This window comes from Xenopus tropicalis, chromosome 3 (genome assembly GCF_000004195.4).
Source record: "Xenopus tropicalis strain Nigerian chromosome 3, UCB_Xtro_10.0, whole genome shotgun sequence".
Taxonomy (NCBI): domain Eukaryota; kingdom Metazoa; phylum Chordata; class Amphibia; order Anura; family Pipidae; genus Xenopus; species Xenopus tropicalis.
In genome coordinates this window covers 134,574,389-134,696,285 of record NC_030679.2, presented here as the reverse complement: position 1 = coordinate 134,696,285, position 121,897 = coordinate 134,574,389, and the positions used below count along the sequence as shown (strand labels likewise).

The window sequence follows — 121,897 nt, the reverse complement described above, 5'->3', positions numbered from 1 at the left end:
ACATGCCCGACCGATATCTGCCTGATTTCAGGCCAGATGTTGGTTGGGCAGGCCCATCAGTAGTGCCCCTACACGGGCCGATATCGGCAGCTAGAATCCGCCTGTGTATGGGGACCTTTACTCTTTCTGTTCCTCTCTGGGTTTGGGAATTGGCCCCTCGGTGGCTTCCAGTCACTCAGTTCCCATAGCAGGAAAGCTGTGTCTGTGCCGTTCCATGGAAGTGGCTGGAAGTTTGGGTGGGGCGCGGCTTTCTCTCATTTCTTATTCCCCCCCCGGGAGCCGTCTCTGTTCCAGCACTGAGATAATGGCACCCATCAGGCATGAAGTGACTGCTTTGCCCGCAAGGGAGACGTCTGCTTTATTTATCAGCGTTGGAGTTAGAAAATAAATGGTTCTAAATGGCTTTCCCTTATCATTTGACTCCCTCTTCTGCTATTTTTTTTTTTCCCAAACTGGAACTGAAAATGTTAATTAGTTGCTAGGGTCACTGACCACAGCAACTGGCAGTTATCTTTCAGGCTAGATTTGTATTATTATTAAAGTGATACTGACGTTTTAGGCAGGGGCAAGGGCTCCATTTTATAAAAGAAGAAAATTTTAAGTGATCCCTTTCATTAGTCTTTCTTTTGGCCCCGCCCATAATCATAACTGATGACACTGAGCCGCTGCCTTGTTGCTATGGTCCTCAGTCCTGGTAACCAGATAACTGTAAATCCCTCTCTGCTTTGGAATAGCTGCATTTTCTTAGAATTCAGTATTTGGATGAACTTCCCCTTGAACGCTGTGCATTAGGGGCCATATTTATCCGAGTGTTTGTGGGAATGTCTCGCCGGCTCAGTGAGAAGATTAGCAGTTCCATAAACAGTGACAGCCCTAAATCCCCAGGGGGCTAGAGAATCCCTCCATTACCCCCCCCCCATCCCTCCATTAACACCCATCCCTCCATTACCCCCCCATCCCTCCATTAACCCCCCATCCCTCCATTACCCCCCCATGCCTCCATTACCCCCCATCCCTCCATTAACCCTCATCCCTCCATTACCCCCCATCCCTCCATTAACCCCCCATCCCTCCATTAACCCCCCATCCCTCCATTACCCCCCCATGCCTCCATTACCCCCCATCCCTCCATTACCCCCCATCCCTCCATTAACCCCCCATCCCTCCATTACCCCCCCATCCCTCCATTAACCCCCCATCCCTCCATTACCCCCCCATGCCTCCATTACCCCCCCATGCCTCCATTACCCCCCATCCCTCCATTAACCCCCATCTCTCCATTACCCCCCCAGTGCACCAGCCTGGTCACCTCTGGGGAACAAACAGCCATCTTAACCCTCTCGGTGCCAGGGTTGATTATGGTACAGGGTGCACATAGCGCACAGTTACCCCAGATCCCGCTCCCCTGGGGGGCAATACTGCGAATGACTCCATTCCCTTGTCCTGGGGCTCAATTACCCTCTCCCAGGGCCCTGCACACTGTGGGGATGAGGGTGCTAGTGGGGTGCATGTAGCACTAATCTGCCCCCCCCCCCCCCCAGGCTCTGCTTTGTGTCGGCCTGAGAGCAACAAGGATCCTGTGACAGGGGGTCGCGCAGCCTCAGTCACTAACCAGACGTCGGCAACAAAAAGGGGCCTTGAATGATGAAAGGGAGTTATTGTAATGGGGCCTCTCTGTGCTCCATGGCTTCCTCCGCACTTCTTGTAATCCCCGTGTATCACTCCTTCTCTCGGGCCATTGTACTTTCCTAGTTCTCTTTGTATCTCCCCCGCCATCTTCTCCTGTGCACTACCAGCCACCCTCAGTCTCACTAACTAGTCCTGTAGTACTCACTTCTACCAGCTCTTAGTACTGCTCCTGTTATTATAGCCACTCTCACATCTCACTACACTCTATGGCAACCATATAGGCACCAAACAGCTGTACCTGTAATACCCCCTCTACCAACTTACTGCTGCTCCTGTTATACTGGCTGCCATCCAAATACCCATAATACTCCCTCTACCAACTTACTGCTGCTCCTGTTATACTGGCTGCCATCCAAATACCCATAATACCCTCCTCTACCAACTTACTGCTGCTCCTGTTATACTGGCTGCCATCCAAATACCCATAATACCCTCCTCTACCAACTTACTGCTGCTCCTGTTATACTGGCTGCCATCCAAATACCCATAATACCCTCCTCTACCAACTTACTGCTGCTCCTGTTATACTGGCTGCCATCCAAATACCCATAATACCCTCCTCTACCAACTTACTGCTGCTCCTGTTATACTGGCTGCCATCCAAATACCCATAATACCCCCTCTACCAACTTACTGCTGCTCCTGTTATACTGGCTGCCATCCAAATACCCATAATACCCTCCTCTACCAACTTACTGCTGCTCCTGTTATACTGGCTGCCATCCAAATACCCCTAATACCCTCCTCTACCAACTTACTGCTGCTCCTGTTATACTGGCTGCCATCCAAATACCCATAATACCCTCCTCTACCAACTTACTGCTGCTCCTGTTATACTGGCTGCCATCCAAATACCCATAATACCCCCTCTACCAACTTACTGCTGCTCCTGTTATACTGGCTGCCATCCAAATACCCATAATACCCTCCTCTACCAACTTACTGCTGCTCCTGTTATACTGGCTGCCATCCAAATACCCCTAATACCTTCCTCTTCCACCTTTTACTACTAACTGCTACATATCCTGTAGTACCGCAGCTGCAATCACCCTCACTGCTACTCTCATACAACTTCTACTCCTGTATTTTTAACCTGTACAAACCCTTACTTCTACTCCTGTAATACTCAGGGGTACCAACTCATACTACCACTTTAGTAATATACCCACCTCTCCCAACACTACTACTTCTGTAATATACCCACTTTCTACTACACCTATAATACCTACCTGTACCAACTCTTACTACTACTTCTGTAATATTTGTGCAGGGGCTTTATTTTACATATTAAACGATTTTATACTATTTTCGATTCCTCTTCATTCCATATACTCTGAGGACTAAGGATGCACTGCAATCAATAGCCGAATTGACTTCTCTACATGCTCTTATTTTAATTAAATCTGGTGAGCATTTACTTTGGACACATCGTGTGGGTGTGATACACTGCATTGGGCTGATATATAAGCACTTTTGATTGTCCGATTCACTTAATATATTTGCACATTTTGCACCAAATTAGAACGCTAAAAATCTTTTAGCGTTTTAGTCACAAAGAAAGTTTTGTACGTATTGCACTAGTTTTGCTTTTGTTTTTCTCTAATTCCATGCGCTTCCATCAACACGATTACATACTTCTGTAATATACCCATCTCTGCCAACAATTGCTCCTACTTAATATACCCACCTCTACCAACTTCTCCTACTGTAATACTCACCTGTAGTAACACTTACTACTATCACTTGGGGTCTAACCTTTGCCTTTTACTTCTAAGTAAACCAATGGGTGATATCACTTACAGTGGGAGACAATCTGGGTATATTGTGCAGGATATGAACCAATGTGCTTTAAGATGAGAGAAAAGGGAGATTCTGCCATCAGAAAAGGGAGGGTTTAATAACTGTGAAGACAGAAGACAGACTCTAGAATTCCCTGCCAAGAGAGTTGGTAACTGCTCGTTTAGTGGCGAAGTTCAAGAGCCATCTAAATAATTTCCCATCACTAAAGGCCATATTATAGAGCCTGCGGTGTTATAGATAAATACCCCTCTATCGTAGCTATCCCTGTAATGCAGATCTATTGCTGCACATTGCCATTCCTATTAATATGCTTCCATGTCTGCGCAGCCCCTGTAACGCTCCCCAGTCCTGCAACTCTCCTAACCCTTCTGTCAATATTAATCCCATGAAATCTCTAACAGCCTACTGCTATTCCTGTAACACCCCGGCTACTGATCCTTGCCATTTCCCAGCAGCCCCTCTATCACCCCGGCTACTGATCCTTGCCATTTCCCAGCAGCCCCTCTACCACCCCGGCTACTGATCCTTGCCATTTCCCAGCAGCCCCTCTACCACCCCGGCTACTGATCCTTGCCATTTCCCAGCAGCCCCTCTATCACTCCGGCTACTGATCCTTGCCATTTCCCAGCAGCCCCTCTATCACTCCGGCTACTGATCCTTGCCATTTCCCAGCAGCCCCCCTACCACCCCGGGTACTGATCCTTGCCATTTCCCAGCAGCCCCTCTATCACTCCGGCTACTGATCCTTGCCATTTCCCAGCAGCCCCCCTACCACCCTGGCTACTGATCCTTGCCATTTCCCAGCAGCCCCCCTACCACCCCGGCTACTGATCCTTGCCATTTCCCAGCAGCCCCTCTATCACCCCGGCTACTGATCCTTGCCATTTCCCAGCAGCCCCTCTATCACCCCGGCTACTGATCCTTGCCATTTCCCAGCAGCCCCTCTATCACTCCGGCTACTGATCCTTGCCATTTCCCAGCAGCCCCTCTATCACTCCGGCTACTGATCCTTGCCATTTCCCAGCAGCCCCTCTATCACTCCGGCTACTGATCCTTGCCATTTCCCAGCAGCCCCCCTACCACCCCGGCTACTGATCCTTGCCATTTCCCAGCAGCCCCTCTATCACTCCGGCTACTGATCCTTGCCATTTCCCAGCAGCCCCCCTACCACCCTGGCTACTGATCCTTGCCATTTCCCAGCAGCCCCCCTACCACCCCGGCTACTGATCCTTGCCATTTCCCAGCAGCCCCTCTATCACCCCGGCTACTGATCCTTGCCATTTCCCAGCAGCCCCTCTATCACTCCGGCTACTGATCCTTGCCATTTCCCAGCAGCCCCCCTACCACCCCAGCTACTGATCCTTGCCATTTCCCAGCAGCCCCCCTACCACCCTGGCTACTGATGCCGGTGCTGCTGCTCTGGGTGGCTGCACTTACTATTGGGTGCCTTCAGCCATTCCGGGCCAGGCACTTGCTTGGGTGCCATTCCCTGTCCCACTGCTCTGTGAGTCTCGGCTTCTGATAAAAGTTTCATTAGGAAAGAATGAAGATTTCCCGAGTGGTAGAATGAGGGTCTCTCCGGGATTCAATGCCTTATTAGGAGTGTCCCCCGACTGTGCGGGGGGGGGGGGAGTGTGTGTCTGTGGGGGGGGGGGGGGGATTAGGTTTGATATCAGACATAGGGCCAGGAGTCCTGATAAACAGGAGATCCCTGCCAGACAGAAGGGGGGGGGGTGTTGGAATCAGAAGACAGAATGAGGCGCAGCTATAAACATGGACAAATACCGTGAGGAATAGAAACACACAGACAGGAAAAGACAAACACAGATACAGTCAAACATGGGCGCAAAGTGACACTAATTGGGCACTAGGGTTAGAGTAATGGCTAAACAAGCGCTGGCACATAGGGCAAGAAATCTTTTTGTTCCCCTGGGAACTAATACACACAGTGAGTCTGACTTACTAACCTGATGTACTTACTGGGGGGGGGGGGGGGGGGGCTGTGTTTTGGATTCATAAAGCCTTAAAATCCCAGCTTTACCGACTATGAGCTCTGCCCAGTAGCCTTCCTCTCCCTGTAATGCCAATCAGTGCATCGGGCATGCATTAGCCTAGTGCCCCAGTCAGAATGGAGTGACTTAATTACCCAACAGACCCTGGTCTGAGGGAAACGTTGCTTTATGTATGGGGATTTCACTCCTTATCTGTATATTTGCATATATTAACGGACATCTAAAGGCAAAAAGAAAATGAAACTTGGTTACAGTGAGAACTTTTTTAGTGGATGATATATTAGCAGTTTTAGACTGCTAATACCAGAGCTGCTGTGTTTTCAGCCCTAGGGCTAACTAACCATGTGTATCTGATAGACACCACTCTGCTCATTGCTATTTGCTCAGCAGGAATGAAGCAGCTGCCAGGGTCATAACAGGGCGTGGTCAGAGCATAATGGGGTGTGGCCAAGAAAGAAAGATACAGAGGAAAAACAAGTGATTTCATATAGAAAACACTTTGCATGCAAAAACTTTGTCCCGTATAGTTATATATATAACATATAATAATAAGACAGTGGCTCATTTATTAACACTGGGCAAAATTGCCCCTGGGCATAGATTAGGCGCTGCAACTTTTGAAAAAGTCGCAGCTACTAATCGCCATGTGTGTCTTCACCTTTAATGTGTTAAATAACTCCATACATTTGAATTCATAGATCTTTCTTTCTTGTTCAGTTTTAAAGTTCCATTTTAGAATTAACACCTTCATGCCCTGAAGCCTGTGGTCCTGATGGCAGAAGTGTTGTCCCACTGGTGTATCACATGCTTTGGTCTTGATCTTATGTCGGTGATGGTTCATCCTTGTGCGCAGTTTTTGCCCGGTTTCTCCAATGTACATTCCTCCGGTAGGGCACTTAGTACATATGATCATATACACCCCATTGGAGGAAGCACATGAATAGCAGTCCCGAATGGTGTAGCCTTTGTGTGTATTTGGTATTGCAATTTCATCTTTGCACGGAATGTAGGGCTGGGCGATATACCGTTTAATACCGAATACCGGTATTTTTTTTAAAAACTTTATTCATTTTTCAGATACCGCAATACCGGGGTGTCAGGGTACTCACCCGTGCGGCCCGATCTCGCGCGCCTCCTTGCGTGCGTGCGCATCCCGTTGTCCGCGGGACGTTGCGCACACGCGTCCAGGTGCGCGTGCGTCAAAGCGCACGTACATGTCAAAGCGTGCACATCCGCGACACGCTGACGGCGCCGGTTTTGCGCATGCGTGGGGGGTATTTAAAGCTATCAAACGCCTCCTCCTGTGCTATGTTGTCTGCGGCCTTGCCTGGGAAACTAAGCCTGCCTGATTTACCTTACGACTTTCTGTTGCCGATCCTTCGCTTGCCTGACTCTGATTTTCAATACTGCAGTAATTATTCTCTAATTTATTAGGAAATGGGGTTAACACCTAATCATGCATGGAAAAAAAAATACCGTCAAATACCGTGACACCGATATAATATTGAAAAATACCGTGATGTAAATTTTTGGTCATACCGCCCAGCTCTAACGGAATGTACTTGCAAGTGTAACATCTTTTGCTGGTCTAAAACTCATTCCCCTCAGATTAGGAGCTTGTCTATAAGACGGTAGTCTAAGAGGTAGTTCCGGGAATATTTCCTTTATTCTGGCATCAATATGGAGCATTCCATTATCAATAACCTGCAGATGGTAGCCCTGATTAACAAAAGTTTTCCGTAAGGAATGGAGCTGCTTATTTCTGTCAGTTTTAGCCTGGTTAAACAATTGATTTGTTAATGTGATATGGATGGAAAGTGCCCCACCTAAGGTATGCCGGACAGCCTGTTGGATGGGAACAATAGCACTGATATGGGTCACTCAATAGGGCAATAGGAGATACCTCCTTTTCCTCATTTCTCTGAAAATTCCCATCATCCAATATGTTTTCTTCATTTCTTTTTCCTTTATTCCCAAAGAACACTTTATCCCCCTCTCTTTATTTACTCCTCTCTAATTCTGAATTTCCAGCTCCCCCCCCACCCTCTCCTGCACTCTCCCAGCCCACTCTGTCAGCTTTCCTTCCTCTCATGTCTCTGGTCCTTGCTAAAGGCGGAGGCACCAACCAGGGGAGGATGAGAGATACATGAGGGGGAAAGTGCACGTCTGGGATGCACAAGCAAGCAACGGGCTGAGAGAGAAGCACGTGAGAGGGACAAGTGCAGAAAGAGAAAGAGAAGAGACAAGAAAGGCAATTAGAAGAGAATGGGACAGAGACTGTGAGAGAATGACATAGATGGGCAACTAAGGAGACTCAGAGGGGAGTCACAGGCACAGACATCACTTCATGACATTCTTGAAGAGACGCAAGATATCCCATCATTATGGATTGTGGATGAGTGCAAGGCAGATGGCATTAATATTGTACAAGTTCAGAGAGAGCGTTAGGATGCTGAGGCAGTAGTGAGGTGAGTACCCACATAAGTGTGAGTGGAGGAACAGGGATCTGTAGTGTGTGTGTGTCTATGTGGGGACAGGTGGGTCAGGGCTGAGAGAGTGCAGTACATCAGTATTGGCTGGGCTGGGGTATTTTAATGCAGGGGGTTAACCCCAGACCCCCAGCCCCAGTGGAGAATGGAACTGTGTATGAGCAGTGTCACGGTGGAGTAGCAGTGGGGGAGTTGATGTTGCTCGGATGTTTAAGTATAAACAGTGCCGCAAAAGCTGAGATTGATATTTCTCTCTCTTTTTTTTCCATTTCTTCCCTACTCATTTCTCCCTTCCTCTGATTCCCTGATATTTTGCTGCTCATTCTCCTTTCCCATCATAACTGACCAATCATAACCAATTTTTATTTTTTTATCATCTTCTCCCGACTTCTCATCAACATCTCCTGGTTTCTTTCCCCCTACTGTGTTGCCCTCTCCCAAGGTTGCCCTGCTCTTCCATGTTCCCCCATCAGCGATACAACTCATCCCTTCCCTCTGCCCTCTCAACCTTGCCTCCTACTTCTCTCTCCCCATCATCCCCTACCCCCCGTCCTTCTTCCTCTGTCCCTCTCCTTCCTTCACTTTCCATGGCTTTTGGGGTCACCTCCAATGCACTAGGTCTATGGATTTTGGCTCGGGCCTACACATATTCCCGCCGTCAGCGTCGATCCAGGGCACAGTTTCTTCTCTTGGCCTCAGGACTCCTCTTGACGGATTTGGCTGGACACCTCATCGCTGGCTCCTTTGTACTGTGGCTGTATTCCCATGGAGGGCTTCCAGTAGCCGGCTGCCAGTTTCTTGGAGGGTGCATGGTCTTTTTTGGTCTTTCTCCTCTACTAATTGGACTTCTCATGGCATGTGAACGGTGTCTCGGCCTAACTAGACCACTTTGGCATTCACAGATGGTCACACAAAATCGAGCTCGCTTGAGTCTTGCCCTTGCATGGGCTGTGGCCCTTCTTGTGTCTATTCTCCCATTTCTGGGCTATGGGGCATACGACCTTCAGCCCTCGGGGACTTGGTGTTTTCTCAAGGGACCCACAGGGTTCTGCTTACTGTTCTCTGGCCTGGGACTAGGATGCCTGGCGGCTGCACTTGTGTGTAATGTACTGGTTGGGGCAACCTTGTTAAGAGCCCGTCTCCAAAGACCCCCAAAGGAGGAGAGAAGAAGGAGACAGTCTCGCTCACATACCCATGACCTAGAGATGGTGGTGCAACTGCTGGCAATCACATTCGTATCATGTGTGTCTTGGACCCCCTTGTTGGTGAGTAACAGATGCATGGGAGTTGTGCCATAACCGTCACTATTTATAGCAGTCTGTAGCTACTAGTGAAGTGTCTTGTGTCAGAGAGTCTTGCGCTTCCTGTTGTCTGATTTCCCCCAATGTTCTTTTCCTGCCGAGACTCACCTCTGTTTTTGGACACACTGAACACAGATCCTTAAAGGGGTACTCAATCTAAATAATACCAAATGAATAAAATGGCATCATTCTAGACAATTTTCCAAAACACAAACCAGAAAAATAAGAAATATACATTTTCAATCATTTTTTAAAGTTAATTTAAAATTTGAATTTAAATACATGTCTCTTACTGTTCCAATGGAAGGACCTACTGGTAAATAAAACATTAGAAAGGTTATTATATGATCCCTTTATATATTTATACATAGTTATCATGTCACCTCTTAAGCGCCTCTTCTCCAGTGTAAACAGACCCAACTTGGCCAGTCTTTCCCCATAAATGAGACTTTCCATACCCTTTACCAGCTTAGTTGTCCTTCTCTGGACCCTCTCTAACTCAATAATATACTGTAAAAAAGGAGAATTACAGAAGAATTTAATGCACTGTGGGTATTGCAGTCTTTGCAAGGGGGGAGAGCTAACTACTCCTACTTTGTTTCAATGGCATTTGTAAGGGATCATTTACAAGCTCTCATATTTTTTGTACTTTGCATCCTTCTCTATCATGACAGACCTAAATGAATCCTGAAACATTAAGTGATTGCCAAGCCCCTTAACTTAATTTTTAAGGATCAGTTCAGGTTTGGCATGGTGCAGAGAGACTGGCGGATTGCTAATGTGGTGCCGTTATTCAAAAAGGGATCCCGTTCTCAGCCTGAAAACTATAAGCCTGTTAGTCTGACATCAATACTATGAAATCTAAATACTATAAGTTTGTGTCAGTATGGAATTATGTGTAACGGATCTTGCCAGACTAGTTTAGTTGCCTTTTATGTTGAGGTGAGCAGGAAGCTTAATGCTGGAATGGCAGTGGATGTCATCTACTTGGACTTTGCTAAAGCGTTTGATACAGTACCTCACAGAAGGATTATGATAAAACTGAGGAATATTGGCCTAGAACATAATATTTGTAATTGGATAGAGAACTGGCTGAAGGATAGAGTACAAAGAGTGGGGGTAAATGGAACATTTTCTAATTGGGCCAGTGTGGTTAGTGGAGTACCGCAGGGGTCAGTCCTTGGGCCTTTGCTTTTTAACTTGTTTATTAATGACCTGGAGGTGGGCATAGACAGTACTGTTTCTATTTTTGCTGATGACACAAAATTGTGCAAAACTATAAGTTCCATGCAGGATGCTGCCGCTTTGCAAATTAAGAAGGATCTGGGGTTTTTTGTAGATAACAAGTTGTCTAATTCCAGGCAGTGTCATTCTGTGGCTACTAAAGCAAATAAAGAGCTGTCTTGTATAAAAAAGGGCATTGACTCAAGGGATGAGAACATAATTTTGCCCCTTTATAGGTCCCTGGTAAGGCCTCACCTTGAGTATGGGGGGCAGTTTTGGGCTCCAGTCCTTAAGAAGGATATTAATGAGCTGGAGAGAGTGCAGAGACTGCAACTAAACTGGTAAAGGGGATGGAAGGGTTAAACTATGAGGTGAGACTGTCAGGGTTGGGGTTGTTTTCAAAAGAGGCGCTTGGGAGGGGACATGATTACTCTGTACAAGTACATTAGAGGGGATTATAGGCAGTTGGGGGATGTTCTTTTTTCCCATAAAAACAATCAACGCACCAGAGGCCCCCCCTTTAGATTAGAGGAAAGGAGCTTCCATTTGAAGCAGCGTAGGGGGTTCCTCACGGTGAGGGCAGTGAGGTTGGGGAATGCCCTTCCTAGTGATGGGGTAATGGCAGATTCTGTTAATGCCTATAAGAGGGGCCTGGATGAGTTCTTGAACAATCAGAATATCCAAGGCTATTGTGATACTAATATCTACAGTTAGTTAATATATATATAGTTTATGTATGTGAGTGTGACCTTTCCTACTCTAGCATTTGCTTCTGTAAATGAGCGCTGTAGTCAGTACAAGCGCTTGAAGGCATAGCAAGAAACACATACTGCTTTTATTGGCAATTACATTTGCAAATTCTTGAAATGAATACTAGCATTTTTAGAAATGGAATTAAATGTCATTGCATAATCTATTTGTTATTATTATTTAGGTGGAATTCCCTTTTCATGTTTAGATGGGGAGGTTTATGAAAGGGGACCTGTCACTCTAAGAAATAATTCCAAATCCTTTTCTATTATGTTAGTGAAGCAAAATAAACTTTACTTACACAGTATAAATGATTTAAATCCCGTTTCCTTCCGTCCTGGAATTTGCAGTCACAGCAAACAGGCAGGCGCCATTTTGTGGGCACTGTTACTAAGGCTACCTTTGAGTTCTCATCATAAAATCTTTTTTATGTGTGAGAAAGGGGCATCTAATGCTGGCCTATTGGACCTATTGAGCCCATTAAGGTCCCACCACCATGGGGGCCCCGCACCAGAGAGAATAAACACATAAAGCTGTCCAGCCTGCCCCCAACAATGATTGTCTGATAATGCTGCTATGTATTCTGGGACATTAAACTCAAAGTGGGCACTGCAGTCATACTGCTAGCCAGGGTATAGTGTGATTGAGGGGCCAATAATCACACTATAATCTCAGACTATATATAGTATGGTTGGTGTGTCGGTGCCCAGTGCTTGGGGGCCACATTGTGCAATAAAATGTTGGGGGCCAAGGAAACAAGAGAAAGAGAGGTGAAAAGGCAGGGTTACACCATCAGTCATCTGGAGAGAGCGAGAGGCAGGAGCCCGGTACCCTGTGCCAGCTGGCAACACCTTGTGTAGGGGGCCCCGCCAAAATGGTCCCAATTGGGCCCCACAGTTTATAAAACCTGCCCTGTGCACAGGGTACACAGTTATAGACGATGAGGGGGGAGGGGGAATGTGAAGTGGGCAGTGACATCTAGGAACTGCGGAATGGAAAGTAAAAGTATTTGCCTGCCTTGCCTTTATGGCAGGTCCCCTTTCTGACTGGGTTTGTCTGGGTGACAGGTCCCCTTTCTGACTGGGTTTGTCTGGGCGACAGGTCCCCTTTCTGACTGGGTTTGTCTGGGCGACAGGTCCCCTTTCTGACTGGGTTTGTCTGGGCGACAGGTCCCCTTTCTGACTGGGTTTGTCTGGGTGACAGGTCCCCTTTCTGACTGGGTTTGTCTGGGCGACAGGTCCCCTTTCTGACTGGGTTTGTCTGGGCGACAGGTCCCCTTTCTGACTGGGTTTGTCTGGGCGACAGGTCCCCTTTCTGACTGGGTTTGTCTGGGCGACAGGTCCCCTTTCTGACTGGGTTTGTCTGGGTGCCAAGTCCCCTTTCTGACTGGGTTTGTCTGGGTGACAGGTCCCCTTTCTGACTGGGTTTGTCTGGGCGACAGGTCCCCTTTCTGACTGGGTTTGTCTGGGTGCCAAGTCCCCTTTCTAACTGGGTTTGTCTGGGTGACAGGTCCCCTTTCTGACTGGGTTTGTCTGGGCGACAGGTCCCCTTTCTGACTGGGTTTGTCTGGGCGACAGGTCCCCTTTCTGACTGGGTTTGTCTGGGCGACTGGTCCCCTTTCTGACTGGGTTTGTCTGGGCGACAGGTCCCCTTTCTGACTGGGTTTGTCTGGGCAACAGGGCCCCTTTCTGACTGGGTTTGTCTGGGCGACAGGTCCCCTTTCTGACTGGGTTTGTCTGGGCGACAGGTCCCCTTTCTGACTGGGTTTGTCTGGGCGACTGGTCCCCTTTCTGACTGGGTTTGTCTGGGTGACAGGTCCCCTTTCTGACTGGGTTTGTCTGGGCAACAGGGCCCCTTTCTGACTGGGTTTGTCTGGGCGACAGGTCCCCTTTCTGACTGGGTTTGTCTGGGCGACAGGTCCCCTTTCTGACTGGGTTTGTCTGGGTGCCAAGTCCCCTTTCTGACTGGGTTTGTCTGGGTGACAGGTCCCCTTTCTGACTGGGTTTGTCTGGGCGACAGGTCCCCTTTCTGACTGGGTTTGTCTGGGTGCCAAGTCCCCTTTCTGACTGGGTTTGTCTGGGTGACAGGTCCCCTTTCTGACTGGGTTTGTCTGGGCGACAGGTCCCCTTTCTGACTGGGTTTGTCTGGGTGCCAAGTCCCCTTTCTGACTGGGTTTGTCTGGGCGACAGGTCCCCTTTCTGACTGGGTTTGTCTGGGTGCCAAGTCCCCTTTCTGACTGGGTTTGTCTGGGTGACAGGTCCCCTTTCTGACTGGGTTTGTCTGGGCGACAGGTCCTCTTTTTGACTGGGTTTGTCTGGGTGACAGGTCCCCTTTCTGACTGGGTTTGTCTGGGCGACAGGTCCCCTTTCTGACTGGGTTTGTCTGGGCGACAGGTCCCCTTTCTGACTGGGTTTGTCTGGGCGACAGGTCCCCTTTCTGACTGGGTTTGTCTGGGCGACAGGTCCCCTTTCTGACTGGGTTTGTCTGGGCGACAGGTCCCCTTTCTGACTGGGTTTGTCTGGGCGACAGGTACGTGCTCCAGTATGGACATGGAGGTGAATATTCTGTATGAATGCCACTGAACTGACCACATCCCCCTAAGGATTTCATTTCCCGCTCTCGGAATAAAAATAACTAAGATGTGGTTGATAAAGTCTATTCTGACTGTCACCACATAACAACCTTGCCCAAAAACAATTCTATTGATATTTTTAACTGCTCTGCAGATCTCCGCTACCTATTAGTTTCCATCAATTCATCCATATGGGAGCGCTGTGGTTTTGCTTTGCTCCTCTGCAGTAAATATTATCATCCCTCTGGGCTTTGTTATGGTCCGTCCAGGTTGAAATGATGCAGGAATCCAGATAACAGATTTTCTGTTGTGGCCAGCCCCCATAGTGATGTTCTGTATATCGTTACAGAATGGGCGGGGCTTAATAACAACGCCTGCCCATCAAGTTTAACGTTTGCTCCAATAATTTCGAGCAGATTAACAGAATTCACCCAAAAGGTGAACATTTTTGAAGCTACCAACTGTATCTGCCAGTATGACCAGACAGCACCTTTGCTCTCTGGGTAATTGTTGCACAATTTTAGTAATAAAATTCCCTGGTTTGGAGGTGGGAATTCATTTTTCACAATTTACTAACCTCTCTAAATTCTAAATTTCCAAATTTGCCTTAAAAAAAGAAAGGCTTTGGGGGCGATGATATTTAACCTTGCAAAATGGCATTTCATTATTCTGACAGGGGACGTTCCTATCTATGACTCTTTTATGACTCACTTACTTTAATAAAAATAGCCTACAATCCTAGTCATAAAGCACGACTGGGAGTCTGTTTTTTGTTACGGATAGGGAGGAATGTAGGTACAGTCACATGACTGCAGCAGAATGAAGCAACATTGATTATTTTGACTTGATTATTTGACTTAAAGGGGTAGTTGACCTTCAGATTCACTTTTTTTGGGTTTTGGAAATATTTATGTTTTTTTTATACTGCAAGGAAGATCAACTGCAATGTGATTTCTAGGCCTGGATTACTTTAGCAAGCAGAATATCTAGCATAACATAGAATCTAGAGAGAAAGATAACTAGTAAAAAAAAAAAAATTCCCCCCCGTGGCACTTACCTTCCCTCCCCCCACTGCAGAGTGCCTCTGCCCCCCCCCCCCCACTGCCCATGGGCAAACCCTTCACCCTGCCCTGCAGATCCTGGGCAGAGAGCAGTTTAGGTATAGTGGCTTCTCCCAGTCTGACCCCTGTGTTTTTAGTTGCTGGGGTTCAATGACCCTAACAACCAGAAAGTATTTTCAGCTGCAGGCTACAAGCAGGCAAAGTAAAACCACTAATGATTACAAAACAATAAAAAATGGGTTTATCTCTACTAGAAGTTAATTTTAAAAAAAATCAGCCTCTTTGAAATCTTTAATTACCTGCCACTCTGGTTGTTCAAAGGTTAATAGTGAGGCTGCTGCATCCCCTCAGTCACCTAGGATGCCTTCTCCTCCTCTAACCCACTCACCCCCCTCCCTTGGCTGTTGGCTATTGAGCATGCTCAGTTCTGCTCAGTTCAGGTTACTAAAGATACCCTCCAGTCTAGCAGCCAAAGAGATGGCAATGCTGGTTGCTATAGAAACCCTGCTCTAGCACTCTGCTCCTATTTTTTCTCATAACCAGTGGCGTAATAATAGAGGAAGCCAACCCTGTGGTCAGGGCTTGGGGGGGACAGGGGGGCCTGGACCGTGGGGTCTACTTCCTCCATTTAGCCGTTAAATCTCTGCTCCACGCCAGGTTGGAGAGTGGGTGGGGAGTGGAACTAACAGGCCAGTGGGCGGGGGACTTATCAGAGCTGAGGGACAATGTGTCAGGGTGAGGGGGCCAGATGAGTGTACTACATAGCACTGGGTCCCTCTGAAGATTTTTTTGCAGGGGGGCCTGACCCAGAGTAGAGACACCAATGCTCCTAACATTCTCTTCTGAGCTCAGTGTAACCATTACAGTGATCAGTCCAAGCAGGGCTTTTTATCAAAGTAAATTCTGCCTGTGTAAGCCTGCATTTTTGATGAAATTTACACTCAATAAGGGTCTTTGTGCACATGGGGTGTTTGCAGATGTTAATATCACTTAATATATGTGAGAGGGAAAATGGCTGCCGGGTGAAAGCTGCTATTTGTTTTAGGAAAATGTGATGGCACTGGCAAATGGAGGGGGAATATGCAGTCCAAACAATGCCATTTAGGTGGGGTAGATGTGCCCAACATATATACTGTACATAACAGAGAAATATAGACTTTACATGTCTGTTAAAACTTTCTACTTTAAAAATGTCTAAACAGTGAGATTTTGTGTTTATTTGCCAGTTAATGAACATGGTGCATGTTGTAGCGGTAGGGAGAGCGGAGTTATACAATTGCTGTCATTTCAAACCCATAGCAACCAATTAGCATCAATCAAATCAGTCTACAGTAACTAAGGTATTTTATTTCACTGATGCCAATGTTATTTTTTTTCCCAGAAAAGGAGGCAACCCTGACAGTAACACAAATAAAGGCAAATTCTGGTTGCTATGGTTTGTTCCTCTGGTGGAATATTCCAATTATTTCCTTCATTCCCCTCTTGCCTTTTCAGGGGCAGCAGCAGAAACTGCTTCATGGTTGTACCTACAGCCCTTTTGTAGGCAGGTAAATAGAAACGGCAGTCGGCCATCAGAATAACATCCTGGGGTTTCTCCCTGCTATGAGCAGTGTGGGTTAATCTCAATACAAAGGGTTTATATATAGAAAATAAAAGTTGCTGTTGGATGGAGGATTGGAAGCAGAGGAGCAAGACAGTTATTTTATACACAAGAATGGGACATATAGAGCAGCTGATCCTCCTATCATACAGTGTTGGCATAGTGTTTCTTTTTCTAAACTGCAGTGGGGTGCAACTGCTCCCCGATAAAGCAAATCTTAAGTTTCTTTGGCCCAACTCATAAGGCTTCTTACTAACAGTTTTCACATTTTTGCTGTTACATATATCTTTTCTAATAGGGTAAAACGAACAAGTTCTCACTACTTCCTCTCACCACCTTCACTTTATTGGCCCAAACCCTCTCTACTTCCTCTCACTTCATGGTAGCCGTCACATTATTGGCCCAAACCCTCTCTACTTCCTCTCACTTCATGGTAGCCGTCACATTATTGGCCCAAACCCTCTCTACTTCCTCTCACTTCATGGTAGCCGTCACATTATTGGCCCAAACCCTCTCTACTTCCTCTCACTTCATGGTAGCCTTCACTTTATTGGCCCAAACCCTCTCTACTTCCTCTCACTTCATTTATTGGGCAGCCTTCACATCACTGGCCCAAACTCTCTCTACTTCCTCTCACTTCATTTATTGGGCAGCCTTCACATTATTGGCCCAAACCCTCTCTACTTCCTCTCACTTCATTTATTGGGCAGCCTTCACATTATTGGCCCAAACCCTCTCTACTTCCTCTCACTTCATGGTAGCTTTCACTTTATTGGCCCAAACCCTCTCTACTTCCTCTCACTTCATGGTAGCCTTCACATCACTGGCCCAAACTCTCTCTACTTCCTCTCACTTCATTTATTGGGCAGCCTTCACATTATTGGCCCAAACCCTCTCTACTTCCTCTCACTTCATGGTAGCCTTCACTTTATTGGCCCAAACCCTCTCTACTTCCTCTCACTTCATGGTAGCCGTCACATTATTGGCCCAAACCCTCTCTACTTCCTCTCACTTCATGGTAGCCTTCACTTTATTGGCCCAAACCCTCTCTACTTCCTCTCACTTCATGGTAGCCTTCACTTTATTGGCCCAAGCCCTCTCTACTTCCTCTCACTTCATGGTAGCCTTCACATCACTGGCCCAAACTCTCTCTACTTCCTCTCACTTCATTTATTGGGCAGCCTTCACTTTATTGGCCAAACCATTGCTACTTACTCTCACTGCATAGTAGTCAGCACTTTATCTGTGCAAGACCTGATATTTCCTATTGCTGTAGTTTTCATTTGATGTAGTTCTCACTTTCCCCCTTGCCACCAATATTTTTTTTTATTTCTCATAATTATCTCTGACACACAGAGAAATGTTAACCTGACTGAATATGTTTTCAGGTGAGTAGAGGCCATGCCATGTTACATGCTAGTCATGTTCCGTTATTTCCTGCCCCCCCCCCCACCAGCCCCGCCCAGCGCTGCCTGTTACTTAACTGGCTGTTCCTATGGGAAGCTGGGAGGGGTGGGCCAAAGCCACATGACTTGCCAAAATTGATATGTTTGTATTGAAAATATTTCTCTCTCTTTGATCTCATCCTTTGCCATCTTTGTGTCCTTATTCTTCCTGCCCTTGAAGCTCTCAGGGCCACATGAAAAATCCCTCTCTGGGTCTCTCTCTCTCTCTCTCTCTCTCTTTTGTTGTACTTACCCACTGTAACTCTATTCTGTATATTGTGTTGTTTAACTCTTTATCACATCCAATGTTTTCTCTTTTTCCTCTTCTCTCTCTCTCTCTCTCTCTCTCTCTCTCTCTCTGTGTGTGTGGCTGTGTTTACAACACTGTCTATTTTAAGTCTCATACCCTAAATAAAGCATTTGCATGTTCTAAATCTAGTATATGCTCAATAAAGCCCTTTCATACTCTCTATGCAGCCCTGCAGTCAGTTTCTGTTCTAGCTCTTTCTGCCTGTCAGTATTTGCTCTAGCTCTCTCTGCATGTCAGTTTCTGTTCTAGCTCCTTCTGCCTGTCAGTATCTGTTCTAGGTCTTTCTGCCTGTCAGTATCTGCTCTAGCTCTTTCTGCCTGTCAGTATCTGCTCTAGCTCTTTCTGCATGCCAGTAATCTGCTCTAGCTCTTTCTGCCTGTCAGTATCTGTTCTAGCTCTTTCTGCCTGTCAGTATCTGCTCTAGCTCTTTCTGCCTGTCAGTATCTGCTCTAGCTCTTTCTGCATGTCAAAATCTGCTCTAGCTCTTTCTGCCTGTCAAAATCTGCTCTAGCTCTTTCTGCATGTCAGTAATCTGCTCTAGCTCTTTCTGCCTGTCAGTATCTGCTCTAGCTCTTTCTGCCTGTCAAAATCTGCTCTAGCTCTTTCTGCACGTCAGTAATCTGCTCTAGCTCTTTCTGCATGTCAGAAATCTGCTCTAGCTCTTTCTACTGGTTCTCTGCTTTCTGCTGAAGCAGTTTCTTTCTGAAGTTTTCCCATTTCTGCCAATATTTCCTTTCTTTAAAGTTCACGCTTTGCTAGTTCTGATGCTTTCTGAAACCCAGTATCTGGCCTTGCTCTTTAAATCTTCCTCTTTGCCAAATGACGTTACCCACTCTAACACCCCTCTGTTTATAGCCACACTTTGACCTGAAACTGTCATTTTCTTCTGATTTTCATTTTAGAGTTATGCAGAAATTCTGAAAAATGCTGCTTGCATTTTTTTTACAAACTTTTGAAAAATGTTGTTTGCATTTTTTTTTTACAAACCTATGGTTCTTAGCTTCCCATTAATAAGAAATCCATTTCCTTTGTGATTCTCAAGTCTGAGGCCTAATGCCATATTTTGTTGCTCATGTTCTGTATCAAAGCACTTTTTTAAGGGTCATGTAAACCCTAAATTTTCCTACCATGAAAATAAGTTGGGCACATCTCCCCCATCCAAATGGCATCATTTGTATTGCATATATCCCCTATCCCATTTTCCTAAAACAAATATCAGCTTTCACCCAGTGGCCATTTTCCCTCTGACACATCTTCAGTGACATTTACATCTGCAAACAGCACGTACACAAAGACCCTTATTGAGCGTAAATTTCATCAAGAATGCAGGCTTACACAGGCAGAACTTACTTTGAGCACTGTAATGGTTACACTAATCTCAGGAGAGAAAGTTAGGATAAAAAAATAGAAGCAGAGAGCTAAAACAGAGTTTCTATGGAAACAGCAATGTCATCTCTTCATTGGCTGCTAGATTGGAGGGTGTGTTAAGTAATCTGCACTGAGAAGAACTGAGCATGCTCAGTAGCCAACAGCCAAAGTAAATTCCTGAGGGAGGGGGCAGAGTGGGTAAAAAGAGGACAATGAATCTTAAGTGAATAATGGGACGATGCAGCCTTACTATTAACATTTTAAAGAGGCTGGGGGGTTTACATGTCCTTTAAGTTTGTTTATACTATTGTCATTCCTTTGATTGTTTTTAATTCTTAATTAGGTCTCCGTGGTGATGTTGCACACAGGTATACCCCTTCCTCGTCCCGACTGGTTACTCTTCACAGTGCGCTTGGCTTCACTGAACCAGATTTTGGACCCATGGGTGTACATCCTACTGAGACGGTCGGTGCTGTTCCGCCTATACACCATCTTTGTGCGGGCTACCCGTCTGCGAAATGGAAAGCTCAGCCGTTGGGATGCTGGAGAGTTCCAGAGCTCGGAGCGGAGTCAGGTTAGCCATTTGTAGCCTGGCATGAAAATAAGGAAAAGAGGGGGAGAAGCCATATGTAGAAATGTGGTTCTGAAAGAGAAATGGACCAATATACGGGGAAGAATATAGGGTCCAATATAAAATTTTGCCCATGCCAAAAATTCTCTTTGACATTTTTACAGTAGAAGATATGATGTTGAGTGACCCCCATGACCAAAAATGTCCTTCTAAAAATTCTGAGGAGTATTTTCTTTTTTTCAAGGGGACCCAGGTGCTAAAAATCCTAAGAGCGCTGCAAAATGAGGGTCTGTTCGTTAAGCCGAACCTGTCGAGAAGCACCCAGCTCACTACCAACACAGCTGGAGCTGAGAGGCTTCCACAAAAAGTCTGACTCTTACAAGGTTCTTGGGCAGAAATGCAGCTTGTGGGAGCATGAACCCCCCGCCAACCAAGTGGAAGAAGAAGAAGAAGGCATCAGTGGATAATTCACTGCTACAGATAACGCTTTGACCCAGTGACTTTTACTCAAGCTAGAAGAAACCCTAGAAGTTTCAATAGTAAACATTGCCTGGGCAGCGGCTTAGTTATTCTATATAAGCCCTCACGGAATGTTATGTTATGTAACAGTTTAATATACTAGTACCTCGGAATTTGTTTTACCAAGTTGTCTTTTTAATTGTGCCATATGTGTTTTTCGGCTTATAACAAATATATGTTAGTTCTGCTATAGGGAACTGATATCTGTGGGCGAAGGGGTATTTTTGAATTTGGGGAGGCTAAATAAGCACATTTCTACATAGACTCCTTTTGTTATGAGTGGGAGCTGGAAAGGCAAGTCCTCTAGGCAGGGGCTGTTACAGGATGGAGCAGGCGTTGACCAGATGGGACAGGACAGAGCGGGCATAAACCAGATGGGACCAGAGAGGACAGGATGGAGCGGGCATAGACCAGATAGGACAGGACGGAGCGGGCGTAGACCAGATGGGACCAGACAGGACGGAGCGGGTGTAGACCAGATGGGACCAGATAGGACGGAGCGGGTGTAGACCAGATGGGACCAGATAGGACGGAGCGGGTGTAGACCAGATGGGACCAGATAGGACAGGACGGAGTGGGCATAAATCAGATGGGACCAGACAGGACAGGACGGAGCGGGCGTAGACCAGATGGGACCAGACAGGATGGAGCGGGCGTAGACCAGATGGGACCAGACAGGACGGAGCGGGCGTAGACCAGATGGGACCAGACAGGACAGGACGGAGCGGGCGTAGACCAGGCAAGACTAGACAGGACAGAACAGGGTGGGCGTAGACCAGACAGGACAGGGAAAGCAAGGAATAAAGGCAGGAGCAAGGAGCGAGCACAGGAGCAAGGAGCAAGCACAGGAGCGAGCACAGGAGCAAGGAGCGAGCACAGGAGTGAAGGAAGCAAGAAAACAAGACGAAGGAGCAGAGGAACAAGGAAGCAAGACAAGGAGCCGGAACAGGAAACATAAACTAGGGCCAGGCCACAGTGTTTAATGTTAACCAATGTTCAGGGCACGAGTGTGAGGGGGGCTGGGCTTAAAGAGGGCAGAGTCAGCCCTGATTGGCTGACCCCACCTAGCCAATAAGGCTGCTGGGATGATGTAATCACCTCTTGCCAGCTGCTCTCCTGGCTCAGTGGTCAGGGTGAGCAACCAACAACCAGGAGGTCCTGGGATCAAACCCCAGCAGACCCTTACACCTTTAATGCTGAGATCCCCAACCTTGAGCCACACTCAGATGTAAGAAGTGTTGGTGAGCCACACGGGCATGAAAAAAAATCCCTTGTGGATGCGCAATAAGGGCTATTTGACAGCCCCACGTGGACTGTTGGCCTACAGGAGGCTCTGCTTGGAGTAAAACTGTGCCCCTGCACTTCCAAAAGTTGCCCCACGAGCCCAGAATTTAACAATGGCACACACTGAGAGCAACATCAAAGTGGGTGGTGAGTGAAATGTTGCTCCTGAGTCACTGGTTGGCGATCACTGCTTTACAGTATCCGTGGGCCAATTCCATGTATAATGCCCATGAACACATTTGTAATACCCCCAGAACACATTGTAGGATAAATATTGTGCCAGTTTTACTTCCCACATGGCAGGAAGTGCCGGTTCCATGTTTGATACATGGACATAGAGGTAAGTGGCTGAAGTGTGAGATACCCATTATCAGGAGTTGCAGTGATGGAACATAACTACTGTTATAAAATGACAGTACAATTATTTTATAAGGTTACATTTATAATTATGGCTCACACACAGTGATTCTGGGCAACAGCCGAAACCTCAAAAGTCAAGCCATTGTCATAAGCTGCACTGCAGACGGCACGGTGCAAGTTCAAGTATTTGCCACTAAAGCGAACAGTAAATGATTCTCGAAATGCATCCCAAGAACTAATAAACACCCAGAATTGCCCTAAAATCCAAACATCTAGAACAGCAGCACACCATCGCATTATGGAGGAGCAGTAACCCATACCAACCAATAAGAAGTTTGCTTTTAAATAGGTGAGCAATAAATGCTACCTGCTAATTGGTCGTTATGGGTTACTGATCCTGGGCAAACTTAGTGCCTTTTGTTGCATACCCCCTAAGAGAGATTACTCTTCCAAAGTAGCATGATCGTCAACAAAATGGCAGCTGCAATGTTACCCTCTGATACTGGTGAACTCAGGTACAGTTAGGTCCTGAACCAGGGCAGTACAGCAGTGTAGTTAGGGCTAACATAAAACATTAAAGGGAAAGTCATCCCCCCAAATTTTTTTACATAGCATAATAAAAGAAAATGCAATTCTACGCCATTTTCCGATATATATTGATGAAAAACGTTCAATGACGCAACTGAAACTCACTTTCTGTCTGTCGTCTTGTATTGCCTTCTCTATTCTCAGACTACAGAATCAATGTATCAGAAAGCAACTCTCCTCCAGCCAAGACTTCAGTTCCCACAATGCCTTGCACGCTTTTGTTATTCCGCTGTGTGAATGGTGTGTGTATAGAACTGCCTTCAGTAGCAGTTACATATACTAATAATTTAAAGTTGCAAAAAAGGTGTACGAATGTGTATTAGAGAGCTTCTAACAGTTAGATTCTCTTTTATTATCCATAAAAACACTTTCTCGGTGCACATTCCCTTTCTGTCACAGAAATCACCTGTCACTTATTTTCTTAGCAACGTATGGGAAATGCTCTTCCTATGGGAGACGCAAGCCTTTGAAGCCGTGTCCGTCCGTCACCACTTGCCTCCAACTCTGAGTGTTTCCCATACTCTGCTCTGGGAAGCAAATAGAATTGCCACTTTCTCTGGAACAAAATACACGTCTTCCTATATTTCTGTCTTTCTGCCCTATTAATAATAACACTGGCATCAAGCAACAGCAATCAGATTTGTGTAGTGATGGAATAGGGGGAAAATGTTGCATTATGTGCATCAAACACATCAGTTTGCATCTGAAATTGCACATGATTTTGTAAATGGCTCCTGTTGGTACTAAGTTGAGAGGTTTTGCCCTGCTCGTGTAACCACTCGGTGCCTGCCGCCACGTAAAATAATAGAAGATACGGATAGTCAACAAAATGTACTTTCATTGTTTCCAATCCCATATGGCTCATTATTAAAACCATCTGCATAAGCCATCAATTACTTTCATATGCAGCCCTGAACGTGTCAACTATTTCAGCAGGAAATTCTTCTGCCTATTCCAGAGGTATGATTTCTTCCAACAGGAACCCTGGCCGTTGTATGGAACATATCCCAGCAACCCCTGAATAGCTGTTATATGTCTTCCACAGGGCTCATACCATTCCTGCTGTACTCTCTGCCTCACCATGGCAGTAGCAGGAGGAAAAGAGGCTTCAGGCAATTTGGCTAGGCTGCAGTGATCATTTTGCACTCATCCGACCCTTATGTATTTCTGCCATATCTCTTACCGGGTAGGAGCCATAGTAATGGCTCTCATATCTCCTCTCAACTATTATGAACTGCATTGTCTGTTTTTCACCCAGTAGGAGCCATATTTACATCGACCATGCCCATCGGAAATCACAGACCCAACTGCTGCCATTTGTTTCTTTCATTCCGTGCCTCATCTGCTGCCATTCTATCCCATTAATTGGAACCACATCTGTTGCTTTGTGCATCAACCTGTTCTTTCTGCAACTGCTGCCACTTTTCCCCCATTGGTTGGAGCTTTTGCTGCCGTGTGTCTGGGGTGCCACTCCTCCCACATGGTTCTTTCATTTCTTGAGAAAGGTCATATATTTCTGAAGAAGTAGAAGAGTAGGTAATGGTATATCTTCCAAAAGGACAAACTTTGGCAATGGAAATATTCTTCATAAGAAATAAAATATATTTTTTGGCTGCAGAATTTGTTACTGCCTCTGTACATCCAAGCCTTATAATGGTTGCGATAAGTCTCTTCCAAAAGGAAATACCACTGCTCAGCTAAACACATATCTTCATGACCACCCAATACGTACTGTTATTTTATTACAGCTCATTTATAACCCATCACCACATTCGTCAGTGCTATAGAGTAGAGAAAGATAAAAGGCAAACAACTCTGGCCGGCAGTGAATCAGACAAGGATTCTGATCCTCAGAACAGCATAGAGTTGTGTAGGTTAGAATGGGTGTTGGTCAGTAGGGTTTCAAAGACAGAATTCATTATGCCAATACCCATCGTCCCCTTAGGTGTTCTGCACTGCCAAGGCATTCTGCACTCCAAGGCATAAATGAAGTAGTCACAACTTCATATCATCGGGAACAAGTCCAGTCAAAAAGCCAGAAGAACTGGATGGCCAGTCAGTGTAGATGCCTGTAGGGATAAATTTGGAGTAGCACTAAATGCATGGAAGTGCATGGACAGTTGGGTTCGCTGAGCCTGGTATAAGTTGTTAACCCCTCAAAAACTTTCTAAAAAAAAAACCAATAAAAATAAAAAATAATAAAACCTGTTTTTTTGTTAAACTTTTTTAAGCCAGTACCAAGCCAACAATTAAGGTCACCAAAAGCTAGCTCCCTGCAGTCATCTGACCCCCTTCTCCCACCCCTATTCGTCACCTAACACCACCGCATACCCCACTCACGACCTCTACCTCCCCCGCTGTTCTCCAACCCAGGAGCCCCAGGGCCAAACAATCAAATTAGCCTACATTTTCCCTGATATCGAACACCCGTAGGTCGCCAAGCAAGCGGATCTTCACATGTATGGGCACCTTTAGCTGCAGAAGGCCTGTGGAGATCCATCTAGAGAGGGTAGCAACCATGCCCAATGTGGTCTTCAACCGCTATGATTTTCCATTGTTCCTGATTGATATCTGAACAGTTCCTAATCAGACATAAATTTAGGAGTTCCATTGTGGCCTTATATACAAGCAGACAAGATTTTTTTCTAAGTTAGTGGTGTGGGACCATATTAACAAAGAGTATTAACCTGAAACGTTGAAAAGGAGGGGGGTTTCTTATTGTAGCCCAGCATTAAGGATGCTAGTGCACTACCATGGACATTACACAGACCAGGAGGGCACTGTATTGATTAGTGGACAAGCCCCTTTCACCTTCATAGAACTGATTCCACAATGTTGGAAACGATCCAACTTTTTTAAAACAAATAGTGGCAAATGATTGAAGCGGAAACTACTGTTGATGAACGTAATATCACCATGGTGCCTTGTGATGGTGAAACAATAAGAAGGTGTTTATTTGTTTGGCCACTGGATAGAGTGGGATTTCCTGATGCTCTTCCGCGTGTGAGCCAACACCCAATAACAGCCGCTGCTATTTCAGATTGTTTTGTAAATCAGAACGTCTCTCTGCTTACATTAAAGCAAAACATTGTTGAAACCCAGCAGAATCTTCAGCCTCTTCCTTGTATCTGCGGCTTCTGTCCGACTGTCATCACTGCTGTTTTGTTTTATATTTGGTCTCACGAACATTTCATTTTCATACCCTGATTTATTTTTAAACCTCTGGACTTTTCCTTGTTCTTATTAAAGCTCCAGCAACCCATGAAACGTGGAAGGCATTTCTACTCATTACAAGATTAGCTCTATGTACTGTATATTAAACACCATATTACCAAAAGTTTCTGGACACCTGTCTGCCCAACATTTCATTCAAAATACCAAAGGTATTGATATAAATTGCTCCTCCCTTAGCTGCTATATTGGTCTCTACTCTCCTGGAAGGCTTTCCATTAGTGATGGGCGAAATGTTTCGCCAGGCATGGATTTGCGGCGAATTTCCGTGTTTCGCCATTGGCGGATTGTTTCGCAAAACGGATGAAAAAATTCGACACATTCGCCAAAAATTGAATAGCCGCGGGCGACAAAATAATAGCCGTGCGACAAAATAATAGCCGCGGGCGACAAAACAATAGCCGCGCAACAAAATAATAGCTGAAGGCGACAAAATAATAGCCGCGCGACGAAAGAATAGCCGCGGGTGACAATTTTTTTTGACGCGCAACATTTCGCGAATTTTCAGCCGTTTCGCGAATCTTTTGACAGATTCGCTCATCACTACTTTCCATTAGATGTTGGAGCATTGTTGGTGGGATTCAGCCACTAGGGCTTTAGTGAGTTTGGGCACTGATGTTGGGGATCTGGTCTGGTTTATGGTCAGGTTGTGGGTTGGGGTCAAGTTCTTCCTATCCCACCCAAGCAATTCTCTACAGACCTCGTTTTATACATGGGGACATAAATGTGCCGAAACAAGAAAGCGCCACAAAGTAGGAGGCAAAGGATTTCCATGAATCTGAAAGTTGTAGAAATAAGACAGTTGACTGCCCAATGGTGATTGATTATAAATGTTAACACTGCTTCTACCTTAGTCCAGTGGTTGTGGCCTTTACACCCCTACAGCTAATGTCAGGCTTGTGTGCTGCTCGCCTATCGAACTGCTTCCAATTAGGGTCGGAATGCAAGCGCAATTCTACGCGTTTGATTTTTCACTTGCAATTGTGCCAGACTTTACTCCCCCTCATGGTACCAATTACACTGGAATTGTGAGTAAGATTCTGCATACTGGGCAAAAAACATAGTGAAGTACGTCCAAAATTGCACTGTATGTACTGCGCTTGCGTGAGTAAGTACCGTTTCTATTACTAAACGACATGCAGTTTAGAAATCTGTTAGATGTCTATTCAGACAGAAGAAAAAACGTAGATAGAATCCATTAAGACAGTGATTTGATTACCAAGAACTCCTTTATGGCAAAGCTATGGGGCACATTCATCAAAGTACGAGTTTGAATCCCAAAATAGGAAAATTCGTATTAGATACGATAATTTCTGATGATCGCAAATATCACGAAAATGCTTACGAAAAAATCGGAATAGTCACTATAATATCATACTGGCGATAGGAAAGTCCAGAAATTTTCGTATTGAGCAATCGTAAACGGCGAGAAAACCTTTCCGACTTTGATCCTTCTGTGCATGATTTTGGAAGCCTCCCATAGGACTCAATGGCACTCTGCAGCTCCAACCTGGCCCAAGGAAAGCCTCCCATAGGGCTCAATGGCACTCTGCAGCTCCAACCCGGCCCAAGGAAAGTCTCCCATAGGGCTCAATGGCACTCTGCAGCTCCAACCCGGCCCAAGGAAAGTCTCCCATAGGGCTCAATGGCACTCTGCAGCTCCGACCCGGCCCAAGGAAAGTCTCCCATAGGGCTCAATGGCACTCTGCAGCTCCAACCCAGCCCAAGGAAAGTCTCCCATAGGGCTCAATGGCACTCTGCAGCTCCAACCCAGCCCAAGGAAAGTCTCCCATAGGGCTCAATGGCACTCTGCAGCTCCAACCTGGCCCAAGGAAAGCCTCCCATAGGGCTCAATGGCACTCTGCAGCTCCAACCCGGCCCAAGGAAAGCCTCCCATAGGGCTCAATGGCACTCTGCAGCTCCAACCCGGCCCAAGGAAAGTCTCCCATAGGGCTCAATGGCACTCTGCAGCTCCAACCCGGCCCAAGGGAAGTCTCCCATAGGGCTCAATGGCACTCTGCAGCTCCAACCCGGCCCAAGGAAAGTCTCCCATAGGGCTCAATGGCACTCTGCAGCTCCAACCCGGCCCAAGGAAAGTCTCCCATAGGGCTCAATGGCACTCTGCAGCTCCGACCCGGCCCAAGGAAAGTCTCCCATAGGGCTCAATGGCACTCTGCAGCTCCAACCCAGCCCAAGGAAAGTCTCCCATAGGGCTCAATGGCACTCTGCAGCTCCAACCCAGCCCAAGGAAAGTCTCCCATAGGGCTCAATGGCACTCTGCAGCTCCAACCCGGCCCAAGGAAAGTCTCCCATAGGGCTCAATGGCACTCTGCAGCTCCAACCCGGCCCAAGGAAAGTCTCCCATAGGGCTCAATGGCACTCTGCAGCTCCAACCTGGCCCAAGGAAAGTCTCCCATAGGGCTCAATGGCACTCTGCAGCTCCAACCCGGCCCAAGGAAAGTCTCCCATAGGACTCAATGGCACTCTGCAGCTCCAACCCAGCCCAAGGAAAGTCTCCCATAGGGCTCAATGGCACTCTGCAGCTCCAACCCGGCCCAAGGAAAGTTTCCCATAGGGCTCAATGGCACTCTACAGATCCAACCCGGCCCAAGGAAAGTCTCCCATAGGGCTCAATGGCACTCTGCAGCTCCAACCCGGCCCAAGGGAAGTCTCCCATAGGACTCAATGGCACTCTGCAGCTCCAACCCGGCCCAAGGAAAGTCTCCCATAGGGCTCAATGGCACTCTGCAGCTCCAACCCGGCCCAAGGAAAGCCTCCCATAGGGCTCAGTGGCACTCTGCAGCTCCAACCCGGCCCAAGGAAAGTCTCCCATAGGGCTCAATGGCACTCTGCAGCTCCAACCCGGCCCAAGGAAAGTCTCCCATAGGGCTCAATGGCACTCTGCAGCTCCAACCCGGCCCAAGGAAAGTCTCCCATAGGGCTCAATGGCACTCTGCAGCTCCAACCCGGCCCAAGGAAAGTCTCCCATAGGGTTCAATGGCACTCTGCAGCTCCAACCCGGCCCAAGGAAAGTCTCCCATAGGGCTCAATGGCACTCTGCAGCTCCAACCTGGCCCAAGGAAGTCTCCCATAGGGCTCAATGGCACTCTGCAGCTCCAACCTGGCCCAAGGAAAGTCTCCCATAGGGCTCAATGGCACTCTGCAGCTCCAACCTGGCCCAAGGAAAGTCTCCCATAGGGCTCAATGGCACTCTGCAGCTCCAACCCGGCCCAAGGAAAGTCTCCCATAGGGCTCAATGGCACTCTGCAGCTCCAACCCGGCCCAAGGAAAGTCTCCCATAGGGCTCAATGGCACTCTGCAGCTCCAACCTGGCCCAAGGAAAGTCTCCCATAGGGCTGAATGGCACTCTGCAGCTCCAACCTGGCCCAAGGAAAGTCTCCCATAGGGCTCAATGGCACTCTGCAGCTCCAACCCGGCCCAAGGAAAGTCTCCCATAGGGCTCAATGGCACTCTGCAGCTCCAACCCGGCCCAAGGAAAGTCTCCCATAGGGCTCAATGGCACTCTGCAGCTCCAACCCGGCCCAAGGAAAGTCTCCCATAGGGCTCAATGGCACTCTGCAGCTCCAACCCGGCCCAAGGAAAGTCTCCCATAGGGCTCAATGGCACTCTGCAGCTCCAACCCGGCCCAAGGAAAGTCTCCCATAGGGCTCAATGGCACTCTGCAGCTCCAACCTGCCCCAAGGAAAGTCTCCCATAGGGCTCAATGGCATTCTGCAGCTCCAACCCGGCCCAAGGAAAGCCTCCCATAGGGCTCAGTGGCACTCTGCAGCTCCAACCCGGCCCAAGGAAAGTCTCCCATAGGGCTCAATGGCACTCTGCAGCTCCAACCCGGCCCAAGGAAAGTCTCCCATAGGGCTCAATGGCACTCTGCAGCTCCAACCCGGCCCAAGGAAAGTCTCCCATAGGGCTCAATGGCACTCTGCAGCTCCAACCCGGCCCAAGGAAAGTCTCCCATAGGGTTCAATGGCACTCTGCAGCTCCAACCCGGCCCAAGGAAAGTCTCCCATAGGGCTCAATGGCACTCTGCAGCTCCAACCTGGCCCAAGGAAGTCTCCCATAGGGCTCAATGGCACTCTGCAGCTCCAACCTGGCCCAAGGAAAGTCTCCCATAGGGCTCAATGGCACTCTGCAGCTCCAACCTGGCCCAAGGAAAGTCTCCCATAGGGCTCAATGGCACTCTGCAGCTCCAACCCGGCCCAAGGAAAGTCTCCCATAGGGCTCAATGGCACTCTGCAGCTCCAACCCGGCCCAAGGAAAGTCTCCCATAGGGCTCAATGGCACTCTGCAGCTCCAACCTGGCCCAAGGAAAGTCTCCCATAGGGCTGAATGGCACTCTGCAGCTCCAACCTGGCCCAAGGAAAGTCTCCCATAGGGCTCAATGGCACTCTGCAGCTCCAACCCGGCCCAAGGAAAGTCTCCCATAGGGCTCAATGGCACTCTGCAGCTCCAACCCGGCCCAAGGAAAGTCTCCCATAGGGCTCAATGGCACTCTGCAGCTCCAACCCGGCCCAAGGAAAGTCTCCCATAGGGCTCAATGGCACTCTGCAGCTCCAACCCGGCCCAAGGAAAGTCTCCCATAGGGCTCAATGGCACTCTGCAGCTCCAACCCGGCCCAAGGAAAGTCTCCCATAGGGCTCAATGGCACTCTGCAGCTCCAACCTGCCCCAAGGAAAGTCTCCCATAGGGCTCAATGGCACTCTGCAGCTCCTACCCGGCCCAAGGAAAGTCACGATACCGAAGCCTGAATGAAGCCTGAAATTTTGTCGCACAGTACGAAAAAGTCGTGCAAATGTACGAAAAAGTCACAGAAAATACGCACAGTACAACCAAATGCGAATGTTTTTGTATTTCATAGCTGTCGTACTTTGATAAATGTGCCCCTATGAGTCTTTTGCTAATAGGACTCATTTACCAAGAAAAAGAGGGGCTCATTTTGATTAGTTATCACACTTTTCTTTTAAAAAAAAAAGGCATGTTAGCTGCAGAAGGCCTATGGAGATCCATCTAGAGATGGTAGCAACCATGCCCAACCACTATTGTTTTCCTTTGTTCCTGATTGCTATTTAAACAGTCCCTAGGAGTTCCATTGTGGCCTTATATACAATCAGACAAGGTATTTCCTTAGTAAGTGGTGTGGGACCATATTAAGAAAGAGTATTAACCTAAAATGTTGGAACGGAGGGGGGTTTCATATTGTAGCCCAGCATTTTTGTCTGGCTACATTTCTTGCTATACTTGTGACAATTAACACAACAGAATATAAAATGTGAGCTGATAATTTATTATTGTGATTTTGGTCAAGGCTGGTTAAGTCAGAAGGCAGCAAAAAAATTAATTATTTGATTAAAATGGAGTCTGTGGGAGATTACCTTTCTGTAATTTGGAGCTCTCTGGATAAGAGGTTCTCTTTGTAAGTCTTGTGAGTGTGGAGTCCTTTGGAGGTGTTTACTATGATAAAAGTCTGATCTGCACCCAGGCCAGCCATCTTATATTATACATGAATGCTTACATGGGCTTATTTTCATAAATATTTATACAAATTTATATCTGTAATAATGGGCTGAATGCAGATTAGTCGAACATGATATCCCTGCCAGCAAAGGAAGCTAACATTTGTTTCAGCAACTATGGCTGTATCCCTGCCAGTGTCAGTACAAACGCTCTCTGCCCTTCCATGGAACAACTGGCTGCACACAGAGCTAATTAACAACCGTTCATGACAGGGAGCGGTTAAACAAAAAGTGATACCGTTGACCCATCTCAGTAAATTTAGAATGAATGTACTTACCTCCTCTGTATCAGCCGGCACCCTGTCTTCAGCCAGCTATTCCATTATCCCAGAGGCCAACGCCATGACTGTAACTCTTAGTCAGACTCTGCTGGTATAGAGATGACATACATGGGGTTATTGGCACTACTGAAAAACTAAAATACATGTATAAACTAACAATGAGCCAGTAGATGAACTGGGGTTACTGTACAGATATATATATATTGATTCAATATATGTGGTAGCATAGAACAGGGCTGTCCAACTGGCGGCCCACTGCCCCCTTCTGTGTGGCCCCCCACCTGTCTGGCTGCTTTGATGGCTTACCTTTGTGTAAGCTTTAAATGGTATCAGTACTGAGATTAACTGCCCCCTGCATGGTTCTCACCTCAGATTCAGGCTGTAAACCCCCTGTATTGTTTAAACATATAATCCCCTGTACTGTTCACACCTTTTAATCCTGAATTGTTCACCCCCTTCATTGTTCACACCTCAGGCTCAGACTGTAAGCACCCACATTGTTCACCTGTTTACACCTCAGACAGACTGTAGGAGCAGTGCCAGCATTGTATCACTGTATGCTGCCTGTGTGTGCCATACTCTGCCTGACCTATGCTGCCTGTGTGTGGCATACACTCAGGCAGCATAGTGCAGGCAGAGTATGGCACACACAGGCAGCATAGGGCAGGCAGAGTATGGCACACACAGGCAGCATAGGGCAGGCAGAGTATGGCACACACAGGCAGCATAGGGCAGGCAGAGTATGGCACACAGGCAGCATAGGGCAGGCAGAGTATGGCACACACAGGCAGTATAGGGCAGGCAGAGTATGGTACACACAGGCAGCATAGGGCAGGCAGAGTATAGCACACACAGGCAGCATAGGGCAGGCAGAGTATGGCACACACAGGCAGCATAGGGTAGGCAGAGTATGGCACACAGGCAGGGTAGGGCAGGCAGAGTATGGCACACACAGGCAGTATAGGGCAGGCAGAGTATGGCACACACAGGCAGCATAGGGCAGGCAGAGTATGGCACACACAGGCAGCATAGGGCAGGCAGAGTATGGCACACAGGCAGCATAGGGCAGGCAGAGTATGGCACACACAGGCAGTATAGGGCAGGCAGAGTATGGCACACACAGGCAGCATAGGGCAGGCAGAGTATGGCACACACAGGCAGCATAGGGCAGGCAGAGTATGGCACACACAGGCAGCATAGGGTAGGCAGAGTATGGCACACAGGCAGGGTAGGGCAGGCAGAGTATGGCACACACAGGCAGTATAGGGCAGGCAGAGTATGGCACACACAGGCAGCATAGGGCAGGAAGAGGATGGCACACACAGGCAGCATAGGGCAGGCAGAGTATGGCACACACAGGCAGCATACGACAGGCAGAGTATGGCACACAGGCAGCATAGTGCAGGCAGAGTATGGCACACACAGGCAGCATAGGGCAGGCAGAGTATGGCACACAGGCAGCATACTGCAGGCAGAGAATGGCACACACAGGCAGCATACGACAGGCAGAGTATGGCACACAGGCAGCATAGTGCAGGCAGAGTATGGCACACACAGACAGCATAGGACAGGCAGAGTATGACACACAGGCAGCATAATGAATGAAGGGCGATATCCTTGCAGTGAGCACCAACCATTTGGCTTTATTCTGCGCTACCACCATTAATGTGGGTATGGTTTTAAAAGGTCTTGTAATAACATGGGTATGGTTTGAAGTGGGTGTGGTTTAAAAAGGGGCAGTGGTCAAAACTGGCTTCCATTAGCACCCCCCCCCCTCCACCATTCTGGCCCTCAGTACCACAGAAGTTGGACAGCACTGCCATAGAATATGATATTCAAAATGCCAAAAAAGGATTGTTATCCCTTTGATAACATGGAGCGCATATAAGTCTATAAACAAGGCAGAAGTGTTTAAGCAATGGAGAAAGTTATGGCAAATATGCAGAGAAGGTGTAAGAATAAGCCACAGCTATCCTGACCCTATGGCCCCGCCTACAGTTCATTTACAGGTTGAAGTCCATGATTCCATGGTTCATCTGATTGCGGTTATAACGTTATAATAATTGTAAAACTCATCAACTGAGTCCCAAGCAGGTGCCTTTCCTGTCTCTCCCTCAGCTGAACTAATTATACAAACAGAGGAAAAGAATGTGACGATCTTGTCCTTTATAACTGAATAGGCCGCTTCCTGAGGCGCTCATGGAGCAGATGCCCCCCCTTTGTATCCTGCTCTGGGCAATGTCACCAGCATCTTCCCAATTCTCCGAAAGCCACGCACGCCAGGGACCTCCAGGCTTTTCAAAAACACTGTTTTCCAAATAATTCAATGTGACATCTAAAGCAGAGTTGGAAGAAGATGAAAATGTAACAGTCTCTTTATATTTAAGATAAGACAGCTCAGCAATGTAAAGGAAATGGTTCCATTGCCGTCATAAAATATCTCTATTCGTGGAAATTACGGATAACGACACAGTGCTAATTAGACGCTCATATAAAATGAAAGAGAACTAATTAAAACAGGGAGATCGGTAAAGGCACTCGCCATCAGGGTCGGACTGGGGGGTAAAGGGCCCACCGGGGCGCCCACCTCAGGGGCCCTGCAGGTACCCCCCGCTGGCCACGTCCCCTAACACCCCGCAGGGGCCCCCCTAACCCCCCTCGCAGGGCCCCCCACTCGTTGTCCTCCCCCGACTGCGTAAATTTTACGCGTCAGGGGAGGAGCCGTCGGGCAGGTAGAGTGCCAGCAAGGGTCGCAGTCAGTGTTAGCTCATTCCTGATTGGCTGTAATATACTTGTATAAATGTTCAGCATTTTGTACCCACGTCATTTTTTTTAATTTTTTTTAAATGTGCCCCCGGTACAGTCTAGATAATAAACAATAGGCATTGGTTGCTATGGTTTTCTGAGTAGGGATTGACGTTTCTTACAATTCTACATTGACAATGGCTGATCCTCTGTAATAGAACAATTAGGACTTTAGCTACTTTCAAGTAGCTTTTAAAGGAGAAGGAAAGGGTAATAAAGAGTTAATCTCAAGCTGCAGGCATACCTTCAGTTCTCTCAATTGTGCCCTTAAGTCTCCCCATATTTCTCCTGCACAGATGATCAGACGCCAAACAGGAGAAAAAACGCTGAGCTGTGTAAAGAAAGTTCCCATAATGCCTCACTCCTGCACAGACACCCAGACCAAGTGAACATGCTCAGTTAGTAAGACCATGAGGAAGCTTCCTGCTGATTGGCTCAGATCCACATTCCCAAGGGGGGTGGAGTTCTTAGCATTCTTGAGGGAGGGGGGAGATGGAAAGAGGAGAAAGCTGTGTGTCTCTGGCAGAGGAAAACAGACACAACAAATCTTTTGATAGAGGACTCAGTGCAGCGTTTCTGTAAGTGCTTATGGCTTTATTTACACAGACCTTTCTGATAAAGCTTACTTAGTTTTTACCTTTCCTTCTCCTTTATTAAGCAGGGCTTCCATGAGTATCTAGAAAAGCTAATAGTCAAGCCATCTGCCCTCAGGCTGGGTCACCGCAACCACTACTCTAGAGCCAATCCACAAACCAAAGTACTGGGAGGAAACCGGCAACTATCTACAATCTAACATGATCACTGGATGATCTGTCCGATTGGTCCAAACTTGGCATACATGTCAACTCAAGACTGACCAAATCCGGGCATGTACTGCCCAGTGTTTCTATATAACTATATAACGTATGTTATTGGAATATATAGTAACCTTCTGGTGTCGTAACCGTAAAAGTTCTTTTTTAAGGAATTCATAGAATATTCTCCAGAGGACAATTTATAGTGATGAACATTCTTTGAAAGTTGAATATCTACGTGCTTTATCAGAAGCCAACATTCCATATAAAAAAAAAGAACACTTCAAACACACGCGGCACAATTACAGCACGTGCGTGCCAGAGGCATCCGATCATGCAGTGTTACATCCCAAGTGCTGTTTTATCTGCTGCATCTTAACAACAACTATTGTTTATTTTTTATTTATTTCCTTTTGTTTGTGTAATTAAGAGCCACAGCCAAATGTAAAAAGACTTGGGGAGCAACACAAGCACCATAAAAGTTCATGGAGGAGCCAAATAAGGGCTGTGATTGGCTATTAGGGGCCTCTATGCACCCTATCAGCTTACAGGGGGCTTTATTTGGTAGGAAATCTTGTTTTTATTCAACCAAAACTTGCCCCTAAGTCAGGAATTCAAAAATAACTCCCTGGTTTGGGGGCACTGAGAGCAACATCCAAGGGGTTGGGGAGCAACATGTTGCCCCTGAGTCACTGGTTGGGGATCAACGGTCTAATGAAAGTTTGAAAAGACGCAGAAATATTTCTTTTTCTTTTGCTTTTTATTTCTCCTAGCTTCTATGGAGGAGGCACTGACTCAGTTTCAGTCTTGTCTAAACTACCATGTTCCCTTACAAGCACCTTTACTAGAGAGAAAACAACCCCAACCTTCACAGTCTCCACTCTTTCCAGTTCATTAATAAACTATAAGGCCAGAAACTAAATGTTCAAGGTAAAGCCTTACCAGGCACCTATAAAGTACTTGCAATGCCCACCTCAAGGTCATAAATAGACATTTACCACCACTATCCTTCAGCCAGTTCTCTATCCAAATATTATGCTCTAGGCCAGGGGTGGGCAAACTTTTCGGTTCAGGGGCCACACTGGCTTTTAAAATTTGACAGACGGGCCGGCCCAACACCAGACGCCGTCCCATAGGTTTTGCGTCGCTGTGCTTACATGCAGTCTTGATGCCAAATCTCGCGTGATGAGACTTGCAGAGTCAGGATTTTCTGAAAGACAGAAGCGTGAGGTTTGCTGTTAACTTTTCTGAAGGCATGAGTAGTGATCTGGGACTGCGGCCTCTGTAAAGGTCCCCATACACGCTGAGATCTGCTTGCTTGGCGAGATCGCCAAGCGAGCGGATCTGCACCCGATATCCCCACCTAGGGGGAGTTAAAAAAAATACTATATAATACTATACTGGCGGAAAGGGGCAGTTGGTTTGGGGACCGCATCAACGAGCCAATGTGGTCCCTGATCCGACTGTATTTTCTAACCTGGCCGATCGATATCTGGCCGATTTCAGGCCAGATATCGGTCGGCCAGGCCCCTCGTTTCTGCCCCTACATGGGCAGATAAGCTGCTGATATCGGTCCCTTGGAATCTGCCCGTGTATGGGAACCTTTAGGAAAAGCGAGACACACCAATCATCGGTGGGCCAGATTAAAAAGACCAACGGGCCAGACGTGGCCTGTGGGCCAAAGTTTGCCCACCCCTGCTCTAGGCCAACACTCCTTCATTTAATTAACCTTCTGTGTGGCACCATATCAAATGCTTTAGCAAAGTAGATCACATTCACTGCCATCCCAGAGTCTAGGTTTCTGCTCACCTCATCTTAGAAGGAAATTACATTTTTCTGGCAGGATATCACAATGCAAAACCACATCTTTCCTAGTAGGTTCCTGAACTACCTGGGACATAAAGTTGTCATTTGGAATATTTACAAACCTGTTTGGTTTTTTTCTGGCTTGGCTACCCCATTACTCTAGTCAGTGTGTTGATAATTTTATTAATGCATAATTATAACATAACTAAACATAAAAAATTTTAATGCAAAGGTTAATTGCTACTTCATATGCACATAGAGTATTCATGTAATAATGAAAACGTGATTTATAGAGTTGCTAATGTACTCCACATCTTTCATGTACATATAGTAATGCGCAATGGTTAATTCATATATATATGCCATATATCAGCGTTACCCCATGAGTGATCCTTCAGCTGTTGTTGGACTTTAGCTTAAAGGAGAAAGAAAGGTAAAAACTCAGTAAGCTTTATCAGAAAGATCTATGTAAATACAGCCATAAGCACTCACAGAAATGCTGCTGCTGAGTCCTCTGTCAAAAGATTTCTTGTGTCTGTAATTCATCTGCCACGCAGCTTTCTGCTCTCTCCTGCTCCCCCCTCCCTCAAGAATGCTAAGAACTCACTGCCACCCCCTTAGGAATGTGAATCTGAGCCAATCAGCAGGAAGCTGGCTCATAGGGGCACATTTACAAAGGCACGCGTATTTTTGCCGATTTTTTCGGGCGTCCACACGACTTTTTCGTACGGCGCACGACTTTTTCGTACAGCGCACGACTTTTTCGGACGTTTGCACGAAAAAATCGGAAAGGTTTTACCGCTGTTTACAATTGTTCGGTACGAAAAATTTGTGACTTTCGGATCGCCAATACGATATTATCGTGACTAATACGATTTTTTCGTAAGCATTTTCGTGATATTTGCGATCTTCCAAAATTTTCGTTTCCAATACGATTTTTTCCCATTCGTGATTCGGATTCGTGGATTAGTAAATGTGCCCCATAGTCTTACTAACTGAGCATGTTCACTAGGTCTGGGTCTTGGTGCAGGAGCGAGGCATTATGGGAACTTTCTCAGTGATTTTTCTTCCTGATTGGCTTCTGATCTTCTGAACAGGAGAAATATGGGGAGACTTAAGGGCACTATTGAGAGAACTGAAGGTATGCCTGCAGCTTGAGATTAACTCTTTATTAGCCTTTCCTTCTCCTTTAAAGCATCCTTTAGCTCTCTGATGATACTGGGAGCAGCTAGAAGTTTGCAGGTTGGCCTAGCACTATATATATAGGTGTGAGTCATCCTATTGGTGTCAATCAAACCCCAGTGTATAAAAGGCTGGGTACAAGCCACCATATTTCTCTTGGAACCTCTCAGTGAAGTGAGGCTGTATCCCAAAACCTGTGGTGGGAGGCTAAAGAGACCCTGAGGAAGGAGCCTTCAAAGAGAGCCCACATCGAGAAGATGATGATTACACCATAACCATAAGGGGCCCATTTACTTACTCACGAACGGGCCGAATGCGTCCGATTGCGTTTTTTCGTAATGATCGGTATTTTGCGATTTTTCGGATAATTGTTGCGACTTTTTCGCAGCTTTCGCGCCGAGTTCGAAAGATTCGGATTCATTCAAGCTTCAGTATGGTGACTTTCCTTGGGCCGGGTTGGAGCTGCAGGGTGCCATTGAGTCCTATGGGAGGCTTTCCTTGGGCCGGGTTGGAGCTGCAGAGTGCCATTGAGTCCTATGGGAGACTTTCCTTGGGCCGGGTTGGAGCTGCAGAGTGCCATTGAGCCCTATGGGAGGCTTTCCTTGGGCCGGGTTGGAGCTGCAGAGTGCCATTGAGCCCTATGGGAGGCTTTCCTTGGGCCGGGTTGGAGCTGCAGAGTGCCATTGAGCCCTATGGGAGACTTTCCTTGGGCCGGGTTGGAGCTGCAGAGTGCCATTGAGCCCTATGGGAGGCTTTCCTTGGGCCGGGTTGGAGCTGCAGAGTGCCATTGAGCCCTATGGGAGACTTTCCTTGGGCCGGGTTGGAGCTGCAGAGTGCCATTGAGCCCTATGGGAGGCTTTCCTTGGGCCGGGTTGGAGCTGCAGAGTGCCATTGAGCCCTATGGGAGACTTTCCTTGGGCCGGGTTGGAGCTGCAGAGTGCCATTGAGCCCTATGGGAGACTTTCCTTGGGCCGGGTTGGAGCTGCAGAGTGCCATTGAGCCCTATGGGAGACTTTCCTTGGGCCGGGTTGGAGCTGCAGAGTGCCATTGAGCCCTATGGGAGACTTTCCTTGGGCCGGGTTGGAGCTGCAGAGTGCCATTGAGCCCTATGGGAGACTTTCCTTGGGCCGGGTTAGAGCTGCAGGGTGCCATTGAGTCCTATGGGAGGCTTCCAAAATCATGCTAAGTCTGAACGTTTCGCCCGCTGCTTACGAGCGCACAATACGAAAAAGTCGCGACAAGATACGAGCGCATCGTAATGGCTACGAAAAACTCGCGTTTTTTCGCGCAAATCGTATTGGTAACGAAAAAGTTGCGACAATTTCCGCAAAGTTGTAAAGGCGCCGAAAATTCGCAAAAAATACGAAAAAGTCGCAAAATGTTCATTTTCCAATCGGAATTTTCCCAATTCGGATTCGAATTCGTGTCTTAGTAAATGTGCCCCTTAGTGTCAATGCCCTCAAGAATAATAATAGTGACACTGTGCATGTTGATACCAGTAACTGTGAACACTAAAACCACTGGCTTCAATGCACAGTTGCCTATTTCACCCCATTTTGAGCACATTCCTAGTCAGAATCTCTGAGAGTTCTCCCCAGAGTAAGCCAGAAAAGTGGATCTGGAAAGAGCTTTACAAGAAATAGCAGTTGTGTATAAAAGTCAATTAGCCAAAGGTAACTAGACAATTCAGCAGAACTGTAAAACAAACCAGCAAATACAATATATTACTTATTGATGATTCCGAGGCAAAATAGATCATAAAAGCAACAGCCCCCCCTTTAAAAGACATCTCTGGGGGGATATTTGCAAGTGATAACCAATTATCGGCAGATAATAACAAATTATATCCACTTAGTGGGATATAAAACAGCCTGATCAGAAGGAAGCTCATCTCACTGGAGGGCAGCCAAATATGTTGTAACTCAAAGTAATATACCGCCAGCAAGCGGATCTAAATGGCAGCTAAATGCCTAATCTCACCCTAGCTATTGGCGCTAATTATAATCTGAACTTTGCTGTCTCATCTAGATTTATAGAGAGTAAAACACAGAAATGCCTTCCAATGTCTAGCTAAAACGATCATTAAAATAACAATGGAGACATTCTCTAGACTAGAGACTAGAAATTTCACATGGGGCTAGCCGTATTCTTAATTTCGCAGGGTGCCACAGCCATGAGACCTGTACTCTGATAAACTTCAGTCACACTTTACTGCTGCGCTGCAAGTTGGAGTGATATCACCCCCCTCCCAGCAGCCAATCAGCAGAACAATGGGAAGGGAGCAAGATAGCAGCTCCCAGTAGGTATCAGAATAGCACTCAATAGTAAGAAATCCAAGTCCGGCTTGGGACTCCTCCAGTTACATGGGAGTAGGAGAAACAATAGGTTAGCTGAAAGCAGTTCTAATGTGTAGCGCTGGCTGAAAGCTCAGACTCAGGCACAATGCACTGAGATGGCGCCTACACACCAATATTACAACTAAAAATACATTTGTTGGTTCAAGAATAAAAGTTGAAATGGCAGAGGGAATTATTTGCTATGTAAACAGTGTCATTTAGAAATAAAAAATACCCCATAAAAATCATGGTAGGGTCCCTTTAAATGCAACCAACAGCTCGGTCCTGCTGACTGCTCGATTGGTGTATCCTCTGATCATTAGATTACCTAGTAACTCTATATTCAGCACCAGTCCATCGGTGGCGCAACTAGAGAATGTTTGGCACCACAAAAAATCTTTTATGCCCCTCTACAACTAGAAAAGTGAGACGAGACATGACCTCCACAATAAAACGGCACGTTTTAAGTGTGCACAAGAAGGATCTTGTCACAAAAATCTCGAATATACTTTGGGTATAAGAATACTCTCTCTCTGGCCAGGCTGCGGGCACAGGAATGTTCTGGCCAAATGAATACTATGGGCATATACAGTGGAGGAAATAATTATTTGACCCCTCACTGATTTTGTAAGTTTGTCCAATGACAAAGAAATGAAAAGTCTCAGAACAGTATCATTTCAATGGTAGGTTTATTTTAACAGTGGCAGATAGCACATCAAAAGGAAAATCGAAAAAATAACTTTAAATAAAAGATAGCAACTGATTTGCATTTCATTGAGTGAAATAAGTTTTTGAACCCTCTAACAAAAAAAGACTTAATACTTAGTGGAAAAACCCTTGTTTGCAAGCACAGAGGTCAAACGTTTCTTGTAATTGATGACCAAGTTTGCGCACATTTTAGGAGGAATGTTGGCCCCACTCCTCTTTGCAGATCATCTCTAAATCCCTAAGGTTTCGAGGCTGTCTCTGTGCAACTCTGAGCTTGAGCTCCCTCCATAGGTTTTCTATTGGATTAAGGTCCGGAGACTGACTAGGCCACTCCATAACCTTAATGTGCTTCTTCTTGAGCCACTCCTTTGTTGCCTTTGCTGTATGTTTTGGGTCATTGTCGTGCTGGAACACCCATCCACGACCCATTTTCAGTTTCCTGGCAGAGGGAAGGAGGTTGTCGTTCAGGATTTCACGATACATGGATCCGTCCATTTTCCCGTTAATGCGAATAAGTTGTCCTGTGCCCTTAGCAGAAAAACACCCCCAAAGCAAAATGTTTCCACCCCCATGCTTGACGGTGGGGACGGTGTTTTGGGGGTCATAGGCAGCATTTTTCTTCCTCCAAACACAGCGAGTTGAGTTAATGCCAAAGAGCTCTATTTTGGTCTCATCAGACCACAGCACCTTCTCCCAGTCACTCACAGAATCATTCAGGTGTTCATTGGCAAACTTCAGACGGGCCTGCACATGTGCCTTCTTGAGCAGGGGGACCTTGCGAGCCCTGCAGGATTTTAATCCATTGCGGTGTAATGTGTTTCCAATGGTTTTCTTGGTGACTGTGGTCCCTGCTAATTTGAGGTCATTAACTAACTCCTCCCGTGTAGTTCTAGGATGCTTTTTCACCTTTCTCAGAATCACTGACACCCCACGAGATGAGATCTTGCGTGGAGCCCCAGAGCGAGGTCGATTGATGGTCATTTTGTGCTCCTTCCATTTTCGAACAATCGCACCAATAGTTGTCACCTTCTCTCCCAGCTTCTTGCTAATGGTTTTGTAGCCCATTCCAGCCTTGTGCAGGTCTACAATTTTGTCTCTGACGTCCTTGGACAGCTCTTTGGTCTTTCCCATGTTGGAGAGTTTGGAGTCTGCTTGATTGATTGATTCTGTGGACAGGTGTCTTTTATACAGGTGACTAGTTAAGACAGGTGTCCTTAATGAGGTTGACTAATTGAGTAGAAGTGTCTAACCACTCTGTGGGAGCCAGAACTCTTAATGGTTGGTAGGGGTTCAAAAACTTATTTCACTCAATGAAATGCAATCAGTTGCTATCTTTTATTTAAAGTTATTTTTTGGATTTTCCTTTTGATGTGCTATCTGCCACTGTTAAAATAAACCTACCATTGAAATGATACTGTTCTGAGACTTTTCATTTCTTTGTCATTGGACAAACTTACAAAATCAGTGAGGGGTCAAATAATTATTTCCTCCACTGTATATGACTTGGTTACAAACATGCTCTGGGCATCTGAAAACGCTGCTGTGGGCACTGCTTTTATCTAGGTAGGTGAATGTCTTTTTCACAAAAACTACCTGGACAAAACTATGCTCAAGATTCATATTGACAAAGATAAGAGGTCCTCTGCACTTGGATCTTCTCCCGATAAGTCCACCTACAGGTTAATTCTAACATTTGGCTCTAGGGCCAAATGATCGAATTAAAACGGCAGGCATAGGTGCCATCGGTTTGGGAACCACATCAAGGAGCCAATGCGGTACCCAATTCCACAGAAAAATCAAACCTGCCCAATCAAGATCTGCCCAATTTCAGGCCAGATGTCAGTCGGGGTGGCCAGTCGTTGGTGCCCATACACGGGAAGATAAGCTGCCAAATTGGTAGAAAGGACCGATATCGGCAACTGAAATCGGCTTGTGTATGGCCACCTTTACTGTCTCCTGTCCCATCATTCACTTCATTGTGTTGGCAATCTGAAGTTGATTAGGACTGGGTATCTCATGTCACATTAAAAATCAAGCCCCCCTCACCTTACACTGATCATTTTATACATTTATTACAGATCCATGCTTTCACCTGGCATGTATAGGGTTAGCACTACGCTAAGCCTGGAACATGATGTTGCACAGGCTCATTGGTCAGTTCAGTGTAATGGGACATGTTTTGCCATGCTGTACATTATCTTACAGAGCCCCAGTCCATCAGTTAGCTATCCCAAAAGTTGTTTTGTGCAAATAGCCATGCCACATACCAAGCTGCCTCTGAAAGGAACGTCCGCACAGAAGAGAGGAGCGTGGGTTTTTTTTTATGACACTAGCCAAGACTATCACATGCAAAGTCAAGAGTGAAGGTCGCCATTGCTGGAATAATATTTATCTGTAAATTGAAAGAGGTTTTGAGCCAGCAGATTAGGCAGCGACTTCAGTCTATGTGTGTATCTGACAAATTGAATCTCCCTGCCAGTATCAGAGGTTAGGCAGATACCAATGATGAAGGAATAATGGTTCCAGTAAAAGCCAACCTTAAAGAACGTGTAAATCCTCCCCCCAAAAAAATGTATTCAGTGAACAGCCTCTTTGAAATATTTAAACTCCAGCCACTCCTGTTGTCCAAAGCTTAAAGGGACAGTAACACCAAAAAATGAAAGTGTATAAAAGTAATTACTATATAATGTAATGATGCCCTGTACTGGTACAACTGGTGTGTTTTCCTTAGAAAGACTACTATAGTTTATATAATAAAGCTTCTGTGTAGCCATTGGGCAGCCATTTACAGGAGAAAAGGCACAGGTTACTTAGCAGATAACAGATAAACCCCATTATATTCTACAAAGCTTATCTGTTATCTGCTATGTGCCTGTGCCTTTTCTCCTGTTTCCCAGCTTCAATGGCTGCCCCCGTGTAGACACAGCAGCTCATTTATATAAACTATAGTAGCGTTTCTGTTGTAAACACACCAGTTTTACCAGCGCAGGGCAACTGTACATTATATTTTAATTACTTTAAAACACTTTCATTTTTTGGTGTTACTGTTCCTTTAATAGTAAGGCTGCAACATCTCCTTAATCACTAAGGATTCTGTCTCCTCCTCTAACCCCTCTCAAACCCCTACATCAGAAATGTACTTTGCCTCTTGGCTAACTGAGCATGCTCAGTTCTTCTCAGCTCAAATTACTAAACTTGCCCACCTGTCTAGCAGCCAACGAAGAGGTGACATTGTTGGTTTCTATAGAAATTCTGCTGTCTGGCTGTATACTCTTCTGGAGAAACATATTTTTTCTCCTAACCTCTTCTAATGAGCTCAGCTTAACCGTTACAGTGCTCACAACAAGCAGGACTTAGCAAAATAAGTTCTGCCTTTGTAAGCCTGCATTCTTGATTGCAAGAACTTTACAGAGTACATTTGCTGTTTGCAGGTGTAAATGTAACGGATGATGTCTCAGAGGGAAAATGGCCACTGGGTGAAAGCTATTTGTTTTAGGAAAATGTGATGGTGCTGGCAAACGGAGGGGATATATGCATTACAGGCTTGGGTGGGGGAGATGTGCTACAAATGTAATACATGGTAGGAAAATTTAGGGTTAACATGTCCTTCAGTATAACGTACAAAGATATCCTGGTCACTTCCATGCTTCAATTTCTTCTTTCAGCACAATAATGCAAAAAGTGATATCTGTACAAAACCTGGGATGACTTATATGTTCTATTATATCTGTAAAACCCAATGCTGGTATCAGTTTAAAATCACAAGGTACCTTATTAGATTCATACTTCTATGTATCTCCTAAGCTGCTTGTGGGGAAATACAATCTGTATATAGGAGCCCAATTCAAATACAATAAAGGAAAGCTACATAAAATGTTACAAAACAATTTTATTTACATGGCTTTCCCTGAGAGAGCGCAGAGGAGCAGAAGGGACAGAGGGGCTGGAAGAGTCAATAAAGGAAAGGAGAATCCATATCCAACTTTCAGGTACTCGGCCAATTATCCACAAGACTTCATATTTGGGGGCTGGATTAAAATAAAATCATTAGGTTTTACAGAAAGTCAGTGGAATCTGTGGGCAAGCCAAGGCTACATTTATCTATTAGACATATCTGACCCACAGCTTGAGCTAGAGAATGACACAGAAAACATGAGAAGGGGAAAGGAAAAACAGAAAGAACTGCACCCACTTATCAGCTCTACCCCCTTACGCTCCCTCCCGCACATAGTCAAATCCGTGGAACAATTCTTGCTCCTCAGGCTTCAGAAGTCGAGGCTCCCGTGGAGGAGTCAGTTCTGGCCCCTCACATGTGAATTCGGGGTCAAAGTTACTGATGTCGTGTGGCCCCTTCACACATGGGGTAAAAGGAGGTGGCAATCGACGGGAGAGGAGGGCTTCAAAATCCATTTCCTTGACGGTAAAGAGAAATGTGTTGGGATAAATTACACACACATTTGGTTTTTGGAACCATATTGTCATCTACCAATGCTTACAATGAGGTAGGACAGGGCAACAGGTCTTAACAAAACCTTTGCTTCAAAATAAAATACTCCCTGTATATATCAGTGGCATTATACTATAGAACTGGGGCTGATACCAATACATTTTATTGCTAACCTTGAAAAATGGCTGTTTTTTCACATCTTCAGCGTCTCTTTCCCCTGATCCTAACCGTCTTTCAGGATTCCTGCGCAGGAGCTGCAAGGAGACAAATGTAGAAAGGCAGATGATGCATGGATCCCAAGGGACAGCAGACAAGGCTGGGGAGAGCAGACAAGATGCTCACCCGTCTCATGACGGCAATAGCTTCGGCAGAGAGGAAACGTGGGTAACGAACTTCATCGTTAACAATGCTGTCAAACACTTCCTCCTCCTCATCACCTGGGAATGGAGACTAAAACAATAAAGGCATTAATTACTGAAAAGACAGAGAGAGACAAGGAGAAAAAGACTTATTGGATGGTGGAAGAGTAAATGGTATATATCTGTAGACATTTTTCCTTGTCTCCTACACTAGCTGACATTCTAGGATGCATTAAATATGGCAATGACGTCCAACATGGCAGAGTACAGTCTGAAGCAATATACAAAAGAGAAGTACAGAGACATCCATAAAGTACAATACCTATGGCTGCGTCCAACATGGTCAGGTGTTCCTGCCTTACCTCTCCAACCATCATCTCATAGATCAGGACCCCAAATCCCCACCAGTCGACAGCTCGAGTGTAAGAGGCATCTGTGAGGACCTCTGGGGCAAGGAACTCTGGCGTGCCACAGAATGTGGAGGTGCGGTCAGATGGGCCCATACCTAATGCACACAATCACAAGAATAAACGATGAGACAATGAGTGGGACTGTGGGTAGATGTCAAAGAATGCAGCTATGGAAAAGAGCCAGAATTAGAGAGAAGCAGCAATGCAAAACTCGTACTCGCAGGAATGTGACAGAACTCACAATACGAAAGTCAGATTTAATCCAGAGTTAGGCAAGGTTAATAAACTCTGAACACTAAAGATGACTTAGCTCTATACATAGACATAAAACTTGCACTATATCTGAGATACTGCAACTGGGAACCAGCTGTGAAGTTTGAGGTGTCAATAGAAAGAATGTGAGGGAGACATGGAGTATCAGCAATGCGAGGAAGAGCACGCACACCCCAGCCAATCATCTCTCAGAACCTCAGTGCCTTCACTGACCCTCTTTGCAGAGACCATAATCAGCGAGTTTCACATATCCTTCTGAATCCAGCAGTAGATTATCCAGCTTGAGATCCCTGTGAGAGAAGCCAGAAATCTGTTATTCTCCAGCCTCCCACAAATGCTTGATGTCTTTCTACGTCAGGGTGGGAAATTTCTGTGCCTCAACAGCTTACAAGATGTGTGTCTTTGTTTTACAGAATTCTATTTTCCACATCCTTCACTCATGCCCTACAGTGTATTTGCCCACATATCCATACCTTATATTCAGCATCACTCCCTAAATTATCTTTTCCCAATTAATATCTGAATGAGTTTGGGTAGGGTGGGAAACCACATCGGAGCATGAATGCACCCTGTGGCCAACAATTCTGTGTAGACCTCCCATTAGACTGAATGATCGGCTTAATGATAGGACTGACTTATCACTTGGATAGATGTGCTCAGCTGGTGACCTTAAGTACATAACTAGCTTAGCTCCAAACTACCTGTTTCGGGCCATTTCTAACTAAACATTCTCCGATTGCTAAACTCACCTGTACACAATGTTCTTGCTGTGCAGAAACTGTAAGCCCAAAAGGACACAGGCAGCGTAGAACCTGAAGAAAAGCACATGTAAAGGGTAAGAATATATATATATATGTATAGGCATTACACTGACATAGTGTACATCAGGGATCCCTAACCTTTTTTACTCAGCAAAAAAATCCAGTAGCATACTGAAGATGCAAGCCGTGAAAAAATTGTATTTTATTTGCCCAAGTACATATAAACAAGCAAAGAGCAACGTTTCGGGACCCTTTCTCAAGCTAATAGTGCACTATTTAGTGTGCAAGTTATAAAGGTAGTGAAATGGGTGGGGATAGAGAAAACCTCCCCTGCTCCAGTGATAGCATGGTTAATTACAACAATGTAACCCCATATGTGCATACTAACAACCAGTCCTTAAATATTCTTATATAAAAAATGTTAAAAAGCATACAAATATACGTTTAGTCCACATTTGTGCAAAATTAGAGATCATTGTGTCAAATATCAGCATAGTGTATAACTGGAACACTCATCTCTGAGATCAATGTTTATCTTTAAGTTACTAACTAGATAACACTGGATACGCTGAGGGTGGAAGACTATTCCAGCATACTACAATGAGTCTCAGGGAGGTACTGAGTATGATGTGCTGAACTAGTCCTCTAAACGTCTCAGAGATGAGTGTTCCAGTTATACACTATGCTGATATTTGACACAATGATCTCTAATTTTGCACAAATGTGGACTAAACGTATATTTGTATGCTTTTTAACATTTTTTATATAAGAATATTTAAGGACTGGTTGTTAGTATGCACATATGGGGTTACATTGTTGTAATTAACCATGCTATCACTGGAGCAGGGGAGGTTTTCTCTATCCCCACCCATTTCACTACCTTTATAACTTGCACACTAAATAGTGCACTATTAGCTTGAGAAAGGGTCCCGAAACGTTGCTCTTTGCTTGTTTATATGTACTTGGGCAAATAAAATACAATTTTTTCACGGCTTGCATCTTCAGTGTGCTACTGGATTTTTTTGCTGTTGGATATTGACCCCCATGCAAGGTGAGGTTCTTCCAGTATTTGCACCTGATACCCGTTTGGGTAAGTTAACAGAGGGTTGAGCTCCCCAATACTGCTATTGCTAACCTTTTTTACTCGTCAGCTGCACTTAGATGTAAAGGTGCTGGTGAGCCACAGAAACATAAAACAGTTCTTTGAGGATGCCAAATAAGGGCTGTGATTGGCTATATGGTAACCCCATGTGGACTGTCAGCCTGTAGGAGGCTCTGCTTGGAGTATAACTTGTCTCTAAGCCTGAAATGTAAGAATGGCACCTACTTTGAGGCCACTGGGAGCAATATCAAAAGGGGGTGGTCAGCAACATGTTGCTCTTGGTTGGGGATCACTGGTTTACATGATTATATGTTCCTCAGGGAAGGCAACCATTTGAACTTAGGTTCCAGCTTTCTCTTACAAATAGAGCTGGGAATTAAACAGCTGGGCTGCGTAATGCTGCCTGCTAGCTCCAGTGGTTGTGGAGGTCGCACTTACCCTTCATACCACGTGAGGGCCACACACCTACATTTTGCACAATACATATTTATTACCCACTCACATGGCACGTGGCTGGCTGAACACCTCGCTGTGGATATGCGTCATGAGGTCTCCCCCTGCCAAATAGTCCATGACAAAACAGACGTGCTCCGCAGTCTGGAAACATCCCAGGAGGCTAAGCAGGAACGGGTGTGAGGCAGCACTTACTGCAACAAACACGCGCTTCTCACACAGAAGGCTGGGGGCAGAGAGGAGACAATTGTTAGATGGAAATGGAACAGATTCTGAACATTGTACAGCTGCCCAATAAAAAAGGGGGTAACTAAAAGAAGAATGACCTGCAGTGCACCTGTTCATCCCACTGGCTGCTGGTTAGGCCCGATCTTATTGCATTTGCCTGTCAGTGTTTACCTGCTGTCCATGCAACCCCACAGAAATGAACAGAGGTAGAAAAGCTATTACAACTATAGACTCTGGATGGATTTCCTCACACTTTGGCCTTTTTTGTATGCCCCTGACGAAGACCCCCCTCTTTTGGTGGGGGTCGAAATGCGTTGGGTTTTTCATGTAAATAAATAATAAATTTGCAGATACTTCTGAGTTCTAAACATGTAGGTGATGGCTTCCCTTTAATCTTTGTCTGGCAATGTAAACTGTAGCAATCAATCACATGTACACTTTCGCTATTCTGACTGAACTAGACTGGTGAAAGCTGACCAATGATTGGTTGTTACTTAACTAGTTAAGAGTCAGTCTGCAGGAAGTAAGCATGCTGACAGTATACAGGGGGTATTTTATTTTAAAGCAAATATTTTCTATTTACAAAGGTATTTTAAGCCCTTTTGCCCTGCCTTACCTCTCTACTTCATCCCTAGAAATGATGTCCCCTTTCTTCAAGGCTTTGATGGCAAACAATTCCCCAGTCTCCTTGTACTCAGACAGCAGGACCTGAAATAAAAAGCTGGTGAGCAACTCAATGGATTTAGGACATGGGATTTAAGGAGACAGCGTCAATGGAATTCAAAGGTTTCATTTGTACCTGAAACTAAACTGTGATGATGAGCACAGTACGAAAGTCTGACAATGTGTTTTTCCTGCTTTAGTCCAAAAAACACTAAACAAGTAATTTGGATGTTCAAGCTCAGGTACTGCATGCAGCTCAGCAGCCCAATGAGAAAAACTGGTTAGTAGCTGAGCATCATCAAGGTTTGAGATACTAGCCAAACTAGAAGTGCATGGGGCCTCACAGGTCAGTGTATTCAGCTCATTCATTTGGGTGTTCCAGTTGTAAAATATTCAGCTGGTCAGCCCACAAGATGGGGGCTCCTTAGACCCACTGACTATTGCCAAAGAGAAGGGGATGTCAGCACCTGGAAGGCAGGAGACACCAACATGCTTCTGTGTTGTTCAATATCATGATAGGTAGCCCTGTACTTACCCCTACTTATAGCTAGTGTCAACTGCACAGCTCCCACACTGGCACCTAGGTCCCAATAAAAGTACCCTATGTAAGAGATCCTCATATACTGTGAATTTATGTCTTGATGTCAAGTGACTTTCCCAGCACGTTGAGTGGCTGTTGTGGAGTGTGGCCAAATGCGACACAGTAGCCTTGATATAACACACGCCATTCCTTGTAGACCCTTGAATACAACACACGCCATTCCTTGTAGACTGTATACTCTTTAAAAATCACAAATGTATTTATGCCTTGCATTGAAATGATTGTTCCAGGATTGCTGCTTGTTTCCCCTTCCTGTAGTTCTTACTAGACATATATAAAGATCCATAGCTGGGGCTCGCAGGGGGCTATTCCTTAAGGGGGAGTACATGTAAATAGATTAAGGAGATTCAGTCTGTGGCCTTGAGCTGATCTTCAACCACCCATGTGTGATGAACCTTTGTAATATGGGTGGGGGCAACCAATCCTATTTCTATTACCAAAACTGGGGACTTATGAAGTTCCTACATACACAGCCACAGTAAGAGTCAGATGCAAGGGAAGGGAATATACCGAGACAGAGTGCGAGGGATGAAGAGAGAGATGGCCCTGAACCTGAATAAACAACATGAGAGACAACCAGATAAAAACTGGAGGTCTGGAGGGAAGCCAACCCAAAAGAACTGAAATAGAAACAAACATGGTTATACAACAATGGGCAAGGCATCAGGGTCACTGCAGGACACTGACTTCAAAAAGTAAAACTGACTTCAAGGTCTGTACTGAGGTTACTCACCTTCCCAAAGTGACCCCTGCCCAGCACCGCCAACAGCCGGAAATTGTCTAAGGAAAGCTGAGAGACACTCTGCGTTCTACGAAAGAGAAAGACACCACGATACAGAATTAATTTTATAACAGAAATGATGCATATGAACACCCTTTTGAAAGGGGTTTAGGTGCCTGTAGAAGGCTGCAGTGCTTAACATGGAGGCTCCCAGGCCTATTGTTCTTGGGGGGGAGTTACTGTGGCACAGACTGGAGGGACAGGGGGTAAACTTTTGTATTCTTCCCACCCGCCTAAACCCCTAAGTTTGTACACAAGAGGCCATAGTTGAAGAGCTGAATAAAGGGAACTCCACTCAAGGACAACTTAAGCTTTTTGAAAAGTAAACATAATTTCAAGCAACTTTGCAATATACATCAATTAAAAAATATGCAGCCTTTTCATGATATTTAATGTAATAATATTGTTTGGAAAAGTTCCCTAAGCCCCGCCCCTTGCTGATCTGGCTGACTACTTTGAGACCCAAATAAAATGTAACAGTAGTCAACTTTCTTTAGTCTGCCTTCAGCCTGCATCCTCCCAATCCCAAAATTCCCTTCACACAGGATATCAATAAAGAAAGGAACATCACAGTTTATGTAGTCCCTGCATGCTGTCTGTAAGCTGTGGAGAAGTTGTTACATTTGATAACATCAGTGTTTTAGTCCCTCCTCCCCTGCTAGGATTTGAAATAAAGCAGAAAGAGAAGAACTGTTTTGCAGCTGGATTTCAGCATATAAAATGGTATTTATTCATACTTTCTGAAGGAACAGATTACGGTGATAGGTATATTAGGGGTTTCTCTGTTGTGTGGGGCTCTTTAACAACTTTTGGTTAGGAAGCTGGAGTTCCCCTTTAACAAACAACAGAACCTGAGGAACATGTCCCCATCTGTTTCATTTCATTTCAATAAGGGGTAATTATATCTTAGTTGGGATCAAGTACAGGTACTGTTTTATTATTACAGAGAAAAGGGAATCATTTAACCATGAAATAAACCCAATAGGGCTGTTCTGCCCCCAATAAGGGGTAATTATATCTTAGTTGGGATCAAGTACAGGTACTGTTTTATTATTACAGAGAAAAGGGGAATCATTTAACCATTAAATAAACCCAATAGGGTTGTTCTGCCCCCAATAAGGGGTAATTATATCTTAGTTGGGATCAAGTACAGGTACTGTTTTATTATTACAGAGAAAAGGGAATCATTTAACCATGAAATAAACCCAATAGGGCTGTTCTGCCTCCAATAAGGGGTAATTATATCTTAGTTGGGATCAAGTACAGGTACTGTTTTATTATTACAGAGAAAAGGGAATTATTTAACCATTAAAAAAACCCAATAGGGCTGTTCTGCCCCAATAAGGGGTAATTATATCTTAGTTGGGATCAAGTACAGGTACTGTTTTATTATTACAGAGAAAAAGGAAATCAATTTTAAAAATCTGAAATATTTGATTAAAATGGAGTCTATAGGAGACAGGCTTTCCGTAATTCTGAGCTTTCTGGATAACAGGTTTCCGGATAACGAATCCCATACCTGTATTTTGATATAACTTGTGTCTATCAAAAATGCAAAGGCCTATATCCAGGGAGTGAGAGTTCCATCAGCCGAGATACAATGGCAGGGCAACCTCTTGCAGCTCAACTTGATTTTTCTCTAATGCTCGGCTAAATGTATCTGTGCAGAATAATTGAATATCTCGAGTGATTATTGGCGTGCCTACAAAGCAATCTGTCTACTTGCGCAGACACTCAGGTTCCAGGACTCCTTTCAGACTTTTCCTGCAGAACGTTTTGCATGTTTTTGACCATAAATCAAAATGTTCATTTCTTACTGAAACTAGAAGAGTAACCTCAGAACACAACCATACACTCCCTTATGAGAATTTTCCCTTGAGCATATAACTGTCAGGGACCTCGGTGGGTTCCACAGGCTGCCCATGTTTGCATGTAAAACCACCTTCTCCTGTAGGCTGAGCCTGCTCGTATGGCTCGTATATCATGCACATAGAACCAAACCCTTCCCTTAAGGCACAAAAACGTAGAGATTCTTCACTTCGGAGAGATCCGTAAATGATTCTGTTCTGTTGAACAATACCCAGTGGCCACATAAGCTTGCAACACAACAGGAGGGCTATAGTAAGTGACCAGGAAGGCTGTGGGCAGACATTTTGAGAAAACAGCAACTTAGGGGAGAAAAATCTGCTATCCAAGGCTGTAACACCCTCAAACATTCGGAGAAGGATACTCATTGTCCCTTAAAAAGTTACACAACAGGTCCCACTGCAGGCTGTGTGGTAAAAGTAGGAGCTAGGAAATTGATTGGTCAGCAGAGGCAGAACCATACTCGGACAGATAAGAGCTGCTGATGGACCCAGTCCGCAGCTTATGAACCCAGGTATGGGAACCTCCAACAGGCTTAAGGTGTCCATACACGTGAAGATCCGCTCGCTTGGCAAGGTCGCCAAGCGAGCGGATCTTCACCCAATATCCCCACATACGGGTGGGCGATATCTGGGAACATGTAGGCTAATTCGATCATTTGGCCCTGGGGCCAAACGTTTGAATTATATTGGCGGCAATAGGGCAGTCGGTTTGATCAATCTGACTAAATCTTTTAATCTGGCTGATCAATATCTGGCCAATTTCAGGCCAGATATCGGTCGGCCAGGCCCCTGGTTCTTGCCCCTACATGGGCCGAATCAGTCCAAGGGACCAATATCGGCAGCTACAATCGGCCCATGTATGGCCACCTTTACCCAACCGATATCTAGGCAGAAATCATCCAGATATTGATTGGACAAGTTTGATTTTACCATCAGATCGAGGGCTGGATCTGCACACTGATTTAGTCCTCAATCCAACGGCCTATAAAATAGTGGCAATAATTATTGCAAGCCTGAGCACCAAACAATTGGATCAACCCAATATCACCCACCTTATGGTGAGGTGGCCAAACAAGCTTACACCATAATTCATGCTTGCTTCAAACCCACAGCCATCGTCCTGTAAATTGCACCAGTGCTGTTACCCATAGACCACAATGAGCAATCAGCCAGCTTAACCGCCAGCTGGATATAACTGCCAGCTGAATATGGCCAGCTAGCTTGCACAAGTGCAATTTAGAACGAGTGGATCAGCGCTACTGTTAGCCTTGCTGTCACTGCGCATTCTGTTTCTGGCACAACTGAGATTGAGACTGCAAGGATGGTGCGAGCTTCAAACGCTCAATTGCAAAGAGATGTATCATACTGCCGGTCATCTTTTATCAGTAAACTTGGCTTACTGGTTCTGTCTGGGCTGCAGCGCAACAAAGGTATCAATGTGCTGCCAAAAACTCAATGATAAACAATTAGCACCCCCTTGAGGAGAACCAAAGAAATTGCTGGTTTCACACTTCATCCTCACACACATCTGAACATTTGATGTATGCATTTAGCATTACAGTTTATCCTTATATAGCCTTATATAGCACTGACATACTCCATATCACTTTACAGAGAACAGGCTATAATCCAGTCCACTGCCTGCAGTGAAAAGGGTAGCTACCCCATTTATTAAAACAAAATACTCCCCTGAAACAATGTAACCCCCCCTACCCCCACCTAATATGGATTTTTGTCTGCATTCCTAGAATGGAGCACATTGAGCTGCACCTTGCCCTGAATACAGCTCTGCCTGCTTTCGGCAGTACAGGTATGGGATCCCTTATCCGGAAACCCATTATCCAGAAAGCTCCGAATTACGGAAAGCCTGTCTCCCACAGACTCCATATAATCAAATAATACAGAATTTTAAAACTGATTTCCTTTTTTTCTGTAGTAATAAAACAGTAACTTGTAATCGACCCTAACTAAGATATAATTAATCCTTATTGGATGCAATACAATCCTATTGGGTTTAATGATTTTTTATTAGACTTAAGGTATGGAGATCCAAATTACGGAAAGACCCCTTATCGTACGAAAGTGACTTCCTGGAAAAACATTGTAGGTCCCCCAAGGATAGCGTCAGATACACAATACATGCACAGATTTTATCAATATCGATTCTAACCTGGGCAATCGACTAAACGCCCAATCCCCACAGTAGGAAAATATCGGCAAGATAACTTGGAGCCCACAGACAGTACAATTATATTGGTACGTGTATGGCCAGATTTAGGAACAGAGAGCCAAGTGAACACAGAGCAAGCAGGGTTCTCTGTGGAGGGTCCCTATTGCATTTAGATACCTGGGCTAAACTTTTATCTGGCAGTGATGCTGCCAGACTACAGCTGCCAAAATGCTTAACTTTGGTAATACACCAAAAAAAAAATGCTGAACGGCCATCATTATTTGTATGAGCAGTGGCTGAGCAAAAGTATTTACATTTAAAATGAGTCAAAAGAACATTCTGAGCACGCAACTCATCCAGGAACCATGCGTCACTAGAGGCGAGGAGAGGGAATACAGTGCCAATAAGCAAGAAAGATATGAGAAGCCGAATGACTGTATTATTTGCAGTTATAGCATAGCTTCCAATACATATTCTGGGAGGAGGAGAACATGGCTGAATGGAAAGGAGAGTGCATTAGGCTACAGGGTAATTCCACCAGGTCCAGACTGGCAATCTGTGGATTCTGGCAAATGCCAGAGGGGCTGCTGTAAGATGCCATAGTCACTCACTATTTATTGGGCCTATGGGGGGCTGTTAGGGCAACTGTGTACTTGAAATGCCAGGGCCTATTTTGAATCCCAGTCCTGGCCTGAATCCCACAAATAGAAACATTACGTAGCTACGGGTTACTTTATAATAAATGAACCATGCAAACCATTAACCAATTAAAAACACCTTGTTCAAATATTATATGACATCCCTACGAAGGAAAAAAAAAAGGATGAAGGTAAAACACAAGCTGAGGCCAGGGATGGAACTACTTCCATTCTTTTAGCTGTGCAGAATTCTAAATATGACAGTCCCAAATCCTGTTCCAGGTGGAGATTTCCACAATGGATGAAATTTTGGGCAAAACAGTGGGGTAGCTGTGTGGGGGTATACCCTACAAAGGGTGGCCAAACGCTCTAACCCAGGAACAATGGACTATGAAATAACCACTCATTTATAGTTTCTACTCACCTCCTTTGGCTTTCTCTTCTTACTACTGGGACTTGCTTTTCCTCTGGGACAGGAACCTGCTAATATAAGTATAGAGCTGTCATTTAGATGCTGGCAACACACCTACACTTATATTTATACGCATGCACTGAAAGCTCTTCAAATCATGTGCATTTAGACTGGGCATCTGGTACTCAATGTAAAGCAGAGCTTTGCACTTATTTGTTAAATAAATATTCAATAATCAAATATTAGCGTTGGAAATGCTTGTTCTTTAAGAGCATTAGGTGCTGCCATAATGTGCTGTACTGGATATTAGAAGTTTATGGGCAGAAAATCAATAACCTCAAGTGGCCAAACTGCCATTAAAATAGCACTTTACCAGGCAATAGTTCGGCCCTTGAAGATCACCATCAGCAACCTTGGAGACCCTAAATGGTTGACCCTCTGCCTTGACCAGAGGAGCATGACCTTTGTAAGTGTTGTTCAGATATTGCTTTGTCTGCTAGGAGTACCTGTATAATAATAATCAATAACTTGGAATTGCCAAACAGGGATGTAAATGGGAAGGTCTGCCTCTCCTACCCCTGGGCTTTGGTGACTGGGATGATAAATATAATATAGGGGTAGGCACACTTCATTGGGAGTTCATTGGGCAACGTCTAAACCTACTCCACTAGCAGTGATGTGAGGGGTTATTTAAACAAATAAATGGGGTACAGGCTGTAGGAGCAAATGACCCTGAATTTGCGGGATAGGCAAGAAATTATTACGGTGATGTCAAATACCTAGATTGGGGGTCTTATATATATATATATATATATATAGATATATATAGATATATATATATATATATTCTCCTAAGAATTAAGTCTTTGATTCCCTTTTGGTTATTCTGAATTAAAGGTGCAGAGTGATGTTCCTGAGGGGAGCATTTTATATTCATTTTTATACAGTATAAAGTAAGGAGAGAGGAATAGCCTGCATTGGTGTTTTATGGTTCTCACCTCATTCTTAATTTCTTCCTTTGTCTCTAGGGTAAGGGATTCCAACTGCAACTCGCTAAAAAAACAAAAACAAAAGAAGATAGTGTGGATCAGAAAAGAGGAACAGGGGAAAATATGGAAAAAGACTATAGACAGTAAAGGAAGGAATACATAACAGTAGCTAGACATAGCGGTCTAAAAATTAAAGAGCAGAGAAATCACAAAAATAAGACACAGCCAATCAGAATAGGACAATCTGAACTCACGCTCCTCGATCTCCAGGGCTGTAGACCACACTGCTGGTATTAACTCCTCGGCGCAACAGGCGGAGCCATGTTAATGGGTCAATATTCATCTGTCGTGCACGAAGAAACGCCCTTCCTGAGAGCGATATAGCATTGTGGAATTACAAAAAGCTGGGTCCTATACTAGACCTAAACTAGGATTATGCTAGACCCCCTCTGTCCCTGTCCATAGACAACACTCTGTAAAACACAGTTCCATATGCACAGGCCATCATATACCTATGGATATATATATAAACTATTTATAATATATTTAATGCACAGGAATTAGATATTAGGAGACCTGCAGAGTATTTGCCTGGGTGGAAACTAGATATCAGAGGAAAAACAGTGGCATAATTTCTGTAGGCTGTAGGGGATGTGATTGCACCTTTGCTTTCACCCCCTTAGGGCCTGCCATCAGAGGGGCTTCAGGCATTAGACGTCCCAAGAAGAAAACATTTTGTGTTCTGGTTTGTGGGGGTGGGGCATGTGGGAGTCTGGGTGGGCTGTGGGTGGGGTTTTGGCAAAATGGGGTGTGGCCAGGGTAAATCAGGTGTGTGGCCGTGCCTGCTTGACACATTCCTTTTTTAAGGAATGCTGCTTATAATATATGATAAACTCAATAGATGTAATAAAGATATACACCCCTGTCTGCTTGTTGTGTTTAGAAATGGGGTCTCCTGAGGGGGAGGGCCCTTCTAACCTATTATTATGGGGCCTCATGATTCCTCATGACAGCTCTTACTATATGTATAGTTTTAAATTCACATAATTTGACATTATGGATCTTACAGAATACAAATCGCAGAACTCCCATGCTAAATCCTATTTTTCAAGTATGAACCCTTCCAACAGGCCTGGAGATCTTCTTAGGATACCAGCACACCAACCATTCTGGCAGCCACCTTCCCCCCAACGAAATGCAAGGGGTTTGTGCTTTTTAATCCAGCCCATACAAGTAGCTGGAAAAATAAGTGCAACAATCTCCCAGACTGTATTCACAGTGTGGCTCAGTGGTAAAGAGGTTACACGCAAATACATTTGCGAATACAGGAGCCATAAAAAATGTTATAGGAACCCTTGGCAGAACAGTAACGGAGAACAGCAAGCTACATGGGCATAGACTGGCGCCCAAGGCCATATAAAAGCTTCATGATTATAGCCCTCTTGTGTATACATGTCTTGCAGCCTGTATATTCTGGCATAGTCTCCAGGGCTGAAAAGAAAACATTAATTACTTCTCACTTGTCTGGAATATAATTTTTCCTTTCTGCGAGGAATCTTTCAGATTCGACTCCAGCATTCCATTCCTATACAATGCACGTGGTTTCATGGAACAGACTCTTTGCAAACAAATATAATTCGCTTTAGTCTATTTAGATAACTACACAGATATAAGGATGTCCTGAGAGGAACAGGGTCTTCTAAGGATTCATACATAGACAAATATAATTATAGATATTTTTACCCATTAAACGCTCGGAAAAATGACACACAATGATTCATATTTATAGTTCAGATATGGAGATTTGGTAGGGGACAGAGAAGTGGTATATAAACAAACCACAGGGTGTCTAAGCAAATCATGATTCATTGTTTAGATTTAAAAAAAAAAAAAAAAAAAGCATGCTGCATGAACACCAGATACAAAGCAACAGCAGATCAGAGAGGGGCCTCATTTAAAAATGGGTGCAATGTTTTTGGTTTTTGCTTTGCCCGTCTAGCTGTGTCTTTAGGTACAGTACCAGGGCATCCCTTTGGACACCCCTTATTTTGTATGTCATTTAGATGTGCACCCTAACAAACCGCAGGAGACCTCTGTATTTAACACTTTAACAAATGGGTTGAAATGGGTTGAATTTATCATTTATTTTCAGCTACTAGAATCACTTCAAAGGACCTATAATATCAGGAAATGAACATATGGTAATGCCATGACATCCCACTCAGTAGTGAGGTGCAGGACGACCCGATACCCACAGGGTCAGGCGGGTCAGGGCTAGCCTTGGCACATCACTTGTGGGTCATGGGCAGCTATGGGTTGAGCTCTTCCGCTCACACTCCCCGCCCGCAACCTAAGACTGCCTTTGTCTTCCAGCTTCCTCTTCCATCTTGTAAATTTATAGAGGTATGTCCAACATGCTCTTTTGTGACATCATGCGGGGTGGGTTGGGCGTGGGTGCATATAAATAGAGGGGAGAAGCCGTGTTGGGTAGGTTTAGGGTTGGGAGAAGGCGGGTTAGGGTCGGGTGCGGGTCAAGATTTTCTCGACCCGCACATTCCTACAGCCCAGGCCAGTTGTCAGTGACTTTTATTGCATTGGTCTATCACTGCATGAATAAAGTTGGCCAAACATATTTAGATTTTAGTCTTTATCCAACAAATGTCTGAATATCGATTGGATGTTTAAATGCAACAATCTAAAACAAACATTCACCATGGTATACAAATTACTGGGACAATAACTTGAAGCCCCCACACTGTCCTAAAATCATACAAAACTATGTTTCCTACAATTATATTGGTGTATGTACGGCCAGCTTAAAGAGGATTTTGGTTTGAAAAACCAAACCTTATCAGATCAAATTCTTCCAAACATCTATATTTTGAGATTTACCTTGTTCCTTGGAGAAGATCTTTTTCTGTCGGCGCAGGTTGGAGAATCTTTCAATCACTGGGTTGTAGAATGCCACCTGAAGCAAACAATAAATACATAAATGAGTCAAGGCATACCCCCACTGTACAAATAATTCAATACATGTGTGTTTGGTAAATTAGAAACCTGATGGTGCATTATGATGTAGTATAGAAGTTTAATTACCAGTAATGTTTGAGGACTAGACTGTCTAGTAAACCACAGTGAGTGGCATTTACTTGAAGACAGATTATTTATTACTACACAAGCCAAATGCTAGTAAAGCAGTAGTGAGACACACTACTAGTGATTGGGCTCTTCAGGGCCCCTATGTATGGTCCATGGCCCTGAATTGGTTATGTTGGACTGAATTCTATGTTGGACCCTTAACGATTCTGCTGCATTTTGGAAACAGGAATTCTGGGCCAGGGGGAAGCAGCTCATAGGCATGGGTCCCTATTATGTGAAATTGACACTGCAGAGCTGCATAAAGGGTTTCACTGTTAATTTGGCAGTAGACCCCTGTATCCTGTACCTCACACAACAAGGTCCCCTGGGGTTCCAGTTCCAGGTATGTTTCATGCTTTTGATGATCCAGGAAATCTTCTAACTTGAGGTATTTAATAGCACAGAGTGAGCGGTAGTCTCTCCTGTACACGGACAGCTGCAGCTCTCGAGCCTGAACACAAAATTCAGAATAACCATGCACACTCTGTTATAAAGATCACTTGCAGCAGAACATTACTCCTTCTAACTTAGCTACCTTTTTTAGTCGCATTTTAGTTTTAGTAGAGGTACAGAATCTATTATTCACATTGCTTCAGGGATTTGGGTTTTCCGGCTAAGGGGTCTTTTGGTAATTTAGCAAATCTGCTAAAAACTATTAGGATTAAACCCAGTTGGATTGTTTACCACTTCTATGGATTCATGTAGCTTAAGCTGGCCATACACATTCAGATTTTAGTCTTCTTCCAACGAACATTTGAATATCGATCGTATGTTTAAATGCAACAATCTAAAACTAACATTCAGACTGAAATCGTAGGACAAAGTAATAAAAATAAAAAAATCGGAGGATGTTCTGCACATAAAATAGTTGGCAGACACGAATTGTACGCAAGTGATGTACCGGAAATACATTGTAGGTCCCCCAAGGAAATTGTCAGATACTAACTTGTTTCATTGACAAAACAACCAATCGCCATGGTACGAAAATTATCGGGACGATAATTCTGAGCCCACACACAGTCCAAAAATTATAGAAAACATTGTTTCGTACTATTATATTAGTGTGTGTGTATAAGATCCACTTGTTTGGCAACCTGGCCAGAGGAGACAATATATATGCCCACCAAAAGCAGTCCTTGGTCCAATGGAAAAATCAATCCTGCGTGATCAACATCTAAAGCCTATTCAGGAAAAATAAAATGTACCAAGGTATTTGGGCCTGAAACCCAGTCACACCAGATTTCCTTTATGATTTCCTTTTGGGCTCAGAGACTTTATGATGTTATCCAGTCTCTGAGCCCGAAAGGTCGAGCAATCATAAATAGGCCCCTATATATTCTGTTGTTGGCATGCATATGACTCCACTGGATATGTTTTGATACCACTGCAAGCCAACAACCACTTTTTTGAACATTTTCTTTTCTTTTACCTATTGACATATTTTTGTTTCCTTTTGGTAAATAAAGAAATATTAAAAAAAAAGAATTAAAAAAAAACCTGCTCTGCGTGTTTCCCCCCAACCAATCCTTAAACCTTCATCTCAGTTAAACCCCTTTCTATTCCCATTCCATCTCCTGCCTCCATATTTCTCCATCTTTTGTTTCTAGATGGTACTTTCCCTCCCAGGTGAACTTTCCCTTGTATCACTTTCCCACTCTGTTTCTTTGTACTCACCCTCTCCAGCTTCAGTTTGAATATCTGATCCCATGTGTCTCGTCCCTCAGACTTCCAGGCAGTCTGTCCAACCACATTGTTATCCAGTCTCAGCACGACACTGATCTCATCTAGGGGCACAGACCACCATATTGATGTATAGACAGGTATGTACCTTTCAACATCAAAGAGCCACAAGTCTTTTTGTCATGAACCAGCTTTGCACACTGCTTTGGAGTCATTTTTGCCTATCTTTCCATGAAGTTGTTCTCCAGGCAGTTTAGGTTCAAGTTAGTTGGCAAAGGTTGTCCACTTCAATCACAATCGTGCTTGAGCCACTGGAGTGTTACGTTACCTTGTGTTTGGAATCACTGTCCTGTTGAGAGGTCAATGTTCTCTCGAGATTCATTTTTTTAGTATTTCTCTTGCAATATTTCCCTGTATTTGCACCATCCATTCTTCCTTCTGTTTTGATTAGATGCCCCCGCTGATAATAAGCAGTGATACCTGCACCACTTCTTTGTAGGTAAGGCAGTGCTAGATTTGTGCCTTACATTTGGTCAAAAAACATTATCTTGGTCTCATCTTACCATAAAGTCTTTCCTCACATCACTTGGTCACACATTTTGGCAAGCACCACCTACCTGAATCTACGATGAAATTTAGTGGTGGTAGCTGCTTTTCATCAGCAGGGATAAGGGATTCTTATTAAAACTCTCATCTCAATCCAGCTGTGAATGTGTGGCATGGTTTAAAAACTGAGGTGCATAAGTGTTCAACCTGGTTGTGCTGAGCTGAAAACTATGAAACCTACAGCAAATCTGTCTGGCAGAATGGGACAAAATCCATCCCAAACTTTGTGGGAAGCTGAAACATAATTAGCCAAAAAGCTATTATTGCTTCAAAGGGTGGGTCTACAAAATAACGTAACATAGGGTTGCATGCAATACAGACATGCAATACATACAGAATATTTTAATCAATTGTATTTTTTAGAGATTAAAATCTAATTTTGACCTTCAGAACTTCAGAATTTTGAAAGAACAACATTTCAGCGTAGGATTTGCAAAAACATAAATGGTCATTCTATCAACTTCTCTGGACCTGAACACCTATATTCTTGTTGTACCTGACAGTTCCTCACTGCGACTCAGACTGGCTGTGCGTGAGTACATGTTCCGCCCAGTCCGTGTTCTCATGGCAAGGCCTTCTAAGGGGCTGACGTTGTTTGGTAACCGGGTAGGGGAGGCTCGTGTTCTTCCAGGCACCATGTCTAGGATTTTAGTGCAATCCACAATACAAACCTCTAAGACACCTAAAAAGAAGAGAGCAGACTTAAATTACCTTGGATATGTCTGTGAATTAATCCTTATAATTGCTTGATCTAAAGGAGCACAAGGTCCAGGAGATTAACATTAAAGTCAAAGGGCAGGCAATTCCAATCTAGAAATCACACAGGCTGCCAAATGCTGGGAACTAGCCCATGTCCCACTGACCTTAATGTGATACTGACACATTCCTATAATGAATCACAACATGTCAATCACTAATGCTCCTCACAGGCCACCAAGTTATAGAAGACCTATAGATGAATTGCTTCCCCCCCCCAGCCTAATATGACAATGGCTCCTTCTGTTTAAAGGTATCAGAGTATCTGGCACTGCAAGTACCTCTGATTTGGTTGGCTTGAGTGGGATTTTTTTAAAATAAGCACCATTTGCCTTCCATAGCTATAGTAGTAATTTGTCAGTGCCACTTTAAAGAAACTGTAACACCAAAAAATGAAAATGTATCAAAATAATTAAAATATAATGTACTGTTGCCCTGGTTAAAGTTGTGTGTTAGCTTCAGAAACCCTACTATAGTTTATATAAATACCCCGCTGTGTAGCCCCGGGGGCAGCCATTCCTGTACTGGTACAGCTGGGGTGTTTGCTACAGAAACCCTACTATAGTTTAAATAAATACCCTGCTGTGTAGCCCCGGGGGCAGCCATTCCTGTACTGGTACAGCTGGGGTGTTTGCTACAGAAACCCTACTATAGTTTATATAAATACCCTGCTGTGTAGCCCCGGGGGCAGCCATTCCTGCACTGGTACAGCTGGGGTGTTTCCTACAGAAACCCTACTGTAGTTTATATAAATACCCTGCTGTGTAGCCCCGGGGGCAGCCATTCCTGCACTGGTACAGCTGGGGTGTTTGCTACAGAAACCCTACTATAGTTTATATAAATACCCTGCTGTGTAGCCCCGGGGGCAGCCATTCCTGCACTGGTACAGCTGGGGTGTTTGCTACAGAAACCCTACTATAGTTTATATAAATACCCTGCTGTGTAGCCCCAGGGGCAGCCATTCCTGCACTGGTATAGCTGGGGTGTTTGCTACAGAAACCCTACTATAGTTTATATAAATACCCTGCTGTGTAGCCCGGGGGGCAGCCATTCCTGCACTGGTACAACGGGGGTGTTTGCTACAGAAACCCTACTATAGTTTATATAAATACCCCGCTGTGTAGCCCCGGGGGAAGCCATTCCTGCACTGGTACAGCTGGGGTGTTTGCTACAGAAACCCTACTATAGTTTATATAAATACCCCGCTGTGTAGCCCCGGGGGAAGCCATTCCTGCACTGGTACAGCTGGGGTGTTTGCTACAGAAACCCTACTATAGTTTATATAAATACCCTGCTGTGTAGCCCCGGGGGCAGCCATTCCTGCACTGGTACAGCTAGGGTTTTTCCTACAGAAACCCTACTATAGTTTATATAAATACCCCGCTGTGTAGCCCCGGGGGCAGCCATTCCTGCACTGGTACAGCTGGGGTGTTTGCTACAGAAACCCTACTGTAGTTTATATAAATACCCCGCTGTGTAGCCCTGGGGGCAGCCATTCCTGCACTGGTACAGCTGGGGTGTTTGCTACAGAAACCCTACTATAGTTTATATAAATACCCCGCTGTGTAGCCCCGGGGGCAGCCATTCCTGCACTGGTACAGCTGGGGTGTTTGCTACAGAAACCCTACTATAGTTTATATAAATACCCTGCTGTGTAGCCCCGGGGGCAGCCATTCCTGCACTGGTACAGCTGGGGTGTTTGCTATAGAAACCCTACTATAGTTTATATAAATACCCTGCTGTGTAGCCCCGGGGGCAGCCATTCCTGCACTGGTACAGCTGGGGTGTTTGCTATAGAAACCCTACTATAGTTTATATAAATAAGCTGCTGTGTAGCCATGGGGGCAGCCATTCAAGCTGGAATAAAAGAGAAAAGGAACAGGTTACATAGCACATAACAGATACATTCTGTAGAATACAATTGTGTTTTACAGAGCTTATCCATCATCTGCTATATAACCTGTGCCATTTAGCCCTATTCGAACTGAAATATCCCTGTGGCTACACAGCAGCTTTATATAAACTATAGTACTGTTTCAGAGACAAACACAAAACTTTTACCAGTGCAGGGCAACATATTATTTTAATTATTTTGATACAATTACATTTTTCTTGGTGTTATTATTCCTTAAATATTACCATTAGACAACTACAAAGAAAAAAATAATACATATACCTCCATCTGTATTATTTTCCCTTTGTATTTGTCATTGCTGACAACACTATGGTAAAATAATAATCGCTGGAGGGATTCCCATTAAAACGGCTTGGAATTACCATTGAAAAAGACACATTCCTATTTAATATGCAAGGTTACCTGTGAGAGGAGCGGGCTTGGAGACACTACTGTAGGGAGTTAGGAGAGAGGAGGCATCAAGTCTGGAGGGAGAACTGTGCAGAGCCAGCTCCTCTCGCAAGATACATCTCTTGGGGTGATCATGTGGTAATTCATCGAGGCACCTCTGGAGTGAGAGCGCTAGCAGGTCTGTCCTCTGCTGAGACTCCAACAGACGAGCTTGGACCTGAGGAAGAGACAGTGCAAGATTTAAGGTAAGTTTAATTTCAAACATAACTTTAAGTATTCAAGAAATGTTGTGTTCACTTATTGGTTGTCTATAAGCCTATAAATAACCAGCAACATTCAGCACTTGACAATTTTATCAGACAAAAACAACTGTATGAAAATAAAATACAGGTTTGTCCTTAAAGAAAAGTAGATGACACCTCATTGATTGCACTCCTGTCCTGAGTTCTTGCAGCTCCCAGCATTCTTAGAGCATTCTCGGCTCCCTCAGCCACGGCTCGCTCCACCCGGTAGTGATGCCTTGCTTCCTCAATGCGCAGTTCATTGTGTAGCACCTCAAGGGCACCTGTCAGATAAAATTTCAATGTAGGTAACTAATCTCCCAGAAATGCCATTCCACCGGCACCAAGTGAATCACTTATGAAAAACGAAGCGATATATATATAAGTCCTGCAAAGTTGCCTGCAGGAGGAAACTTCATGTGACTTTGGAAAATAAAGTTACGCATATGCCTGTCCTCTGCTGATTCACTTTATTGCTGGTGGAAAGGCATTTCAAGGAGATCAGTCACCGAGATTAACCACAAGAGACTAATCGCCCCATGGGCCATAAGTCTATGGCACACAGAGCTACTTGTCACAGCTACAAAATGCCAGAAAATACCCTGCCTTGAGAATTGTCTCTGCCAAAACACACATAGAGACAATTATTAGTATTGTCTATTTTGTAGCTGCAACGAGTAGGTGGCTACAAGCAGCTCCATGTGTTATTGCCCTAAGCAGTAAGTAAAATCTAACACAGAGTTACAAAGGGAATAGATGAAAAAGTGTTTGTAGAGGTGTATTATCAAATTTCTGACAGTATGATGAATAATGAGACATGGCTTCATACAATTTGGGGCAATGACACTTAGCCCTGAGCAAAGGCTATTGCCCCTTTTATTACCTATACTGTAGTTGCTTACTCTCAGACATAACTCATAACGTTACCTTCCCCTGCACCAGAGGTGTCCTGGCTCTCCTTGTAGATCTGTGCACGAAGGAAGCGGATTTTTATATCACTCTCGGATAACATCTGATGGGTGGCTGAATGTAGTTTCTTGTCCTACCATACAAATGACACAATCAAGCATCAACCAGAGATACAGCTGCCCTGTATTTGCTATTTTGTTTCAAAAGTGACCACATGTAATAATGCGTTCATCAATTTTTCACCCAAATTAACACTGACAGCCCTAATTGCATTTGCGTTAAAGGAGAAGGAAAGGCAAAGTCACTTGGGGGTGCCAAAATGTTAGGCACCCCCAAGTGACTTCAATCGCCTACCTTTTACCCCGGCTGGTGCCCCTGTTAGGAGAGAACAGCACCAGCCCGGGGTAGCTGCCAGCGCTTCCTCCTTTCTCGCCACGCGCATGCGCAGTAGAGTGAAAAGCCAAGCTTTAACAGAGAAGTTGGCTTTTCACTCTACTGCGCATGCGATTGTCCGGGACATTCGGCTGCAGCACGAGTAGGAGCACCAGCCCGGGGTACAATGTATGCGATTTAAGTCACTTGGGGGTGCCTAACATTTTGGCACCCCCAAGTGACTTTGCCTTTCCTTCTCCTTTAACCCATATACAATCTGACATCCTCTTCTTTCTCACCTTGGCTCCTCCTTGGCTGTACATCTGCAACATATTCTCTGCTCCTTTTCTCATTCGCAACTCAATGTCTAACTGTCGCTCTAGGCCCAAGATCTTAGATCTCTGTCCATCAGTGCGCAGACCTGGAGAGTGGGGGTCGGCTGGGATAAAGTGGGAAATAAAGTTGTTGTTAGAGAGACACATATTGTTACGTATGCCAGAGAGAAATCTATGATATAGGCGGCAGTAATATGTTGGGAGATAAAAGTACCTCCAGTAGATACTGGAGAAGTAGGAGTGGTCTCTAAATCATCCAGTTCCTGTTTTAAGCTCTCCAGTCTCTTTTCACATGTCCGTAGCATGGTTTCTACATGTCCCAGGTTCTTGCGCTCCGTGGTGGCTCTTCGAAGCTTTTCCGCACCTTCCTTTATCTTCAGCTCCCTACTAATCTCCTTGCGGAGTCGATCTCTCTCTCCTTCAAACCCATGTGTTTCCCCCCTCTCTCCCTCCATCCCCTGCTGGTCTCCTCTCTCAAGTCCCTCTGTTTCCTCTAAAGAGTCCCCTTGTTTAACCTTCTTGCTGTCTCTTTGTGTTTCCATGCCATCACTTGGACACGTCTCTTGGACTTCCCCCGGTTGTCTGTCTCCTGATTGTGCCTCTCTTCTTTCCCCCCTGCTCTCCTCTCTCAATATGCAGGGAGTGCAATTGTTAACCTGTGAAATATAACACACATTTATTATTTATGGAAACAGCACTAAAAGCTATATATATATTTATTTGTGTATCGCTACCCATACCTAGGCCCTTGTGGCTGGCACAATGATCTGTAACGCAAACTATCTACTGAATGGTAGTGTGTTGGGGGTTTCCTTAATGGAGAAGGATCTAGGGGTTTTTGTTGATAACAAGTTGTCTAATGCCAGGCAGTGTCATTCTGTGGCTACTAAAGCAAATAAAGTGCTGTCTTGTATAAAAAAGGGCATTGACTCAAGGGATGAGAACATAATTTTGCCCCTTTATAGGTCCCTGGTAAGGCCTCACCTTGAGTATGGGGGCAGTTTTGGGCTCCAGTCCTTAAGAAGGATATTAATGAGCTGGAGAGAGTGCAGAGACTGCAACTAAACTGGTTAAGGGGATGGAAGATTTTAACTATGAGGTGAGACTGTCAAGGTTGGGGTTGTTTTCTCTGGAAAAGAGGCGCTTGCGAGGGGACATGATTACTCTGTACAAGTACATTAGAGGGGATTATAGGCAGTTGGGGGATGTTCTTTTTTCCCATAAAAACAATCAGCGCACCAGAGGTCACCCCTTTAGATTAGAGGAAAGGAGCTTCCATTTGAAGCAGCGTAGGTGGTTTTTCACGGTGAGGGCAGTGAGGTTATGGAATGCCCTTCCTAGTGATGGGGTAATGGCAGATTCTGTTAATGCCTTTAAGAGGGGCCTGGATGAGTTCTTGATCAATCAGAATATCCAAGGCTATTGTGATACTAATATCTACAGTTAGTACTAGTGGTTGTATATATAGTGTATGTATGTGAGTGTATAGATTGGTAGGTGTGGGTTAGGTGTGCTGGGTTTACTTGGATGGGTTGAACTTGATGGACACTGGTCTTTTTTCAACCCTATGTAACTATGTAACTATGTAACTATGTAACATATTGCATAATTGAACAAAACATGTTGATTACACTAATTTGGTCTAACCTTTCTGTTTAACGGAGGCTAATGAATCAGCTGTATTTTCATTTTGATGAGCTTTATTTTATGGCACCAGCAGCCAAGAAATACGCCCTCTTCCCCATCAGTCTATATTATACTTATATTATATATTATGCTATTAAACTCGGCTGCCGCCATGGCTACACAGCAACTTATTTATTTAAACTATAGTAGGGTTTCTGTAGCAAACACCCCAGCTGTACCAGTGCAGGAATGGCTGCCCCCGGGGCTACACAGCGGGGTATTTATATAAACTATAGTAGGGTCTCTGTAGCAAACACCCCAGCTGTACCGGTGCAGGAATGGCTTCCCCCGGGGCTACACAGCGGGGTATTTATATAAACTATAGTAGGGTTTCTGTAGCAAACACCCCAGCTGTACCAGTGCAGGAACGGCTGCCCCCGGGGCTACACAGCGGGGTATTTATATAAACTATAGTAGGGTTTCTGTAGGAAACACCCCAGCTGTACCAGTGCAGGAATGGCTGCCCCCGGGGCTACACAGCAGGGTATTTATATAAACTATAGTAGGGGTTCTGTAGCAAACACCCCAGCTGTACCAGTGCAGGAATGGCTGCCCCCGGGGCTACACAGCGGGGTATTTATATAAACTATAGTAGGGTTTCTGTAGCAAACACCCCAGCTGTACCAGTGCAGGAATGGCTGCCCCCGGGGCTACACAGCAGGGTATTTATATAAACTATAGTAGGGTTTCTGTAGCAAACACCCCAGCTGTACCAGTGCAGGAATGGCTGCCCCCGGGGCTACACAGCGGGGTATTTATATAAACTATAGTAGGGTTTCTGTAGCAAACACCCCAGCTGTACCAGTGCAGGAATGGCTGCCCCCGGGGCTACACAGCAGGGTATTTATATAAACTATAGTAGGGTTTCTGTAGCAAACACCCCAGCTGTACCAGTGCAGGAATGGCTGCCCCCGGGGCTACACAGCAGGGTATTTATATAAACTATAGTAGGGTTTCTGAGGCAAACACACCAGATGTACCAGTGCAGGGCAACAGATGTATTGTAATTACTTTAAAAACTTTCCTTTTTTGGTGTTATTGTTCCTTAGGACTAAAATGTCCAAAACCTTTATTTAGTACTTATTTACTACCACTGTTGTGACTCAGACTGTAATATAAAAGTAATTTATTAGATTTAGGCCTTATTTGGCCAACCACTCACTGGGCCAAATCAAGCTGATCCAATTACTGGATGGGCCAATGGCTGGATTATACAGAGAGGCCTACAGTCCCATCGGATAAGGACTGCATCAACACACCAATACAATTCCTGACACATGAGTCAATCACACCTGCCCAATTGATATCTGGCTAAATATCAGTCGGGCAAGCCCTATGGTGGGCCCCTGGCACAGGCCAATAAGCTGTCAACACAGTCTGGAAGGAATGAGTCTGCAGCTTTTTTAAGCCTTTAATAAGCATCTCTAAAAGAGAACAGACCCCTTAAAAACATGAATATATATATATATACAGTATATACACCTACACACACTATACACACACACACATATAAACAAGAAATCCTCTACACACATCCATATCAAAATAATGTCTTTGCCTGTATGAATTGTGTGGTCAGTGTTTAATAATTAAGCACATTGTTCCCATATATAGATAGATACAATTATATAACCATATCAAAAGACAACAGAAGTGTTCAAGTAAAACTTTATATTAAAGACCACATACTAAGTATATTTTGGTCTGCTCTCCATATATTTTGATACTATGTATATCTGACATAAAACTGTCTCGGCAATAGCCCCATATTCCGCTAATCCTGCCACTTGCTCTAGCCAACCACAAGCACGAGGGGACAGGACCATATATGTGCAGATGTGGCCCCCTTCCTGATGTTAATTCCTGCGTCTGACTTGGGAATTAACAGAAGAAAAAGAACAGGTCTGTTTTCCAATGATCTATAGGCCCTATACATGCTTATTTCCATCCCAGTTCAGGTCAATAAGCATTTCTGTATATTGTGAGTAATCAGAATTTATGTGCTTTTCCAGCAAAACTACTAACACAGGCCAGATAATGGATAGTGAACAGAGAGATGACGAGCCTCTGCTAATCCAGATTCATTTGTCAGATGTAGGATTTGGAGAATACTGGGGAGGTACTGGTACACTCTCAGTGACATACATCAAGAATCTCTGCAAGCCTGGCTCCCTCTACTGGCCATATTGCAAACTATGAGGATAAAGTAGCACACATGCACTTTTTTAATGGGGAACCTGATCCAAACACTGCATATTGCACAATAAAACTGAACATAATTCTAAGCAACTGTAAATGTATTTGCAGTTAAAATTATCTATCCCTATTTGTTCTCTATGGCAAAAGTCTGTTCTCCTTCCTGTTGGTCAGGCCAGCTGTCTTCTATTTCAGGAGTCGGAACCAGCAGAACAAAGAATATAATATGCCAGATACTGCTTTAAACAGCAATGAGTGTTACAGATAACTACGATATGTGAGAGGTGCAGGATTGGAGACACAGCTGTAGGAAGTTAGGGGTAGGGATGCACACCGACACCGGATCTAGCTATGGTGCTGCTGGGACAAAAGAGATAATAGGGTTGATTCACTAAAGGTCGATAAGTGTTATTGCATGCTTTTTTTGCGTCAAAATTGACGCGAAAAAAATGCGCGATTCACTAAAGTTTTGTCACATTCGTTAAGTGGCATATCGCGTGCGTTAAATAGCGCGCTACCGCATGCATTAATTAGCGAATAGAAATAGTATTAACGCATGATTCACAAATACATATAAAGTGTTAAACGCGCTAAATACTGTATTAGTCTATGTGAAAATTAACCCCTACTTGGGGCAGGCGGTAATTATAGAAAAGTACAGTAAATGAGCTTTTGGCAACACAATATGGACTTTGCAGTGGGATTTATTCAAGTCTGTGTTGGCCCCAGAGTGACGCAGCCTCCAGTTTGCAGGGAACGACTATTTGTGCACGCTGCGTTAATTAGCGCGCGTTGCGTCAATTACTGCACGAAAATGGTCTTCGTGAAAATACAATTTTTAATGCATGCTATAAATAGCGCTCGTTTTAACGCACTTTAGTGAATCAACCGGCCTAGTCCGACCCTGCAGACATCATTCACGTGCTCACATACACACCAGAAATGACGCCAGGCAGATGGCGTAAATATACGGCGAACTGTGTCCGATTTGCACCAAAGCGAAGTTGCGTCCATTTTGATGACTTGGATGCAGTTGCACCAGACGCAGCACAGTCAGACAGGGCACAGTTGTGTCCCATTCAATGCAAACAATCTGCACACAATGGTGCATGAATTCTGGGGGAACATTGCATTTTGGGAAAAAAACAAGGCAATTGTGCCTGAAATTGCACTTTACACGCTGCCTCTAGGCCAGTGAACATGCCCTTACATCTTTCAGACCTATGGCACACAGGGAGTTCTGACCACTACTGCCCTCCAGTGGAGAACAGCAGCAATCAAAATGCCCAGTCCACCTGTCACTGCTGAATACTGAATGCCAAGTGCCCTAGTGACGCAGCAAGCTCTGCTCCCATGAATTATATACAAGTGGATGCTGTGACACAAGCATTCATTCATGCTGCACTCAATTGAAAATCTTTACAGTCACTGAATGGCTAACATTAGTTGAAGCAAAGTACACAATGCAAAGTAAACAGAGGCGCTGACCTTTAAATATATATTTCAATTATATTTTAAATACTACAGACACTGTAAGAGAAAACAGCACAGCCCTACTAAAGCGTGTATAAGAAAAAAAAATTATATTGTAATAATGGGGGTTGTTACAGATCCATTTAACCTGAAGTCCATATCACGTGGGAATCTCTAGCTGGTGGTTAGTAATGCTATTTTGTTGCTTTGCCCACATGATTTGTAATATCCCTATAATTGAAATTGGGGGGGGGTATATTATCCACTATAAAAATTATCCTCAACTATGCTTCTGATGGTTTTATCTGGGTGCTCCAGTTTCCTCCTGAGTGTGTGAGGGAAAATAGATTGTCAGCCCAAGTGGGCCAGGGCCTAGTGTGAATGATTGTCTTCTCTGTTTAGTGAAAGTAGGTCAGAGCTACAAACATAATCACAAACACAATCGGAATAAACTGCAAAGAAAGAAATGTAATTATTTGAAATGATTGAAAAGGTTGTTTATCCCTTACTGCACTGCTGGTTCTGTCTCTAGAATCAATGTAGCAGAAGTCGCCCCTTGCATGCTTTTTCACAGGTCTGTTCATCAGCTGGCAGGCCAGGCCAGAGAACAGAAAGAGTAAAATATTGCTTTTAGTAGCAATTTATACATAACTTTTGGGAATGTGTAATTAAATTGTACTGGGAAGTTGCTTACAATGGCAAGTTCTTTCATTGGGCAGAATGGTATTTCTGGCTTTACAAAAGAATGGGACCAGTTCTAGCAATAAGCTAAGTCCCGAGATAGATATAGCCAGGCAGATACAGTGATACCCAGACACATGTTCACAAGTGCACATAGCTGAAGAGACATATGGTCAGGCAGTCGCTAACTTCCGTATTGCCTTACTTCCTGGCACACTCCCTGCTCTGCTTAATGTGGTTCCGTTAACCCCGTACTGTACCGGACACCCTACAGAGAAACCTCCGTGCCACCTAACTTACTGGCCGCCGTTTGTTTAACCCGAAGTTGAAAATTACAGCATCAGCTCCCCCATCAACTCTGGCTCAGTTTAGCAGAAATGGCCTTCCTCTCCAGCAGATAATTATCATTTGACCCCGTCTTTTGCCCCTAGTGCCTAATTAACCCTTACCCAGCCATAGATCTTCAGTTAGTTGTCACCTCTTGCCCTTCGCTTTGTTTAGGGTTTCAAGATGAAAACTTGGCCGACACAGAGGAAGTGCTCTAACCTCGCTGGAGAAAAGGCACAATGGTGTGACACATTGATATGCAGCCAAAGTATCTGTTACAGGGGAGGTGACACAATGGCCAAGGGATACATGAAAAAAAGAGACTAGGCTCTATAACATTCTTTTAAAGCCTTGCAATGATATTCACTTGCGTGTATTTACAGTAAACAATGACACCTAGGCAGCCCACCCATAAGCACTCTCACAGCTACGCACTCACTCAAATATTCACATTTATCAGCCAGCAAGTTCTGTTCTGTTGGAATCCCTCCAAGGTCTACTCCCAATTGCATGTGTTGCACTCTCTGCAAGATAAAAGGACTCTCAGTGTGACCCGGGTCCCTGAAGCATCATATATACCATTCTGTTAGTGACATATGTTGTCTTTGACTGGCGCAGGCAGGTCTGGACTGGGAGTCAAAACAGGCCCTGGCATTACCCCCACAGGCCTAATAAATAGTGATTTCCTATGGCATCTTATAGAAGCCCCTCTGGCATTTGCCAGAACCCACAGATTACCAGTCCAGGCCTGGGCACAGGACACTTCTACACTTATATATCCTCCTATTGGAATGTATTGTGAAGCTATCTGTGACTCTTCTCGGTATGCCAAATAATAAAAGTACAAGTAAATGTCCAATGGCATTTGGAGTGGCCCTGGAGGCACCAAAACCCCTGCATCCATCCCTCTGACCTTTTAAGTGACAGACACAGGAACTGTACGGCCCAGAGCAAATCAATGGAGTCGCACCTTCTGCTGCACACACCTGCACCTCTCCATCCTACCCAATGGCTCAGTAAGAAGTCACTGGGCTTGGACCAGTAACACCCATAATGTCCTTTACAGTGTTGCATACACACCTGTACCTCTCCATCCTGCGGCCCTGGCCCAAGCGGAGTATGCGGCATGGTGCGACACACACCTTGTGACGCTCACGGTGTCGCCGCTGCCTCCCACAAGTCACACGCAGGACAGATCTCTTCTGAGACTTTCTTACACACACACAGTGGCTGCTTCTCTTTGTCGGTCCCTCCCTGCATTTCCTGTGGATGTACACATCTGCAAGGCTGTATGAAACTGCTTGTGAGCCAGTCAGTAACAGTACCGCACTACACAAGTAAAGGCACCACACTGAAGCCTTTAAGTCGAAAATAAACAATGACAACAAAAATCCTTTAAAGTTAACAGACTGACTATTTTTAATCTGTCCAGGATAGGTCAACCCCTCGAGATTATTTTAGGCAGTGCTCTAGGGTGTGTCCTGGGCTGGAATGTAATATAAGTAAGTGTGAACAAAGAAATACCGTGACTAAATATTATATACAAATGCATTGTGCTACAGACCCTTAGGCAAAGTAGTGGGTGGTATTTGTCACAAGGAAACATGCACTTCTATCTAACCATAGGGCAGGCAGTAAGCACAGGGCTCCCTAATTGCCAAGTTCAAATGAGGGAAAGGTAGGACGCCTTCTTGCACGCCCTGCCTTATGAATACACTGCTGAACAACCCAGGCAACTCTGTATTCACTGGGAAAGCGAAAGTTCTTGTGCTGCACATGGAGGCTCAAATCAGGATCAACTGCTGGGCCCACAGACCAATGATCAGACTGTTAATGGGCAAAAACGGACTTGGCAGGAGAAAGTCCTGCAGTCCTCGTCAATACGGGTTTCTAACCTGCCCAATGCATATCAGTGAGGCAGGCTGTTGACTTGGACACTTGCACAGCCAAAAGTTACCGACTTGGTCTAAAGGAGTCACGTCAGCAGCTTATATTAGCCCATTTATGGCCAGGATCACCTTACCACACCTCAGCTGTTATTGAGCTCTCAGCATATGGATGTGTGAGGTACAGATCAACTACCACTTAAAACTTACAAGGATGATAGTCCTGGTTTGGATAGTGTACCCCCTACTGTACAGTATAAGGACAATAAACAGGACTGAGTACGGGGGCCATTAAAAGGCACAAGGCTGCAGGCTGAGTTATACAGGGCTGAGATATAATACATGAGAATCACTCATGTATTATAAGGGATAATGTACCCCCTACTGTAAATGATAAGGATATTAGCAGTCACTGAGGGGTTCTGTGCCCATATAAAGGCACAAGGCTGCAGGCTGAGTTATACAGGGAACTCTGAGTATCACTCATGTATTATAAGGGATAATGTACCCCCTACTGTAAATGATAAGGATATTAGCAGTCACTGAGGGGTTCTGTGCCCATATAAAGGCACAAGGCTGCAGGCTGAGTTATACAGGGAACTCTGAGTATCACTCATGTATTTTAAGGGATAATGTACCCCCTACTATAAATGATAAGGATATTAGAAGTCACTGAGGAGTTCTGTGACCATATAAAGGCACAAGGCTGCAGGCTCAGTGTATATATATTATAAGGGATAATATTCCCCCTACAGCGAGGAGTTCTGTGACCATAAAATGGAACAAAGCAACAGGTTTCTTTATTATTTACATATAGGTATACTTTATGGCTATTTTAAACTAAACAAATCTTAAATGAAAAATGCATGTGTTTGCGAAATACATGCATATGTGGCTATCACCCCCTTTGTGGCAATAGTTTCCTGTCTGGTTGTTAGGACCCTCGACCCCCGCCCACAAGATTCTCACAGCAGCCTGTAGTGAACTGGCTTTGGAACAAAAACAAGGGTGTTTGCTCTATTATTGGGGAGAAGGCTGGAGTTTCAAAGGGGGCTGTTCCTGTAAACTGAGCCCAAAATAATCTGTAAAATATATCCTTATAAGCCATGCCCTCTCTGCAAAATATAAGAATATTATAGGATACTAAAGGTTATCTTGGAGCACCACAGTAATGTAACTCCTTGGTGAATTCTAATATCCTTATATTTTACAACAGGGGTACTTTGTTCCCTAAACAATGGATGCAGGCAGTGCCATCCAATTAAACAAATATAATACAAAAAAGTTTACAAGAATGATAATGATACTATTCACTGCTGCCTACTGGAGGATCACTAGCCCAGAGCCAAAGGGACATACCCTGGTTCATTTGCATTTTTTCTCCACCCACAATTATTTAGTGAGAGTGTTTTTGTGATGATTATCACCTCACTGTTTTGGGTTTGGGGGGCAATGCTAAGTGGGCAGCAAAACGCATGTCAATACATTCAGTTCTACTGTGCAAAGCTAAAAATATTCAAGTCTTTCCCCATGATTAGCCAGCTGAAAATGCTAAAAAAAAAAAAAGCCCTTTTTCTGTTTCCCCTCTGCATTTCTGAAATAAAAGTGACAAAAAACAAAACAAAATATTTTCATCTATGGCAAAACTGTGGCAAGGTTTCAGGTATTCTGTCCAAATATCAGATCAAAAATGGGCCAAAATTACTTTTCAGCCAAGAGAAATGTTCTTATAATGAATTGTTGTCTTTGGGGAATTCTTGTACAGGAGAGAAAAATACTGGTTTGCCCCACTGGATAAAATTAAGTCATAAAGTTATTTTGATAAGAAAATGCTGGTGAAAAAAACATGACAACACCAGTGAATCTAAAAAAAAAATCTTCAGGAAAAACACCTTTTTTTTTTGGTTGAGAGTAAAATTTGACAAATTTGCCCCAAGCGCATAACAAGAATGTACTAATACAAGCATATGTGTAATGTATTTTTCTTTTTTTTACATTTGCATGGTATTTACCTGCTAAATGTAAAGGCTTCCTTAAAGATGTTGTTCTGAACTCAGAATGCTAGGATCCTGCTGACTGATATCCTTTCAGCATCTGTTGCTGCACTTCTTACTGGGCTCCTAAGAGAGTAATAGAAGGTAAAAGGTTAAATGGTTCTATACACTTACATGGATGCAAGCAGGGTCAGGGTTAAACTGGTGAGTGAGGCCCATGGGGGCTGCTACCCCACACCCCCTCACTCACCACTAGCCTCTTCCTACCCCCCCCCCCCCCCCCCCGTGTGCGTACATTATACATATCCCACAATCAGGGAGGAAGGGCAGTGGAGATCGGGTCTGGGTCGGTGAAGGCCACCGAGATTTTCCACAATGTCCCACTGGCCCAGTCCAACCCGGAATGTGCTTTTCTGTACACTATAAAGTACGGATTACTTTCCTATGTGGTAGCTCTAAGTAAATCCAGTACATAGTAATACCACGGTTTGGATGCCTTTTTAACAAGTGAGGAAATGCAGTGCTACTGGAAATAGCCCTAAGCACAAAGTTGGTCCAAAGACTGGTGCGGTTGCCATCTTGGAGTCAGGAAGGAACTTTTGTCCCCTCTGAGGCAAATTGTACAGACTTCAGATGGGGTTTTTTTCCTTCATGTGGCTCAACTATAATATCATATAGGCAAAATCATTGGCAATAGTATTAACATAGTGCGGCATTTGCCCAGAAAGGAAGTGTGAACTGTCCCCTGCAGCTGTCAGCCGTCCTGGCTAAAGCTGGCCATACACGCACCGATAATATCGTACAAAACCTCGTTTCGTACAATATTCAGTGCGTGTATGGCAAGTCAGCGAGTCGACCGATATCGCAGGAGGCTCCTGATATTGGTCGACCAGTGGGTTAAAAGATTTTGATTGGGCGCCATAGAAGGTGCCTGATCAAAATCTGCCTTCAGGGCTGAATCGGCAGAAGGAGGTAGAAATCCTATTCTTTCTACCTCCTTATCTGCTGTTTCAGCCCTGAACGTTAGTGGCCGATTGAACGATTGGTCACACGAAAGATCTCAAATCGCCACGTGTGTGGCCACCTTTAGTCTGTAACACATCGACCCTCACTACCTAGAGAATGGAGGGATGGTTAGCTGAGTTTCCCACTGTGGAAACACATTAGGGTACATTTAGGGTGAAAACACATGGGGCTACTAGTAGCAGCTACTTGCCGTGGCTACTAAAATAGATAATGCTTTATCAGAGGCAATTCTCAGTGGCCTCTCATAAGGAACCTTGTTCTGCACTATATCGGTGCGTGTATGGCCACCTTACGTGAGCACTACGGGGCTCTCCAGCACTTGTGTCCCAGGGTATGGCAAGCAACCCCTAATGAAAATGCCAGAAGAATGCTATCTACATGAATGTGTCAAGTCAATAGTCTGGAGGAGCTTGGGCTGTTGTTCCTAGTTTCCAGCAAAACCAAAAGCACTTATTCACATTGACAATTCTGTGTTTTTTGGGGAAGGTTCCATCCTACTGCCGCACAATAATGCATCCATGCAAAAAGCTGTACAGAAGGGGTTTGCTGAGATAGGAGTGGAAGAACTTGACTGGCCTGCACAGAGCCCTGGCCTCAACCCAACTGAACACCTATAGCATGAACTGGAATGCCGAGTAGGAGCCACACCTGATAGCTCAGGTGTGGCTGATAGCTCAGTATGCTCAGGCCAATATGTCCCAATATCAGTGGAAACATGTCCTTCCTAAGGGTCACAAAATGCCCACTTTGTTGTGGATAACTCATGGGTGAAAATAAGCAAACCCTGAAATAACCCATTATCACTATGCTAAGGATATTAAGACATTTTGTGCATGAAGCTACAAAAAAATGCCCTCCCACCGTTCTCGCTGGTGGGATGGCATTTCAGGGAGATTAGTCGCCCACGACAAGGGAGACTAATCTCCCCGTCTGTCACATACCTAAAGCTACTAAAGATGCCCCTCCCCTTTAAACAAAACAGGGATTGTTTGTCCATATATTCCAATACATTCAAGCTGGCCAACTATGGCAAAGTCATCCCTGGTCTGGCCTGTCCAAGGGCTAGAATCTTGCACTGGGCTGGAAACCCATGGGTGCCCCACCCAATTCAAGACTTTAGCCCTCTGTAACTGAGCAGGCTACTTCCCTTTGAAGTAGAGCCACCGTTGTGCAATTATGCAAGATGTCTCAGTGCGCATGAAAACACAAGAGCTGCAAGTCAGCACTACGGACATTATTCAGCACACACACATCAGTCACATGGAGTCAGTTCTCCCAGTTTGGACCTGAATCTAGTTTAGGTTAGAAGCTTCCTACATGAGCTCTGCCTATGGCTACAGGCAGTTGACAAGAGAGGCCTGAACGCAGCCTTCCCCAGTATTATTGCCGACATGACAGGAAAGGCTACTGACTGGCTACACTATACACTGTGTAACACTAAGGGGCCCATTCATTGAACCACAAAAAATTTTTTTCTAACTTCTAGAACTTTTCATAATGTCCACACGATAATTTTATTAAAATTTCACTACTTTTTCGTTAACTTCCACGAAAAAGTCGTATTTTTCGCAAACACTATGACCATTTCGGAATTCAATCACACTTTGGTATCGTGACTATCTTTTGGTCAGGTTGGATCTGAAGAGTGCCATTGAGTCCTATGGACCAAAATCATGCATTGAAGGTTTCAAAGCCAGAAAGGGTTTTTGTGCCGTTTATGAACGTTTGGATCCGAAAATTTTGTGACTTTCGGAACGCAACCACAATATTTTCTTATAACCGATAAAAGAATTTTCGTGACATTTTCGAACGTCAGAAATTATCGTGTAATTTTTTGTAATCATGACAAAAAAATTGCGGTTTAATGCAGTGTTTTTCAACCTTTTTTGGGCAAAGGCACACTTGTTTCATGAAAAAAATCACGAGGCACACCACCATTAGAAAATGTTAAAAAATTTAACTCTGTGCCCAGCAGCAGTGCCCCCCTAGTACATTGGTGCCCAGCAGCAGTGCCCCCCTAGTACATTGGTGCCAAGAGCAGTGCCCCCCTAGTACATTGGTGCCCAGAAGCAGTGCCCCCCTAGTACATTGGTGCCAAGAGCAGTGCCCCCCTAGTACATTGGTGCCCTGCCTACGGCACACCAGGCAACATCTCGCGGCACACTAGTGGTTGAAAAACGCTGCTATAATTGACTATTTAATAGCCCCTATGTGGACTAGCAGCCTACAGAAGGCTCTGATTGGCAGCACAACTGTTTTTTATGCAACCAAAAGTTGCCTCCAATTCAGGAATTCAAAAATAAGCCCCTGCTCTGAGGCCACTGGGAGCAATATCCAAGGGGTTGGTGAGCAACAGGTTGCTCACAAGCCACTCGTTGGGGACCATTGCCCTAATATAATAAATCCCCCAATGTATCTGTATGTCTTTTCTTGTCTATCTAAAGCTTCTTGTATACACAAGGCTGAAGATTTGTACAACTACTATGAACATGTAATTATTAAGAACCAACATATTCCAGAAGGGGTTATTAACATTTAAAATAACTTTAAGTATGTTGAAGAAATTGCTATTAGGAAACAATACTGTAACATTCTGTCACAATAACAGTGAAATTGTAGCAAAGAGCAGTAGTTTTTTTGGCCCTTTATATATTGGAAAAATCACCAACCACTACATTCTCTGCTCCCTCACTATTTGAAATATATTGCATTAAATATCCTGAATCGAAAAAGCTTCTCTTGATTATTTCAGCACCACTAAATTTTGGCATTTTATTCGATTATTATATTATATTCAGTTCGTACTTACCTTTTCACTTTTCTCTATTTAAACTTTGATGTTTTTTTCTAGTAATTTCACATTTTATTAAACCTGAGTTTTCATTATTGGTTCAGCTCGTATAGGTTTCTTCCACCGCAGCCATTAATCTCCCCGAGTTGTGGCTGGCCTTTCCCACCAGCAATAAAGTGAATCGCTATTGGAAAGACCTATTTTTTATGCTGTTGCGCAGAGGTGCCTGCAGGAAACTTTGCGCCACTTGGGAAAATGAAGGGACGTATATGCCTTCCCGCTTTATTGCTGGTGGAAAGGCATTTTGAGAGGATTAGTTGCCCGTGTTACCCAAGACTTAACTGCAGGCGGAAGGCCACTAATCTCCCTGTGGGCCATCAAATCAAATTATTTCTGTTTGCATTTTCGTAATTATGATCCGAAATTTTCGTATTGAAACGATCGATTGCGATCACTAAATTTTTGCACCCGAACGATTGTAAATGGCGGGAAAACCTTTCTGACTTTGAACCTTCAGTGCATGATTTTGGAAGCCTCCCATAGGGCCCAAGGAAAGTCACCCATAGGGCTCATTGGCACTCTGCAACTCAAACCCGGCCCAAGGAAAGTCTCCCATAGGGCTCAATGGCACTCTGCAACTCCAACCTGGCCCAAGGAAAGTCTCCCATAGGGCTCAATGGCACTCTGCAGCTCCAACCCGGCACAAGGAAAGTCTCCCATAGGCCTCAATGGCACTCTGCAGCTCCAACCCGGCCCAAGGAAAGTCTCCCATAGGGCTCAATGGCACTCTGCAACTCCAACCTGGCCCAAGGAAAGTCTCCCATAGGGCTCAATGGCACTCTGCAGCTCCAACCCGGCACAAGGAAAGTCTCCCATAGGCCTCAATGGCACTCTGCAGCTCCAACCCGGCCCAAGGAAAGTCTCCCATAGGCCTCAATGGCACTCTGCAGCTCCAACCCGGCCCAAGGAAAGTCTCCCATAGGCCTCAATGGCACTCTGCAGCTCCAACCCGGCCCAAGGAAAGTCACCCATAGGGCTCAATGGCACTCTGCAGCTCCAACCCGGCCCAAGGAAAGTCTCCCATAGGGCTCAATGGCACTCTGCAGCTTCAACCCGGCCCAAGGAAAGTCTCCCATAGGGCTCAATGGCACTCTGCAGCTCCAACCTGGCCCAAGGAAAGTCTCCCATAGGGCTCAATGGCACTCTGCAGCTCCAACCCGGCCCAAGGAAAGTCTCCCATAGGGCTCAATGGCACTCTGCAGCTCCAACCTGGCCCAAGGAAAGTCTCCCATAGGGCTCAATGGCACTCTGCAGCTCCAACCCGGCCCAAGGAAAGTCTCCCATAGGGCTCAATGGCACTCTGCAGCTCCAACCCGGCCCAAGGAAAGTCTCCAATAGGGCTCAATGGCACTCTGCAGCTCCAACCCGGCCCAAGGAAAGTCTCCCATAGGGCTCAATGGCACTCTGCAGCTCCAACATGGCCCAAGGAAAGTCTCCCATAGGGCTCAATGGCACTCTGCAGCTCCAACCTGGCCCAAGGAAAGTGTCCCATAGGGCTCAATGGCACTCTGCAGCTCCAACACGGCCCAAGGAAAGTCACCCATAGGGCTCAATGGCACTCTGCAGCTCCAACCCGGCCCAAGGAAGGTCTCCCATAGGGCTCAATGGCACTCTGCAGCTCCAACCCGGCCCAAGGAAAGTCAGCCATAGGGCTCAATGGCACTCTGCAGCTCCAACCCGGCCCAAGGAAAGTCTCCCATAGGGCTCAATGGCACTCTGCAGCTTCAACCCGGCCCAAGGAAAGTCTCCCATAGGGCTCAATGGCACTCTGCAGCTCCAACCTGGCCCAAGGAAAGTCTCCCATAGGGCTCAATGGCACTCTGCAGCTCCAACCCGGCCCAAGGAAAGTCTCCCATAGGGCTCAATGGCACTCTGCAGCTCCAACCCGGCCCAAGGAAAGTCTCCAATAGGGCTCAATGGCACTCTGCAGCTCCAACCCGGCCCAAGGAAAGTCTCCCATAGGGCTCAATGGCACTCTGCAGCTCCAACACGGCCCAAGGAAAGTCTCCCATAGGGCTCAATGGCACTCTGCAGCTCCAACCCGGCCCAAGGGAAGTCTCCCATAGGGCTCAATGGCACTCTGCAGCTCCAACCCGGCCCAAGGAAAGCCTCCCATAGGGCTCAATGGCACTCTGCAGCCCCAACCTGGCCCAAGGAAAGTCTCCCATAGGGCTCAATGGCACTCTGCAGCTCCAACCTGGCCCAAGGAAAGTCTCCCATAGGGCTCAATGGCACTCTGCAGCTCCAACCTGGCCCAAGGAAAGTCTCCCATAGGGCTCAATGGCACTCTGCAGCTCCAACCCGGCCCAAGGAAAGTCTCCCATAGGGCTCAATGGCACTCTGCAGCCCCAACCTGGCCCAAGGAAAGTCTCCCATAGGGCTCAATGGCACTCTGCAGCCCCAACCTGGCCCAAGGAAAGTCTCCCATAGGGCTCAATGGCACTCTGCAGCTCAAACCCGGCCCAAGGAAGGTCTCCCATAGGGCTCAATGGCACTCTGCAGCTCCAACCCGGCCCAAGGAAAGTCTCCCATAGGGCTCAATGGCACTCTGCAGCCCCAACCTGGCCCAAGGAAAGTCTCCCATAGGGCTCAATGGCACTCTGCAGCTCCAACCCGGCCCAAGGAAAGTCTCCCATAGGGCTCAATGGCACTCTGCAGCTCCAACCTGGCCCAAGGAAAGCCTCCCATAGGGCTGAATGGCACTCTGCAGCTCCAACCTGGCCCAAGGAAAGTCTCCCATAGGGCTCAATGGCACTCTGCAGCTCCAACCCGGCCCAAGGAAAGTCTCCCATAGGGCTCAATGGCACTCTGCAGCTCCAACCTGGCCCAAGGAAAGTCTCCCATAGGGCTCAATGGCACTCTGCAGCTCCAACCCGGCCCAAGGAAAGTCTCCCATAGGGCTCAATGGCACTCTGCAGCTCCAACCTGGCCCAAGGAAAGTCTCCCATAGGGCTCAATGGCACTCTGCAGCTCCAACCCGGCCCAAGGAAAGTCTCCCATAGGGCTCAATGGCACTCTGCAGCTCCAACCCGGCCCAAGGAAAGTCTCCCATAGGGCTCAATGGCACTCTGCAGCTCCAACCTGACCCAAGGAAAGTCACCATACCGAAACTTGAATGAATGCGCAATTTTCGCACTCGTTGCGTTGTTGACACGTAATTTTTGTCTCAAAGTACGAAAAAGTCACGCAAATTAACGAAAAAAATCGCAGAAAATACGCACATTTGTATAAATAAAAAAATACAAATTTTTGGTATTCAGACTCAATCATACTTTGATAAACGTGCCCCAACCCTAATCCTTTACATTAAATCTGTATCCCTCCGCAATCTCTACAACAGTAGAACAACTGATCAATATGCTTATTTATTTTTTTTATATATATAAATCTGTGCAAATACAAAACCCCCCTGTATATATGACTCCCCCACCTAATTGTGTATATACGGCAATTGGATCCTCTCTGCCCTACAGTAACCATGCCCCTTGGGCACCACGAACACACCCCATGGAAATACAATACGCAGCTAAACGCCAAAGGATTTTTGTCCCTTAATAACATTACACGACATATATCCGCCCACTATTAATAATATTTTCCCCGCGTATCAAAACGTAACCACGTTCGTGTATATTTTCTACTATATTTTATTGCGGTCTTCTAACCTCTCCCTCGGCAAGACTTGAATAAGACGGCTACATAGACTCCCATATTGTATCGACTGCCTAATCTAAGAAACCAACAAAATGGCGGCCAGCGCCGCTTCATAAAGTTTTGTTGAGAGAAAAAAAAAAGGGGGGGCGTTACTGAGACTCCGGCTTCTCTACATTCCAAGGGGATTCGTTGTTGACGTCACCGCCGCCATTAGCCAATTAGGCGCCGAGATGGCCTCAACAAAAGGCCCGCGTCTTCCTTGTTCCAGTCTCGGACTCCGCCTCCTTTCTCCCTCACGTCCAGCGAATCGCGTATAGCAAGTGGCGGGAGCTGGTGTTGCGTGTGGCCAATCAGCGGCGGGGGGAGGAGCCTTGCGTTACTAGGCCTTGTCTTCTTGGGCCGGTGGGTTCGGTCGGGGCGCGCACACGTGGAGCAGGAGCTGCAGCACAGAAAGAGGTGAGAGCCGCTCTCCGAGTAATGAGATCGGGGGGAGGTTGGGGGAAAGCCGGCTACGGCTGACGGGCGGGTCCGGTATATGTATGTGGGTGTGAATGGATATATGTGAAGTCGAGGACCATTGTGCTGAACCAGGGACTCATTCACCTGCGCTTTAGTAGCACCGCTGATGCGCTTAGTTCGCTAGGGATGCTGGGTAATTGAAGTAATTGAGCGGGAGGGAGTCTGCGCGGCCTCTGCTCTGTGTGAATGGAGGATTTGGCGGGATCGCTGGAACTAATGCTACGCCAGTATATAGTAAGGGCCGGCGGTTGTACGAGCGGGGTGCAGCTCCCCAGGCCCCGGCTTTACTCATTACTGGAGGTCACGGCGCGCCGCCTGGGGGAACCGGAAGCGCTGGCCATTATCCCCGCGGCTTTATCCCTAACCGGAAGTCGCGTACCCTGAAGTGAGGGAATGGCTGCGGCTTCGCTCAATGGGCTGCACTTGTGCTTAGCGGGGAGGCCATGTTTGTTTTGTGCAGATCTTTTTCTTATACGATATTGGCACTGTAGGGTTGCTCCCTTATTCCTTGAAAGGGAAACTAAACCACAGAATTAATACTTAACCAATAGTTATTATGTTAAGGGGCCTATTAAAGAATTTCTCTAAATATTTCCCTTATACATTCTTTCCCCTAATCCTCCATTTAGTGATGGGCTGTGTGCTCCCTCAGGGATCAGCTGACCGGAAATAAAGGTTTAACTGTAACAGGAAGTAGTGTGGGAGTAAAAGGCAGAACTCTGCCCATTCATTGGCTGATGGGGCCTAGCATGTATGTGTGCCTTGGCTTGTTTGTGTGCACTGTGAATCCTATGATCCCAGGGGGAGGGCCTTAATTCTTAAAATGGCAGTTTCCTATTTAGGATTACCCAATGGCACATACTAAGTTATATTTTTATGAAAATGGTTTATTTAGATGAAGCAGGGTTCTGTGTAAGCTTATTTACAGAGATCAACATTGCTTGGGGGTGTAGTTTTCCTTTAATGCCTAGATTGTGGCTGGTAGTGGGGAAGTTTTGTCACATCAACTATCCTAGGTAGGAGACTAACACTGATCTTTGTGGGGGTTCAGGCTTGCAGTTTGGGAGCTCATGATGTAGAGCAGGAGTCCCCAACCTTTTATACCCACGAGTCACATTTAAATGGAAGAAGTGTTGGTGCAACACAAGCAAGATAAAGCTTCATGTGGGTGCCAATAAGAGCCAAAATGGGCTACCTAATTGTCCCTATGTGGACTGGTAGCTCTGTTTGACATTATACTTGTTTTTTCTGCAACCAAAACTTGCCCCCTAACCAGAAATTCAAAAATAAGCACCTACTTTGAGGCCACAGGGAGCAACATCCAAGGGGTTGGGGAGCAACATGTTGCACACAAACCACTGGTTGGGGATCACTGCTGTAGAGAGTGCCATTCTGAGACAGTTTGCACTTGGTTTTCAATTTTTATTTGCAGTGTTTGAATTATTTTGCTTTGTTCAGCACCATTCCAGCTGGGAATCTCAGCAGCTGTCTGGTTGCTGGGGTTCAGTTTAACCTAGCAACCAGGCAGTGAGTAAAAAATGAAGACCAGTTGGAAAGTTGGTAAAAATCGGCAATTCTATACCATACTAAATGTTACCCTGAAGTTGAGCCACCCCTTTAAAGATGCCCCATCCAAACTGACTTAATGGCAACAGCCCGTAACTGAATACCCCCCACAGCCAGGGCAGTATGGACTCATCAGTAATCAGGCTTACTAAAACATTAATTACACTTCCTTGTTATAGGCACTGTTATTTAACATATAAAAAGGAAGTGTAATTCATGTGTTGGGGCGCTTGAAAAAAAGGCCAGTTGGGGCCTGAAATGGTTTGGCAACTTTTGAGCAAAGCAAATGCCCTGCTTTATGCATTTTTACACTATAATAACAGGAATGCCATGTTCTTGGCCTACCTACAGCCTCTCCAGGCCATGTGGTGCTAGTACTGCTTAAGGAACTGAGGGAGGGACTCTCCTTCTGGGAACCACTATTATTACAGACTGAAGCATCTTGGGCACACATTTTTGTGGAATTCAAATGCTTCTGGGGTCACTGACCCTCCTATGCAACCAGGCTGTGCTCTGAATGAGAAGGTGGAAAGACCAACTGCAAATCCTGTCATGTTTGTACATGGCACTGTTTACCTTCTGCTATTTAGTTTGACTGTTTGCTCCCCCAGTGACGACCTACATTTACTGTGCAACGTTTGCAGCTACTTTACAGACTAAATCTCCTGTTCAGGGTTATTTTGCTCTGCAGTCCTGCAAACTCCTCAGGTTGAGAGGGAGAGTAGCAAACTGGCATACATGGGGTGACATCTGTGCACCTAGTAGGGAAAGTCTTAGGCTGCATTCAGAGTCATTAAAGCAGTCTCTGTTCCTTCTGCACACACTGCCCAATTCTCAATGTGGCTAACCTCTGCGCAAGGCAACATTGCACACAATGGATTTGTAAGTGAGGCTGAATATTGGCTCCGGCTTGGGGAAGCCTTTGGGGGTTTCAGGTTGTTAATGCCGTTGGTGGGAACAGTGAGTAATGGGGTTCCATTTTATTGCAGCCATCATGACAGAACAAGACGTAGAAAATGAGCTGTTGGATTACGAAGAAGACGACGAGCCTCAGGCACCCGCTGAAACTGCAGCTCCAATCGCCCGGAAAGAGGTGAAAGGCTCCTACGTGTCCATCCACAGCTCCGGCTTCCGAGACTTCTTGCTGAAACCCGAACTCCTCCGATCCATCGTAGACTGCGGTTTTGAACATCCCTCTGAGGGTAAGCAATGTCTACACACAGGCTTAGAAATACAGTGTGAACCGACAGTGGCCCATCAGTAATACCAGTCCTAATTTCAATCTTAACTTTCTTGTGGTTCCTAAGTTGCTTCCAGGTCAACACTTCACCTGCTTTCTTTAGGTCCCCGACCCCCAGGAACTGGGCAGCAGCTTAAATGCCTTGCATAACAACTTAATAAAAGGCATGAATGGAAACTTCATTATTTATGCAATTGTGAGCGTATTAAATCCTATTATGATAAGTAACCCGACCAGCCCCAAAGCTACTGTAAGAGCAAAGATACACTGGGCTACTTAGTAGCAGCAGCTACTTGTCATGGCTACTAAACTCCAGAAAATCCCCTGCCATAGACAATTGTATGTGTGTTTTAGCAGAGGCAATTCTTATTATCCGTAAATGATCAGCATTGTCTATTTTTTAGTAGCTCAGTGTGTCTTCACCCTAACTGTTACTGCCTTCCTACAGCCTGTGACCCAAGCGTTGTCCTTGTTTGGGTCATCTATCCTTATCACTGTGGGAGCAGTTTAAATGCCTTACTAGCTGCTTAATGAGAAGGGTGAATAAGGACATTGATATTAATTCAGCTGTAAACTCATTCTATTCTGATGATTATTGTAAGTAACCCGACCAGCCAGCTAATATAACTGCTCTTCCAAGTTAAGGTTGTGCCCTTGGTTTGATCACTGACCCCAGCAATTAGCTACAGTTGGAATGCCATAATTACTGCTTTATATAAGGTGTTAACTATAAATATAGTAATTATACATATTTATGCAAATGCACCTAATTTAAGATTTCTTTTGTCCACACCAAAGCTGCAATCCCTCTGGGCACAGTTATCATATGGACCCTTAGGTGCTGCCTTAGTAGCAATCTTCCATCCCACTGGTAGAAAAATCAGTTCAGCTTATTGAAATTTAATTTCTCATGTCATTAAATATAAATGTTTCGTTTTTTTTTTTTCTTACAGTCCAACATGAGTGTATCCCTCAGGCTATCCTGGGCATGGACATCCTTTGCCAAGCAAAATCTGGTATGGGGAAGACTGCTGTCTTTGTCCTGGCCACCCTGCAGCAAACCGAAGCCGTGGAAGGGCAGGTGACTGTCCTAGTTATGTGCCACACGCGTGAGCTAGCGTTCCAGATCAGCAAGGAGTATGAGCGGTTCTCCAAATACATGCCGACTGTCAAAGTACGTACTTCATTAATCTCATGTTCTAGATCAGGGTTTCAGCTTGTGGCCTTCCATGTGCTGAGCCACCTTCATATACTGGGAATGTAGCATCCAGGGGAAGCAGGATAACTGGGTGCCATGTACTTGTGTGTTGGGTGCCCTTGCCATTTTTCTGGGTTGAGAAATGCTAAACCTATGAAATGTTCCTTTTTTTTCCCAGGTGGCAGTTTTCTTTGGCGGGCTCTCTATTAAGAAAGATGAAGACACCATACGCAAGAGCTGTCCCCATATTGTTGTCGGAACACCGGGTCGCATCCTGGCGCTCGTCAGAAGCAAGATCCTGAATCTGAAGAACGTGAAACACTTTGTGTTGGACGAGTGTGACAAGATGCTGGAGCAGTTAGGTGAGGATGCCTGTTGGGGTGCATGGCTGCTGTGGCAGAATGGTCATAGACTCTTAAGTAACTGTTCATAGTGTTACATGATGAATAACTCCCATCCTCACACCATTTTTGTTCCTTTACTAGAGGTGGTGTGGGAAGTGCAGTTCTACACCTTTAGCGCTCTATTGACTCTAAATGTGTACCTTAATCCCCGGCTGTTCCGCTTTAAAGGAACAATTCAGTGTAAAAATGAAATAAAATAAAAAAATGTTTCTAATATAGTTAGGCAAAAATGTAATCTACAAAGGCTGGAGTGAGCAGATGTGCAGAACTCTACTTCCTGCTTTCAGCTCTCTAACCTCTTAGTTAGTCAGTGACTTTAGGGGGGGGGGGCACATGGGACATAACTGTTCAGTTAGTTTGCTTTTAAATCTGAACAGAGTGCTCACAAACTAACTGAATAGTTCTGTCCCATATGCCCTCCCTCCCTAACGTCACTGACTGCTAACTGCTTAGAGCTGTAAAGCAGGATGTAGAGTTCTGTCTATTGTGTTGGACATCCGTTAACATTTTACCTCGTTTCATTTCTACACTGAATTGTTCCTTTAAAAACAACATTGGCACATAAATGACCCTTTCAGTGTAACTGGTCCTATCAGAATGTATAACAATCTATGACCCGATGCAAAACACTGTATAATGGTGTAAGGGATGGGGCAAATGATTGGAATAGAGACTTACTATGATTTATCTCCCTTTTAGATATGAGAAGAGATGTACAGGAGATTTTCCGCCTAACACCCCATGAGAAACAGTGCATGATGTTCAGTGCCACCCTGAGTAAAGAGATCCGCCCTGTGTGCCGGAAGTTCATGCAAGATGTAAGTAGTTCAGCTGGGCCGTGCCATTCTCTAAGGAAGGTTTCCTATTATGTTCTCTGTCCTTATCGCTGTTGTTTTCTCCTCAGCCTATGGAGGTATTTGTGGATGATGAGACCAAGCTGACCCTTCATGGCCTGCAGCAATATTATGTCAAGTTAAAAGACAGTGAGAAGAACCGCAAGCTTTTTGATCTACTGGACGTATTAGAGTTTAATCAGGTAAATCTTTTATACATCTCATACCCTGGATATGTTCTTATGGTATTGTGCTTGACTACATTTTTCAAATGTATTTGAACATTCTCTGGTCTAACTTCTGATATCTCCCACAGGTGGTGATCTTTGTGAAATCAGTGCAGAGATGCATGGCTCTGGCCCAGCTCTTGACTGAACAAAACTTCCCTGCTATCGCTATTCACAGAAACATGTCGCAGGAGGAGAGGTGAGTGGGGAGGATACCTGGGTTGGGGGGGGGTTGCTGAGTGCAAACTAGGTGGCCCCGATCAAACCTGAAGCTACAGTAACATTTTGCTAAGATTTGCTCTTATAAGCACTAAGCTGGATTTGGCTAATGTTGCTGACCCTGAAGCCCATTTAGGGAGCTTAGTTACTCCAGGAAGCCTATCCTATCCTTAAGGATGGTTAGTTTGGAAAAGACTGTCCTAGAGACCCTTTTGGAACCCTGAGGCTATGGCAGAGTGGCTATATCCGCATAGAGGAACGGTAATGCCAAAAGGCACAACTGGCATGTTTGCCTCAAACACTGTTATACTTTATATAAACAAAGCTGCTGTGTGTCATGGAGGCATCCATTCAATGGAGAAAAGGCAAATAACAGGCAAGTCCTAAGTAACCTGCCTTTTCTCCTTTTGAGTGGCTGCCCCCGGGGCTACACAGCAGGGTATTTATATAAACTATAGTAGGGTTTCTGTAGCAAACACCCCAGCTGTACCAGTGCAGGAATGGCTGCCCCCGGGGCTACACAGCAGCTTATTTATATAAACTATAGTAGGGTTTCTGTAGCAAACACCCCAGCTGTACCAGTGCAGGAATGGCTGCCCCCGGGGCTACACAGCGGGGTATTTATATAAACTATAGTAGGGTTTCTGTAGCAAACACCCCAGCTGTACCAGTGCAGGAATGGCTGCCCCCGGGGCTACACAGCAGGGTATTTATATAAACTATAGTAGGGTTTCTGTAGCAAACACCCCAGCTGTACCAGTGCAGGAATGGCTGCCCCCGGGGCTACACAGCAGGGTATTTATATAAACTATAGTAGGGTTTCTGTAGCAAACACAACTTTTACCAGTGCAGGGCAGTAGTACATTATATTTGAGTTACTGATCTCTGACCAGTTGTAGAGCAGCAAAGGGGTGAGGGCTTTAAAAGTAGAACTCAAAGAGAGATCGGTTCTCCTGGTTCATCTCTACCTTTTACATGTTTGTAGGCTCTCCAGATACCAGCAATTTAAAGACTTTCAGAGAAGAATCCTGGTGGCCACAAATCTGTTTGGTCGAGGAATGGACATCGAGCGAGTGAATATTGTGTTTAATTACGACATGCCAGAAGACTCTGACACATACCTGCACAGGGTGAGTGCTAGCTATTGCTTAACCCCGCTTGCATATTTGCCCTCCCAGATAGAGGTACATAAACCTTCTCATTTGCTTTTTTAGGTAGCCCGTGCCGGCAGATTTGGTACAAAGGGCTTGGCCATAACCTTTGTGTCGGATGAGGAAGATGCCAAAATCCTTAATGACGTTCAGGACAGGTTTGAAGTCAACGTGGGGGAGCTGCCTGATGAAATAGACATATCTACTTACAGTGAGTGTTCTGCATATTAACACCTAAATCTTTCATAATCCTAATCGGCTGTATGTGTACTGTCCTGGCCTGTGTTTTATATGCTCAGCCAGAAGCCTTATGGAAGCTTATACAGGGGAAATCTACTGTATAAGATGTAGTCTTGGGCTCGCAGTGGGGGAAAATAGCATGTATATATGCTTTTTTTTTTAGGCTGTGCTGCCCTTTAACTTCCCCTTTGCTAAGATGGCTAATTCAAGCTAAGTTCATACATATAGCACCACCCTTCCTACAGTGGCTGCACTATTGCACAAGTGCCAGGCTAATTCCAGGGGGAAGAGGTTGAAAGGGAAAGTTTAGCTCTTTATTTGAAAATCAACTGTTATAAAGCATACAATAACTGCCAAAAAAACAATATACAGATGGTTCCCTGACTCATAGGGTTAAAAACAAAAGTGCCAGTCTTTGAGGCTACAAAAAATTGTTACGAAAAAAAGTGCTGAATCTGATCCAGATGCCCCTCACTGATTGTGCCAATGTCTTTTCTTTCTACAGTTGAGCAGACCCGATAACCACCTCGTCCGTGTTGCCCCCTCTCCCAAGGTGACTGTGGCGCCCGCCTCCATTCTGCTCCCTTCGTCTGCCCACGCACCCGTGCAGGGAATGGCAGCTTCGGTTTTACTGTTTGGGTTTTTTTATGAAATGTTTGTTGTTTTTGTTTAAAGAAGGGTAAAAAGATTAAACTTTTTTATTATTAAACTCCCTCCTCTTCTTATGAGACAAGTTTGTTTTTTCTAAAGTGAGTGGTTGTCCAGGATGGGTGGGGGATGATGGGTGCTCCCACTGTATCCCAGCTGAAGGGAAGCTGTTCAGATACCCATTAACCGGTGTCTGCTCTCCAGTAAATGTAGCCCCTATGTACAATAACTCCTGCAAAGCAAAATGCAGACTTGATCCCATTAGACGTTCGGGCAGAAGCGGAGTTGAACAGCTGAGTGTTCTAAGTACACATGAAGGAAGTGCAGGTAGCGGCCATGTTCTAGACTTTTAGATGCTGGAATCCTTAAGCTTGTTCTGCAGGGAATAGAGAAGTTATGATATACAGGCCTTTTGTGTTTAGTAACTGGCTTATTTGCAAGAAGAGGCACTTACCCTGGTTTGTGTCTGACTCTGGCTTGTACTGGTGAACTCTGAGTAGGTGGGAGCCTTGCAGCGGGCAATGGCACTTAGCCACCTGGAGTAGTCTGCTCGTACCTTGGAAAGGCAATAGTACATTTTACTTGCAGGTTCACTAGATCCCACCACCATTTGGTATCTGTGGATGATAAATATCTAACTTGCCCCCTGTTAGTTCCTATGGGAGCAGCTGACATTGTGAGTGATTTGGCCTTGCCCATTACTTACCTTTTTACTCATCAAGCAGTGGAGTATAAAGATCTGTAACCCTTGCAACGTGTTTAGGATGGAGAAAGCGTAGGCGAAAAAGAGGGAGGAGGAGCTGAACTGCAGAAAGCCAAACACCCAGCAGCACCCCAGTATAGAGAGCTGGGCCACAGCAGTCACTGTAAGAGACCTGCAACATAAACCATAAGGGAACTGGCAATGTGCATCAACTTGGGGGGGCATTTAGTAGCTCTGCTGGCAGGCATCAAAACACCCAGAATCACTTTATTTGTGGCAAGTATCCTGCTCTAGCCAATAAGCTGATCTTATCAAAACTATGCTAAATAAAGGCCATTAGAGAAGTTACTTAAAGTTTAGCTAAATGGTGAATTTAGCGCTCTGACCACTGCTTTCAATGCTCCCTGCAAGTGTGCCATCCACAACCCCAGATAATATATCTTCCTACCATATTTCCCCCTAAATATTAGGTGTAAGATTTCCTCTTCATATTTGTAGAATATGCTACATGTAATGCCACCCTAGTATTGTCACTTGGCCAGTTCTGTTCTACCCTGGCTGGTACTGACCTGCATGTGGCTCTGACCCTGGGGGCAGAGGGGGCCCCCCATTTAAAAATAAATACGATCAATTTATGCAGCACTTTACAGAATAGAGCAGTACAAAAGACAGAACAGTTAGCATGTACATATAAACAATTCACAAAAATGGTTTGCAGTTACATTGGATGAGGATTAGAGATGCTAGGGGGGAGGGCCCTGCTTGCAAGAGCTTACATTCTAAAAGATAGAATTTATCCCGTTCCGGTGAGTGGTTTTAGTGCACGTTACCTGATCCTCCTGTATTTCTCCATCTCTGGGTTGATTTGGGACATTTTCTCTGCCAGCTTCCACACGGTGAGGACAAAAATTCCAGAATTCACCTGGTGAGAGGAGAAGGCAACAGTGTCACTGAGCTGTGGGATGGGAACCTGCTGAGGGGGTTAGTGGGCAACGGTTAAAGTGAGGCCGTGTTTCACAATTATAAACACACTGGGGTAGGTGATGAACTTTAATGGCATATTAACCAGGGGACTCCAACCTTTCTTACTCATGAGCCACAGTCAAATGTAAAAAGACTTGGAGAGCAACACAAGCACCATAAAAGTTCATGGAGGAGCCAAATAAGGGCTGTGATTGGCTATTAGGGGCCTCTATGCACCCTATCAGCTTACAGGGGCTTTATTTGGTAGGAAAACTTGCCCCCAAGTCAGGAATTCAAAAATAACTACCTGGTTTGGGGGCACTGAGAGCAACACCCAAGTGTTTAAGTGGATTTTCTTTACAGGTAGGAATGGAAACAGTAAAGGCATGTTCCTTCTATTTGTAGCAGCATATAGTGCAATGGCAAAAGTTTTTTCTTGACATTAAGCTCCTCACAATGAAAGATCTGATGGAGCGTAAAGGTCACATGGTCATGGACGGGTTAGTTACCCACAGTCAAGGTCTTTAATCATAGAAGGGCCCAAGGTGGGTCACACTGATGAGGGGGGCAGTGGCACACAGCCAAGCTAAAATGCAAGGAGGGGGAAGGGGTAGTGGAAAGCCATCAAAGTGACTGTAATGGGAAGGGTTCATGGCATAGCTAGGGTCATGCTATGATGGAAAATAAGGGTGCAAGGGTCCAACCTATATACTTACAAGCAGAATAACGCAGACCGGTCCCATAAAGCTCCAGATAAAACTCCTTTCAAGTGACAACCAGCAGCTGTAACACAAGGATCGGATTCAGTCTGTGAGCTGGTGGAAAGCAAATAAGACTTTCCTACAACCATTTCTATTCATGCCTCCTAGTGCGTCTCACCCATTAAGTAAAACCATCTGCATTAGTCCTTGGGTAAATAAATGTACCCAACCGCCCCAGCCAGGTGCAGAACTAGGATTCTATGTGTTTGCCTGCTTTTCCATGGTCATGGGGGGCAGGGCATAGATGTGGGTTTGTTTGTTTTTTTTGTTCCATTGCATTTATGGTTTTTATAAAGAAAACATATAGAACTTTGGCAGATAGAGGGAGCTATCGTTCCACCAATCTGAACTGTAAAGGTTAATTTATTTCAAGGTCACCCCTACATGACCGCAGGTAAGAGAACAGCCCAATATACCAATGGTTTTCTGCCTCTGGTCACATTCTTGTACATTTATACCAAGATTACTATGGACCCTGTCTACTGGTATTGGTGGCATCCATTTTTTAAAAGCTTTTCATTTAGGTTTTTTTTACAGGAAAAAAGAAAGAAGGGAGAGATAGGAAGGAGAGAAGAAGAGAGAGGGGACGGCCTGGGGGAGAACATACATTAAGTCATTAAGCCAGTAGGCACAGGCTTGGTGACAATATGTTGGGCAGTATGCCAGTATTTCACGCCAGATGGTACGTATGTCTGGACATTCCCAAAACACGTGGAAGAAAGAGCCGATATCATTGTGGCATTTAGGACATTGATCAGAGGCCCCCTGGTATATTTTAGAAAGTTTCTGCGGTGTCAAGTAGACTCTATGAATGAACATTATCAGGATATACCTATCCCTGGCTGACATAGTTATTTGGGGCAACTAATCAAGTGCCTCATCCCAGTTCTCATTTAAGTGTAATATGTCAACAGACCATTTTTGCTTGGTTTTGAAGAGAGCATCAGGTTGCAATATCATTAGAATGGCATATAGGGCATATAGATATGTCAGTGCCTTGGATAAATCTGGTCTACGAAGATATAACTCCAAAGTTGTATCAATTATGGAGACTGGGCGATGGGGAAATTAGGACCTAAAAGCCTGTGTTAGTTGAAGTTATTGGAAAAACATCTGTGGAGGCAGTTGGAACTCTTGCATTGCTTACACCCCCCATGTAGTGATGTCAGCTAGTGGTTTTACTCCTGCCATTGCCCAGGGCTGATCTCAGAAACTCGTGCAAAGTGTTGTTAACCAGTTTGGGGTCCATTTTGGATGCCCACCATGGGCCAGTTTAAGGGTTTTCTGGAAAATTTCCATGACTGTGGATGGTTGTAGTTTAGTGGCCGGATATACCTCTATAGCCATTGCTTCCAGGGAACCAACTACTGCTGCCTCAAGGACTGGAGCCTGGTTATTCAGCTTGGGAGTCATCCACCAGTGGGCATACACTAGCACTAGCTGACTAGCAAGGAAGCATATTAAAAAATTGGGTAGGGCAAACCTGCAGGGCTGAAGTAGCTGTCTCCATGCTAGATGAAGCCCCTAACAACAGTATCTAGATACTTAAAAATTGAAGTGGGGGGGGGGGGGCAACAGGGGAATTATGGAAAACATATAAGAACTTAGGTAGGAACTGAAAAAGGGAGTACTTGCCATATTGCTATTTTTGATTTAAGTTGGCAATAAAGGGGGAGATATCTGGCTGTTCATACATGTTCCAGTCCCTGTGGATTGTAATTTCCAGATAAGGAAAAGATTGAACCACTTTTGGTGACTGAATAGTTGAGGGGGCATTTTGTTAAGGGGGATGTATTATAATTCACAAAAAGTCCAGAGAAGCTACTAAACTGGAATAATACTTGTATCAGAGATCACAGGGAGGCGCCCGGATTCGCCAGGCAGAGCAACATGCCATCCACATATAGCAAAACTATTATTGGGGGCATCCTTACTGTAGTTGGGTCCCATATCCTGCAGGATACACTGATGCACTGATGGCGACAATGGCAAGAGGAACGCCGTAGCCAATCAGTAGAAGATATCTTTTCTTGAGATGAGTATTAAACACTTGCACCAACATTAGGTAGAGCTCCACTCCTTCCAGAGACATCCAGCAGAAGGACGCGAGGTAAAATGTGTGCAAGAGCCCAGCGACAACGCTACAGGCAACCTGGGAAATATACACAGAGTGTAATCAACATGGCATCTACATACGGTTTCCCTGTTACCGCTGCTGGTGCAGTACCGCTTGGGCCAGGCTTTGGGCTGTGGCGCCTAAAGCAAGTTACTGTGGCGTCCCTACACTCAGGTGTAATATTACTTCAGACTGGTAACTCGCAGCAACCAATAGCAGTTAGTAGTAATACTGCTGGAAGACTGGTTGCTACTGGTTACCATTCTGGAGTAAAATTCACACCATTTTGTAAACACAGATGCGCTTTATGTAACATTCATTTCCAGTTATATTATTCATCCTTTTTAAAAATATGTAATGTTTACATGCATTTTACCTCCTAGAGATATAATTATATCAGAGCTACAGAGATCCCTTCAGAAGCTAAACTTAAATAAGGAGTGGGTGTGTTCTTTCATTTTCCCACAGGAAGTGGTCACAGCACTGACAGGCTGAACCCTGCAGGGAAACCCCTCCCACCCTCCTGCCTGTGTCTCTCACAAAAGGGAGGGGCAATTGCAGTTATTAACTTATAGCAAAGGGATTTTTTTCTTACTCTGGGTTCTTTGCAGACATCTCTATAATATAAAGTTCTCTGTTGCAAATTCACAACCCTACTTCTGAACCAGAGCCTGTCCTGATGCTTCTCATAATGTCCTCTGCCCTCACAGTGAGATCACAGATGGGCATGGAGACGCCACCAGATGGGGCTGACGCGGGAGGTGAGGAAATGGAAATCTTCCTACTTTACTCTGGCTGAAGATCCTCAGAAACTCACCACCCATTCTCAACCCTCACCAGAAGCAGTTGGCCCAACCCTGCCTGACGTGGTTTTTGGGGTGCACCATGCATCACTAGTCTTGGCACAGGCCCCCCCGCAAAATAACAGTTTCAGGTTCCTTTCATATCTGTAGATGTTACTTGCGGCCAAACCTCCCAAGCATGGATATGAACTCCTCCAGCCATACTTCTACAGGTGCTACCAACTCACCAATCCCCTATTGCAGTCTGTCCCCACTAGTTACCTCACCGAGTATAAGAGTGTCCGTCAATTAATATCAAACATAATGGTCATTAGAAGCTAAACACCAACTTTGTAGTACTAACCATTACACTCAGATAGTACACTTTCAATTATACCCTATCTTGGTCAACTCTATCCAGATAAGCACAACATAATTGATGTTGAGACCTGGATGGAGACATGGATCTCAGCTCACCGGGTTGTTATGTGCATTTATTCCCAGCAAAAAGGTACAGTGTCCCAGGAAGAGGCTGAGGCACAGGTGGGTGTGGATTGTGTTGCGTGTCCCCCGGAGAGACCGACAGAAGATAAATGTGATGATGCAGAGACTCAGGCAGATGATGGAGACTGATAGCCCAATCAGTGTGATAAGGGTGAGCGGCCAACTCTTAACAATCTCCTACGAGAAGAACATAAGTCAAGAAGATATAGGGAAGCACAAATTAAGGTGTAGAGCAGCAGAACAATATCATCCATTCATTACCCCATGATGCTGCCAGGCGGGACCCTCATTCCTTACCTCAACGTTATTCACAGCCATTAAGATGGCAAAGCTGGTCATGTGAACACAGCTGCAGTTGGTTTCCTGCTCAGAGCTCTCTAATGTGATACACCCAGCAGTACTCCAGGCCGTGTCGTCCTGGGACCAGAAGGCACAGGTTGTCCTGTTGGGGTCAATCTGTAGGGGAACAATTCATGCTGTCAATGCAGTTGCCTGTGGATCATCGGATTTCATCCATTTTATTGCTAACACACAAGCAGTATGCCAGGAAGGCCCGGACTGGCAATCTGTGGGTTCTGCCAGAGGGGCTGCTTTAAGATGCCATAGACAGTCACTATTTATTGGGCCTATGGGGGGCTGTTTGAGCCTCTGTGTACTTGAAGTGCCAGGGCCAATCTGGACTTGTATCCCGCTGTTGCACATCAGGGCAAGATAAGAGTTACCCTACTAGCAAGATCCTGGAAATCTCCTTCTATAAATTATAATTTACTTAAGCCCAAAATTGATTGGATATTCACAAATGAAAAGCTAACAAGTATTGCCCTAGATAAATACCCATTATTTCTAAAAAAAATGGCAACCATGGATAAACTTTTAGGTTTGGAGGGACCCTTTCTACTATTATCTATTTAACAAGCAATAGTAAAAAGTTCTCAAATTAAACTATGTTTAACAATAGACTCCTCCGCTGTTATCCATTTTTACTTTCGATTTACTATCGAGTTACCCTACTAGCAAGGGATTACGGCCTATGAACACCAATAATGAAGCACTAAAACATTATTTTGCCTAGTCCTGCGCTCAAGGGCAAATGCCCATACCTGGTGCACTCTTACCTTCCAATTTGTGCCTGTATGTTACCCAACCACTTAGACTGTAAGCTCTACGGGGCAGGGACCTCCTTCCTACTGTGTCTTGTACCACATGGCACTTATTCCCTGTGTATTTATACTTATTTATTGTATTTATTATAACACTTGTCCTCCCTGTGTGTAATTCTGTATATTGTAAGGTTGTACAGCGCTGCGTACCCTTGTGGCGCTTTATAAATAAAGTTATACATACATACATACATACATACATACATGAAAAGAAGACATTTAAACCATAAAGGTCATTTGCAACCACAAGTGCAATCCTGCCAAAATGGACGCACATACTGACGGCACTCATTAAAAGCATGGTTCACCTTTAAATAAACGTTTAGCGTGTTACAGAATGCCCCATTCCTAGCAACTCTGCAATAAGTTTTTTATTTCTTTGCCTTTCTCTTCCGACTTTTTCCAGCTTTTAAATGAGGGTCAGTGACCCCAGCAGCTAAAAACTGTTTCTCTGAATGGCTACAACCTTATTGTTATTCTTACTTTTCATTATTTATCTTTCTAAGCAGACCCTCTTCAATCATATTCCCGACTCTTGTTCAAACCACTGCCTGCTTGCTAGGGTTAATTGCACCCTAGCAACCAGACGGCTGATGAAATATCAACCTGGAGAGCTGCTATATAACTGAAAAAACTATAAGAAATTAAAAAAAGAAGACCAACTGCAAATATCAATGTCTACATTATAGCAAAAGTTAATTTGAAGGTGAACAACTCCTTTGATGCTGGAGAACCATGGAGCTTATCAGTGATATAATCCAAGCCTGCCCATCCATTAGTCTCATTAGTTTAACACCACATTGCCATAAGCATCATTACCAGTCTCACCGTGCTGTTTATCGCCGTATGCTCCAGTCGGAATCTGATAGACTGGTTTAGACTGGAGGTGTCTTCTCGGCTGAGGAAAGTGCTGATTACCGGTGAGATGAGAATGACTGGACTAGAATTTGATCCACCAACGATTGGAGCGCCTTCCAGCAAGGGAGCAAGGCTGTTATACTCCAGAAAACCCACCAATGGGAAATCTAGTGAGGAGAAGAACCGGTTAAAAAATAGTGTAGGAGGAGGATTGGAATAGAAAGATCCGACGGACCCATTTTTGGTTCAACAACAGAAAACAAAATGCAGATCTTGTATTCAGTGTCTTTTTGAGTATAGTTACAAGAGCTGTAATTGTTAATCATGTTAATTAATTAAACACTAACTACACACTGCTACTATCATGTCTATTAGGAGCGCCCCCTGCTGTTCTGGCAGCGCCCAAACAGAACAGAAAAAGCTTAAGGGCAATGACAGACGGGGAGATTAGTCGCCCCACAACAAATCTTCATTAACGCGGGCGACTAATCTCCCCACAATGCCATCCCACTGGCAAAAATGTAACTCACCGGTGGGATGGCATACGCGTCGCTTGGTTTTCCCGAAGTCCCCCGAAGTTGCCTCATGCAGGGCAACTAATCTTCCCAAGTGACACTGCCCTAAAGCGCATCTGTCACCAAAAAATTAATAGAATCTGATTGGGGGAAACAAAAGCTTGTTTTTTTTAAAAAAATATGCCCCCCCCCCCCCTCTGGGCACCCGCAGAAAGCTCCTGAAACAATTTCACAGCTTTCGCTTACAATGTGTGATATGACATTATACACTTGCCAGTAAACAAACATGGCTGCCTGCACGAGAAGCTCCATCCTGGTGCAGGGGGAACAGTGCTCACAGGGGGCATTTTATTTACAAAAAAAAATGATTGTTTCCCTCAACTGGAATGCAGGCTGTATTAGGCCACACCTCCAGTCTAGGAAACAATTTTTGGGTGACAGATGTCCTTTAAGTTACTGCTGCAGGAAGCAAGTCCTGACACTTTTGCTCAGTTTTATCTCAATGTGGCAGGAGTGCTCCCCTGTTACATATTCATTATATGAGCAGTGATAAACTGATAATATAATGAAAAGGAAAAGAAAAAAAAAGTAAATTGTACAAAGTGCTTTGGAGAGTGGTCTGAGCAGGGTGTATGGGTCGCTATAGATGCCCTAAAAGGTTTGTTTATTTGGTTTTTCTTGTGATTGTCCCGTGCCCTGGGCATCAGTGTATTTCCGGAGGCACCATAGAACACCTTACCGTCTGTGCTGTCGGCCGCCGCTGTGTTTGGATCCACCTCTAAACGGCTCCTTTTGCTCTTCACAGAAATCATTCTGCTTCGCCTGCTACCCTTTTGGGTCCGAAGCTCTGTGAAAAGAAATGGGTTTACTTGCTAGATGGTTCACTTAATCCTATGCACAATCTGTTGTGTAAGAAACAATGGCCGACCCCATGCAGTCTGTGCCAGATGTACCAGCAGAGCAGCTTGCCAGCGGGTTACCTATTTGCCTGTTGTTGCTTGTCAAAGTGATATTTTCATGGTTTAAACGAGAGAGGTTCCGGGCTAAGCGTTCCGCTTGTTTCAGTACCTTCCCGGTACTTTTTAGTCGTTCCTCTAGCGATTGGCGCGACATTCTGCTGAAAATGCCATTCAGCTGGTCCAGAAGCTGTGGGGATCATGGGAATACAAATATATCATATGTATGAAACCCACTTATTGTACAGCGCTGCGGAATTTGTTGGCACTTTATAAGTAAATGTTAATAATAATAATAATATCATAGTTCATATCTAGAAATATAAAGGGAACTAATGCAACCTGCTCCGATGCAAAAGTGGTATGTGTGTTAAGAGGTAAGCGTGGGGGCTGCCGGGGTCGGACTGGTCAACCGGGAAACCTGGAAAAATCCCAGTGGGCCCCAATCCTGTTAGACCCTGCTGTCTGCCCGCAGGCCAGCCAAGTTCAGGAAACTTCAAACTAAATTAAAGATGGCCTTGCATTCCACTGGTGGTGTGGCCTGATGTCAGGAGTGTAAAGGTCCCCATACACGGGCTGATTCTAGCTGCCGAGATCGGTCCCTTAGACCGATTCGGCAGCTAATCGCCCCGTGTATGGGCACTCCCAACAGACCTGCCTAGGAAGCATTAGTGTCTTACCTGCTGGATCTTCTTGGAATGGTCATTTACTAATTGAGCACACAACGGAGTCAATGAAGAAATGAAATCATCCAGGGCGCACTGAAACTGGACACAATAAGACAGATTGCAAATTAGATGAATGGATATAAAAAGGGGAACATCTGAGGAGATAAACTACAGACTTCTATGTTTAATCATGGATCCTCTATTGTAAGTTTTATTGAGGTATAACCTGGAATAAAAGTATAGTGCAACAAGGAGCAGTCAGCTTTAATTCCAGCAAGGGAGATCTTGTCCAAGTAAATTACTTAATGAAGAAGTGAGTAAGGATATGGACAATGATGCTTGGATCTTCTGCTTGAATTTGACCAGGTTTTAAACTCAACACGACATTCATTGGAGTATATAAAATGTACAGGACCAAAAAAGTATTTGGACACCTGTCTGTCCAACATCTCATTCCCAAAACAAGGGAATTAATATGAAGGTGCTCCTCCCTTTGCAGCCTTTTTAAACTTCTGGGAGGGTTTCCACTAGATATTGGAACATTTTTGGTAGGATTTGCCTCCATTCAACCACAACAGCATTAGTGAGGTTGGGCACTTGGAACTGGCTCACAGTTGGCATTCCAATTCATTCCATAGGGGTTCAGTTGGGTTGAGGTCACGGCCCTGTGCAGGCCATTCAAGTTCTTCCACTTCCATCTAAGTAATTCTTCTGTACAGACCTGACTTTGTTCATGGGGCATAATTGTACTGAAACAGCCAAGGGCCTTGCCCAAACTGTTGTCACAAAGAAGGAACCACAGTTTTGTCTAGAATGTTGTTGTACAATTTAGCCTTAAGGCCCAATGGCGCTGCTCTTTACACTACTCCATCCAACCACTGGCGATGCCCATAGCACTTAGGATTCCATACAAATAGTTATAAGGATTACATTTCTGCAGAAAGTTTGAAATTCAGCAGTGAGTGTTCCAGCTGAACTTGTCATTTTATACTGAGTATCTAGATTATTTTGGCCATATAGCATATATGCAAACTGACAGATAGCTGGTTAAAGGGATGTGTGCATAACATAGTTATTATTGGTTCTTACTATAACTGCAATACAGTTGTGCACTTTAAGCTTCTTTATCATTGTTGCTTTCAATGTGGTTATTAGTAGTTTTAAACAGGGTCGGACTGGCCAAACTTGGTGGGCCCTGACCCTGTTGGGTCCTGCCACCTGACTGCACCCCTCTATGCTACTTACTTGTGTGAAAAAATAAACATGGCCATGTGTTCCAAAGTGGAACGCACTGCCATCTTTACCTTTTCACAGTAGGTAAGCAGCGCTTACTTGCATCAGTGTGGACACAATTTGATAACAGTAACCTGCTGGAATAGACAAATACATAAACCATTTACATTATCTCCTTACTAGTTTCTCTGGTCAACCTGCCACACAATGGCTTATACATACTGTGACTTTTTAGATGGTGAGCAAAATGTGATACCAGCATTGGTTTTTCTTGCACTAAGAATAAATTAGTTAAGAAAGTGGAGGTAAAATACACCCCACAATCCAACTCCATGACACCATGATACGCCACATAAAATCAGGGGTGTGTATCTCATTTCAAACACATGAACTTAGCTGTTTTGCCCACTAGGTGGCAGTAGATTTAAATATTGATGGAGTGACATTTGAAGCTATTGTAGGTGACTTGTGTTTTGCAAGGATGACTTTATATACAGATTTACAGGGGCTTATTACTAACACAGTGCTAATGTGTATTTGGGCAGTGACAATCAGTAATTAGCTTTATTTAGACAGGTGCAAGAAGAATATATGTAATATATATATAATATTGTATCTTAAAGGAGAACTAAAGCCTAACTAAATTAGTAGATTAGAAATGTTGTACATTATGTTTTGTGCTTCTGTACAAGCCCAAGGCAACCACAGCCCTTTAGCAGGGAAGATCTGTATCCCCAAAGATGCCCCAGTAGCCCCCCATCTTCTTTTCTGCTGATTCCCTGCACATACTCTGTGCTGTTGTCACTTACCTGCACTTATCAGAGCACACTAAGATGGGAAGCTCCTGTTGCAACTTTGAAGGCCTGGATCAATGCTGCTATAGAGGCTGAAGCTTTAGGCTGTAGCAGTGAATTCAGTGTATAAAATATGGCATTTTAGTCATATTCATTTTTTGGCTTTAGTTTTTTTTTTTAAGAGAAATGGTCTGGGTGGTTAATAGGATAAGAGACATGGTGAGGCCCTTACCGAGTCATTGGAATCACATGACTTCTTGTCACCGTCACCTTCTTTACATACCACTAAAAGACAAAGAGTGTTATATACACAATAATATATAATAATGATTCTTACACACGTAGAGAGAAATGGAGTAAGAGACAGAAAGTAAAGGGAAAGAGTAAGCAATTGTTAGAAAAAAAGCCTTAGCAGAATATTTGGGGGTCTTAGGACCCCCTGCCAATCACATGTTCAACTCCACACAGAAGGGTTAAGTGGGCACAAAAGGGGTAAGTGGGAACAGAAGGGGTAAGTGGGAACAGAAGGGGTAAGTGCTTGCAGCAGGTGATTTATGTATCTAATGTATCTGCCAGTACAGCCGCTTCATGAATGCCACAGATTCAACCTTTGTGGACCTTAAAATGAAAGCTCCTGCCTTGTAATCTCTATGGATTCTCTTTTGGAAACGTCTACTGGTGAATAAGGAATCAAACATTACTGAATGGTCTGGTTATATTGTCTATTCATATATATAGGGATCATATCCCGCCAACATTTCTTCCTGAGATCTTCCATCTCCTTTATTAGTGCTTCTTATATATATATAAATATATATATATATATGTGGACAGTTTGTTTTTATTTTTGGAACCTTCCCCAGTTACGCTCAAGGCAGGTGTCTATGGTGCCTACCCCTAGTTACAGCCCTGGCCAGTGGCACAGACAAAAGTAATTGAACCCTATACCTTAAAATCCACTTAACCAAACAATTACAATATTTCATTTGAATTGACATACCAACTATTTCCATATTGTACAGGTATTGTAAAAATGTTGACAGACATTACGATATTGTAGATGTTACATTTTTATATCACTCTGTTAGCCTTCAGCATTGCTCAGCCATCTTTTGTCTGTTGTCTAAACGTAACCCCAGCCTCTCTACTGTGGTCAATGGAGAGCCTTGGATGACATGCTGGAATCCCTACCTACAGTAGGTAAAGGTATTTTAATGTGAATGCCATGCCATATCATGCTTTCTATAAGACAGTGATCCCCAACCAGTGACTCAGGGGCAACATGTTGCTCCCCAACCCCTTGGATGTTGCTCTCAGTGCCCCCAAACCAGGGAGTTATTTTTGAATTCCTGACTTGGGGGCAAGTTTTGGTTGAATAAAAACAAGATTTCATACCAAATAAAGCCCCTGTGAGCTGATAGTGTGCATAGAGGCTGCCTAATAGCCAACCTTAGCCCTTATTTGGCTCCTCCATGAACTTGCATGATGACTGCGTTGCTCTCCAAGTCTTTTTACAATTAATTGTGGCTCATGAGTAAGAAAGGTTGGGGATATCTGCTATAAGACAATTAATGTGGCAGATGGATCAAAAACCATCTTGATGACATTGGTTATAAGGATTTTTTTTAGCACCGAGACTTCAGGTGAACAGCATTGTAATAAACCAAGAAGGTGTGGGTTAGTGTGTGTGCCCAATGTGTGTGAATGTACTTAAGAGGGTGAGAGTGGTGTGCAAGTGAACTGATGAGTTTTAAAGGCCACATTCAGTAAGGGTTGCCACCTTGCTGAATAATTTTTACCCATTGGTGGGGGGGGCAGAAACAAAAGGGGGCAGGTTGTGGATTGGGGGCTCATCATAATGGTATTACAGATCTAAAGTTGTTATACTGGCCCCAGCTTTGGCAGGTGTTTTACTGGCTAGGCCAGTAAAATAACAGCCAGGTAGCAACCCTACATTCAATTGGTGCACAAAGTGGTGCTGACAGAAACGCCGGTGCCACAGGATACTCACCACACTGTGTATGAGCAGTGTCGTTCTGTAAGAGGTCCGTGTATCCGTCTTGACATGAGCACTTGAAAAAGCCAGGCTTATTGTTACAGACACTTTTAGGACCACAGGGGTTTGTGAGTTCTTTGCACTCATTAATATCTGCAGGAGAAAAATGATAGCCGCAAACTTCCATCAGACCTAACAAAACTCTGATGGATTGCCCACAGAAGCAAAAGTCACTGCCCCACAATACAAAGAGCACTAGGGCATATTAAGTGTAGGAAATAAAAGCCTTTCACTTCAGTAAGATGTTGCTTGTGAGAATCACAGAAATTTGGTGAATTACACATTTAACAATTAACAGTTGTCCATTTGTACTACATACGTTTATTTTATGTCCTATACAGCAGCGCATATGAGGTTTACAACTCCATCCTCTTTCGTCGAACAAGCAATGACCCCCATTTTAATTATCAATAAAATTACTTCTCCCTCCCCTTGCAATCCAATACGTGTTTGTGCCAGGGAGCAAGGATAGGCTTATGCAGAAGGTAAGATGTATTTGTCCCCACTCTTCAGTTTTTCTTTCGTATCATTTGAGACCCAACTGACATTAGGGGGTTAAATGGAGCGGTAGACTCTCCATGGGGCAAAGGTGGCTGAAGGTTCCCGGGCAACCAACATATTCCGTAGCACTGTCCAGTTCAAGGGTCATCCCCTCTACAAGCAGGGAAGGGAAAGGAGAATGGAATATTGGAGAATAAAATAGAGGGTAAAAGAAGGAACACATTTTAAAAAAGGGGAGATTTAAAGAAGGGGTAAGAAATGGGATAACATGAGGGTAGAGCAGAAGGGGAAGAGGGATACACAAAAAGGAAAGAAGTGAGTACAAGGAAAGCAAGAGCAGAAAAGAGAACCAGATATTGACAGACTGGATCATCAGGAACATGTTTCAGGATCTCAGCAAAAGTGATTCTTGGCAGAATATAGTATGTTTCTTGCAGCTAATGCAGACATATGAAGACATCCCCTGGGAATAACTGGATCCTTCTCCAACTTGGAGATCTCATTTCCCAGAGCCATCTTCGGAGCCCATATCTGGATCACATAAAGCTCACTGCCTGGAGGTTCGCAGGTCCTTATTACTGCCTTCCAGCCTTTTGGAAAAGTTTTGATGTAAAAATAGGCAATTCCAGGGTTTTGAAGATTTTTTGGAAAAACCGGTGTTCTCCAGAAGGTGTAGAAGTTAAAGCTCCATCAATCTGGAACACTTTAGATTTATTACATCAGAGCCTGGATATGAATCGGAGACCTAGTACCATTATACTTTTCTGCAATGTTGCCTCAGTTGTCATCTCTTTCCATTATCCAAGGTTTAATTGCCCTTTAATGTAGTGATGGGCAAAGGCTCAAACTGGAAGCAATGTAGAATCTACATTTTCTGGCACTTTTTATTTTATTCATTGCATGATTGTGTAGCATTTTTAGCCCCATCTTGCTGTTCAGTAATTGTTTTTTCCCATATAAATAATGTTGTAGCATGACTACGTAATAAAATACTTTCAACAAGTATTGCGCATTTAGGTCTGCATGGGAAACTTGAAAACGAGAACTAAATTGTAATATCTGCAATGGTGCATATTTAGAATTCTAATTCACAAAAAAACTGTGATACGTCCAGGGCTGAAATATGGGGCAACTGTGAATGTAAAAGACAGATCATAAGCAATGTGTGTGTGATTTTCGGAAATGTAATAAAAATTGTTTTGTAGCTTTACAGTTTGGAATTGGAAAGGATAATTTACCCATTATGAATTGGTCTGTATGTGTTTCTGGAGTCATCTTACTGTTAGGGGCTTTTCCGACACATAATCTGTGAATTTTGTTACAACTAGAATAGGTTTGGATGGTGCAATTGTTACAACTAGAATAGGTTTGGATGGTGCAATTGTTACAACTAGAATAGGTTTGGATGGTGTTGGACAACCAAGCCATGAAATCCCATACATAGTTATATCACTGTCTTACTTTTGCACCATCTAAAGGTGGTAAATGGATGGCAGGGGTATAGTGCTGGTGCTTAGGGTTCCAAAAGGCACTTGATCTGCAGGTGGGTTTCTTCTACTCTGCTTCTTCTATCCTACAGTCTTACTTCTTTCATTGGCCATTTCCTGGAAAGAGTACACATGGCTCCTCATCCACATGTCACGGCATTTTAAACCACTTAAATCTAGGTCCGGACTGGCAATCTGTGGATTCTGGCAAAAGCCCAGAGGGGCTGCTGTACTATGCCACAGACAGTCACTATTTATTGGGCTGGTATTTGGGCCTCTGTGTACTTGAAATGCCTGCTAAATCATCTTATTCCAGGCTTTTCCAGGATTCCATTCATTAAAATTTCCCCCACCCCTCCTATCATTTTAATCCTGATGTTGGGTGCTTAGGATATTCCTACAACACCTACTACAATCTTCTGTATTACATATTTTTGGCTTTTTTTATGAACTTGCATTACAATTACATAGTGTGTGTATTGTGGGAAGGGGGTATATGATTATGGCCACCCACATTTGACATTTTATAAGACAAATAAACATCTCTACCTTCCATCTATCCACCAAAGTTCTCTGCAAAGAAGACATTTTCGTCCTTTCTCTGTACTTTATTTTTCACATTCACACTACTTTTTCTTGCTACAACCATCTAAGCCATCACTGAAAAACATCCTGAGCCACCAAGCTCTAGTAATCAAGACCAATAATTCTATGAAAATGGAGTGCTACAGCGGAATTTATAATTTGTGCTCTCCCTATTAAGTAGCAGTACACATAGTGGGCAATGTACATTATTGGTTAATAGAGATCACCCAGGTTTTCCTTTGGGCATTATGGACTGCTCAAAGAGCAGGGGGTTATAATTAGGAGTTGGTGTTTATGACTGTTGGCTTGATGTTGGACTGGGAAAATAAATATTTTCACCTCAATATTATTTTTCACAAACATTTTTTTAAGATTTTTTTCTAAAAGTTTAATATGAATTTTTGAGCTACTTTTTCACCTAAATTTGTTGCCCGACTGAGAATTTGCATAATCCCATTATAGTAAATGGAACAAGCTTTATTCTCTTCATATCTAACTGTTCACCATTGTTGAACTGTTACTTATATATTGGTTATTGAATGTATTTATACTCCTATATTAAAATCTGATCACCTAAATCAAGTACAGTATATGTTCTCTATATTCTATACCAGTGATCCCCAACCAGTAGCTCCCAAGCACCATGTTGCTCCCCAACCCCTTGGATGTTGCTCCCAGTGCCCCCAAAGCAGGTGCTTATTTTTTAATTCTTGGCTTGGTGGCAAGTTTTGGTTGCATAAAAACCAGATGTACTGCCATACAGAGCCTCCTGTAGGCTGCCAAGTCGCCAATCAGAGCCCCTATTTGTAACCCCAGGAACATTTTCATGCTTGTGTTGCTCTCCAACTCTTTTGACATTTGAATGTGCCTCACAGGTAAAAAAGGTTGGGGATTAAGCACTATTAGCGCTACTGGCCATTGGCTCCACCAGCTGCTTCAATAAATCAATCACCAAATCTTGAAGAAAGCTCTTCCTATAATGTTGTTGGGATATGCAGGAAGCAGCTCATCTTAATATGTGACCTCAGTTCCTGGGGTCAATATGGCTTCCTGGTCAGGACAAGTTATCAGTAAGAATAATATTTGTCTCAAGCTAAATCAAACATGGAACATGCAGTGTGCAAAGTAAATTTTCAGACACATAATATTAACTCCACGGTAATTGTCTGCCGTGCCCCAAGTTGTGTCTGCCACAATTTCAACAGTTCCGGTAATATTGCATAAGGACAATATTACTCATAGCCTTCGAGAGTGATATCACAAAACCTATACCAGCAGTTATTTCTTTGCATTAAACACAATGTGCAGGAAAAGCCCCCCTAAGTTTGCAGTTCACAGCTTGTACAGATAGATACTGCAAAACTAGGCAAGTATAGGTCTTCCTTTTCCTAAGCACAATTAAGGTTTGATCACAATCTTTACAATCTGATACCATAATACTCATGACCCAGAATCAAATCCCAGAATATGTATTCAGGGGGATGTAAAAATGTAGTAGCATTTTATCTAGCATGTATATTATTAGGAGTAGGCATAGTTGGTTTCTGATGTTGACAAGGGGTGAGAGCAGTATAAAGCTATGCTTTGTATTCCCATTCCTTTCAAGGTTCTCCTGATTTGTAGGAAGGTATTTTGGAGTGATATTAACCCTTAGGCCTACCCTGTAGATTTGTTCTTATGTTCTCATGCTAGAAGACCAGATAAGACACTTTTCTTCTCCAATCCCAAAACCCCTTTCCCCAGAGCCAGCAGAGCAGTAAGAATTGCACAGTTTAGTTTGTCAGGTACTGGGTCTCTGGAGGAGGGGCTAGTTCAATCAAGTGTCACAAAGGGCTTTCTAAAATTATTTTATAGTTTAAATTGACCTGTTAATAACTCTACATTCTGGCAGTCAAATTGTATCAGATATATCTGATGTGAGAAGCCTTCTGAGCTGCCACACTATAAAGTCCTACCAGAGATTCTGTGTATTTGTCTGAACTGCATTTGTTTCACATTTGTCTAGTTAAGCACAGCCTATTGATATAGATGTCTCCTATTCCGTGTATCCTGGAACAATGGTCATTAGTGTAATGCAACACACTCTTAGGGCAGTAGCACATGGGGCGATTAGCCCACAGGCGACTAATCTCCCTAAAAGTCGCCTGAAGTTTCCTTGCGGGTAACTAATCTCCCCGTGTGCCACTTCCCTTAGGTGCCAATACGATGGCAGATGTTGGCTGCAGATGCAACTGAGGCAGCAGTGTATTGGCCTATGTGTTAGTCCAAAACAATTCCTCCCTTCTCAGAATAATTTCAAGGCTCATACAACTCTTAAGGTGGCCATACATGTTGAGACCTCACCAAACTAGTGGATCTTCTCCCAATATGCCCATCTAAGGTGCCCATTATTGGGATAATTCAATCGTTTTACCCAAACTATAGAATTGCCCAGTTTTGGCCAAACTATTGAATTAAAATGGCAGACTGGAACCAACTGCCAACAGGAAAATCAATCCTGTTTGACTGGAAAATCAAACAGATCGACACCTGGCCAACTTAGATATTTTTAGATAAAGTCAGATATTGCTCATGGAGGCCTGTCGGGGGTCCCTATAAATGGGCAGATAAGCTGCCAAATCGCTCTAAAGGCCACCTTAACTGGTAAAACCCCCAAAGACCAGGCCACAGATGAAGGCTGATGGGTCTTATTGTTGAATGTCAATGTTAGGGCTGAATCAACTTGATCTGTCAAATCCCTTGGATGGCCCAATAATCTATTGCTTGGCAGTTCTGCTACATGAGCAGATGTACCTGTATATGTCCTTGGAACAGACTGTAGCACAATTTTATTAACCCAGAAGGTTCTTCTCATGTGTTTGCTCTATGACCATGTCAAAGGACAAACACATCACTCTCACTGACAATTAGGGTGTAATTTGGGGTGACGCTTGTTTACTATTCTGGATATACTCATGTATGCCTGAGTTGTCAAGGGGAAAACAGTGCTCAGAATAATGGCTGTGACGTCACTTGTGACACCAAGGGGGGGCAGACAGGAGCTCAGAGCTGAGGAAGAAATGAGGTGACAGCAGAAAAGCACCCACAGTCGGTAAGAAGGAGAGAGGGTTGGCAGCAGAAGGGAAAGGGAACATTTCAGCAGAAGTCCAGTGAAGGAAAAACATAACTAACACGTCACTTGCATAGATACAGTAAAACATCTTGTATCAAAATATAATTTTTATCATGAAATACATGTGTGATTAATATATATATATTACATTACATTAATATATATATTACATACCAAAATACATAACCTGTTTGCCTTGCTGTATTGTATTTTTCTCCCCATAAATAATTCATTGGCAATGCTGAACTGTTTCATTCCTTCTTGTATTGCTGAACTGCTATTTCTTAATCATATTTATGTCCTCAGCACAGTTAAATGTATGTATTTATAATGATAACTAGCAGTGCAATGAATATGCAGCTCTGATATTGTGCATGTTAAATGTACGTAAATTCAAGCAAAGACTCGTTACCTCAACATCTATAACAGGGTGTCCCCGAAAACAACGTTTTTGGCTAATGGTGATGAGCTAAGTGGGCCCTAATACATTGCTGAGCCCAAAAAGGGACATATAGACCCCCAAAAAAATTAAAAATGCTGGCATAAAATAAAGTGTTTTGCTCTTCATCCTTAGTCCTACTAGGCCCTAAGCACAGCTCTGCATTCCAGTATATATCCTTTGGAATAATCCAGGTTTAGGCAAAACAATGCACCAAACTGGCAGGGCTGCTGGGAACTGTAGTTCTATTTCAGCTGGAGACACCACGGGTGCCTGTCCCTGGATATATGTTCTCTGGTATTTTTTTTAAACTCACCGTCACATTTATTTTGCTCCTTATTATCGGTGGGAGTGAATTCATCAGTGAATTCAGTTGTGTTGTCTTTCCTGCGATATCCAGACTCACACTGGCACTGGTAGCTTCCTGGTGTATTTTTACACTTTGCATTAGCGCCACATTTGTGGGTGTTTATATCACACTCATCTATATCTGCAAACACAAAATAACAGATATGATGAAGATACACACACAGTAGTACACACTGTAAAGCAGGGAACATGCTGGAAATTAATATTGCTAATAGAATGGGGGGATTTGCCAACTAATCTCCCCGATATGCCATCCCACCGGCAAGAATATAAATCGCCGGTGGAATGGAATACACACCGCTTCGGTTTCCCGAAATCGCCTGAAGTTTTCTTGCAGGTGAGTAATCTCCCCGTGTGCCACTGCCATTAGGTGCCAATACAATGACAGATGTTGGCTACAGATGCAACTGAGGCAGCAGTGTATTGGCCTATGTATTAGTCCTCCCTTCTCAGAATAATCTCAAGGCTCATACAACTCTTACGATGGCCATACATGTTGAGACCTCACCAAACTAGTGGATCTTCTCCCAATATGCCCACCTAAGGTGCCCAATATCGGGCTAATTCAATCGTTTTATTGAAACTATAGAATTTCCCAGTTTTGGCCAAACTATTGAATTAAAATGGCTGACTGGAACTAACTGCCAACTGGAAAATCAAACAGATCGACACTTGGCCAATTTTCTGTCAGATATTGCTCAGAGAGGCCTTTTGGGGGTCCCAATACACGGGCAGATATACTGCCAATTCGGTCCAAAGGCCACCTTAACTAGTAAAACGCCCAAAGACCAGGCCACAGATTAAGGCTACAGCTGATGGGTCATAATGTTGACTGTCAATGTTAGGGCTGAATCAACTTTATCTGTCAAATCAATTGGATGGCCCAATAGTCTATTGTTTGGCAGTTCTGCTACATGAGCAGATGTACCTGTATATGTCCAGCTTGGAACAGACTGTAGCACAATTTTATTAACCCAGAAGGTTCTTCTCATATGTTTGCTCTATGACCATGTCACAGGGCAAACACATCACTCTCACTGACAATTAGGGTGTGATTTGGGGTTGACGCTTGTTTACTATTATGGATATACTCATGTATGCCTGAGTTGTCAAGGGGAAAACAGTCCTCAGAATAATGGCTGTGACGTCACTGGTGACATCAAGGAGGGCAGACAGGAGCTCAGAGCTGAGGAAGAGATGAGGTGACAGCAGAAAGCACCCACAGTTGGTAAGAAGGAGAGAGGGTTGTCAGCAGAAGGGAAAAGGAACATTTCAGCAGGAGTTCAGTGAAGGAAAAACATTACTAACACGTCACTTGCATAGATACAGTAAAACATCTTGTATCAAAATATCATTTTTATCATGAAATACCTGTGTGATTAATATATATATATATATACTGTATATATTACATTTGAATTCCACCAAAATACTGTACATAACCTATTTGCCTTGCTGTCCTGTATTTTTCTCCCCATAAATAATTAATTGGCAATGCTGAACTGTTTCATTCCTTCATGTATTGCTGAACTACTATTTCTTAATCATATCTATGTGCTCAGCACTGTTAAATGTATGTATTTATAATGATAACTTGCTGTGCAATGAATATGCAGCTCTGATATTATGCATGTTAAATGTAGATAAATTCAAGCAACATCTATAACAGGGTGTCCCTGAAAACAATATGTTTTGCTCTTCATCCTTAGTCCTACTAGGCCAGGGGTCTCAAACTCGCGGCCCGCGGGCCATTTGCGGCCCTCGGTACAATATTTTGTGGCCCGCACCAACGCCTTCTCAAAAGCAATGAATGGATCGCGATTTGTATGGCGATTCAAGGGATAATGCAAGGCACGGCGGGCGGGAGCTGCTGATTGCGGAAATGACGTTATGCCATCATAACAGTTATTATGGGAAGACGTTCTGTGTGCACAATTAGCTCCTTAGCAGCTAATTGTGCACACAGAACGTCTTCCCATAATAACTGTTATGATGGCATAACGTCATTTCCGCAATCAGCAGCTCCCGCCCGCCGTGCCTTGCATTATCCCTTGAAAGCCAATTTTTTGTGAAATCCCTTATGCGGCCCAGCCTCATCCTGACTTTGCCTCCTGCGGCCCCCAGGTAAATTGAGTTTGAGCCCCCTGTACTAGGCCCTAAGCACAGATCTGCATTCCAGTATATCTCCTTTGGAAAAATCAAGTTTTAGGCAAAATAATGCACCAAACTGGCAGGGCTGCTGGGAACTGTAGTTTTATTTCAGCTGGAGACACCACGGGTGCCTGTTGCTGGATATTTGTTCTCTGGTATTTTTTTTAAACTCACCTTCACATTTATTTTGCTCCTTATTATCGGTGGGAGTGAATTTATTTGTGTTGCCTTTCCTGTGATATCCAGACTCACACTGGCACTGGTAGCTTCCCTTTTTATTTATACACTTTGCGTTAACACCACATTTGTGGGTGTTTGTACCACACTCATCTATATCTGCAAACACAAAATAACAGATATGATGAAGATACACACACAGTAGTACACACTGTAAAACAGGGAACATGTTGGAAATTAATAATTGTTATTAGAATCGGGGGATTCACCGTCCTTATTCCAACCAGGGATCATTGCTGAACCTCCTGCAAGTCTGGGAGTTTGTGCCATCCTGACGTCAATGATTGCTGTCAAAAAACTTCTTTGCACATCCAAATATATATATATACAGTATATATATATATATATACAGAAACAAACAGAGCACACCCTGTTAATATTCAAATGCCCAGGGTGCTAGCAAAAAATTGTATACAGCAAGACAGTGAGCCGCACACACAGGGACTTTGCTGAAAAAACAATAAATTTATTTAAGAAAAGAAATCACAGTTGGTGCTCGAAAGTTGGATTTCTTTTCTTAAATAAATTTATTGTTTTTTCAGCAAAGTCCCTGTGTGTGCGGCTCACTGTCTTGCTATATATATATATATATATATATATATATATACACAACAATACAATGTATAACTTCCCCCCCTATAAAATTCCATAATATGAGTAGCAAAAAGATGCAAGTTGAGAGCGAGTCCATTTAAGTGGGAATATTTTAGAATATTTTAGTGGACTTAATCCGTAATTGTGCTTAATAATTTACAATACAGAAATTTATGTATGAGGATTAATATGGTAGAAGCGACCTGTCAGTGGGCACCATACACAGGCAAAACTGTATTTTTATATGAATCCTGTAGAACATTCATATAAATGTGAACATGCATATAAATAGTGAACTATGTTGCTGCTTCTGACAGGACTAAGAATATTTGCACCTCTGGATTTGTGTTGGGGTATTATAATGTATCTGCTACTAGTGTTGAAACTGGGCATTAAAACAAAGCGGTGGGACAGTGCAGGGCATCTATACTCACAGGTGATGGCAGAAAATCGATGTTGAAAAATGAATAATTATATAGCCTCTAGGTCATGGCGGTTTCTACAGGTCACATGATGTTTTGCCCATTGAGTAAGGAAAACTCAAATTATTATTCTGCTAATAATCCTACCTAATGGTTCCTATGGGAGGACAGAGGACTTCCTTCCAACTGATTTAGACCGCTGTCAGACACATGAGAAGGGTGTTAGGGTTCCTGAACACAGACTATAAGTGTAGGGACCTGTGGGAGCCCTCCTGCCAGGACAAAGATGTAATTACGGGAACAAGGACGCAACCACAATGGAAGTTCAGACTTGTTCAATTTATTTTTACGTACTCATAGCTTTTATACTTTTTGTGTACGTGTAGATACAAATGAATTTATTATAAAAATAGAACAAGCCCTCATCAGCTTCAAGGATGGCCTTCAAGGATGGCTGTTGCAGGACAAGAATGTAAGGAGTATACAAAAGTAACGGATCCGTCAGTAAACAGATAAGATTAAGTTGCTTGTCAAACCATCTATTTCGTAATGTGCAAGCCTTGCAAGGGCACTATTTATGAAAAACAAACTATTGTGAGATGTTCAAGCCTTGCTGTTTGCAGTCACAAAATAGAGATATATTTCTAAAATGGAGTATAATATGCTAAGTATCAAGGTATATCAAAGTATATGAATATATGATTAAATTAATATAAGGATATAAGATATTAACTCAAACCTCACAAAGGGTGTCTTAGAAATGCAGGGAAGTGTTCAAAGTATCAAATTTGCACAATATTTGACATGGTTTTCCCACACTACAGTGTTTCTTTTCCATAATTGTGTCTAGGCATGGCCTTGTGCCTAATGTTTTTAAAAATGATGCAATTGTGATTGTGCAAAAATATGGGGATTATGTCATTTCCAGAATGCGTTGTTACAGTATATGCTTTTACTGCAAGTCTGTTGTGCCTCAGGTGCTTTTAGATAGGTGCTTTTACAAGCAATTCATTAGAGCAGGCTGGCTTAGAACGACAAGTTTGTCCTTTAGAAAACACTGTATAAACTGTGGATATGCCACGGTGCACATCTTCCTGTGTTCTATCAAGTCTTAGACTAACACATTTCAGTGTAATTGTCTTACTCATTTACTTACCTTCACATTCAGTATAGTTTTTATTATGACAGAATTCTGTTTTGTTTCCTTTTGGCTGATAGCCACTGTCACACCTACACTTGTATCCTCCCATTGTGTTGTTACATTGCATATTAGCACCACAGATGTTTGCATTCTCCTGACACTCATTTATATCTGCAAATAAACACAAAATACTGTCATACAAATAAGGCTGCATTGGGGGCACACATTATATATATACTTCCTGGGGTCACAAACTGGCATGTACACACATTCAGTCCACTGCACAAGGAACATGTAGGGTCAGCATGAAATGGTAGGGCCCTGGCAATAAAGGATGGTGAGCGCACCCAGGGACGCCATCAGGAGGGAAGAGGGAGTACTGGTGTGCAGGGCGCAGTGAATTCTGCTGCTGATGGGACAAAACTTACGCAACTTGTGTATCTTCTGCAAAAACTAAATGTAATCTGGCTAGACACTTAAGAAACTTGTGCATCAAGCAAAATACAATGCAGAGAAGCTTGACTGGGGCAGGTAGGGGGCAAACTCCACTGACCACCGATGAATTAAAAACTATTCCCCCAAACAATGAAGGTCTCTATAAAAATATATTGCATAAACAGCTCATATGTAAGACCCTGCTACATCTAAATAAACCATTTTCATAAAAATATACTTTTTTATTAGTATGTGCCATTGGGTAATCCTAAATAGGAAACTGCCATTTTAAGTACTAAGGGCCGCCCCCTGGGATCATAGGATTCACAGTGCACACAAACAAGCCAAGGCACACATACATGCTAGGCCCCATCAGCCAATGAATGGACAGAGTTCTGCCTTCTGCTCCAACACTACTTCCTGTTACAGTTAGAGCTGCATTATTTCCTGTCAGCTGATCTCTGAGGGAGCACACAGCCCATCACTAAATGGCGGCTCAAGGGAAAGGATGTATAAGGGCAATATTTACTGATATATATATTCCAGTTTGGTAAGATACTTTAATAGGTCATTTAACATAATATAATCTGTTGGTTAAGTATTCATTCTGGGGGTATAGTTTTCCTTTAAGGTGAATTCCACTCCACCAATGAACTGACTGACTTATTAGCACATTACAGTAGTTATTCACTTTAACTAATTATATGAACTGCTTATTAAAGAGTAACGTAAGATGTTTGTATTAGGATCTGTTTACTGAATTATAAGATTATCTCCTACATTAACTTTCCAGAAGGGGAATAACTGGTTATTGGGCCCCACAGCAACATCATTGGTCACGCAATTTACGTAAATTATGCAAAAACTTACATTACTTTCAAGGAAACTTAAGTAACATATAAACTCCACTGACCCCCCCAAGACTGACCTATTTGCACATTTTTTTACACATTTTTTGTGAACTAACACTAACTAGTAATCGGGCCCTAAAATGTATGTACTTTACATAACTTATACAAAAACATACATAACTTCCATATTAAACAATGACTGGGAAGAGCAGGGGCAGGAAGGAGTGTAGTGTTTAAACTTGGGGCAAACTTCACTGACCCCTAATAAACTGACCGTTAATTAGCCCATTACTTAATAGAACTCTTTATATGAACTGCTTATTACAGAGTAACATCAGTTGTTTTTATTGCACACACAAGGGGCGTGGCCAAAACTCCAGGCAGGGGAGGCAGGTGGTGACATCATGGGGGCAGGACTAGTGACATTAGGGGTAGAACCATGGTGTCACTGCAGCAGTACTTTAACATGGCAATCACTAGTCTCCATGCTGTTTAGGGTAGGTCCCCATAATCCCCTGTGATATCGTAAAGTTTCATCACACAGCAGTGAAGCAAGCATTGTCAAACAAGCACAACCTTGTCGAATAAGCCAATATATTAAGAAAAACGTTTTCCTATGTTTATACTACTGGCATGTCCAATCACACCCCCATTTTGTCCCTAGCCCTGACCCCAGCCCATTCATTTATGCCACCAATTCAAGCCTACTCTTGCCCCTTCGCAAGCATCCAATCCACCCACACCCCTGTTTTTAAGGTAGAAAATCTAACTCCACCCACAGACTGTAATAGAGAGAACAAATTATTATCACAGCTGTTATTATAAAGGAACAATGCTCCCAAAACATAACTTTGCTCAGTTAAACACATATGATGTCAATTATTCACAACAGGTACCCCCCCCCCATCACACACAGAAATACCTATATACCCCCAATATTTACATATACTCACCATCACATCCTGGAAAATAAAATCCAGGCACAGAAATGCAGTTCTCCTCTCTCACTGTAAGTGATCACAGACAAGAGGAGTTATAGTTAGAAATATATTTTTTACTGATACAGGGAACTGTACCTGACTGTGCAGCACCAATATGGCAGCTTCTCTACCACTTTACACATAAATGCCACCACCCCACCACCCCTCTTGTCCCTTTAGCCCACCCAGGTTATGTAAAAAGAGTAAAAAGTAGTAAATTGTATTTCTTTGCCATCTTTTACATTGCCTTTACATATATGCCCCCCTTCATGGCTTGGCAGAAATTTCAGCACAGCTTTACATAACATATTGTGAATGAACATTCTCTTATTCAAAGCTGGCTTTTAGTCA

The 121,897-nt window shown here is 44.3% G+C and overlaps 4 protein-coding genes across 11 annotated transcripts; 2 read left to right on the top strand and 2 right to left on the bottom strand.

The window, feature by feature from the left end:
- Nucleotides 1–7,619: 7,619 nt before the first annotated feature.
- On the top strand, nucleotides 7,620–20,833 carry ptger1 (prostaglandin E receptor 1). Its single transcript, XM_018092761.2, has 4 exons — nucleotides 7,620–7,969; nucleotides 8,433–9,255; nucleotides 19,965–20,195; nucleotides 20,437–20,833. Exons 2-4 carry the CDS (start codon nucleotides 8,449–8,451, stop codon nucleotides 20,563–20,565), a joined length of 1,167 nt encoding a protein of 388 aa, XP_017948250.1. The 5' UTR covers nucleotides 7,620–7,969; nucleotides 8,433–8,448; the 3' UTR covers nucleotides 20,566–20,833.
- Nucleotides 20,834–45,486: 24,653 nt separating this feature from the next.
- pkn1 (protein kinase N1) lies at nucleotides 45,487–86,170 on the bottom strand. Of its 8 annotated transcripts, none has more exons than XM_004918882.2 (24): nucleotides 86,082–86,170; nucleotides 78,416–78,523; nucleotides 75,598–75,780; nucleotides 68,369–68,810; nucleotides 68,119–68,258; nucleotides 67,466–67,580; nucleotides 66,677–66,822; nucleotides 66,270–66,474; nucleotides 63,693–63,878; nucleotides 62,585–62,694; nucleotides 61,218–61,361; nucleotides 60,665–60,740; nucleotides 58,027–58,141; nucleotides 57,782–57,836; nucleotides 56,796–56,854; nucleotides 51,648–51,723; nucleotides 50,267–50,358; nucleotides 49,472–49,648; nucleotides 47,856–47,918; nucleotides 47,320–47,396; nucleotides 46,786–46,928; nucleotides 46,407–46,514; nucleotides 46,238–46,318; nucleotides 45,487–46,030 (listed from the first exon to the last, which is right to left on the bottom strand). In XM_004918882.2, the coding sequence occupies exons 3-24, from the start codon at nucleotides 75,643–75,645 to the stop codon at nucleotides 45,827–45,829; spliced, it is 2,862 nt and encodes a 953-aa protein (XP_004918939.1). In that variant the 5' UTR covers nucleotides 75,646–75,780; nucleotides 78,416–78,523; nucleotides 86,082–86,170; the 3' UTR covers nucleotides 45,487–45,826. The 8 variants fall into 8 exon arrangements, with proteins under 8 accessions (XP_004918939.1, XP_012808588.1, XP_012808589.1 ...); XM_012953134.2 differs by lacking the exon at nucleotides 86,082–86,170 and adding an exon at nucleotides 85,940–86,046 and having other exon boundaries at nucleotides 75,598–75,804; XM_012953135.2 differs by lacking the exon at nucleotides 86,082–86,170 and adding an exon at nucleotides 85,940–86,046 and having other exon boundaries at nucleotides 75,598–75,796.
- A 40-nt stretch (nucleotides 86,171–86,210) lies between these two features.
- Nucleotides 86,211–94,234, top strand: ddx39a (DEAD-box helicase 39A). Its single transcript, NM_001016000.2, is given in 10 exon segments — nucleotides 86,211–86,384; nucleotides 89,003–89,215; nucleotides 90,207–90,427; nucleotides 90,630–90,813; nucleotides 91,555–91,673; nucleotides 91,760–91,891; nucleotides 92,005–92,114; nucleotides 93,120–93,264; nucleotides 93,349–93,496; nucleotides 94,031–94,234. Coding segments are annotated over 9 exon segments (1,284 nt in total). The 5' UTR covers nucleotides 86,211–86,384; nucleotides 89,003–89,007; the 3' UTR covers nucleotides 94,048–94,234.
- On the bottom strand, nucleotides 93,818–117,393 carry adgre5 (adhesion G protein-coupled receptor E5). The gene is made up of 17 exons (XM_031898244.1): nucleotides 117,333–117,393; nucleotides 117,061–117,222; nucleotides 114,683–114,856; nucleotides 108,198–108,335; nucleotides 106,419–106,471; nucleotides 104,172–104,258; nucleotides 103,516–103,681; nucleotides 103,275–103,382; nucleotides 101,991–102,187; nucleotides 100,300–100,458; nucleotides 99,976–100,179; nucleotides 98,535–98,752; nucleotides 96,556–96,622; nucleotides 95,707–95,798; nucleotides 94,880–95,048; nucleotides 94,628–94,729; nucleotides 93,818–94,549 (listed from the first exon to the last, which is right to left on the bottom strand). Exons 1-17 carry the CDS (start codon nucleotides 117,391–117,393, stop codon nucleotides 94,523–94,525), a joined length of 2,184 nt encoding a protein of 727 aa, XP_031754104.1. The 3' UTR covers nucleotides 93,818–94,522.
- Nucleotides 117,394–121,897: the final 4,504 nt, after the last annotated feature.

Coding starts and splice junctions, on each gene's coding strand:
- adgre5 (XM_031898244.1), bottom strand. CDS start 117,393: ATGGCACAAACTCCCAGACTTGCAGGAGGTTCAGCAATGATCCCTGGT. Junction 103,682..104,171: donor ATTCCAAGAAGATCCAGCAG/GTAAGACACTAA, acceptor TGATCCCCACAG/CTTCTGGACCAGCTGAATGG. Junction 95,049..95,706: donor GAGAAATACAGGAGGATCAG/GTAACGTGCACT, acceptor TTTATGTTGCAG/GTCTCTTACAGTGACTGCTG.
- ptger1 (XM_018092761.2), top strand. CDS start 8,449: ATGTTCCCCCATCAGCGATACAACTCATCCCTTCCCTCTGCCCTCTCA. Junction 9,256..19,964: donor TGTCTTGGACCCCCTTGTTG/GTGAGTAACAGA, acceptor ATTCTTAATTAG/GTCTCCGTGGTGATGTTGCA. Junction 20,196..20,436: donor AGAGCTCGGAGCGGAGTCAG/GTTAGCCATTTG, acceptor CTTTTTTTCAAG/GGGACCCAGGTGCTAAAAAT.
- pkn1 (XM_004918882.2), bottom strand. CDS start 75,645: ATGCCGCATACTCCGCTTGGGCCAGGGCCGCAGGATGGAGAGGTACAG. Junction 67,581..68,118: donor ACAGCCAAGGAGGAGCCAAG/GTGAGAAAGAAG, acceptor TTTGTATGGTAG/GACAAGAAACTACATTCAGC. Junction 66,475..66,676: donor ACAGGAGTGCAATCAATGAG/GTGTCATCTACT, acceptor TCTCTTCCTCAG/GTCCAAGCTCGTCTGTTGGA.